Source organism: Arvicola amphibius, chromosome 4 (genome assembly GCF_903992535.2).
Source record: "Arvicola amphibius chromosome 4, mArvAmp1.2, whole genome shotgun sequence".
NCBI classification, from domain to species: Eukaryota; Metazoa; Chordata; class Mammalia; order Rodentia; family Cricetidae; genus Arvicola; species Arvicola amphibius.
Window position 1 is genome coordinate 26545521 of NC_052050.1, and position 137966 is coordinate 26683486.

Here is a 137966-nt window from a genome sequence, read left to right on the forward strand (position 1 = left end):
TAGTCACATTGCCGTGAACACAGTAAGTGCTCCGAGAGGAACGGAAGCCGCTGGCTGAGAATATTGACATTGTCACTGTTCCAGCTGGGAAAACTTTACCCTAAGTTAGGCCAACTTCTGCATTTCTTCTCTCGAGGTCTCCCGCTCTAGGCCTGTCTCTTCTTTGGCCCCCCTCTCCCTTTTCTTTCTCCCAGAAGCCTCCCTGACTCCTGCATAGAACACACAGTTTACGTGTTATGGTAGTCACCTGCAAAGGCTGAGGGACCTCATCGAAGGTTTCATTCGAATGTCAATATGGATAGCACCACTCATGAACCAAGAAAGTACGAAAGGTTTCGGTGTTTACACAAAGGCTGTCTCTTGGGACAGCAGGTCTCAAATGTCTTCAGAGCCAGGAAGGAGGATAACCTGGATTTTCACTGTGGTTGGGGGTGAATGTTCACCCAGGGAGGATCTCTGGGACTCTCCGTCCATCAGACAATGAAGGGAAGCTCCATCCGTTCTTGCAGGCTTGTGCAGGTATGAGCCATTAAGGAAGAAAACTGGGAGAGGCCTAAAGGCTGTTCATGGACACATCAAAAGCTGAGCCGAGGCCCATCATTTCACATGCATCCTGTGTTTCTAGGCGGGCCCATTCTGCTCGAGGAAGAGCTGACAGTGTAAAGTCAACTGGAGGGTCGAGGTGAAGCTGTCAAGATAAAGTCCTTCGGAACAAAGAGTTTCAGCCCTGCGGCATGGAACTGGGAGTCCTCTCTCCAGATCTCCAGGCCAGGCTCAGACAGTCCACGGCTCCCTCCATTCCAGTCCACCCCTCCCCGTAGATCTGTCTGACACTTCCCACATTCCTCAGTTGGGTCTGTCTTCCACCAGCCTCCCAGCTCCTGCTCCCACGTTCTCTCTGGACACTCCTCTGGACTGGAAATGCCATCCCTCATCCCTTTCCTGCTCCTGGTCCCCAGATCGGACATGCTGGTCCTTCCTGTTTGGGATATTTTACGAGATAAGGCCTGGCGTGGGGCCCATCTGTCATCACATGACGCAAAGCTATTTTGGGCAGGACCCCTGTCTATACCAAGTGTCCACCCTGGCCCTCCTGGCCCTGGATATTGACACACTCTTCTAGGAATAAGGCCAAGAACCAAGGGAGTTATCCAGAAGGGCAAATGCAATGGCTTGACTTCCTATTTAGCTTCCTGTTCCTTGACCCCAGATGTCTCTTAAACCTCTGATAGCTTTGGGTCCACGAGTCAAAGCCTGAGAGAGGCCGGGTAGCTCTAGAAGTCACAGCGCGGATTAATTCCATTCTAAGAGCAACCAGGGACAAATGTCCTCTCCCAAACGCCACCCAGAAAACTGTTATCACAGCTGCTCTTGTTTAGGTATGTCTGGCCAAACAACATCTGCCTGGAGTTTCCCTTAAAGCACAGCTGTGGCCAGTGGTGTCCAGTCCCCAGTTCTGCTTTACTCCCTTGCCATGGTTTGTGTGGCTTTGGACATCCAAATACACACCTGAAGTTTGTTCCCTCGGGAGGTAAACAAGGACAACAATCCTGACTTTCACAGGATTGGTAAGCTATGAAGTCAGACTGGGGCCACTTCCTGAGCTCTGATTCTAAAGTTGTGCTCCTAACTGTACCTGGTTAAGGATGCTGGCTGTTCAAAAGCCAATCTTTAGAGGCTAGCCTGAGCTACGTGGTAGACGTCATAGCAGGCTGGCAAGATGCCTCAGGATGTAAAGCACTTGCTATGCAAGCCTGACGACCTCAGTTCAACCACAGAACCCACGTCAAAGAAGGGGGAAAGAAGCAGCGATCCCACAAGGTTGTCCTGGCCTCCATATGCACACCACTGCACGTTCTAGATGCTGCTGAGTGGGTTTTTGCCGCTGGTCACTTTGTAGACCAGACTGGCCTCGAACCCATTGAGATCTGCCTGCTTCTGCCTCCCTAGTGCTGGGATTAAAGACGTACGCCTCCACCACCACCACCCGGCAACATCTCTGGGGTTTTTTTGGTGTGTTTTTTTTTTTTTTTTTTTTTTTTTTGTTTCTTCCTCCTCTGGCCCGAACACTGCAATCCACTTTATCTCCTGGGACTAGTTCCTAAAACAGGCGGGTTACTTATCAGGAGCTAAACAGCACGGTAGTAAATATGCGTTAGTTTGTAGAAAAAGACAAGGGGAGCAACGTTACAAAGGTCATCAGATCTTCTGGTATCTGCAAAGCTAAAGGAAGACAGATTGTTTAGCAGTTACCATTTTAACCATTTAGGTGGGGCTTCTAGTTAGAATTCATTGTGCCAGGCAAAAGGAAGGGAAGTACTAAGTAATGGCCGAGGACACTCCCAAAGGGGAGAGGCCCTGCCACTCCAAATCTCACCAAAATCTGATTTGTCCTTAAGTGTTAATCATTAGCATAATGGTTAAGGCGGGTTCTGGGGTTAGATACTGTGCAATTAGAATCCTAACTGTGTGGCCTCAGCCGGATCGCCCGCCCAACTTGAGCCTTGGTGCTCCCATCTTAGAGCAGAGGACACCTTGTGCCTGGAGTGAGGATTTAATGATCGTAGACCGCGTCTTCCAGCAGCTCACTCTGCTCTCACTTCTTTTAACCCCAGACTCTGCTCGGCTGCTCCTGCACCAGTGCAGGCACTTGGGGCTGCAAAGAAGTCACACTTACTTTCTGTAAGAAGAGCTGTCCCCTTCCTCCCCCAACACCTCCTCCAGGGCTGTGTCTACAAAGGTGCACCCCTCAAACACGACTGCTGTGCCTGATGCAGGGACAGCCCTGCTCCCACATGTAAATAGGGTGACAGGTACAGACCCGGGTTTGCATCCATTACAGAGCGGTGACAATGACAAACTCTCAGTAATTGTCATTAGTAAAAGTCAGCGCTGTCTCTAAGGGATGCACCTTTGGGGCGGAGGGGGAAGATCATCTATGTGGAAATGAGCCTCTTCTAAGGTCACACTGTGGAGACAGTGAATTGGACCCAGAATGCACTGGCTTCTCACACACCCGAACAGAATCCTATTGGATGGCTCCATTTCCTGTTTCCCTTGCTGTATGTGTGTGGCAGGTAATAAAAACTGACTTGAAAAAGTAGTATTTGTAAAGCAGTTAACATAGTTCCAGCTGCAAAGGGTGCGTTCTTCTTACTATAAGAACATATAGAAAACGATGCTCAGAAAAAATGAGTCTTGGTTATGCAACAGGGGAAATCTGAGTTAGACTTTAAAAAGTCCGTAACGATCTCTTGGAGTTCTCTTTCGGTTTGATACTTTCCCGGATAATGAGATCTTTGAGCCTACCCCACCTGTCTGCAGCCGGCACCACCTAGAACAACTATGGGAGTTGAAGTCCCATTCACAGCCCTTAGAGACAAAAGCTTCCCTTTGCTAATTACAATTACTGATGGGTTATCATCACCACCGCTAAATATATCTGTCTGGCTTTACGGAGGAGCCGGTTCCGGCTGGGATCAGGATAAGAGCAGGAGGGTGGGCAGGATAAATACTACTCCATATCTAACATCGAGGGCTCTAAGTATGAAGAAAGTCCGGAGACCCACAGTCACCTCTTAGGGACTCGCACCGCGGCGGAGGTCCGCATTCCAAGCAGCCTGGCACCGAGGACAGTTCAACGAAGAGCCAGTGCCTGGTCTGTCCAGTCCGGAACGTGGTGGTGGCTTTGCCTAGAACCGCCTATTCAGTTGCAGCCGCTGCGAAACGCCAGGCAAATCCCACCTCCGGCCCCGCCCGTCCAATCCGTCTTGCACTGGAGGCGACGCTTCCAGGGAGAAGCAAGCCGCTGGGAGGGGAAATCCAGGCTTTAAGGGTTCCCGACAGGTGTCTGAGAGAGAGGGCGGAGTCAGGGTAGGAATGATGGAGAGGGAGGGGCGGCGCTGCCCCTTTAAGAGGCGGCGGCCGAGCGGGGACCTTTTCTCTTTCCCCGGAAGGAAAGCGGAGCTGGGCGCGCAAGGTGGGGAGGTGCAGGGCTGGGCAGTGGAGAGGCGGGGCACGCGCTGGCGAGAATCCCTCCCTCCTGCCCTCTTGGCGGTCGAGGGTTTGCCTTTTCAGATCCTCCACCTAGCTGGGATCCAAAGAGCTAACACCGCCAAGGGGGCGCGGCCGGGACCATCTAGGGTGCCGGGTACCCAAAGTCGGGCACGGTGACCTGTCCACCCAGCCAGCGGGAGAGTAGATCCACGGACCTGGAAAGGATTGGAGAAGCGCCACCCCTGAGCAGACGAGAAGCTGGCTGGACTAGGGCAAGAAATTGCCTAGGACTCCGAGCGCAGTGGCGCTGCGGGCTCGGGTGTCCTCTGGCGGCGCCTGGAGCAGGTGAACCGTTCACTACCCCCAGTGCTGAGCGCTCTTGTGTTTTCACCCGGCCCGGCTCACTCTCGTAGCCATGGGCCCCGGCCCCCTCCGCGCGCCCCGCGACTCTGGCTGGATGCTTAGTGCCCTGGCCTTGATGGTGGCGGCTAGCGGCCGGGTCGCCTTCGCTTTCAACCTGGACACCCGATTCCTGGTGGTGAAGGAGGCGGTGAACCCGGGTAGCCTTTTCGGCTACTCGGTCGCCCTCCATCGGCAAACCGAGCGACAGCAGCGCTACCTGTAAGTCAGCCTGGCGGTGGCAAGACGGGTTGTGACGGAGGGTATGTGCGCTGATGCCTGACCTAAGCTGAGTTGGAGCCATGGGCCCACTGACTTCCAGGTCTGCTGCTGCTGGCCTTTCCTTGTGAGCCAGTATTAAGGGGCTGGGTGTGGGGCTTGGCGGGAAGTGGAGGATGGGGGGGCAGTAATCACAGCAAGTGCTGACCTGGCCAGAACCTGTCTAGACGCTACCGCTCCACGCTTCAGACCTCTTCGGAGAGCAGAAGTAAGGTCTCTGTTGTCCAGTACCTCGAGAATCCAATATCTAACATTAGTTTCTTTCCCGGGCTGGGAGAACCCTGTAAAATAAACACATATCCCACCCCTCGTCCCCTCCGCCTGGGGAGAACCCGAGATCTATGCGTTTAAGCCCCCATTACACCTCTCATTTAGTCTGTGGCCACAGCAGCCACGCCCTCTGCAGAACCAGGCTGGACCGCTTCTCAAGGGCTTGGCATTGCAGGGTGAGGTGATGATGAAGTAGCTGGGCATTTGGAGCTGTCCAGAGACTCCCTCTGACCCCTAGAGGAACGAACACTAGGAGACAGAGGAGGTGCTGTCTTGAGCCTCAGAGGCCAGAGCCCACCCGGAAGCAGTGGGGTACTCCCACCAAACATCTCCCTGCATTCCACAGATTCATGTTGAATCAGCAGCCCTGAGTGTGTTTGTTTTGGTTTGAAGAGGGAAATGGTGTTTTCTCTTTCTTCGCCTCTCCTTTGCAACAGCTGCAAGAAGCGGGAAGAGCAGAGCAGGGTGGAGGAGGGGAAGAGATTGTGTCCAGTCACCTGCCCCTCCACTGGTACACTCAAGTCCAACGGGTCATGTCCAGGTGTCTGAGGTTTCCCTACTTGGGTTCTGTGAGCTGAGGTTGACTAGCTGCGGGGGGAAGGGCACGGAGGAGGTGAGGCTGCCCAGGGGAAGACAGTGACGATTACACATACCCCTTCTACCTCTTTGAGCCGGGTGGCCTGCCAGGCATTTACTCCTACCTGGCCTCTAACACTTACTAAATTAAAAGGCACGGTCAAGGTAAGAAACCAGTCTCTGCTTTGGCTGGGGCGTGTAAAAACTTGAGGAAGTTTGGAATGTTCAAAGTCCAGCTCACTTTAGTCTTTGCCTCTGCCCTGCCGGCCCAGCCCCTAATCGGCACTGCCCACCTGGACTTAGCCTCTACCCTACCTGGCCCCTGCAGAAGGTAGGGCCACCACACCCTTCCTGACTGGCCAGGCAGATTTAACCCTCTGCCTTGCTGAGGCTCTCTGACAGTGCCTTGTCCTCCCCTGTCCTAGACAAGAACATAGTTCCCTATGTTCTGATGCTGAAGGGGCACGGCCTGAGCAGACACAGAAGAGACCTGGAAAGAGCAAAACACAGTTCTGCAGTCTGTCGTGTGTCGCCCCCCCCCCACCCCCCGTTCTGTGGCCTTGAGAAAGATATTTCCTTCCCAGGGGCCAGTTTCCGGCAGGATGAGGTGTACCTGGATCTGTATGCTCCTTCCTCCTTCCTATCTCTGCTGGCCTGCTACCTTGACATTGTAAAGGGAGAAGCTGCCTGTTCCTGCTCCTGTTGTCTTGCCTTGGCTCTGTCTCTAACACCTGAGCCTTCGTTTTCAATGCTAGTGGTGCTTTAATGAGGTAGCATGTCTAGAACGGTCCCGGCCGGGGGTGGGGAGGGAGGTCCAGTTCTCCAGCGCACACTAGAGGCTCAGGGGCAGAGACTGGGATGGAACTGAACCTCTCCCTCCTGTGGGTCCTACCCAAGCTGACCAAGTGAAAGGCTTCTGCTTTCCTCTCCAGGCAGCTGGGAGAGTGTGCTGGAACTGATGAGATTCCCAGGGCAGGTGGTTCTGGCCAGATGGGTCTTCTCTGCCTTGCCCAGAGCTGCTTCTGTACCTTAGCTCTGTCCTCCGCTGACTGAGTTCAGCTCTCCAGCCCTTTGGGTCTAGCAGCAGCTGGGATTCACTACAGCCAGCTGTGTAGCCAGATGTGAGCAGCTGCCCTAGTGTTCTAGGGAACTAATATGTCAAACTGCAGCCTCAGGTTCTGTCAGCATCAGAGTCCCCTTGGAAGAGCCAAAGGTGGCTTATGGTTCTTCCTTTGGGGTCTGCCAGTTGTTCGGGGCACCTGAGAGTTTATGAACAATCATGGATTTGTACATTGTCCCTGGGGGATCAGGGAAGGGAGAGCATAGCTTCTGTGTAAAAACCCAAGATACACTGTCTTTGCTGCTACAACCTTTACCTCTATAACTCGTCATAGCCCATGCTTGCAGCACTTAGTATATGATAGTGGGAATCCGGGCAGAGCACTTGCTTTGGGCTTATTTGAGACATGGTCTCTCTTATGTGGCTCAGGCTGTCTTAGAACTCGCTTTGTAGACCAGGCTGGTCTTGAACTCACAGAGATCCGCCTGCCTCTGCCTCCTGAGTGCTGGGATTAAAGGCATGCGCCACCACTGCCCGGCTTCACCTTGAGCTTTTTGATGTTACATAAAGTCCCCTTAGAGGGAGAAGAGCAGCTCAGCTCATCTGAGAGGTGGTTCCTAAGCCTCCCTGCACCTACTCTGTTCTTCCCTCTTTTTCTGACCTGACCTAATTGGCTGTTTCCTCTGAGCCCCTTCTCCCTTTTGCTGTTGAAAATGAGGGTGTCTGGGAAGCCTGGGAGGGAGCGACTCCTGGAAATGAGGTCATGCCTGAGGTAGGCAGGGGCCTGGCTTACCTGCTGGGCTCTCTTAAAACATGCTCCCTGGGCAGGGCGGGTTCCTGGCAGCCCTCATAGCTCGTGCCAGCAGAAATGGCACAGCAGCTGTGGCTGTGGGAACAAGGCCTACATGTGGTTTATCCTTCTCTGCTGGCTTTCTCCAGTGTCCATTCTAGGCCAAAAGGCTTTGAAATGGCAGGAGGTGGAGGAGGGTTGATCTTGCAGAAAAGGAAGTATCAAAGAGGGATTGATATCCCATGGGGAGGCATACACCTGTCATGCCAGGACTCAGAGGTAGGCAGGAGGATTGGCAGTTTGCTGGATATTCAGGCTACATAGTAAGACTCTGTCTCAAAAAAAGGAATGAAGGAAATGTCCATTGCAGTAAATCAAAGAATGCCATAAGGGTCAAATATGGAACACCTACTGAAAAGCCAGGGAAAGAGGAGAAAGAAGAAAACCATTCTTGTTCTTTTTTGCTCACAGCCCTGCTAAGGTCTCACTCTTCCATCTCTCTCTTACTCTCTTCCCTCCAGCTTGTTGCTCTGGTTCTAGGGCTGAGTCACCAGGGGAGGGGGGCTGGGTAGGCAGCATGAGGAGGGGTTTGGGAAGATGGCGAGGACTGCAGTTTTCAGCCGCCATAGACGAGCCTCTGGGGAGGTGGCTAAATCAGGCAGCAGGGCATAGACTGGCATCCAAGAACTGACCTCCCCCCAACTCAGGCTAGAGCAGCTATCGCCTTCCCTCCTGCCCCTATGCCTGGCATAGGGGAACAGCAACCAAGACCCCAAAAAAGACCTGGGGGTTCCCTGAAATCTTCCCATAGGAGCCGCCACACACCTTCCTGAACTGAAGTTGAATCGAATAGATTTTCTGTGAGCATCACTCCCCCCCCCCCGGGAGTCCCGAGGGCCTCTTCCTCTTTGGGGTGAGCCAGCCTGGTGCCCTGAAATCTCTTGGGTGCCATTCACCAGCCTTTTCAGATCCTGCCATTTTATGCTCAGTTATTCTATTAGCTTTGAACTGCTTGGGAGGAATGGAGGTGTTGAGGGCTGGTCAGGGTGAAGAGCCTCATTCCCTGTACTTGGAGCTCAGGGGCTCCCCAGAGGCCAGGTGGGGCTTTCTAGTTGGAGCCAAATGAAAGGATGAGGAGGCCACTGTTGAGAGCCAGCCCTTGATCTTCCATTCACTCACCCATCTGCTTCCAGGGGTACTCTCCATTCCCCTCTGCCCAGCTTGACTCCAGGAGAAGGAGCTCCTATCTCCCGGGAGCTAGGCATCCCCACTTGCCTTTGCCCCTTCTGTCTGTGGATGGGGGCTGGGTTCAGTGGTGGTCTGGGAGAGGTCAGCTTTTAGATTTTTATTTTTTACCTGGACCCAACAGCACTCTATTGATATACAGTATAAATGAACTGCTAGTCATGTATACATAGTACATTACATTTCGTTTTACATAACGGTAAGGTCTGTCCCAGTCTTGGGATTGCCAACTCTGACTTTCCGTATACCTGGCTGTGGTAGGAGGAAGGTGGACCCTATCATCTGAACCCCTCCCTCCATCCATATGCAGGCCTCTGGTTGTAGACCACTGCATTCTGGGCTGGGAGCCAGAGGGCCTTAAAGGGCCTCCGAGCGGGCCAAGAAGGAGCTAAAAATACTCCAGGGGACGTGGGGGAGCTCCCAGTGGAATCTCTCAGGAGGGCGGAGTCTGGGGATTAGGGAATTGGCCCCTTCCCAGTCCCCATCAGTGGGCACAAGGCTGGCACCAGACAAGGACAGGAATGTGAAGACTGTACGGAGTCTTATTCTAACCCAGCCATAATTTGTGTTTGACTGCTGGTTCCATACCTCAGGCAGCTAAGAGGAGGGGTCTCTCCGTCCCTCCTTGAGGAGACAGATTCGGGAGGCATGCAGACCCTGCTCTTCAGTGCCCTCCTGCGAGACAGATGAGTTGGACAGGACAGTGGCAGCCGGGAGGGCGGTGCGTCCACTACATTGCATGCTCCCCAGGTCCCCCGTCCACCCACTGAAGCTTCCAGCTCTTCAATCTCCTTGGAGCAGACCCCACTGCCAGCCAAGTCTGAGCCTCTTTTTCAGACGAGCGGATGCCAGCCTCTCCCTCCCCTCCCCCCCCAGTGGCTGCCTGCAATCCTCAGGATGTGAAAGTCCTACTTCTATTCACCCCTTACTCCTAAACAATGAAGTAGTCTGTCCTTTCCTCTCTGCTTCAGCTTCCCTAACCTGCGGTATTGGAATTCCTGAGTCCCCAGAGAGAGTCTGGAGTCAAGTTAGGGCCAGTCCTAGTGCCATAAAAACCAGAGCGACAGTGTTCACACCAACCATGCCTTCTCAGAGAGTCCATTTGTTTTCCCCAAACCCTGGAGAAGGGGTGCCAGCTGGGCTTCCCATTTTACACATCAGACACTGGAGACTCTTGCCATAGTGCTAGTCTTGCTAGTCTTAGGAACGGGTGCCTAGCTCCCAGGTTGAGCTGTTCCCACAGGCCCTAGCTCTTTCTCTTATTTGTCAAGCATGCCTGGAGGTTGGGTGTGTGCTTGTGTTGAGCCAAGGTGGTCAGGCAGGTACCCTCCCTAGCCCGAACGTAACTTGGCTAATGGCCTGGCTGCTCCCTGACCCCTCCCTAGGGTGCTCAGGATGCTGGAGAAGCTTTGCCTCTGCCCCACAGCCAGGGAGGGTGATGTCTGAGCTGCAGCTGTGAGGTGCAGGCAAAGGTCCACCCCTTTCCTAGAACCTCCAGGCAATGCATTCCTGACTCCCAGTAGGCGGAGGCACCCCAGGCCCCAGCATGCCTGGGCCCTGCCCTGCCTGCTCCCTGATGCCCTCGCTCCCAAGTCCTAAGCAGGGCTGCAGGCGCAGCCTTTGCTCAGCACTTCCAGGCTGGCAAGAGGCCTGGAGCCTTGGAGCCTTAGGGCCACGGTGTTGCTGGGCTAAACAGAGGGGCACCTGGGAAGCTCTGCCACCCAGGAGGCTGAGTTGGCAGGAAGGTGACAGAAGGCAGGTTCTAATCGGAATATTAAAAGGCTACAGGAAGACAGTGTAAGAAGGATCTTCTTTCACAAACACCTGAGGGTCTAGGATTTCAGGGCCGATCTTTGTCTGTTCTGCTTAAGTTACCCCTTTGGTGTGGGCTGGGCTTCCAGGGTTCTAGCCCCCTTGTGGGAATTTCTTGGTGTCCCTAAAGATGGATTCTGGGGACAAGGTGGTAGCTCTTGTCCACTCTCAGCCACTGGACCGCTGCTCTTGGGTCACACTAGTTAGTATCCAGCCCCACGCCCCACACCCGTGTGCTTGTCTCAAGTTGGGGGTGGGGCAAATGGAGGCGTCACTCAGCTCACTTAGAAACCTGTGCCTCTTAGAGCTAGGTCAACAGTTTCAAGAGGAGAGACCCAGGCCTCCAACAACTCAGCCATCCTTACACAGAATCTCTCTTCTGCCTTTTCTGCCGCCCCCAGGACTTGAACCCAGAACTATCATTTTTTCACATCTTCCTTTACCTCTGAGGCCAAAGGATTCCTTTACAGACTCAGATCTGGGGCTGGGAATGTCCTTTTGCTGGTAGACTGCTTACCTAGTGTTCTGGAAGCCTTGGGTTAAATTTCTAGCACTACATAAAACTGACCACGGTGATACATACCTGAAACCATAGCATCTGAAAGGTAGTGGTGGGGATCGGAAGCTCAAGGTCATCTTTGAACAGGGAGTATCCTAGCCTCAGCTCTATGAAACCCTGTCTCCAGAGGAGAAGGAAAGAACCAAACCATGCCGGGCGGTGGTGGTGCGCGTCTTTAATCCCAGCACTCAGGAGGCAGGGGCAGGTGGATCTTTATGAGTTTGAGGCCAACCTGGTATGCAAGAGCTAGTTCCAGGCAGGCTCCAAAGCTACAGAGACACCCTCTCTCTCAAAAAAAAAAAAAAAAAAAAAAAAAGACCCAAAGCAGATCTGACCTTGTCACTGCCTTGCCTGGGGTCCCTCTGTGGTTCCTCTAAGGCCTTTGTCACAGCTTCCTGGGTTCTGGTTGTACAGAGGGCTGGTGTCTGAATCACTGGCTTGCTCATGCTTCCTGGCCATAGCACATATTGTATCCTTGTCTCGGGTGCCCTTCCTCCCTTCTTCATTGGGTGACTCTGAGCCATTGTCCTCACACTCAAGCCAGGGCACCGCATGTACAGACCTCCATGCTTTCTTTGTGAGATGCTTACTGAGCGTGTGTTTCCTGGCCCTCCTTCCCTGTGACAGGCTCTCCTGGACGACAGGGCTGAGGTTTATCAATGTCCCATCCCCAGAACATGGTATGGAGCCCATGCTTAGTGAGTGTGGATTTGCAAGTTGGCTGGAGGGAGGCTTAAAAAGCGGCCCATCTGCCTCCTTTTCCTAGGCTTCTGGCTGGTGCTCCCCAGGACCTTGCCGTGGCTGATGGCTACACCAACCGGACTGGCGCTGTGTACCTGTGCCCCCTCACCGCCCTCAAGAACGATTGTGAACGGATGGACATCTCAGAGAAAAGTGAGAGGAGCTAAGTCAGGAGCCTGGCAAAGGGAGCCCAAAGAGGAGACAAGGCTAGCCTGTTAGCAAGGCAGGGTGGCTCATGCCTATTATTCTAACACTTGAGGCTGAGGCAGAAGGTCAGCAAGAACAAGGTCAGTCTGGGCTACATTAGTGAGTTTCAGACTAGCCTGAGATGTATATGGAGACCCTGACTCAAAAACAAACAAACAAAGCAAAGCTGGCATGCTTCTTGTTCATCTGGGAGGAGGAGCAGAAGAAACAGAAGGTCATATAGTGTGAGCTCAGAGCAGTGACATTCAGGATATAGGGAGGAGGGAGGGCTGCCCTTGGGAGGCTTGGGCACTGGATAATGGAATGAGGGACCCTAGTTCATGAGCCCTCCCATTCCTGCAGGTGACCCCGACCATCACATTATTGAGGACATGTGGCTTGGGGTGACTGTGGCCAGCCAGGGCCCCGCAGGTAGAGTCCTGGTAAGTGAACACTTAGGATCATCTTTCCAGAGCCAGGAGGACAGCAGAGGGTGGTAGGGGACTCTGTGCATGGCTGGGGCCTTTACAAAATGTCTATTTCTATAGCCTCATGTCTTCGGGGGCCTGTGCATTCCCTGATTCCTGAACTATGGGGAGAGGGTTGTTTGGTGCTCTCCCAAGGCTGGGCATGGGGTGGGTACTGTGTGACCTGCATGGATGCTCACCACTTGTGGGAAAGAGCAGAGAGAATGCGGAGGAGGAAAGGGCAGAGAGCGCCTTAGGCAACTGGGTGCTGGCAGGCACTCCTTCCTGGGAGGCTGGCTGCCGGAAGGTGCACAGCCCTGGTGACCCTGGCTCACCCTGGCACCGATTTGAGTGCCCCTCCTTACTATCAATTGTCACCTTCTGTTGGTGACAATTCTTTAATGTCAGACCTTGGGGATCTCAATTTCTTTGTCCCAGGCTGACATTATTTAGGTTTATATAAACTTTACATATAGTGAAAAGGGCCGATGGTATTTTTTTACGAGCTTTGACCACAGTAACACCCATGAAGCAGAACGTATTTACATCACTCCAGACAGTTCTCTGAGCCACCTGTGGGCGGTCACCACGCCTATAGCTATCGCTGCTGTGATTTCTGCCCTTTGAACACCCTCGTGAGATATAGGTTGGCAGTTCAGTTCCCCAGACCACCCTTCTGTAGCCGCTGTCGTTTGTAGGTGTGAGTCCAGAAGTTTGTTTAAGCGATTGTAGATTCTAGGATTAGCTCCTTACCCACCTTCACTCAGTCAGCAAATGTTTAGTTAGCACCTACTGTGTTCCGAGCACCCAAAATTCAGCAGTGCCTAAGGATAAGTTCCTGTGAACCACTAGCGGCTGTGACGGGACAGAAAAGGCAAATCAACAAGATGCCACCTCTTCCTAGATATTGTGGAGCCCAAAGGCTAATTCAGAACACTTTTTACCCCCTGGAAGCTGGCTTTCACTATTAGCCCTGGCTGCCTGGAATTCACTCTGAGACCAGGCTGGTTTCAAACTCAGACAGAGATCACCTGCCTCTGTCTCTGTCTCTCTAGTGCTGGGATTCAAAGTAGTTGCCACCATGACTGGCTCAGAGTCCTTTTTTAATTTATAGTTAGGCTTTTTTTTTTTTTTTTTTGCTTTGTTAGGGATCAAACCCAGGACCTTGAAAACGCTAAGCCATGATCAGCCCTAAATTAACTGTACTGTTCCACTGATTTTCCCAAAAACTGTATATGATATAGAGCTGGAGAGATGGCTCGGCAGTCACGAGTGCTGGCTGCTCTTCCAGAGGAGTGGGGTTCAATTCCCAGCACCCACGTGGTAGCTCACTACAGTGTGTAACTCCAGTTCCAGGGGGATCTGAGGCTCTCTTCAGGCTTCTTCAGGCACCAAACATGCACATGGTGCAGACATACATGCAGACAAAATACTTATACACAAAAAATCAGATAAAAATGAATTTAAAAGTTACTATATGAGAAGAGCTTTCACTTGTGCTTGGCATATAGTAAGTACTCAATAACTGTTCACTGCTATTGCTAATGCTATTATTATTATTATTATTATTATTATTATTATTTTAAATGATCCTCTCACTAAACCATGGGGTCATCTGGGGACAAGAGCAGCGAGTCCCCTAATCTCTCTGGAAATAGCTCCATTTAGACTCAGGAGCCAAAGCCCCACATTCTCTCACCCTTCTCCAATTCCTTTCACCAAGATCTTTAAGCTACTCCCAAATTTGTGGCTCCTAGCTTCTCTAGATCTGCTCCTGACCCTTGATTTCTCAATAATGGAAAGGGGGTACAAGTTTCGGTAGCCCCACAGGAAGAAAAAGAAGCCAGAGTTTCTTTTCGGCCCTCGACTCACCAAGCCAGCAGTGCCCCGGGTGAGAGACATAGCTTGCCATGGATTCCTTGATCCTAGCTAAAGCTGTGTGTGTTTGTGGGTCCCTAGGTCTGTGCCCATCGCTACACCCAGGTGCTATGGTCTGGCAAAGAAGACCAACGGCGTATGGTGGGCAAGTGTTATGTGCGTGGCAATGACTTACAGCTGGACCCCGGCGATGACTGGCAGACCTACCACAATGAGATGTGTAACAGCAACACCGACTACTTGCAGACTGGCATGTGCCAGCTGGGCACCAGCGGTGGCTTCACCCAGAACACCGTGTATTTCGGTGCCCCTGGTGCCTACAATTGGAAAGGTGGGAGCTTGGAGAAGGAGAGGCAACAGAAAACACCTAGCTCCACTGAGCCACTGGGACAAGTCTTTAATCTCGGGAGGCAGAGGCCGCACTTCCAGGGTGAAAACCCTGAGTTTGAGGCTAGCCTGGTCTACAGAGAATTCCAAGATATACATAGTGAGACCTTGTCTTAGAAACAAAACAAACAAACAAATAAAAGCAAATAAAAACAGAGAGAGAGAGAGAGAGAGAGAGAGAGAGAGAGAGAGAGAGAGAGAGAAGGAAACCTAGATGATTGGATCGTGCTCTGACTTTTACGAACACGCTTCTGGTGCGAACACTAAAATCCCAGCTTAGGACTTGTTAGAATTAAAAGCAAAAATGGTCAGCAAAAAAGTAGCACTACCCTGTGGTCCCGGCTACTTGTAGACTTGAGACATAATCCTGCCTGGGATATACAGTGAGTTCAGACCCAGCATAGGTAACTTAGCAAGACCCTGTTTCAAGATAAAAAAGGGAGGAGGACAGCTCCGAGTTCAGTGGCAGAGCGCGTAGCTTGGCTTGTGGGAAGGTCTAAGTTCAATCTTCAGTACCACAACTTGAGAAGGGGAAAAAGTTAAAAATGTCCCTCCTCTCCCCCACCCTCTCTCATCTCATTTCCCAACATCCACAGTGTCTTAGGACTCCGTCCACACTTACTTTAGTATTTTTAATGATTTTTTTAAAGAGATTTATTTATTCACCTATTTTATGTATATGAGTGCTCCATCTTCATGAGCAGCAGCAGAAGGAATCTGATCTCATTACAGACAGTTGTGAGTCACCATGTGGGTGCTGGGAATTGAACCCATGTCCTCCAGAAGAGCAGCCAGGACTCTCAACCTCTGAGCCATCTCTCCAGCCCCTTATTTGACTATTTATAGGTATCTTCTTAAAAACAAAAAAGGTTGAATGAAATGTTCTGCTCTTCCACTTTTCATTCACCATAAGCGAAAAGCCGTGCTTCAGGTCAGTACACACAGGACTGCCCTTCTGAGGTCATAGAAGATTTCACTGGGACAAGATTCTTGTTTAAAAGGCTGGAGAGACGGCTCGGCACCCACTAGGTGACTAAAAACTATCTGTAATTCCAGTTCCAGGAGACCCGATGCCCTCTTCTGGCTTCTGCAGTCATTACATGCAGGTGGTGTGCAGACATACGTGCAGGCAAAACACCCATGTCTACGATCTTGTAAGCCAGGTGTAACGTACATGCCAACACTTGGGAAGCTGAGGCTTGAGGATCACGAGCTCAAGACCTGTCTGATCCCCTGGAACTGGAGTTCCAGACCCTTGTGTGCCTCCTCGTGGGTACTGGGAATCGAACCTGGGTCTCCTAGAAGAGCAGCAGCCAGTGTTCTCGTCCACTGAGCCATCTCTCCAACCATGCCCTCTCCCCATCACAAAATTCTTAAAGAGGAAGTGATATATAGGCCAGGTAGTGGTGGTGCATAATTTAATCCCAGCACCCGGGAGGCACAGGCAGGCAGATCTCCGAGTTTGAGGTCAGCCTGGTCTACAGAGTGAGTTTCAGGATGGCCAGGGCTTCACAGAGAAACCCTGTCTCAAGACACAAACAAGCAAACAAAAGGCAGTGACTTAGAGGTGGTGGCACTCACACGTGAAAGGGATCATTGTGTTGTTCACGGAGGTGGGCATGGTAGAGGGGAAAGGTAGAGACCCATACTGTTTGCTCCTCTTCCCTGATCTTTCTGCAGGAAACAGCTACATGATTCAGCGGAAGGACTGGGATTTATCTGAATATAGCTACAAGGGCTCAGAGGACCAAGGAAACCTCTATATTGGTAAGCCCAGTGCTGATGGCCCACAGGGAGGATGGGGACAGCCAACTTGATCCCTAACATACTAGCCCTTTTACCTCTGGTGTGCTGTGGGGTGAGACTGCAGTGCAGGTGTGGCATTTAGCTCAATTAGCACACACTTACTGAGCACCACCTTGCACGGGAGACTCTGGTCCAAGGCTTCCAGATGCAAAGTTGGCTGTGTCGTGAAGCTCAAAGTCCAGTATGCAAGAGAGGCTACCCCTGCCCCTGTGGCCCACTTTTTTTGCTCAACTGGCACAGAGGAATAGGAGTTAATAGAGGATGGGCAACGATGGGGGGATAGGTCCAGCATAGAAGGGGGACACATTTACTGGGTCCTTGATTGAACACCTACCTCCTCCTCATCCCAGGGTACACGGTGCAGGTAGGCAGCGCCATCCTCCACCCCAAGGACATCACTGTTGTGACAGGAGCCCCTCGGCACCAACATATGGGTGCTGTCTTCTTGCTGAGCCAAGAGTCAGGTGGAGACCTGCGGAGGAGGCAGGTGCTGGAGGGCACGCAGGTGGGCGCTTATTTTGGCAGCGCCATTGCTCTGGCAGACCTGAACAATGATGGGTGAGAATCTGGGGACGTGGGACATCCTCTGGGACCAGGGAGAAAGGTGGGGGGTGGCAGGCTAGGTTCGAGAAGTAGAAACTTTGCATCACACATTCACTGTGTGCAGGGTCTTGCAATCACACTTTGTGGGAGTCTGGACATTTGCATGTCATTTGCATGACACCCATGCTTGCTTGTCTGTACCTGTCATTCATGCCTATCATCCGTAAAGTGCCAATGGGGTAGGAGCTTCTTTGGATGTGATCTCTGCCTGCATGATTTCTCCATAACATGAGTTTACTGTTTGATGGGTCTTGTTGGCTTTCTTCGTGGCCAGTGGTCGGGTGTGTCATTTGCTCAGCTGCATGGTCCCAGCAAAACCATGCTCATTAAATGGCAGCAGGGGCCAACCTCATACTCCCATTCCCACTCTTCTGTGCAGGTGGCAGGACCTCCTGGTGGGCGCTCCCTACTACTTTGAACGGAAAGAGGAGGTAGGGGGTGCTGTCTATGTCTTCATGAACCAGGCGGGCACATCCTTCCCGGATCAACCTTCCCTCCTGCTTCACGGCCCCAGTCGCTCTGGCTTTGGCATCTCTATAGCCAGCATTGGTGACATCAACCAGGATGGATTCCAGGGTATGAGCCTGTACCCCTCCTTCAGCACCCCCACTGACTGAGCACCAATTGCATCCCAGGCTTGACAGGACTCACAGCTCAAAGGGATGCTAGAGAGGCTGTGCAGATAATGCTACAGAGGCTTGCCTAGAGTGGGCCATAAGTGGTTGGGCTGAGAGTGCACAGAAGAGAGGAACAAATAGCATCAGCCTGAGCATAGGAACTTCAATGTAATATACACTACTGAAGCATACACTGGGGACAGGTCGGCGGATGCTCTGAAAGCCAGGCAGAGTAAATGGGCTTTTCTATCTGGGTCACAGAGAGAGTAGGGTGGGGAGGTATCCAGAGAAATGGTTGGCACAAGGATGCTATATGAAGGCTTGGCACTTTGGAGGGTGATTCTGGTGGAGTGTGGTAGGATCAGAGATGTGCCATATAAAGTGATGAGAAAGGACCCGGACAAGGAGGGCACCTTAGTGGCATTGCCTTGCAGGTGCTCTGTGGGACCCGGAGAACAATACAATCAGACCCAGGGAGAAGTCACGGGGAGGACACTTTAGTGAGCCGGTTTACTGAGGGAGCACTTAGCTCGCCAAACGTCAGTTCTCTGACAACTTCAGCTTCCCAGAACACAACTGAGAACTAAAGGGAAGGCGAAGCTTCTTAAGAGGCAGAGACGGATGCCAGAAAGGTCAGCCAACAGGCCTAAGCACTTCCCACCGAAGGAACCATCTGTGTTTTCAGCTTAGGGTCCACTTGTGCTCCCCGACTTCCGTCACGGTTACCTAGGCCTTCTCAGATCAAATGTAGCAGATTAGTCTGGCCAAGATTAGGATCATAAAGCGTGTCGAGTTTGAGGAAACACTGCTTAGCTTTTTAACAGTCTTGACACTTGAAGGTCCACTGTACTGAGCAAAGCGCATTGTAGTATTGTAGTTATAATCCAGGTTCCTGACGGTGTGGCCTTGGGATTTCAGTCTGCTCATCTATAAAGGGGATAAATAACAGCAGATACACCCCCCCCAGCATTCTTGTAAGGCTCAAACGGAATGGATGCTGTGAGCTTTGGCAGTTACCAATGGGGAGTGGCTTCTTTTCTGGTCTTGAGAGTAAATGTCATTAGGAGAACCAGGGTGTCTGGAGAAGTGATTGATGGGGGGATAGGGGAAGTGGGAAACTGGATTAAGCTGGGGAACGTGGGGCACAGCTCTGTCTGAGGCACCGATCTGTTGTCTGAGGAAGATTTTTTTCCCCTTTCCCTAACCTCCATTCCCACCAGAGCTCTGAAGCTATGAAGTTCCCTGTTGCTCTGAACACTTCTGCCAGTGTGAGGTCACTGCCACGCTGGGCTCAGTGGTCTGCAGCTGAGAGTGAAGGGCTATGGAGCCTGGAATGCCTGGTGACTCTGCCCTGTCTTTCCTCCCCAGACATTGCTGTGGGAGCCCCATTTGAGGGCTCGGGCAAGGTGTACATCTACCACAGCAGCTCCGGGGGACTCCTCAGGCAGCCCCAGCAGGTAGGAATGCACAATGCCAAGTCAGATACCCCTATCACCCAGGGCCTCCTCCTCCTCCAAGCACGGTTCAGAGCCTGTCCCTTCCACTTCCTCCTGGCTTCAGATAATCCACGGAGAAAAACTCGGACTGCCTGGCTTGTCCACCTTCGGCTACTCTCTGAGCGGGAAGATGGATGTGGATGACAACTCCTATCCAGACCTGCTAGTGGGGAGCCTGTCGGACCACATTGTGCTGCTGCGGTGAGCTAGGAGTCTGTGGGTAGGGCATGCCCCTCCTCAATCCTCGTCTGTATGAGCTTCAGCCCTGCTCACCTGCAGTGATCCACAGAAAACTGAACCCCAGCCCTGGCCTGGGGTAGGCAGGAAATACTAATATCAACCTGCTTTCTTGTTACTATAGGGCCCGACCTGTCATCAATATTCTCCAAAGGACCTTGGTGGCCAGGCCAGCTGTGTTGGACCCCTCACTTTGTACACCGACCTCCTGGTGAGACTGTCACCCCACTTCTATGTCTAGGCAGGCCAACAGGACCTCAGACCCTAAGCCCTTCCTCCTGGACACTCCTGACACCCCAGCATCAGTACCTGGAGTCTAGGGCCAGCAATACCTCCCCTCTCCGATATCATTTCAAGTCAAAGTTTCTTGCAGGGGCTGATGTGTGAGCACAGGGTTAGGAACTGGAGCTCTGGACCATCTGGCTTAAAGCCCAGCCCCTCATTGCTGGGGGAGAGCAGGGAGGACTCCGAGGAGTGAGGGCTGGGAGGAAGGGGAAAGGAATGCTCTTAGGTGCATGGGTGTGGGGAATGAGACTCACCCTGGGCAAATAATTAGTCTGAGTCTCAGATAACATATAAACAGTAATGACCAATTCACAGAGTTCTTGAGATAATTAAAAAAAAAAGCTCTACGCACAGGACGCTGTACCTCAAGTGTTCAAAAACAAAAAGTGGTAAAGACCTTAGGGACCTGAGGCTTTCTATGGATATCAGCCTGATAGCAAAGGGGACAATGAGCTGATCAGCAGGGGATGGGGAACAAAAGTTGCCTAATAACTCAGACAAATCCTGTTCCCTGGGCCTCAGTTTCCCCACTGGCGACCTCTAGAAACGGTGAAGTCACCACAGCTTTGTAGACTCCCCAGTTTTGCTCCTGACTTTCCCCCCCACTAGCGTCCTGAGTTCCCTTTGCCTAGCACAAGAGTGAGAAGTAGGACATGGCTGTCCCTCCCACTGTGACCAGGCCCTGCTCTTGTCCTCCCAACAGTGTTCAGGTGGAGCTGTGCTTTGCCTACAACCAGAGTGCTGGGAACCCCAACTACAGGCGGAACATTAGTGAGTTCTGGGCACAGGGTGCTCAGGTGGGAGGGGTGGGGGTGCGGGATGCGCACCTGGCCACCTGCTGACTGCCGGGTCTGTCTGCAGCCCTGGCGTACACACTGGAGGCTGACCGGGACCGCCGGCCCCCCAGGCTCCGATTTGCCAGCAGCCAGTCGGCTGTGTTTCATGGTTTCTTCTCCATGCCGGAGACGCATTGCCAGACACTGGAATTACTACTGATGGTGAGGAACTGTAGGGCAGGATGGGGCCTCTGAGAACTCTGGAAGAGGTGGCTAGTGTCCCTCAAAGTCAAAGCTGAGGGACAGGGGTATCCCCAAAGACAGAGGTTGGGGAGGAATTGGGGATGGAGATTGGTGGGATAGCGGCAGCACACATGTAGGAGAGGGATGGGCCCCCGGGTGGAGATGGAGTCAGGGCTTATTACCTTAGAAAAGAGGTCTTGGTTCTGGTCCAGTCTTGAAGAATGTGTCCCCGACTCAGGACAAGCTCAGTTCCTCTCTGAGACATCATGGTGTCAGGGGAAGTGAACCTAGAGATCAGTGAAGTAAAGGGGAGCACCCATCTATGGGAAGAAAAAGTGCTGTCTTGGGGGAGTTGGGGCAGTACAAGATCGTAGGACTCAATTTGGTGATTGGATTAGTGCAGATTCAGCTTAACTTGGGGGTTGGGGTAGAGAGAACCCTAGCTCCCCACTGGGGTTTAGTCTGACTAGGGTTTAGCTAGCTAGGAGGATCCAACTTGGGGGCTGGGTTCACCTCACCCTCTTTCCCAGGACAATGTCCGTGATAAACTCCGTCCCATCGTTATTGCCATGAACTACTCCTTACCTTTGCGCATGCCCGATCGCCTGAAGCTGGGGATGCGGTCTCTGGATGCCTACCCAGTTCTTAACCAGGCACAGGCTCTGGAGAACCACACTGAGGTGAGCAGAGCCTACCCCGGGCCAGGAGGGCTGTGGGGTCAGAGGGTAATAGGGGGTGCAGTCCCCTCAAAGCTGCCACTGTCTCCAGGTCCACTTCCAGAAGGAGTGCGGGCCGGACAACAAGTGCGACAGCAACCTGCAGATGCGAGCGGCCTTCGTGTCTGAGCAGCTGCAGCCTCTAAGCAGGTAGTATCTGGGGGATGCTGATTGGTCAAAGGCTAGGCGGGGCCTCATTGGCTGGCAGAATTGGGGCGAGGCCTCACTGGCCAGAAATAGGGTGGATGTGGGAAGAGGGGCTTTAATGTGCCCTGTTAAGACTGAATGGTCAGCCTGGTTGGCCCAGCGGGGGCTTTTCCAGCCCCGGACGAGGGGCGGAGCCTAATGGAGGTGGGGCTTTTGGCTTAGCTCTGGGCTCCTCTCTTCAGGCTCCAGTACAGCAGAGACACTAAGAAATTGTTCTTGAGCATCAATGTGACCAATATGCCGAGCAACGAGCGTGCTGGGGAAGATGCCCATGAGGCACTGCTCACCTTGGAGGTGCCACCTGCCCTGCTACTGTCCTCAGTGCGCCCAGTGAGTACCCGTCGCCCAGGCTCAGCCCAAACCTGGCTTCCTATTTGCACCCCCAATGCGTATAGCATACGGTATAATATGAATTATGCTTTGTTGTGGTGTGCTGACCTCCAGGACTGGACCACTTCTACACAACCTCTATGAGTTCAAACCGTGCTCCATAGTAAGTGGAAGACTAGCATAGCCCTGACTTTACTTACTTTCTTTCCTCAGTCCGGGACCTGCCAAGCTAACGAGACCATCCTGTGTGAGCTAGGAAACCCCTTCAAACGGAACCAGAGGGTGAGACCCGGCCACATCCTCCACTCCTGGAGGGTCCTCGGGCGAGCTCCTAGCCATCTTACCTGCCCGATTCATGGGATTTCTTGAAGCAAAGAACCAAAGTGGAGGAGGGGAAGGCGGAGCAGGGGGTGAGAAGAGGCCAAGGGACTAAGAAATGGAGCCACTAGGGAACTATGCATGATTCTAGGGTAGGTGCAAGCGAGGAGACCTCTTTGGCTGAGCCCTGATGCTGTGCTCGCTGCTACACCTAATGCCGCCTCTTATCTGATGCCACATCTCAATTTTCCCTGATATAAAAGCTATTTCACAGAGTGGGAAGCACAGGCTTAGAAAGTTTTAGTAACCGCTTAAGGTTATACAAAAGTAGCAGAGACCCACCCCCACCCCTATCCAGTAGCAATGATGTCACCCAAAGAAGAGACATGGAACCAGGGATGGATAAGGAGGAGGGATGGAGGTCCCTTGTCTAGATCTCTGCCGTGCCATAGGCCCCTGCTGCGTTTCAATGCTCCTTTCTGTTACCCTGACCCTTGTGCTAGATGGAGCTGCTCATTGCCTTTGAGGTCATTGGGGTGACGCTGCACACAAGGGACCTTCAGGCACAGCTGCAGCTATCCACGTGAGTGACCCTGCAAAGCTAGTCTGTTCAGGGCTGAGCTCATGTCCTGATCTCCTTACCGCCTGCGTTCTTTCCTCAGGTCAAGTCACCAGGACAACTTGCAGCCAATGACCCTGACTTTGCAGGTGGACTACACGCTCCAGGCCTCACTCAGCTTGTGGGTACCGCGCTGTCCCTTAGTCCTCTGTGACTGAGCCAGGGCCTCCCTACCCTCAAGGTGTCTCCTAAGCTCCTCTGACACTTCTCTTGGTCTGGTGTCCTCTTGGGTCATCTTTTCCTAATAACCATGAGAGTTGTATTTTTTTTCCTGCAAGGCAGGTGGGAAGGGCAGAACTAACACCTGGGGCTAAGGTAGTGGGTCTTTGCCCTTCATTTGAATGTTTCTGCTTTATTTTCTGGATATTTATCTGTGTATATGTGCGTACATGTTTGATGAGTGTTTGCATGTACACGTGTGAGAATGCAGATATGTGCATGCTGTGGAACACATGTAGAAGTCAGAGGATCCTATGAGGCGTGGGGTCTCACGCCTTCTTTGACACAGGGGGTCTCTTTGCTGTTGGCCATTGCATACACCGGAAAGCGTGTGCCAGGCTAGCTGATTAGCATTTCCTCAAGGACCCTCCGGTATCCATTACCCACCACACGTTAAGAGCACTTGAACTACAGATGTCTGCAGCCATACTCAGCTTTTAAGTGGGCTCTGGGGGGATTTGAACTCAGGACCTCACACTAGCATAGCAAGTGCTTTACCCACTGTGCCACCTCCTCAGCCAGCTCTTTTTGTCTTCGATTCACTTTGTCTTATGTGTATGAGTGTTTTGTCTGCATGTGTGTGTGCATCATGTGTGTGCGTCTGGTGCCCTTGAAGGGCAGGAAAGGGTATTAGAGCTCCTGACACTGGAGTTACAGATGGTTGCTAGCCATGCTGTGGGTGCTGGGAACTGAACCCCAGTTCTTTGGAAGAGCAATGAGTGCTCGTAACCCCCGAGCCATCTCTTCAACCCTTCCCCCACCTTTCTGGGGGTCCAGTAGACATCTTATTGACTGCATCCTTGCCTTGCCTTGTGCCAGCTATTGCTAGCTCCACCTTACATGCGAGGAAACTGAGGCTCAGATCTTTCTTTCTTTCTTTCTTTCTTTCTTTCTTTCTTTCTTCCTCCCTTCCTTCCTTCCTTCCTTCCTTTCTTTCTTGATTTATTTATTATGTGTACAGTATTCCTTCCATGTGTGCCCGCATACCAGAAGGGGGTGCCAGGTCTCATTATAGATGGCTATGAGCCACCATTTGTTTACTGGGAATTGAACTCAGGACCTCTGGAAGAGCAGTCAGTGCTCTTAACCACTGAGCCATCTCTCCAGCCCCTGACGCAGGTGATTTTCTTATCCTAGGATGACACATCGGCTACAGAGCTTCTTCGGTGGCACAGTGATGGGTGAGGCTGGCATGAAAACTGTGGAGGATGTGGGCAGTCCCCTGAAATACGAATTCCAGGTAAGGGCACCTCTGGGGTCCTGGCTGGAGACGCTTATGAAAGGCAATGGGAAGGTTGTTCTGGGTCCAGGGTTCAAAACTGGGTGGGTTGAGGGCTGTTGAGTTGTAGAGTTTTCCAAAAGTTGGTAACCATGACACACAGGTTATGTGTGCCCACAGGTGAGCCCAGTGGGAGATGGGCTGGCAGCTTTGGGCACACTGGTCCTGGGTCTGGAATGGCCCTATGAAGTCGCCAATGGCAAGTGGCTGCTGTATCCCACGGAGATCACCATCCATGGCAATGGGTCATGGCCCTGCCAGCCACCTGGAAGCCTCGTCAACCCTCTCAACCTTACTCTCTCTGTGAGTTCATCAGTGGGGATGCTCCACATACACCTTATCTGCATGCCAGAGGGCAGGAAAGCCAATGTCTTCCCCAGCCACTTCAGTCCCCTCTCTCCCATCAGCTATTCTTTCTCTCTCTGCCTCCCCAACAAATCTCTGCCCTCTTCAGGACCCTGGAGACAAGCCACATTCTCCACAACGCAGGCGGAGACAGCTGGATCCCGGGGGAGACCAGGGCTCCCCACCTGTCACACTGGCTGCTGCCAAAAAAGCCAAATCTGAGACTCTGTTGGTGAGTGACCAGGGCAGAGGTGGGCAGGACGACACAGCCTGTCACAAGGCATGTGGGCATCAGGGGCCCACGAAGCAAGGCAGCCAGAGACCACTCACACAGAGACACGGGTCTAAAGGGGTGCTGTGGACCTGGGCCTCAGGAGTCTCCTGCCAGGCAAACAGATTTACCTCCTGCCCTCAGGGAGGATCCATCACAGTGGACTTGAAGAGGAGCTGAGGACTGGATTCCAAGGCCTCACACCCTGTTGGGGGCTGTTTTGCTTGGGCATTTGGGGCAGGAAGAAGTGTAGAGCAGAGTGCCCTATGCAGGAAGAGGTTAAGAAGCAAACATGGGGACCCAGGGGAGGCATAACTGGCTAGAGAGGTTGAAGGGGTATCCCAAGCCAACAGACAACACCCAAAGTACCTGGCTTGGGAGAGATTTCTGAGGCTGGGACTTGGCAGCCTGAACAGGGACTATGCTTCCTGTTCGTGTTCCTGATCAGATGAGTTCAGCCCAAGAATGTATCTTGAACATATGTTTGAGAAGTAGAGGAATGCGCATGAGCAAAACAATGTACAAAGCCCTTTGTCACTCGGGGTAGGATGAGGTCTAGAAGGGTAGAGTTAGCAGAAGCAGCATCAGGTCTGGAGAGCCAGGCAGTCTTACGTCTATCTCCTGTCTACGTCAGACGTGTGCCAGTGGCCTTGCCCGCTGTGTGTGGCTGGAGTGCCCCCTTCCTGATGCCTCCAACATCACCAACGTGACTGTGAAGGCACGGGTGTGGAACAGCACCTTCATTGAGGTTAGTGCTCCACTGTCCTCCACCTGGGTGAGGGGAGTGGTAGGGAGGGTCAGTGACAGCCAGTGTGTGTGTGTGTGTGTGTGTGTGTGTGTGTGCTGTGTGTATGTGGTGTGATGTGGTGTGTTGTGTGTGCTGTGTGTGTGGTGTGTGTGTGGTGTGGTGTGTGTGTGTGTGTGTGGTGTATGTGGTGTGTGTGTGTGTGTACTGTGTGTGTGGTGTGTCTGTGTGTGGTGTGTGTGCTGTGTGTGTGGTGTGGTGTGTGTGTGGTGTGTGTGGTGTGTGTACTGTGTGTGTGCTGTGTCTGTGTGTGGTGTGTGTGTATGCTATGTGTGGTGTGTGTGTGTATGCTATGTGTGGTGTGTGTACTGTGTGTGTGCTGTGTGTGCTGTGTGTGTATGCTGTGTGTGGTGTGTGTGCTGTGTCTGTGTGTGTGCTGTGTGTGTATGCTGTGTGTGGTGTGTGTGCTGTGTCTGTGTGTGTGCTGTGTGTGTATGCTGTGTGTGGTGTGTGTACTGTGTGTGTGTGCTTTGTGTGCTGTGTGTGTGGTGTGTGTGTGTGGTGTATACTGTGTGTGTGTGCTGTGTGTGTGTGCTGTGTCTGTGTGTGTGGTGTGTGTACTGTGTGTGTGTGCTGTGTGTGTGTGTGCTGTGTCTGTGTGTGTGTGTGTGTGTGTGTGTGCTGTGTGTGTGTGCTGTGTCTGTGTGTGTGGTGTGTGTGGTGTGTGTGCTGTGTGTATGTGTGTGGTGTAAAACAATGTCATGTTCTGCACAGTTGTGTGTCTGTCGGTGTAGGCCATATCCGTGTAATGGTTGCGTGTCTGTGTGTGCATCTACAAAGCTTCCAAAATGACCTCTTGTGTGTCCATTGCATTCTACGGCTGTGCCTTTGCCTCTGGGCCCTGCTGCTGGAAGGGCCCTGCTGCTGGAAGGGCCCTGCTGCTGGAATGCCCGCTTTTTTTCTGTCTCTCTGGATTCCCTGTTCAGCCATAGAGGTCTCCGTCAACCTTCACTTCTCATCCCTGAGATCCTATGCAGCTTCAGCAGCTGGAGTCCACTCTCCTTCCACACTGCACAGAACTTCCTCAGAAGTCGCAAGGGTCATCTGTCCTGCTTGGATAGATTATGGTGACTCTCACGCCAGACTTCTCTTGCTACCTAGTGTCACCTTTTTTTAGGACTAGACTCAGTTGTTCTGGTCTGTGTGACTGGTTTCTGTGATGACTACTCAGTTTCTAACATGGGATCACAAAAGTCACCTAGGCAAATGACGGGGTGTGGCTATGTGCCTGAAACAGGTGCTGGGGTAGATTTAGTCCCTGAGCCTGACCTAGACTGTGACCTTTCCCGTCTCTGCTGTCCCAGCATCAGCACAGGACCCAGTGCACAGAGGAATGAATGGCATGCATTTGTGTGTGTGAAGAGGCTAGATGCAGGGCCTTGCAGGGTACTGAAGCAGGTGGTGTGTAGCATCAGGAGGGAGGCTGAGAGGCTTCAGCTGCTAGCCCTGACCCCTCTATCTTCTTCCTTTAGGACTACAGAGACTTTGACAGAGTCAGGGTAGATGGCTGGGCCACTTTGTTCCTGCGAACCAGCATCCCTACCATTAACATGGAGAACAAGACCACATGGGTGAGTGGGTATTAACAAGGGCAGCGGTCTCAGGCCAGGCCACACAGCGCAGGGCGTCTCTAAGAGGATGCCGATGCTGGGCCTGATGATATGAGCCTGCCGTCCTGGTTTCTGGGAGACAAAACAGAAGGGTCATGAAGGGTCTTCCCACACTGCTATAGAGCGAATTCAACTTACTGATATTCTATCTCAAGACTAAAAGTGAGGGGCTGGGGAGGTGGCTCAGTGGGCAGAGGCCTTGCTCTACAAGCATGAAAATCTGAATTTAGATCCTCAGCACCCAAGCACGTAGTTAAAAGCTGGGAGTGCTGACACGTGCCTGAAACTTCTGGCTGTAGGCCAGGGAAGGCAGAGCAATGCTGGGGGCTTGCTGCCAGCCAGTGTAGACAAAACAGCTTCAGTGAGAGACCCCGCCCTAAGAGAAAAAAGATAGAGAATGACAGAGGAAGACATCCAACGTTGATCTCTAGCCTCCAGAAGGGCACGCGTGTATGTACACACACACACACACACACACACACACACACACAATTTTAAAAGAGAGAGGAGGCTGGACATAGTGACGCAACCTTTAATCCCAGCACTCAGGAGGCAGAGGCAGACAAATCTCTGTGAGTTCAAGGCCAACCTGGTCTACAAGAGCTAGTTCCAGGACAGGTTCCAAAGCTACACAGAGAAACCTTGTTTCAACAGGACAGGCTCTAGAAACTACAGAAACCCTGTCTCGAAAAACCAAAAAAAAAAAAAACAAACAAACAAAAAAAAACCTTATTTCGAAAAACAAACAAGCAAATAAATAAAAGAAAGAAAGAAATTTAAAAGGGCTGATCTTGGGGGAGTCATCTAGAGGCTGATACAGGAAACTAACTCAAGTTTGAGGCTGGCCTGGGAACTTCAGGAGTTCCAGAACAGCTTGGGCTACAAAGCAAGAATGGCATTTATATGTATGGCTAGAGAGCCCATTGGGATAACATATAACAATAAACATACAACAACAACAAAAGTAAATTATGGACAGGAAGAAAAAGCCAATAGTCTCTCATTGTCAGATCTTTTCAAGTTATTCCAGTCCAAGTCAGATTCGGGAAATTCCAAAGAGGGGAAATGTTCTAAGTGACAGCTGGAAGAAGTATGGCAGATCGCTAAGAGTTTGTTGTGGAAAGGATGTTAGTGGAAACACACAGCAGATGCACCGCGCGGGGTGGAGGGGAGCTTGCTGAAACCCTCTGACACCACGGAATGAAGAAGAGTGGAGAGAGGGACAAGGGACGGGAAATGCAGTCCCTGTTAAAGACTGCCTCCTCCTTCCTGAGACAGGGGCTCACGATGTAGCCCTGTCTGGCCTAGAACTTACTTTGTAGACCAGGCTGGCCTTGAACTCATAGAGATCCTCCTGCCCCTGCCCCTGCCTCTGCCTCACGAGTACTGGGATTAAAGGTGTGTGTCACGATGCCTGGCTTTTTTTAAAAAAGGAAATGATTTATTATGCCGATGTATGGGTGAGAGAGGCAGGCATTCTGTGGTGGCCATGTGGAGGTCATCTGTCTGCAAGGAAAACACTTTGACCCTCTTGCCAGCTCCGAGCTGCATTCTCAGTGAGTGCAGAAGAAAGGTCGTGGTGGCACAGGTCTATAATCCCAGGACTCGGGATGATGCAGGAGGATCAAGAGTTCAAGATATTAGAAGAGTTAGAACATATTTGAGAAAGAAAGACAAGTTACCTCACATCACCAACAAAATGCCTTGAGGTTAAATGGAGTATTTAAAATTTGGAATTAAATGTGTTCCAGAAGAGAAAACAGAATAATTTAATAGTAACCCTTAATCATGGGGAGAGTGAACTATGTATTTGGTTTTTAATTAAAAATTTATTTTCTTGGGCTGGAGAGATGGCTCAGAGGTTAAGGGCATTGGCTGCTCTTCCAGAGGTCCTGAGTTCAATTCCCAGCAACCCCATGGTGGCTCACAACCATTTATGATAAAATCTGGTGCCCTCTTCTGGTATGCAGACATGCAGGCAGAATGCTGTATACATAATAAATAAATAAATCTTTTAAAAAAATTATTTTCTTGCGTATGAGTATTTTGCTTGCATGCATGTGTATCACGAATGTGCAGTGCGTTTGAAGACCAGAAGAGGGCGTGGTTCCTGGAACAGGAGTTAGCAGACAGTTGTGGGTCACCCTGTGGGTGCTTGGACTCACATCTAGGTCCTCTGTAAGAGCAGTAAGTGTTCTTAACTGCTGAGCCGTCTCTCCAGCCCCCATTTTTTTCTCTGAGACAGGGTTTCTCTGTGTAGCCCCGACTTTCCTGAAACTCACTCTGTAGACCAGGCTGGCCTCATACTCAGAGATTCGCCCGCCTCTGCCTCTCAAGTGCTGGGATTAAAGGCGTGTGCCACTGGTCCTTGGCTCCAATTTTTTTTTATTTAAAATTTTATTTTTTATGAAGAGGGAGCATGTGTGTACCACAGTGTGCACGCAGAAGCTATAGGACTCTTGTAGGGGTCAATTCTCTTGTCCCACTTGTGTGGCTGAACACTCAGACTCGGGTTTTCAGGGTTGGCAACAAGCGTCCTTACCCGCTGAGCCATCTCGCCGGCACCATTATTTGTTTTGGGAACATAAAATGTCACGATGTAGCCCAGACTAGTCATAACTTTTGGAGCATCCCTCCTGTCTCAGCCTTCCAAGTGCTGGCACTAAAGGCGTGAGCCACCAGGAGTGGTTTTTACTTTATTAAAGCCAAAAGTCACAAAGGATGAATCTGAAAAATTAGTCTATATGAAATGGTAAATCTAGGTACAATCAAAGACGAGCTGAAAGGACAAGTTCCAAAGGAACGTGACGAAGTGTGGGCCTAGTTTAACACATCAGTATAAAGTATATGTGAGGTGAGATGCAAATACTTACACATAAAGAAAGAAGGCGCTGGAGAGATGGCTCTGCAGTTAAGATTGCACACTGTGCTTGCAGGAAACCTGCGTTCAGTTCCCAGCACACACACCAGGCTTCTCACAACCAGCTTAAATTCTTCTCCATGGGATCCTGCATTCACACGCACAGACCCACACACAATAATCCCAGCACTCTGGAGGCTGAGGCAGAAGGATCTCTGTGAGTTTAAGGCCAGCCTGGTCTACGTGGCAAGTTCCAGGGCAGCCAAGGCTACAAAAGTGTCTCAGAAAACAAACAATCAAAAAATCCTTTTAAAGAAAAACGAAAATAGCAAACGGGTTGTTTGTCTATCTGATTGGAAATTACTAAAAAGAGAAATGTCGCCTGGCGATGGTTGGTGGTGAGAAACGCTACTGACTCGAGTATAAATTGGCGGCTCCTTTGTGGAGATGCATTTGTCAATATTCATTAAAATTTAAAGCACCCATTCCCTTGAATCTAACACATGCTCATATATATCAAGGAGCTCACCGGACGAGCATGCAAAGATGAATATATGGGGGTATTTTAGAGCATCGTTAATAGGAGCTGGGAGTGGAGACGATCTAAATGTCTGTCAGTAGGAGATTGGCTCGATAAAATGTGGTCCATTTCTACAATGACTGTGCGGTCCTCAGAAGAGACCAAGTTGGCCTTTGTCAATTGCGAGGGAGAGATAAGGATAGTAATAAAGAAAATGGGGAAGACGAAGCTTGCAGAGGTGTGCATATAGTGTGACCCCATCAAGGTGGGCAAATGTATCATGTATATAGAGATAGCTGGGGAGGGCCCATGGGTATAATCTCAGCGCTTGGGAGGTTGAGTCAGGATTAAGAGTTTGAGCCCAGGCTGGGCTAATATAACAAGAACCTCTCTCAAAAATAGAAAAATTCAGCACAGAGATTTACTATGCATTTTTGTTATTTGTTCGTTCATTCATTCATTCATTCATTCATTCACAAGACAGGGTCACTCTATGTAGCTCTGACTGTTCTGGAACTCACTATGTAAACCAGGCTGGTCTCAAACTCAGAGATCCTCCCTGCTTCTGCTTCAGAGTGCTGGGATCAAAGGCATGTGCCACCCTGCCCAGCTTGTTTGTTTGTTCATTGGAGGTAGGGCCACCTGTAGCCCAGGCTGGTCTTAAACTCCCGATCCTCTTTACCTCCTTCTGGGGCCACCAGCAGGCATGAACCACCATTCACTGTGGTGGTGGTGATGGGGTTATCCGGAGCATAAAATTACTGGAAATCTTTAATTTTCTGTTACGCTTTTTTAAAAATCAAAGTAATTTTAAAAGAAGTGAAAATCAAGCACAGTCGTCTAGAGAAGTTCTACTGCAAACTCTGAAACTTTCTGAGCTACAAATAAAACAAAATCCCAAATCTGAAACACTTATGGTTGCAAAGCATCTCTGGTATGGGCTTTTTAACCCGAATAGATTTTTTTTTTTTTTTTTTTTTTTTTTTTTTTTTTTACTCTGAGCAATCTACTCATACTACCCATGTTTAATCCTGTCCAACAGCCTATGAGGTAGGGAATTCTAATTCCGAGTTTACAGATGAATAACAGAGAGGTTGCATAACTTGTTCAAGGCTACACAGCCAGTAGATAGCAAAGTTGGACTTGAACCCAAGTAGCCTGGCTCCCGAATGCATGCTTTTGGCCATGCTGCCACACCATAAAGTAGCCATTAATGATCTCTTTACCAGAGCACACAAAAGATCCAGAGAAATGGAATTGCTACTTAAAGGTCACACAGTTTACCAGGAACAGAGCTGATATGAAAGTCCGGATGTGTGGGTCACAAACTCAGATGCCAGGCTACCTACCAGATCTGAGGCAGTTTCCCTGGCTAAATTTATGCCTAAAAAAACTGGACACAAGGACCTGCCAGGGCTTTTTCTAGTCCTTGATCGCCCCCTACTGGCTGTAGATCAAATAACAGAGCCATGGGTCTTGAACCCTGGCCTCCGCAGGCCGGCCCCATTGAGTCTCATCTCTCTCCTCTGCAGTTCTCAGTGGACATTGACTCAGAGCTGGTGGAGGAGCTGCCTGCTGAGATTGAGCTGTGGTTGGTCCTTGTGGCTGTCAGTGCCGGGCTGCTGCTTCTAGGGCTCATCATCATCCTTCTGTGGAAGGTAGAGACTCCCAGCCTCCCGGGCCTTTGCACTTCACACCCCCTGCCAGCCAGCGCCTGCGCGGCTCACCCCCCTCCCTTCATCCCACGGCTCTGCATCCCATTCCTCACCTCCATTTCAGCTGCCCTTTCCCAGACCCTCCCTGCCCCTCCCCACAGCTCCCAGTGCCACCCACGCCTCCTCGGGAACTGGAGGCTGGAGGCTGCGCTGGTGTCTGGCCACCCACCAGGCTTGGCCCAGGACTTAGCCTTCCGGGTTCCGCATCTCTAAGCCCCGGCTCCCCTTTTGAGTGCTGATGGCCAGGTCTGCCAGCACCCCTGATGGCCATCCCCACCTCCTCCCTCCAGTGCGGCTTCTTCAAGCGAGCCCGCACTCGTGCCCTGTATGAAGCTAAGAGGCAGAAGGCTGAGATGAAGAGCCAGCCGTCAGAGACAGAAAGGCTGACCGACGACTACTGAGGGGACATCCCCTTGCCCCAGCCCACCTGGGTAACATGGCCTATAGGCCTCCTCTCCACAACCCCAGCTGACTGGGGCCTCTGATTCTGTCTTGTCTGCTCCTCTTGCCTTAGGGCCTGCTTGGATCTCACTTGTCTACACCTCAAAGCACAGGCCACCCTGATTACCCCCGGACCCCCACCTACACCTGGCTTGCAGGAGCTTAAAATCCCAAGAGTATGCTGGGAAATCCTTCCAGTGAGCGTGCTGCTTTCTGAGGGACTGAAAAAGAGAAACAGTCAGGGCTAGACTCTGCCTCTGTCTGATCCCCGGCATGTCCACAATGACTCTAAGCCCTATCCCCTCCCACTAGGAAGGAGAGAACCGAGTTCCACCCATCTCCCTAGGATAACTATCTCACCTACCCCTAGCACTAGCCATTGGGATCACCCTGTCTTCCTGGTCCACAATCTCTGCATCTGCTTGGTCTCCACCTGCCTCTGTTCTCCTCTGTGCCTTCCTCAGCTCCTCCTTCCTCTGGGCCTGAGGTGGGGATGCTCATGCTCCCATCTCATACTGAGGTTGGGATGTTTGAGTGTGTGTGCGTGTGTGTGTGCGTGTGCATGTGTGTTGTGTGTGTGTGTGTTGGGGGGGGGGGCGCCGTCTCCCATTTGAATGCTGGATACTGACACAATTTCTCTTCTGCCTGAACTCCAGTGTGACTTCTTTAAGCCGACCCGATACTACCGGATCATGCCCAAGTACCATGCAGTGCGTATTCGGGAGGAGGAGCGCTACCCGCCTCCAGGGAGCACCCTACCCACCAAGAAGCACTGGGTCACCAGCTGGCAGATTCGGGACCGATACTACTGATACCCTCCGTGCCACCACTCCCAATTCTTCCTTTCTTCCTATTTATCATAAATTATGACTCTGACAGTCCAAAAGGGACCACACAGTTGGCTGGCACCAGTAGGCTCAGGCATATATCCCTCTTCAGCGCAGGAATAGTCTTCTGGGGCCCTAGAATCTCCTTCAAGACCTTGCGATGCTGAGCACAGCACAGCCCTGGACACTGGACACACACACACACACACGGGGCCTGCTGCTAATGGCCTGTTCAGATATACCATGGAAGATGCCACGTCCAAGCCTCTATCTGTGCCAAAACCAAGCCAAAGCACCTCTACTGGGAGCCAGGAGGAAAAGGTCCCTGGTGTGGTGACATCTCTCTCCCACACCAGATACCCCTTGAGCCATTGTCCCTGGACTGACTTTACTGTCCAGAATAAAACTACTGACGACAAGGACGCAGTGGGGCACCCACTGGAGAGTAGGGGACGTTTCTGTGACTTGTGTGCTCAGACCAAGAGCAATGAACTAAAAAAGCAGGTCCCCAGAATGGGCTTTATGAATGGATCTCCAACACCTTGGCTACAGATGGAGCTGGCAAGAAAGGCAGCCCAAAGGAACAAGGCGAAACCATGGACAGCCTGGAGCAGGGTGGCATCCTTCGGAGAGCAGGGCATCAACCCTGGCCCAGCAGATACTGGCAGGATGCAGGGGAGATACTTCTGACCCGTCCTGGCCACCTCAGCCTGAGCAGGGCCTGGAGACCCCACAAGACCATGTGGGGTGTGATACTTGAATGTAGGGTAGGGGAGAGTCCAACCCCTGCCTCAGCTGGCCGGACTTCACTCCGTTCCCTTGACCACAGAGATGGCATTCTGAGCTAGCTGTCCATGGCTTTCTGAGAAACCTAACCCTCCCCTTCCCATAGGAGCTGCATCCCCATTCTAGCAGTGGAGGCTGATTCCCAGGTCCGCTCCTTGAGCCCCGCCCACAGGCAGGCCCACTCCCCAGCTCTGCCCCTCCACGGTACTATAGCAGCTTCCCCTACCCTGTACCTTCTTTGTATATGGGCTTCTCACTTAAAATAAATAAACAATTCCAAGTTTGTACAGCTGCTTCTGCACCTCCCCCAAGCCGTCCTGACCTGTCGCAGTTCAGGCTAGAGGGGTGATAACCTCCCCTAGTCGATCTCTGGACGATGGACCTAGCATCCTACTGTAAACCGTGCATGAAGAATTGTAATTCAAACCCAGAGTTCACTTCATGAGAAAGTCCAGTTCTCAGGGGAGCGCCGTGGGGGAGTGCTCTCTTTATATATGTCAAGAGTTGTGGCCTGTTCCTGTGGTGTTCATTTCGGCATTGATTGCATCCATTGATTGCTAGGCTCTGGCTTGGATTTGGTCATGGGGAGAGAAGGGAGTTGACAATGGTCTTCATGCTCATGCAACCTGGGCTGAGCTCAGACGATGTAGTTGGGGTTTGGGGGATATCAGGTTTGCCACAAACTGGCTTTGGGGAGAGAGAGAGAGGAGAAAGAGAGAGAGAGTTATCTCTTATAGTGTGCCTGGCCCTTGATAACGCACTCACCCTTGTCATCCACTGTTTCCTAATTGTTAGGCTGGTAGATGTCTAAGGATCCCTGCACACAGCCCTGGGGCTGCTCTGCCTCCCTCACTTCCCTTTTCGCTCTGTCTTCTCTACTACATGCCAGGCACTGTGCCCAGTGCTAAAGATAGGGCAATGACTAGGTCAGATACAACCTGTGCCCTCCTGAAGCCAAAGTCCAGTGGAAAAGACCCATGAATCAGCAGTTAACCCTCAGTGTGGGCCGCTCTCATGTCTTAAGATCGGGAGACCTAAGGGGGCATGTAAGGAGTCCAGCAGTCCAGCACCCAGCCCAGGAGCTCAGCAAAGGCTTCCTAGAGGAGGAGATGACCAAGCAGCCAAAGACCTGAAGAATAGGTACAGGAAGCTGAGAAGAATGAGTCAGAAACAGCCCCACTCCCAATCCTGCTGAAAAAAAAAAAAAAAAAAAAAAAAAGCTCGGATTGTCCATGGGTTGGAGATTAGATGCCAGGTCAAGGCAGCAGGTAGATTGCATTGGGAGTGGAACAGGGGAATGTGAGATATGATCTAATGAATGGAGCCAAAGCAGATATTAGGACAACTGGGAAGGCTCCAGAAAGCAGGGGAAACGCAGAACTGGAGAGATGGCTCAGTGGTTAAGAGTGCTTACTGCTTTTGCTGAGGACCTGGGCTGGATTCCCAGCATGTATATCAGGCTGTAACTCCAGTCCCAGGTAATGAAATTCCCTCTGGCCTCCACAGGTACCGGCCTGCTCGTGGTATAAATACGCTCACTCAGGCACACACACACACAGATTATATTATATTACACGTACATACACACATATTTTAATTTGGTTTCTCTGTGGCTGTCCTGGAACTCTCTCTATAGATCAGGCTGGTCTCACACTCAGGGATCCACCTGCCCCTTCTTCCCAAGTGCTGGGGTTAAAGGCGTGCACCCCACAACTCATATTGCTTTTTTTTTTTAAGTGCCTGGTCTACAGAGTGAGTTCCAGGACAGCCAGGACGACACAGAGAAACCCTGTCTCGAAAACAAAACAAAAAATTAAAAGACATAATCCAGGCAAACGGTGCCTGGCACACAGCATTACACTCTCCACAATGAAACCCTGTTTTGTCTTGGCTCCAGTTATAGACTGTTATAACTGCAGTGTGTGGGGGGCGGGGCGGGCATCAAACCAGTCTCGCACATCCTAGAAAACACTACTACTGAGTGATCACCAGTTTAGCACCGATTCCTCCTCTCACTTTTAGAGAGCTCATTAAATTACCCAGGCTGTACTGGAACTCCCTCTCCCTCGGGTGGGTCTTGAAGTGAAATGCCCCTGCCTCAAGCCTCCAAGAGTAACACCAGGCCCTACTAAAGGCCAAGCCTTGATCCTGCCCATGTTTTGGAACAAAAGTCAGCTCTTAGCAGGGGGTGTGCTAAGGGTGGGTCAATACCCAGAGAACTAAGGAACCTCTGTAGGCCCAGAGGGTGGGAAACATACCACGTTTTACCAAAAGAGGGCGCATGACGTTTTGCGGGGAAAGAGGCCCAAGCTGATAGGAATATTGCGGTTGAGCTCCCTAGCTCCTAAATGCCTCACCGGCTGGGGAGACTTGTAATAAGGAAGTCAGTGGCACAAATGGTTACCTTCTCAGGTTAGGTACAAAGAAGGTTGCCTTCTTAGGTGGTCGTCCCAGACGTTCAAGGTTTTATGCTCAGTCAAATGAACTAGATAGTAATAAAATGGAACTTCCTAAAATCAACACGGACAGTAGCTCCTGCCTCCTCCTCTGCTAGTCCCAAGAGGCTTGGTTCCAGGTGTTTTTGTTATTATTGTTGTTATTTTATCAATATTGTGCTAAGCACATGCCATACCCTCTGAACTACACTCCCACTCCAATTTCGGATGTTTTTCACATGAGAAGAAAATGACGCCTTTTCCTGGGCTACTTGGATATTTATGGAAAGCCAGTGGGTTCCACACATATAGGATAGACTAGTACAGGCTTGCATCCTGGTTCCAGATTTCGCAAGTGTTTATTGTGTGTCCATCATAGGAATGGGAAACCACAGAGCTCTCCTATGGCAGAACAGGTGAGAATCAAGACAGGTGAAACAGGTGCCTTTAGAAAAAGACAAGGCAGGGAAGAAAGGGTTAAAGGAGAGGGAGATAGAAGGAGACGGGGAAGGAGTTAGGGAAAGGCAAGAGTAGAAGGCCAACCGAAGGGTTAGCGGGACTCTGGGAAAGAAGGGGTTAATCCGGAGCTCGCCCCCAAGAAGTCTAGGGGAGTTAGCGGCCAGAGGCGGGACTTGAGCACAGCCGTGGAAAACAACAGGCCTCCTCCAGCACCAACACGGTTAAGGGGGTGGGTCCCGAGAAGAGCCACGTGTCGAAGCGCAAGGCTATTGGTCCTCCCGGAGTTGTTTGTGAGCGGCCATTGGTAACGTCAGGGCGCAGGGACAAACCGATTGGTTAGGCGTTGGAGGTACAACCAGGGCAGGGATAGGGAGGAGGTGGCCGAAGCGCTTCTCTGGCCGAGCTGGGCCAAACGGAGGGCTGGTGCCAGCTACTACAGGTCCGGGACAGCAGCAGAAGCCGAGCCAGAGCCTCGGGTGCCGTCGCCATGCGCTGGGTCCGGGCACTGTGGAAGAATGCGTCCCTAGCCGGGGCGCCCAAGTACATCGAGCACTTCAGCAAGTTCTCCCCGTCCCCGCTGTCCATGAAGCAGTTTCTAGACTTCGGTATGGAGTCAGCGTAGGTGGGCACCGGGGGCGGTGGGCGCGGAAGAGGAGACCCTGGCAATGACAGGTTAACGCCCGAGGTAGAGGTTCTGGGTGGCAGGAGGGTTGGTTTGGAAGACTATGGACAGGAATGGGTAAACGGCGAGGCAAGCCTGGCTGCCCAGAAAGAGTTAAAGGGTGCCCCCTTCACACTGTTGCTAAGAATGGGGGCTCGAGGAAAGCGTTGGGAAGGGCCGTGAAGCGTAACAGGCACTGAGGGTATAGGGCCCCATCCAGACGTGATAGAGCTAACGGGAGATCTTGGCTACTGAGAGTGGAGACCAGAAGTAATTAGGGGACATGCTGCTGGGAGGTACCAGGGAGATCCAGTCGTCTGGAAGACCTGTGCTGTTCCCGAGGGGTGGGGTACTTCTGAACTGAGAGAGCGAGAAATCCCGGGGCAGCTGGGAAGGGGGCCCGCTGAGTAGGAGGTGTTGGCTGGAGGAGCTCCCCTGAGTGGTGAGCCTCCACCCACTGCAGCTGCCCACTGGGCAAGGACACTTGAAGATCAAATCTGTTCTGGCCTGGCAGCCTTTCCTAGCTGAGCAAAGCCCGAGTTACCATGAGGTAGTCAGGTGGCTTACACCTCCTATGGCCGTGCCTGGGTTTCTGGAGATCACCTGCTTACCAGTGTTCTGGGGATTGAAGGTGGCTTTAGGGCAGGAGAAAGCTGTGCCAAGTGGTGGATGGAGATATGGTGTGCCCCTCTCTGTCTACATGGCATTCCCGTGGTGCCAGCTGGCGATCAGGAGTAGGCCCAGGTCTTTCAAGAGTTGGCTTAGGTTACAGCTGCGTAACAGACAGGAAGACAGGGAGGTGGCAGACAAGATTTGGGCACCTGTTTCCCAGGATGTGCCTCTGTTTCTCCCTGTTCTGTTGGAATCTTGAGCTTTGCTTGAAGGGAAATCCTTCAGACCCAGCAAAGAATGACAGCTGGAAGGGACTTGCAGGAGTCCATCCTCCTGTGTGAGGAACACTGAGCCCTTCCAAAGGATGCTGGCATACCCTGGGTAGCAGAATCAAGGCCTGGTTTTGACCCTAGGTCTCCAGCCTCTAGGCTAACAGTTCTCATTCCTCCACTGCCTGTCCCTCTTGACCCTGGACCAACATCCCCATTTGCTTCACAGATGGTCATTAAACATGGCCAATCCTGCATTGGCATCCATCTGTTTCTTCAAGCCTGGATGAGATGGGCTGCCTCAGGGATAACGCTGAGTGTCTCTACAGTCCTGGGAATCTCGTCACAGCACCCCAGGGAGGGAAGGATTTCTTAGGTCCCTCTGACCGCTGGGTCAGTCCCCTGAAATGAGTGCCTCCCTAGAGGGATGGAAAGAAACATGATGTGATTTAGGCCAGAACAGTTCAGAATGTGCCCCAGGCGTACCTTGTCTCCCTGGTTAAAGTCAATGGGGTTTTCGCTGAGGGTCAGTGGATGCTACTGCTCCCGGAGTGTAGGCAAAGAGGGCTGGCTCATTCCCGGCAGTCTCTGCCTACAATGAAGTGTCGACCTGGGTAGCGAGGTCTCTGGGAAGGCTCCACACGGGTGCCAGTTCCTATGGTTTGCAGCTATTGATCGACCCCTCTCTTACCCTCAGGATCCAGCAATGCCTGCGAAAAAACTTCGTTCACCTTCCTCCGGCAGGAATTGCCCGTGCGCCTGGCCAACATCATGAAAGAGATTAACCTGCTTCCCGACCGGGTGCTGGGCACCCCCTCAGTGCAGCTGGTGCAGAGCTGGTAAGGCCCCTCACGTTCCATCGTCCTTCCGTTATCATCGCGTGTTCCTTGATTCTTGGGTCAGAGGCTAGGACAAAGGCAAGGCACACGGGCTCCACAAGACTGGGGAGTTGCCAGGAACACGTGGAAACGCTCAACCTGAGCAGGGACAAAGGTCAAGTTCAGGCCGTGTCTCACAGTCCTGCTTTCTCTAGGAAACTAGGGTCCCTCCAAGAAAGTGCAGCTTTCCCAGCCGGGAGCGAAAGTCATGCTAATGTCAGCAGTGACCCTTGACCTGCTCCTGGAGCCCAAGCCCCTGTTTGCCCAGGCAACTTGGGAAAACAAGAAACAAGATGACGGTGCAGTTATCCAAGTGGCAAGACAGTTAGTTACCTAACTGTCTTGAATACTGGGGAAGCACCCAGTTAAACACAAGCAGCAGAGTTGTCCCTTCCCAAAGCGTTCCGAGGGCAGGGATCAAAAGTTTATGACAGGTAGTCGTAGGCACAGAACTCTGTCCAGAGCTGGTAACTGGAGGCCACTAGCCAATAACTTCCCATGAATTATAAACAAAGGTGTGTCTGTCCCTGGGCGTGTCCCTGGCTGTCATCAATGGACTTTTGTGGTAACCAGACAGAAATCTCGTCTTCAGAATTTGCAAGGTGGAATGACTGAGGTTTCCCTGGAGCTTGGGAGCTTGTGTCAGTCCTATCTATGGACCCAACACTGTCCCGTGTCTAAGCAAGGAGCAGCTGACTGTGCCACTCAGTAATAAAATGGGCTTTTGCCTAGCACGCCAAAGCCCTGGGTTGTTCCCTAGCAGTGGAGAAATAGCTTAGGCAGCACTAGTGGCGCTGACCTCTCTATAATCCTAGCTCAGGGGCTGAGGTAGGACAGTCAGGATTTTAAGGCCAACCTGACGAATTTAGTAAGACCCTGTCTCGAAATAAACTGAGAGCTAGTTGGGCCAGGTGGGACGGTGGTGGCTCACACCTTTAATCCCAGCACCCAGGAAGCAGAAGCAGGCAGATCTCTCTGAGTTCAAAACCAGCCTAATCTACACAGCTGGTTCCAGGATGGCCAGGGCTACATAGAGAAACCCGGTCTTGAAAAAGCAAACAACAACAAAAGCAAAGTACTGGGACTGTAGATCAGGGTTAAAGCAGCTGCCTGCTATAGACGGGGCCCTGAGTTCAAGTCTCAGTGTCGCACATACACAAACACAAAGACGCAGCAAGTTTCCCACAAGGAGCCCGCACTGTTCCTGGGAGATGAAATTCTGCCAAGACAGGGCAAACAAAAGTGCAGTGCAAACGAGTGGAGTCGTCGTGAGCAGGGACGATTAGGGGTTTTTTGGTTTTAGTTGGCTTGTTTATGAAGTGACATTGGTTGTGACGTCTCCCACTACAGAAGTGTGGCATGTCCATTTTGACACTCGTGAAACACAAAAGCGTAGATAGGACACATCCACCCTTACCCTCTTTCCTACAGTCCCTGCTAGGATGTCCTGCGGTTCTTTGGTGCCCTTCCAGCATTGCGTCTCTGCAGGGATGTGTAGCTCCCTGGCTTATTCTAGAGAGGTGGGCTCCAGTAAGGGACAGGGTTGTACACACAAGGTCAGGTGTGTTTTAGGTGCACAGTGCCTGCTGACTGACATCAAGGGGAAAACTGAGCAGGGTGGAGGTGGTACCTGTTTTCCTAGTGGCTGGGAGATTAAAGCAGGGGGATAATGCATTCAGGAGTTCAAGACCAGCCTGGGCAACGTGTTTCCAAACAAAACAAATGGGAAAATTGAAATGGATGCGCAGAAGGACTTGGATACTCTACAGCTAGAAAGAAAGGCAAGGCTGTGAATGTAACTGAGAAGGTAAGGGGTGGGTGGAGGACGGTTTGATTTTCAGGTGACCCAACTAGGTCACCCATCACTGAGCACTGCACCGGGAGGTCCAGGACCTCTGAGCCAGTCTGCATGTCTTACCACAGGGTGGCAGAGCTGTGGGGAGGGAACAGAAGGTACCATCTGTTCTCCCGGCCCTCCTCCAGTCTGTCCGGTTGACTGGCTTGGCTGGCTCACCAGCTGGTCCCTGACTTCATGACAGGACTTCTCAGAGCCCTCCCAAGGCGCTGTCCTAAGGCAGTCAGGCAGGGTGCCATGCAGAGGGCAGGAGGAGGGCAGGGGGTTGCTGGACCGCTTGTGACTCCCCTTCCCGAGAGCCCGTGAGACATCTTGGGGCTTAGCCTTATTCTTATTCTTCCCTCAAAGCTTGGAAGGACTGCCAGGACATAGCAGGGAAGGGCAGAGTCAGAGAAAACATAATTCAGCCTCCAGGAGCTTGCCAAGGGGATGGTTGGTCATCTTGATACACTGAAGAGAGCTGCTGAGGGGGGTTGCAGAGCCATTGGGCCTCAGCTACAGCAGGAGATGCATAAATGGGAGATCTGAATTGTTCCCAGAGCTGGGGTGTTTTTCTATGAGACAGTATTGGGTAAACTCTAGGTGACTGGGATAGTGGGCCAGTGGAGGTGGCCAGGGCCTTCACAAGAAGGTTTGACTTCCCAAGGAGCCTAGAAAGAGGGCCACTGCCTGAGGCTGATGCAAATAGAGCAGAACCTCCCACAGGAGACACGGGAGGGAGCTGTTGGCAGCATAGTTAATACATAGTCATAGTTAATAACATAGTCATAGTTAATAGATCACTAGAGGCCTCGGCTGGTGCTTGAAATGATGATTCCCAGTTCAAAATAAATGTGATCAATTCTTCTAGCTGCTCAGACTTGGAGTAATGGGGCCATACTTGGGCAGTTACTGGAATGTGGGGCTACTCCCTAGGCTTGGAGACAGCATGTGTGACACTTGTGACTTAAGAGTCTTGATGGATACACAGCAGTGTGGCCTTGCTTGGGCTCAGCTTCCTGGCCTTTATAGTGGCGTCCCAGGCTGTTTCTCAGGGTCCCATATTTACTGAGAGTGTGAAATGCGTTGTCTTTGTTGGCTTACCGTTGCTGCGATGAAACACTGTGACCAAAAGCAACTTGGGAAGGGACAGGAAAAAGGCTTTGTGTGGGGTTATGCCACAGGGCAGTGATTTCCACATTCCCATGCACATCTGTGGGAAAGGGGGCTCACCTTCAGCAATGATACGTCTTCAGGTGCTACCAGGGTCCAGAGGGGTATCCATTGGTTTCTCTCAGGAGGAAGACTGCCTGAAGAGGCTTGGATAGGTGGGAAGGTTCCTCTAGGAAACACAGCCAGTGAGTCATCCCCATCACTGAGTTTTGTGGGGTTGGAAGGAGTGTGTGGAGGGGGATGAGTCCGTGGAAGGGTATGTATGTATGTGTGGATGGACGTCACCCTCTCATCCACTTTCCTGGTTTATCCACGAGGTGTGTAGACCCCAGGCCTTGCCTATGAAGAGCCCCATTCCCACTCTACAGCCCTTGTCCTGGGCAGAGTAGGAGGCCGAAGGCCCACCCACAGGAGCTGGAGCCTGAAGGAAGCCAGCGTGTCTCTCCTGGCCCACACCAGGTAGCTGATGAGTAGCCCCACAGGTAGTGATCCCCATGGCATTTTTTAAAGCTAAGTCCTACCCCACCCTGAGCCTCCTGCTGTGAACCCCACTTTTCCCTTGGGCTGGTGCGTCCCAGTGGTCTTTGGAAACAGCCATGTCCAAACCTAAGCCCGCTGCTCATTCACAGAGTGACTTCAGAGGTGAGCCATTTCTACTCTCTCCCTTCGTGCAAATAGCCATGGTACTCATGTGGCCGTGGCCTGCTTCATGCTCTTGTTCCCAGCAGCTTTTGATGCTGGTCCACACCCACAGATACACAGTCTTCACATTTACACGCTTACTCCCTTGGCTCAGCCATCCCTCCACTCCCACACACTACTTGCAGGTGGCTGCACGCCCTCCTCCCTCCACTGCATGCCTCTCCCCTCAGGCCTGCATTCCACTCCCAGGAGGTTATTGTCTAGGGGATGGATGGGGGTGCCTCTGTGTTATCTTGAGGGGTTGGGAACACTAGATTCTACCAAGGAGGGCATGGGTTAGTCCTTAGGCCTTCTCCTCCAGACCTGGACGCACACTTAGCCTTTAGCTTGCCCAAGTAGTCCATCCCAGTGTTTCTCTCTGAAGGATACAAGCTCTACTCCAGGTAATGTGGTCAAGCCCGTGGTACCTCAGGGCTAGACCAAGAGCCCTGAACAAAACCCCGTCTTCTCCCCTGGGTCGTAGGACTGCATCTAGCCGTATCTCCCTATGGAAATGGCCCTTTGAGGGGCAGACAGACATGTGAGTCTTTACAGTGAACACAAGCAACCCCAACAGCACTGCCTTTGTCGGTGTGTCCAGGCACCCTACGTTCCATGTCGGTGGCCATGTAACCAGTTCCACCTCTTCCCTGAAGCTCACTGCACAGCCCTGCCTGGGCTTGGAAAGTGGGACCCTGCCCGTTGCTACCTCGGGGTGTGCCCAGAGCCTCCTGCCTCTGACTCTTCTGTCCCCATGCACCCTGGACCTTGAGCAGGGGTCATGTGACCCCTCTCCTTCTAACTGTTCCCTCCTCTTTTTTCCCCTTCCCTCTTCCACACGTTCACATTTGTAGCTTCTGTCCCCAGTTCCCCCTTCCTCAGAGTCCTCTCATTAGTGACTGGAGGCCCCTGTGGGCCTGCGAGCCCAGGAGGGCATCAGTGCAGGCCATAGAAGTAGCTCAGTGAGTCAGCTACTCTCTGAGGAGACTGGTGTCCTCCTGATGGCAATATCTGCCCTGGGCGGGGTGAGGGCAATCTGACAGGAAGGCGGTCTCTTCGTCCTTCCTATTCTTTTTTTTTAAAGATAGATTTATTTATTTATTTATGTGTACAGTATTCTACATGCATACCAGAAGAGGGCACCAGATCTCACTATAGATGGTTGTGAGCCACCATGTGGTTGCTGGGAATTGAACTCAGGACCTCTGGAAGAGCATCCAGTGCTCTTAACCTCTGAGCCATCTTCTCCAGCCCCCCCACCCCCATCCTTTCTATTCTTGCCAGTAAGCAAGAAGAGCAACTCCCACAGTTGCTGGGAAGGCCTCGTGCTAGGTTCTGGCTGGGAAGGACAGGGAGGAGGTCTGGGACCCCAGACCAAGCCTGTCCCTGCTCCCAGTGGAGGGTAGCCAGTGGCATGACCTAAAGCACAGGCAGTAGCGAAGCTGAGTGGCTGTCCTCAGCTGGTGGTGACAGCTTTGGAGCCACCAGCATTCTGAGTGCTCACTGTGTGGTGGGGATAAGAACTTCCATTCTGGTGCAGAGACAAAGCCAGAGGAGTTCCACAGCTTCCCTGGGGCCACACTAGAGCCCAGCAGAACCGGCACTTCTTTGTTGTTAGTTGCGGGATCCACACAGAAGAGAACCTGAGTAGAGGTTGAGGTGAGAGTCTGAGCAATGGCAGCTCTGTAGGTGGCAGGAGTTCTGGAGACCCATGAGGCTTTGCTGTACGCCTATCCAGCTGTGACGCTGCTCCAGGGCTCCTTCCTGCCTCTCTTCTCAGAGCTCTGAGTGCTTTGGACTAGGTCCTAACCTGGCCTCTCTTCTGGAGACACTGCTGGGCCTCAGGAGCAATCCCTGACAGGGTTCCAGGGAGCCCCTCTCATCCTCAGGCCAGAAGTGGTTTTGCCATAAGGAACAGAGGGAGGCTGGTACTCCCACCTTTCCAGAACAAGACACAGGCTGGGCATATCTGTAGGGGAAGCTAAAGTCAGAGTTCAGTGGGACAAGGGGTCAGTGGTACCAAATTGGCACCATCTACTGCCACAGGCCCACCTCATATGTGGAAGCTCAGTGCCCTGACTCTGCCTTGTCTACTAACCTTTCCTAATTGGAGAGGAGACCCTGCCCCTCTGCTAAGCCTGTAGGTGGAGCAGACAGTAGGACCCACTCATACCCACCCTGCTCATTCAGGGGCAGAGTAAGCCTCCTTGGTCCTACCTAAGGACAGAACTAAGCCACACCTATTCACCCTTCTGAACTGAGGCTCCCTAGAGAGTTTCCAGATCACTGTGGGAGCGGCCCTGTGCCAGCCAGCCTGTCAGTGGCACCCATAGTCCACTAGATACCTTATCTCCTTGTGGGAGGTGCCAGGATCTTTGTCTGTAAAGGCGCTCAGCAAGGCAGGTGGATGTCTGAGCCCTCTGTTACTGTGGCCTTTGGTACAGTTGGGCCTCAGTCCCCTGTCCTATGCAGCATCTAGGAGGGGGTGATCTCTGGTCCCTCCTACGGTCGCTGTTACAGGATTCTGAAGTGGAGAAATGTGCTGTAAGGGAACCAGCAGATTCGAGGTCTCCTTGTACAACTTACTAGGTTGCCAGGGAGACCCAGAGCCCATGAAATGGGGAGTTGATTGTCTGCTTCAGCTCTGTGCTGCCTACCATGGCATCTGAGGGGGTGGGAGGGAGCATTCTGTAGTCTCAGATGAGCTCAGGCCCCTTCTCCCTTCCCACAGGTATGTCCAGAGTCTGCTGGACATCATGGAATTCCTGGACAAGGACCCAGAGGATCAACGGACCCTAAGCCAGTGAGTGAGCACCCTCTTCAGGGACAAGAAGGCAGGTGCAGGCAAGGACATCTTGGTCAGAGCCCCAAGGATAGCATGCCAGCTGGGTGCAGGAGGAGGCCCCTGCCTTCAGGGGTACCCTAAGAAAGTGGGAGACAGGCTACTTGTGGGAAATCCTGGCTGTCTGAGAGTGATGCAGACTCCAGTTACCAATATGCCAAGAGAACGTGGGGAACCCTGACCTCAGGAACAGACCTTTAGTTGCAGGCAGGAAGATGGATGGGCAGTTGGGAGAAAAAGGGTGGGCTGAGCACTATGCCCCCGTGGGGCCCAAGCCTGAGACCGGAGCCTTCTCTGAAGGTTCACCGAAGCCCTGGTCACCATCCGGAACCGGCACAATGATGTAGTACCTACCATGGCACAGGGAGTGCTGGAGTACAAGGACACCTACGGCGATGACCCGGTCTCCAACCAGAACATCCAGTACTTCCTGGACCGCTTCTACCTCAGCCGCATCTCCATTCGCATGCTCATCAACCAGCACAGTGAGCTCTGGCTGCCTCGGAGAGGGCAAGGGGTCCTGGCAGGGCATGCCGGGAAGGGCCACCGCCCCTGACAGGAAAGCAGGGCTCCCCACGAGTTACTGGCTTAAGTCAGGTGTGGTAGCATATGCCTTTAATCTTAGCACCTGGGAGGCTGGGGCAGGAGGCCAAGCTTAGCTACATAGTGAGACTTTGCCTCAAAAAAAATGTAAATAAATAAGTAAATAAAAATGAGCCAGGCAGTGGTGGTGCACGTCTTTAATCCCTAGCACTCGGGAGGCAGAGGCTGGTGGATGTCTTGAGTTTGAAGCCAGCCTGGTCTACATAGTAAGTTACAAGACAGCCAGGGCTACACAATGAAACCCAATCTCAAAAACAAAAAAACCAAACTACACATTTAATAAGGTGTGATGCGGGAGAAGCCTATGGAAGGACTGTTTAGGGGTGTGGAGGCCATGGGAAGCCTGAGTTGGGGGAAGACCGGACATGGGGGTCATGGTTAGCATGGAGTGTACAGAGGCTTACAGATGAGGCGAAGGGCAGGATGTTTGGGAAATCGGAGGGCTAGGCCCTGTGAACTAACCAGCAGTGCCCTTTCCTGTCTCCACAGCCCTCATCTTTGATGGAAGTACCAACCCGGCTCACCCCAAACACATTGGCAGCATTGACCCCAATTGCAACGTGTCTGATGTGGTGAAAGGTGAGTGCTCCCACCTCCCGCACCATAGGCCTGGCCCATAAAGGAGCTCCAGGGAGCCTTCCCATATAACCTGGACAGAGGGTGACCCATTCCCAGTGGGTAGGGGCATGTCCCCATGGGTTTCATGTTGGTGATGCCCAATGTCAGTGCATTATGGGCCAGCCACCCACAACCTGAGGGGTTCACTCTCCTCCCAGATGCCTACGACATGGCCAAGCTCCTGTGTGATAAGTATTACATGGCTTCACCTGACCTAGAGATCCAGGAAATTAATGGTAAGCAAATGAGGTGGTGTGCGTGCTTGTGTGTGTGTGTGTGTGTGTGTGTGTGTGTGTGTGTGTGTATGTCTGTGCACAAGCACATGCATGTGCATGTGTTTCAGAGCACTGGGGACAGGCCAGAGCAGGGGAGCTGGAGGGTCAGACTCCCGTAGAAGGGAGCTGTTCTGTATTCTTAATTTGCTGGATAACTGCTTATTATTTGACACGTGCATCATGTAAAGAAGACAGGCAAGCTCTTGCCCTCACAGAGCTGGCATCCTTGGTACTGGGGAGGTCGGGACCTGTGGCAGTTTACTACTGAGCATGCAAATACACCTGCTAATTTCAAAGCCTTCTAAGTGATAGGCTGATGTCTTCGTCCTTGCGCGTGAACAAGGACATTCTTTGTAAGTGAAGGACATGATGTGGGGTCAGAGGACAAAGGCCAGGGAGAGTGACGTGTGATGTGACACCTCCGCAGAACACAGTGGCTTAATTAAGAGATGCTTCTGGGTGGCCAGTACCTAGGTTACTAGCTACAGCAACTTGGAAGGTGCACCTGTTAGCTGTAGCTGTGGCAGGGGGTCTGGAAGGTGCACAGCCACCCGTTAGCCACAGCTGTGGCGGGGGGGGGGGGGTCTGGAAGGTGCACAGCCACCTGTTAGCCACAGCTGTGGGTGTTCTGGAAGGTGCAAAGCCACCTGTTAGCCAAAGCTGTGGGGGCGGGTCTGCTCTGAAGGAACAAGGGCTACAGGGTCGCCCTGTTGATAAGATTGTGGACCCTGCTGTGCTTCTGTCCCTGGTCTTGATTCCCGCAGCCACCAATGCTACTCAGCCCATTCACATGGTCTACGTCCCCTCCCACCTCTACCACATGCTCTTTGAGCTCTTCAAGGTAAGAAGGCTGCCCTTCTGAGGGGAGACTGGGAGAGCCAGCTCTAGGCCCTCAGCTTCAGCAGCGCTTCCCTTACCATGTCCTTCATTCCCTCCCCCAGAATGCCATGCGGGCCACTGTGGAAAGCCACGAGTCCAGCCTCACTCTCCCCCCTATCAAGATTATGGTGGCCTTGGGTGAAGAAGATCTGTCCATCAAAGTATGGGACCCTCGACTTGGGAGGCCATGGGGATTAGGGTGAGGAGTGGAGAATGTAACCCTGGAGGTCATCTCACATGTTCCTTGTCTCCCAGATGAGTGACCGAGGTGGGGGTGTCCCCCTGAGGAAGATCGAGAGGCTTTTCAGCTACATGTACTCCACAGCCCCCACACCCCAGCCTGGCACTGGGGGTACCCCACTGGTGAGATGGCTTCCTCCTGCCCCCTTGGCTCCTGCTCTCTTACCTCCCAAGCATACTCCACCTCCGCCCATGACTGTGGTGACAGTCCAGAAGCCGGGCCTTCCGTCTCTCCACGGCTTGCCCCCTGCCTGCTGATCATTTATCTGCCCATCTGTCCATCTATCTGTCCGCTGAGCTGTCACTTCTCAATGCTCTCTCTTCCCTCTTTCTTTCTGCATTGCTAATTGCTAGCACTTTTGTCCTACCTCCTGTGGAATAGGCAGCATGGGCTTAGGGAAGGGGCTCGGGCCTCTGGGTCGAGCTCTCCTGTCCAGCTTCCCTCTCTACTTCCTCTGAAGTTCCCCTGCCTACCACCTACCTCTGTCTGCTCCAGAAATGTCCCTTCCTCACCCGTGCTCCAGCACCCCTGCCTGTCCCTAGCTGGGCATCCCTGGCTCACTGTATGACCTGTGACTTACCCGCAGGCTGGTTTTGGGTATGGACTCCCCATTTCCCGTCTCTATGCCAAGTACTTCCAAGGGGACCTGCAGCTCTTCTCTATGGAGGGCTTTGGGACAGACGCCGTCATTTATCTCAAGGTGAGGCCCACTGGGGGCAAGTTTGCTGCTAGCAGGTTTTTACCCATCCCTCACCCTGGCTCCAGACTCTGAGCTGAGCCTTAGCTCCTCAAGTGTTGTAACTTTAAACTAACATGGTAGGGACTTTCAGGGGTCCAGGGTCTGTGAGTAGGACCCCTCTTCTGGGGACTCAGGCTGGAAGGAAGAGGGGCTTACAGATCTTGGCCTTCCATGGAGTGGGAATGAGCCTTGGTGAAAGATAGAGACCACACAGCCCAACCTCCTCCCTCTCTCCTTTTTACCTCCCTGTCCTTTGAGGAAACGGCTTTCTGGAATGGACCAGAGCAAAATGTAGAAAGTTCAGACCCTTTAGGGGTACCTGTCTCAGCTAGCATCTGGTATGGGGCTGACTGAGACGTGGGTTAGGATGCCGGGGCAGGGATCGTCAGGGCCCAGGTGGGAAAGGATAGCATACTGAGGAGTGGGGAGGCAGGAGGCTGATGGTAGTGCTCCCTAGGCCCTGTCCACGGACTCAGTGGAGCGTCTGCCTGTCTACAACAAGTCTGCCTGGCGTCACTACCAGACCATCCAGGAGGCCGGTGACTGGTGTGTGCCAAGCACAGAGCCCAAGAACACATCGACGTATCGGGTCAGCTAGGGGCCTTCTCTCCCTGGCACCTGGGAGGATGCTGCCACCTCTGAATCCAGCCACCACAGGGACTTTCCCTATCCCCTGGGGTACAGAATCTCAGTGACCCATCTGTGGTGGTCCCTAAGTGCCAATCTGTCTCTATGGAGAAACCTAGGGTGTTTCCCTGGAGTCTAGTCTCCATGGTGATGCTTGAGGGTTGGGGATGGCTCTACCTGTTGGGTACCCCAGAGACACTTCTCCATGGCTGTTCTCCCAAGACCGGAGCTGTCAGTTTTCTACCAGAGACCCCAGGTCCCCCTCACTGCCTGCATAGTCCTGGCCTTCCGAGTGGCTGCCCCGCTTGCCTTATGCCCACACTCTGGACAGGTATACTGGGATGTATCCTGTGTCTGTGTTAAGAAGCATGGAGTGCCCTCAGGTCTGGAGAGAGGATGGGGGGAGGGGGTGCACCCTTGACCTGGTCCTGCAGCCTCTCTCTGCCTCTACTCTGGACACCAAGGCTGCAGCTGGGAACTTTGGAGAGTGGGTGGTGGTTTTCACCCAAGGCCCACGTCTAAATTAGCAGCACCTGGGAAAGCCCAGAAGCAACCTGCCCCACTAGGATTCCAGGACGATCTTGGCAATATTTGTGCCACTTCCTAAACCCTTGCCCAGCATGTCCTCACATGCACTCCCCTGCCCAGTGTACACCCACCCTATCTTGCCTGCGCTTTAGACCTCCCAATCCGCGCCCTTCCCTCCCCTCCTCCGTGCCCACCATGTGTGCACAGGCGACCCATCCCTAAGATATCCTATGTACATAGCCAGTTTTGTAAAATCTTAGACGCCTCACCCTTCCCCTCAGCTGTGTGCCCCTCCCAGTGGCTGGGATGGTGACAGTGACATCCACAGTAAACAGATGAAATGACTCTGGTGCCTGGCTGTCTTGCTGTGGGAGGGTGAGTCCACACTCATGCACTTGTGAAGACTGGTCTTCCAAGGCCAGCTGTACCCAGGAACCCAGCCTAGTACACCACAGGGCAGAGTCATCCACTCAGAACAGCTGGCAGCCGGCTGCCCAGTGGCTCAAGGCAGAGCTTAGTCCCTCGTCCCAGACAGAAAGCTCACTGGTGTATGGTAGGTATTTATTGAAAGAAGTTGAGAACCATCTTCCCCCTTCACATGCAGGTGGGGCACACTTGGCTCCTGACAGCTTTAGGGACAGTAGGGCCTCCACCCTCCCCACCCAATCTAGATAGATGCCAATGCCCCTATACCTTAGTTTCCCTCTGAGGCCCCTCTCCCAGTGCAGATGACTGAGCCCAAGCACAGGGCCCTGGCCTTCAGCTGCTTCCCCAGGCAGGAGAGAGGGAGTTAGCATGCAGGTCCTGTCCACCCCTCCAGGAAGCTGGGAGGGGTGGGGGGTTTCTCCTCAGAAACCTCCTGGGCCCAGTAGTAACTGACCAGCACCTGAGAGGCCGGGTCAGCATGGCACCTGGACCCTCCATCTCTGAATGTGTCCTACAAAGGACACGAGCCAGACCTACCCAGGGCTGGCCCAGTCCTCCCTGTAGCCTAGCAAACCTGAGCTAGCAGTGTTTGTCAGCTCTAGGCCCACTGAGGCCTTGACACACCCAGGGAACCTGGGAACTGATGGACCCTTCTGATCTACAGCTTCCAGGCCACCCTCAGATTGTGCCCCTGCCCAGCTGGGGTGATGAAATTCACCAGTTCAGTGCCACCTAGGCACTAGTGGGGAGAATGTCCTGCGTCCCCAACAGCCTCCATTTATCCTGTCCCCAGAGGAGGCTGAATCACTCTGTGAAGAAGTGGATTCTAGTTCTGTGACCCAGCGGGAGAGGAGCAGCGTCATCCTGCCCACTAGAACCTACAGGGTAGTGAAGGGGAAAGAGAAAGAGCTCCCTTGTCCCCGCTCTGCAGTCCCTACAGAGGCCAGCTTACCCTCCACTGCCCGCTCTTCTCTCCGCTGGGGAGGTGTCTGAGAATCTACCCTGAGTGCCACTACTGCAGTGCCCACCGGCCTCTCTGAGGAGAACTGCTCTCCCACCACACAGCCACCTTCAAGAGCTGAGGAGATACAGCCCTGTCTCCTGTTGGGATGCCCAGGCTTCTCTCTAAGCCTAGGAATCCTGGTCGTGGTAGGGCCTCTCCTGCCAGCTTACTTCCTGTTCAGTACCACTGTAACCAGAGGGAAGAGGTTCTGCCTGAACCGGGTTCCTCTGGGCTCCAGATTTGCTGCGTTCCTGGCCTCTGCCCTCTTCATATGCCGCCTGCTTCCCCCTGGAACTCTGTGCCAAACAAGTCCTCGAAATTGGGTTTATTACTGGGCCTTCTCCCTGGGATCTCCCTCCAGAGGACTCGGTCCAAACAGGGTGAGAGGGGTTATGTGCCCCAAGAACCTGGTGCCTAGACCCGACTTCCCTGGTGAGGCCCGTGCAGGTGGCTGCCAGTGCGCCGGGGTTCCAGCCCCGCCAGCCATTCCTAGCTCTTCTTGGCCTCATGCTCTCGGCGCCTCAGCTTCTCCCGCTGCCGTGCAGTCTTCTCCTGTGCCTTCCGTTCCTTCTCAGCAGCTGCTGCCAGCTCCTTCAACTTCCGCTTCACCAGTGCCCGGTCATGCGAGTTGCTAAGCCCCAGGCTCTGGGAAGAAACCCAGAGTGAAGGAAAGAGGCCCAGAACACTCCTCCCATGCACTCCCTGCAGCCCCGGGAGTCTGCTCCGAAGTATGGCCTTTGCCTAGGGATTAGGCAAGAGGAATGGGTTGCAAGTGGCCACAGAGATGACAATTGGCACTAAGCCATTTGTGCCCATCCTTGACTTCAGATCCTCAACCTAGGTGCCACAACCCTCCCCAACCTCCTGAGGTCCTCAAGATGGAGAGTGGTTTGCTCACAGTCCCACTGCTAGGCAGCAAGGTCTCTCCCCACTCGCTATGGGATTGGTCTTCAGACCCAGGAATCCACAAGCGTTGGAAGCCACCTCTCTTCACTGTCTCCTGTCACCAGGCTCTGAGACTGAACATGGTATGGAGCCGGCCAGGAAAGAGGCCTGGCTTTGCAACACTGGACGGTAGTCCAAAGGGTGAGGTTAGCCTGAACACTCAGGCTGGAACTAGAAGGTCAAATGGAAGTGATGGATGAGTTTAAGTCAGACTGGGGCATCATACTACACTGCAAAGATTGGACCAGACCCTTGCATAGAGGTCAGAAGCCACGTCAGCGGCTAGACAGAGAGAGGAAATCCCAGGTCAGTTCAGGAGACAAGTAGGTCAAAAGTCAGGGAGGGTCCTTATTCCTTAAGGCTACCTCAGTCTGGCTAACCTTGCACTCCGACCTACCTTCAGTTTGCTCCCATCCAGCTGCAGGAGCTGTGGCCCGTCCACCTGTCGGGCAGCAAACTCGGCGGCATACTGTTCCAGGTTGAGGCTGCACAGCCACTGGCCCACCTGCTGGCTAGTCCAGTGTTGTATAGTAGGGAGGGGCTCATCCAGGAACTGTGGTAGAGATGGGGAGGGTTAAGGGATCCGGTCTCTTGGCCAGGTCCCCAGCAGGGACAAGGGCTAGCCTGGCTCACCTCATCTGAAGACTGGGACAACGTGTGGTAAGGATAGGAGCACTTGGTCTCCTGTCGAGGACCACTGGGGATCTTGGGGCTGCTGCTGGGAGGTGTGGAGTCATCACTCAGGGTAGATTCCTGAACAGAGAGGGATGTGTGCTGAGGCGCAAGTTCCCCCTGCCACTCCCGAGCCCATCACTCTGACCAGACGGAGCTGAAATACCGGACTGGCCACCAGCAGTTGATCAATGCTCCTGATTGTGAGCCCAGAACTAAGCAGCCAGACAGAGGCTGTGACCTGAGTGAGTCCTGAGCCCTCTGGGGGAGGGGGGGAAGCTGGCTACCTAGAGGGCATGGCACTAGCATTAAGTTGTACAGAATAATTAACAGGCGTGGAGGAGGCTAGGTGCTGCCGCCTTCAGGCAGCCCTCCAGGATTCCCCCAAGGCTGCATCATGTGTGCCTCTCCTAGGCCTCTTGCATCCTGACTGGCCGGTACCCTCATTGGCCTTGGGTCTCTGTGAGGACCAGGGCTGTTTTTCACTCAGTGTGGTGTCCCCTGGGACCAGCACAAAGGAAAGGGAGGGGCTTAGGAAGGATGTAGGGGTGGTTAAAGAACAAAGCTACACATCAGAAGGGTCTCTCCCCTGAACCCCACGATTGATGATTATCCTAAGCCCTGGCACCATACACATCTGTGGGCAAATTCGTTTTCTCCAGAACTCATCTGCCCACCTGTACAGTGCAGATACTAACGCCTGCCTTGCCTACATCACAGTTAAAGACACGCATGTATCCTGGGCTTTGTGAAGTATTTAGCAGTCTGGGAATGTAAGGGTACTTCAGTATTGCTGGTGTTGATGGTTCTCATTCCCTAGGGTCTGAAGCTTTCAGAGCTCTAGGCATGGGTCCTGCCCATCTCTCTTATCTCCAGAACTTCCCACCATGCAGGTGGCCAGCTCTTGATGGTGCAGTCCAGACCTGACTCAGGCAGAACAGTAAGAATAAAGGGGCCCTAGGACGAAGTGAGCAGTGGGGGCTCAGTGTTCCCACAGGAGCGCTGAGGGCAGGAAAGCAATGTGAATGGCTATGAATGCCTGAGCCAATGAATGAACGAAACCATGAGAGAAGATGGAAGTCGTGAATGAGTAGGTGGCTCTGTGGAGTGACGTGAAGGTCCCCCCCCCCCCGCAAAAAAAGTCCTAATGAAATATGCCCTTGTTATGATCCTGGAAGTCAGTGTGGAGTCCTGGGGTTACACACTGGCAGGATGGCACACTCATGTAGCCCCAGGCCAGTCTGGGCTACAGAGTAAAATTGCCGTGAAGCAATAAACAAACAAACAAACAAACAAAACAAACAAATAAATGGAAAGAAAGGCTGGACGCTAAGAGGGAAGGAGAAGAAGAGGGAATAAAGAGCTGGGCTTACCTGGGAAGCTGACTTCTTGGGGCTGAAGCCCTCATGTTTGGGGGAACAGGTCGGGGAGGTGGTGCTTCCTGAGGAAGCAGAGCCTTTGCCGCTGTCTGTGAACCAGGAAAAGGGCAGGAATGGGGAGCTCCCTGTCCTTCCAGAACCTTCTACGGACTCCCTGTGGAGAAAACATCCGGCATGGTGTGGTGTCCAGGGGAGGACTGGAGCTGTGGGTGGGTGCCATGGGTACCTCTCACCTGCTGCCCATGGACAGACGGTTGCTACCCTTCTCCTTCCGGCTCTTGCCAGTGGATGCTCGGCGGAGAGTGACCCTGTAAGGAAGCAGGGGGAATGAAGCATACCTGCCAACTGTGATGCTCAGACCCCAGTTGTTCCAAGGACACATTCAAGACCTGCTCCACTCACCCCAGGTCCAGGAATTTTCTGCGAGTCCTCTTATCCAAGCCGATGGTGGGGCTGGCAGGCTCAGGGGGGCTGGTATCCCGGCTGTCATCTTTAGAAGGAGAGGGGGAAGAAAACAGCTAAAGCAACGGTTTGCTTGCCTCCTGCTGCTGCCCATGTGGGGTGGCAGACATGTCTTGACTTAGAATTAGGCCATCTGGCTCCGGGGTTCTTCATTAGCTGTGTGACCCAAGAGACGACACTCTCTCTGTTTTTGAGTTCCCCTTCATTGCAAACATAGAGACATGCCCATTTTACAGTATCTAATGGGAGCCTAGGCTTTTACCTTTTACAAACTGTAAAAGCACATTACAACTAAGGAGGTGGGCCTATTAATGCTTGTTAGTTCATTGGTTCGTTTATTTTTGAGACAGGGTCTCAATGAAACCCAGGCTGGCCTGGAACACCCTATGTGGCCTTGATCTCCTGATTCTCCTGTCTTCACCTCCTGGGTACTGGAATTACCAGGGCACATCACAGTATCTTGTATGCCATGACTAAGGCTTCCTGTATGCTAGGCATATACTACTGATTTTATCTTGGCCATCTTCTAACCATCCTTTCAATCTTGGCTCAAATGTTACCTCCACTCCAGCAACTGTGCATGTTTCCTGCATAGCTTTTATTACAGTTTGTAACTATACATTAATTACAGGATGATTTGGTTGTTTCTTTCCTAAGCTACACATCCCCAGAGGCCAAGGACTGTATCGTTGCTCTGTTTGGTCCCAGCGATGTCTGTCGTAATAGTAAGCCTCTGTAAATGAAGAATGGAACCTGTTGGCCATCCTTCCATCTCCCAGTAGCCACCATACCACCGGGCCAAGCTGCGGTTCCCATGCTCGCCGGCAGGGGGCATCGCGCCTGCGGGGCTCACCTTCACTGTGCGGTTCTGCTCGGGCATAGCGGCGCACGAAGCTGGGGGAGCTGTCCGAGGAGGGTGCGGAGCGCGGAGGCGAGCCAGAGGTGGCGGCCAGGCCCTCATGTGAGGCAGCGTTGTGCAGGGGCCGGTAACGGGCGAGGGGCGAGGGCGGTGGCTCGTCCTCATCCAGGCTGCGCCGCAAGCCAGGGGGCTCCAGGCAGAAAGAGCCGCTGGCGGGGGAGCCTGGGCCCGAGTGCAGAGGCGAGCGCAGCCGGTGTAGCGGGCTACCGCAGCCGTCGGTCACCTGGAAGAAGGGCAGCCGCTCAACCAGCGCTCCCCGCCCTCACTCCCTGGAGGCTGGAGGCCAATTTCCTCTGTAGGCTATACGTGGAGCCCCAGGGGAGCTCGGTTTTCTGGGGCCTAAAGGGTGGGTTCCTTGGGCCCGGGTATGGGGAATGCCTGAGCAATGATAGGGGAGAAATGGGTGATCACATGAAATGAAGACATCCTGCTTCATTTGCTAACTGTGGGACTTCCCAAACCCTTCTGCTCTCTGCTTCTTCATCTTTAAAATAGGCTAACATCTTTTCTGCAGAGGGACAGGAGCCAGAAGTGAACAGCTAGCTGACCTTTGGGTGGGTGACTGTGGGGTCTCTGGGGGCGCACTTCCATGGAATTGGGGGTGGATGATCCAAGGGCAATATGTGTGTGTGTGTGTGTGTGTGTGTGTTACCCCAACCTTGCCTCCGGGCCCATCGGAGCCTTCCCCGTCCTCAGCAGAGCTGGCACTGTCTCGTAGTCTGGAGCGGGAAGGCCGGTGTCTCCGGCCCTTGGCCAGCAGCTGGGCCCGGGCTTTGTGTAAGCTGCTGTCCAGTCTGGTGGTTTCTGGTACAGCCAAGTCCAGGTCTGCAAACAGAGACCAGAGCCACCTCAGATGACCCCCCTGACTCACACCCCAGCTATTAAGCTGGTGCTTGGTGGTGCCACTCACTACGACAGTAGGTGAAGTTCAAGCCTCCCACAGGCTGGCTTCCCAGCCCCACCTGCCAGTGCCTGCACATAGCACAACTGCCTGGCCCTCCTGTGGGCACGACTGGCCTATGTGCAGACACTCACACCAACGGAGGTGACAAGAGGCACGCCCACCTGGATCCTACAGTCTAAGTGAGAGCTGGCAAGCGGGTAGGAAGTAGGGAGTAGAGATGGCACCTTTGGGTGGCAGGAAGTAGTTCTGTGGGGACCAGGGGAATGAATCTGCCATGCACCCAATGTGATACACGCATCATTATCCTCAGAGCTACCTGGAGAGGGGAGGCTACAGCATCCGGGACACATTTACAGCTGAACCAACTAGGCTCAAAGAACGCAAGTCACGACTGGAGCCACTGGCTAGTAAAAGTCTGGAGTTTGGGGTGTGGCTCCAGAAACGGACCCTCCTGGGGACACCATCTTGCTGTGCCACATTTAGGACTGTGTTTAAGGATAGCAGTGTTAATGCATGTAAAATGCGAGGTTGAAGTGAGGAAGTGGGACACCCAGACACCAGTGTCAGTACCCGGAGCAAAGTTCCCACGGGTCCTTCAAGCTTGTCTCGGGTTCTGGGCTCTACAGCCCAGTGCTAAGTCCTGTTAGAACGTGGAAGAGTAGGCACATCTACTGGGCCAGGTCACAATTTCACTGTTGGTTTGCCTGCCTGGAAAGGAAGCATCACTCTTGTTCTGGCTTTGACCTTGGTACTTGGGTCTTCCTGGGCTTCAGGATGGGTCAATACGCTCCTGTTCACCCCTCTCTTAGTATCTCTGCCCCCCGATTCCATCCTTCACATCTCTCTCTCATCTGTAGACACCCCAAAGGTACCCCTACTCAATGGCCACTTTGTCTATTCCCAGCCCTGACTCCTCTACTAAATACCAAACCTAAACACAGAAGTACCTACCAGGGAACCTACAAACCAGGGCCCCCTAGTGCCTTAGCCAAACACAACCGATAAAAGCACAGCCATAGGAGTCCTTTTGACTTTAATCCCAGCACTCATGAGGCAGAGGCAAAGGATCTCTGAGCTCAAGTCCAGCCTGGTCTAGAGTGAATTCCAGGACAGCCAGGGCTACACAGAGAAACTCTGTCTAACACACACAGAGCACACTCATTGGCTTGCCTTAGATTTGTTGCCTCCAGAGCCAGGCGGTGGTGGCGCATGCACCAGGCAGAGGCAGGCGGATCTTTGTGAGTTTGAGGCCAACCTGGTCTACAAGAGCTAGTTCCAGGGCAGGCACCAAAGCTACAGAGAAACCCTGTCTCAAAAAATACAACAAAACAAAACAAACAAAAACAAAAACAACAAAAATACCCCCAAAGATTTGTTGCCTCCAAGTCGGACAGCTGGGAGCAACCCTTTCCCCTCAGCCCTTCTAGACCCTGTTCCCACATGGACAGTCAGCAGTAGCTTCTGTTCGCAGCCTTTCCTTGCCTGCCCCCCCCCCAAGGCTCTCTTCCTGGTTAGCCTCCCTATCTTGGTAAATGGTGGCTCCATCTTTATTGCTACTCAAGCTAAACCCTGGGTCTTTTTTTTTTTTTTTAACTCCCCTTGCCTCCCTCTTGCCCCTTTCCTATAAATTAATTGTGCTGCATTCCTTTTAGCCCCACCCTCAAAATAGCTAGTCCTATTGAAATACAGAGGTGAAGCATGAGATTCAAAATGGTCCTGGGCAGTGGAGATGAAGAATGGGAGGAGTGAAGCAAGTCTGACCAGGGGGTGACCGTGGTGGAGATGGAGTGACCAGAACTTGAGCACATGACAGGGTGCATTGTGCTCTTTTCTCTACCTCTGAGGTTGTCTGAAGTTTTAATTTCTTTTTTTTTACTATTATTTAGTGCATACACACTCTCTCTCGGTCTCTGTCTCTGTGTGTGTGTGTGTGGGGGGGTGCATATGCATTTGAATGCAGATACCCTCAGAGTTCAGAAGAGGGTGCTGTATCCCCTGGAACTGGAGTTACAGGCTATTGGGAGGTGCCTGACCCTGGGTGCCCAGAACTGAACTCGGGTCCTCTACAAGAGCAGTGCCTACTGTAAAATGCCCACTCTACAGCCCAAGCTCTTAGATTTTATCAGAAAAATATTGTTTATGGGTGAGTTTGCACACGTGAACATACAGAGAGGAGTGGGAAAGAGGAGGGAGGGAAGGAAAAAGAAGGGGAGGGACGGAGAGAGGAGCACCAGGTCTAGGTCCCCATCTTCTCATGCCTGTTGTTATAAATTGCCTCCCGTGCCCCTTTCCCACTTAGTGTCCTCCAACGCAGCAGCCAGAGTGATCCTAATGCGAGGTGTCAGCTCTGTCACTCCCTGTCAGAACCGCCTCATGCGGAGTCAGAGCCAGAGTTCCCTCAGTGGCCTTCCAGACTCGGTCTGTGCTCCACTCACCTCCCTGGGCTTCTGCCTCTCCCTTGTCCCCTCCTCCCACTCTTCCTCTTACAGACCCAGCCTGCACCTCAAAGCCTTTGCACGTACAGCACCCTCCGATATATACTCCAAGTTGTCATTCCTGTCTTTTCCTAGATCACACACCACTCTCTGGCATCCTGAACACCTTGCTTATTGAAGCTTATGCCTCTTTCCACCCATTAGACTATCAGCTCCGAAAGGACAGGGTTTTCTATGATGGTACCACAGGCACCAGGCAGCACCGGGTGCACAGCAGGTGCCTGGTGAATACTCTGAAGAAGGGAGAAGGACAGGTAAGGTGCTATTCTGAATGGACAAGGAAGTAAGAGTGACCAGGGCTACTGCCTCAGACTTATTTGGTTGCCAGGCTGAGGCCCGGATGACCATAAAGAGAGTTGGGGTTTTTCAAGACAGGGTTTCTGAGTAGACCTGGCTGTTCTGGAACTTGCTCTGTCAACCAGGCTGACTCAGGGATCCCCCTACCTCTGGCACCACCACTGCCGGCCAGAATGAGGTTTTCTTAAGAAAGGGAATGGTGTCGTCCTGGGTTTGAGATGTCAAGGAACAGCCTGAGTGAAGATGGAAGTAGACATTTGTCCAGGGATGCGGTGAGGGGCTGGAAGGTGACAGCTACTGTCAAGGCTGCTCTTTTGGATCCAGATGTGACTCACTTCATTCCTGATAAAGAACATTTTGGTGTCCCTGGAATTAGCCAGGAGCCAGTAACAGTACTCACTGCTCTAAGTGTGTATCACTGAAACTTCCTACAACCTTGGAGGAAGGGACTCAGGATCCCTAGGGCAGCTTTAATTTGCCCAAGAGCATAGAGCTGGCAACTATGGTCAAAGACAGGCAGGTTGGCTTGTTTGGAAGTACCAGACACATCAGTTGTGCCCTTTCTGAACAGAGAATGAGGCAACCTTATGTCTAAACCCTCATTTTATGGGTGGAGAAACTAAACTCCAACAAGAAAGGTTTGGTCAGTTGTATGGAAGGAGTAAAAGTGATAGCCAGGTCTCCTGGCCCCTGGGCCAGTGCTCTAACCTTCTCTCCACTATTCGTACCCAGCTGGTACCCAGCCATCTGCATCAGGGTGATGGATCCCTGCTCCACATTGCAGAATGGGCATTACCTGGGCTGGAGAGCAAAGGGTCTCCCGAGGGCTTGCGGGTACAAAGCAAGGTGGGGCCAGTCTCACCAGGGTCCCTCAAACTCTCCTTCCATATGTTCCCTTCCCTGCCTCCCCCTCTGGGCTCTGGGCAGTGAGAGAGATAAATATTTAATTGTTTTCATATGAGGAAGCACTCCAGGCAGTGCCCAGCTACCTCAGCAGACAGGAGGAAAACAAGAAAGGATTGGTGAGGAGCATGGTGGGAAGACGGGAGACAGGAAAGCCCTTCCCCCACTAAGGGAAGCTCACCTCTGTGGACCTGCCAAGTTTAGGCTGGGCTCGGAGATAGGGAAATGCTGGGGGAGAGAGGGAGCTGGGAGGGAGCTGGGGTGGGGAGCAGTGTTCCCAGAAGCATCTAGATAACAATACTGGAGTGACCAGCGCCAGTGGCCATAGCAAGAAGGAAGAGAGGAGGGAAAGGCAGAAGAGATGGGAGGAAGCAGAAGCTGGAGCCCTGTGGCATCCCATGTTTAGGAGCCCCTTGGGGTTGTACACAGGAGTCATCCACTCAAATTCAGCTGGGGGACAGCTTTTCCATAACACAGTCAGAGTCTGCCGCCAGCTCTGCCTCTCGAAATGGTAGTGCATACATGGACACCAGTGGATGCTGAAGGCACGGGCAGATGGAGGCTGTGTGTGTGTGTGTGTGTGTGTGTGTGTGTGTGTGTGTGTGTGTGTAGGATGAGATCTCAGGCACTGAGATGTGGAGAAAATGTATGGTGTCTGAGCTGAAGGAGACAGAGGTTTAGCTCAGCAACTCAGGGCAGGGAGCCAGGCATTCTGAGGTTCTTAGCCCAATTCTGCACTAACTTGCCATGTGATTTATTTATTTACTCATTCATTCTCTGTGTGCGTATGTGTGTGGATGCATATATGCACATATGCATAGAAGCCAGAGGTCGATGGCCTTAATCCCTCTCCACCTGAGTTTTTGAGACAGGGTCTCTCACTGAACCTAGAATTAACTCATTTGGTTAGACTGGCTGGCCAGCAAGCCCCAAGAATCCTGTCTTCCCGTTCACAGTACTAAGATTACAGGTGTGCACAGCTGTGTCAGTTTCGTTGTTTTTGAGACAGGCTCTCTGTATGCAGCCCTGGCTGTCCTGGAACTCTCTATGTAGACCAGGATGGCCTCAAACTCAGAGATTTACATGTCTCTGGTTCCCAAGTACAGGGATTAAAGGCGTGTGCCACTATGCCCAGTTTGTGCCCGGTTTTTATGTGAGTGTTTAGGATTGAACTCAAGTCTTCATGCTACTTTTTTAAAAAAATTATTATTATAGTGTGTGTGTGTGTGTATGTGTGTGTGCATGATGTGTGAATGTGAGTGTGTGTGTCACAGTGCACACACGGAGGGCAGAGGATAACTTTTGTGGACCTGATTCCCTCCTTCATCCTTTATGTGGGTGATGGGAACCAAACCTGGGTTGCACAGCTGGTGCCTTTATCTGCTGAGCCATCCTACCAGCCTTCATGTGATCTTCAAAGCGAGTCTTATCAGCACTCCACATCCTACACCCCTTGTCTTTGAGAACCAAATGATACACTGCATGTGAGACCAGTTGCACACCATGCCCCGAAGTGCCCTGTCTGGCCTTATCCCATGCCATGCCCAGCAGACTTGACGGAAGGGCTCCATGGCTAGGTCTAGTGTAGACATAAGTCACAGAGAACTTACCAAAAACTTCATCCACAGGTTCTCGGAGCTTTGAGGAAGCCATGACTCAAGAGAGCTGGGAAGAACAAAAAGGAGAGAAAGAAACCATAGATAAGAGGTTCAAGTTGGTTGTGGCAGTAAAGAAGCCAGTAGCTTCCTGCTTCCTGCCCACCCACTGCTTCCCCTAGAATTCCTCCTTTGGTCCTTGGAAGAGAAGCCTGTGTGTGCCAAGGCAGGAGATGCAAGCAGGAAAGCCATAGCACAGACTCAAGCAGCTCCTGTGAGCTGGGCCTAACTACTGGTTGTGACTTCACATTGCCTTAGGTCCCCCAATGCGCAAGGTGCTGCATTGCCTTGGGCCCTCCAATCACTGGCATCCGAAAGCCTCCATCATCGACTGTCGAACATCAAATCTAGAAGTCATGGAGCTTATTAAATCCAGACCTGTCATTTTACACAGACACAGAAGAAGAAGTGGCTGGCCCAGCAATTAACAGCAAGTACAGATTTAAAACCCAGGTTCTTCCGTCCATTTGCCTACCTAGCTTTATCTGCTTTCCTTCCCTCCCTCCCTCCTTCCCTACCCCATCTATCCATTATATTCATGCATCTACCCATCTTGCATCCATTACCCCGTCTTCCTCCTCCATCACTGGGGCCCCTCACCACCTGCTTTTCTGAACTGTGCGGGAAGCTGGCATCACCAGCTGGGCCATTCACTGTTTCAGACAGAATCTCAGTTCTCACAGGTCCTGACAGACTCACAGATGCAGCAGGGCATTAAGTGTTCACAGCAGTACATCTCTGAAGCATCCAGAAAGTTCTGGGAGGGAGTGTGGATAGGCAGGACAGGATTGTACTGTTGTTTGGGTTTCGGTATTTGTCTTGTTTTGTTGTGAGAAGCAAGAAGAGCAGGCAGATAAGGAAGGGAAGCAGGAGAAATATATCAGAAACACCTTAGGCAGGCTTCCTAGCAGGTCTAGGGGACATGGATAAGAGGAGAGGGAAGGGGCTGGAGAGATGGCTTAGCAGTTAAGAGCACTGGATGCTCTTCCAGAGGCCCTGAGTTCAATTCCCAGCAACTACATGGTGACTCACAACCATCCAGAGTGGGGCCTGATGCCCTCTTCTGGTAGAAAGGTGTACATGCAGGTAGAGCTCTCTTGCATACATACATACATACATACAGGAGAGAGAGAGAGAGAGAGAGAGAGAGAGAGAGAGAGAGAGAGAGAGAGAGAGAGAGAGAGAGAGAGAGAGAGAGAGAGAGAGAGAGAGAGACAGAGAGAGACAGAGACAGAGAGACAGAGAGAGAGAGGTGTCTCTGGGAGAAAGGCAGGTCACTGGACCACGTGTCCTCTAGTTCTCCTGTCACTTCACAGACATCCCGTCTCTGTGAGCTACTAGACCTGGCATGTCATCTTGGTATCCCCACATTATGGGTATGAACCTTAATAGCTAGAAGCAGACGTTGACCCAGTCCTCGGCTTCACAGCCCTGTCCTAGTGGCATGATCGGCAGTTCTGCTCCTGAGGAAAGGACACTCTCGGAGAAGGGCTAGGGCAGAGGGAGAGGAGCTGGTCTATCCTGGCTAGGATTAAGGCAAGTATTAAAACCACCTCCATCTACTAGGCTCAGGGATGCTGGGAGCTGAGCCAAGCATGCCATATGAGAGAGAGGTGAGCAATGGCTCAGCTAGGACCCCTTTGCCGTTCTTGAACTCTGGGGACTAGGAGCAGAGATCTAGAATATTCCTTCCTGGCTAGAAAGGCCAGATAGAAAGATAGGTTGGCCCTCATCACAAAACCTTCTCTGACTAGGATTCAGCTGTCCCTTCTCCAGATTGCTGTCCAGGGTTACTCCTCCACCCCTTCCATTTGTCTATACTGTTTTGCCAGCCACTTCTCTAGTTCCTGAGGAATGGAGACCTTCTCATACTTCACTGGTTTCCTACTTGGGTCTTAAGCCCTGTGCTCTCCCTTCAGACTGGAGACTCAAGGTAGTAGCTGCTTCTCCCACCGGAATGGCTGCTCTTTGCAGAGACTAATGATGCCTCCCCTCTTAAACACAGAGAAGGCCAGCCCATGTCCTTTATTGAAGGCCTCAGTCCAGCCACCAGGCGAGGTCCTGATGTGCACCGAGGTCTGTTTTAGTCCCTTTGGGTGGACCGGGGCCTCCAGCTCAGACTCTCAGCCCATCCTGATTCAGCACAAACTGCTTCTTTTCCTTTATCTCTCTCTTGAACAGCCAGCTCTCCTATCTGTGGGGGAAGCTTTCCGCACTATCCCATGCGAGACTCCACGGAAGCATAATATCCAGGGGGGTCACCTGACCCCGCTACCCAGCTTTCTTCTCCCAAAAAACCCAGCCTCACCCATCCTCCCTCGTACACGCACTCTCTCACTCACAGGTGCTGTTCAACTATACCAGGGTGGAAATGAACCTGTCCCCTTCGACAGCCTTTGGGCTCCCTTGTCATCAGACCACTCCCTTCCCCAACTGCTGCCAATTCCTAACGGGCCACTGGTGACTTCTGACCTTTCTCTGGGAAAAGGAAAGGCAGGTGATTTCCAAGATACCCTGAGCCCAAGGGAAGGAGAAAGCAAAACAAAAGGTATACAACCTGGGAATGGAACAGAAGGAGCAACCAGCAGACCCAGAGGTAGAGACTGACAGTGTCCACAGGGAGCTGAGAAGAAAGATCAAGACAGAATAGACCCAAGAGGCTCAGGAAAAGCTGCTGGGTAACCCTGAGGGTCCACCATGAGGTGGGAGAAGAACAGAACACCTGCCCAGAAGGCAGAGGGGAGAAGGGAGCCCAAGTAGAAGAGGGGGGTGAGAGGGAAAGGGAGACAGAGGGAGAGAGGCAGCTGACAGGTCGCAGGAGTGCTTGACAGCAGGCTGGCATGGGGAGGCAGTTGTAGAGCCAAGAAGGCCGTGCCCCTCCCATGCCACCAGTCTTAAGCCAGCTCCAGGCTTGGAGCAGTCCGTAGGAGTTTGACAGCCCATCAGAGCGCCACAGAAGATGGGGTTGGGGAACAGCACCTACTCCTATCAGAGTCCCCTCTCCCTAATCAGAGGGCAGAGCTGTTTCTCCAACCCACCGGTCCAACTGGGTAGGAAGGAGTTAAGGCCTCTCCCCCAGCCCCCACACCAGTTTTTCGTTCTTTTTCTCTTCTTTCTTTCTTTTTTTTAAAAATTAATTTCCCCAGGCAGGAGGAAGAGGATTAGGGACACAAATCCTATTTCTGTTCCCTCCCGACAAGCCCAGCTCCCCGGTCCAGTGAGGTCTCCCTAGGGATAGAGGAAGAAAGGCCCTTGTGGCTTAGATTCATCTAGCCCCACTGGGGGGTCTCACCTTGAGTCCGGTAGTCTCTGGCCCCGCTTCCCCTTCCACCCTAGGAGTCTCGGCCCCTCACCTCCAGCATCCGTCATTTTCAGCGTCCAGCGCCCCGGGAACCCCTCAGGCCCATGGTGCTCGAGGCGAGTGCCGGGTGTGAGAGGAGTGGAGGACTTTCACCCCGGCCGCGGGGGGCTTCGGGCAGGCTCGAGTCGCTCCATCCCAGAGTGTTGTGGGGGAATCGGAGGGGAGGGTCCAGCAGGAAAGAATGGAGAGGCGAGGTGTGTAAGGATGCAGGGAGAAGGTCTGCGGGAAGCAGGAGACGCGGGCGGGGCTGGACCGGGAAACCTGACGGGAGGATGTTCCGTGTGTGCGTGCGTGTACGTGTGTGTGTGTGTGTGTGTGTGTGTGTGTGTGTGTGTGTGTGTGTGTGTGTGTGTGTGAGAGAGAGAGAGAGAGAGAGAGAGAGAGAGAGAGAGAGCCACCTCCCGCCCCGCCCCGCCAAGCCCCGCGGATCTTGGACCCTCGCGCCACAGGCCGATTTGTGCAGCGTCGCGATGGCTAGGTCCGTGGGGGTCGCCTTGAATAATGCAACGAGGGGGGCGCTTGTGGGGATGCCGGTCACCCCGGAGACAAAGAGCGGGAGGAAGGGAGGAGGCGGGCGGGCGGGGCGGAGATCGCAAGGACCGAGGGGAGGAGGCAGCGGGTGCCCGCGGCGGGGACCCGGGATCCCAATTGCGCGGCTACTTCTCGGACCGCCGGCGTCGTGGTGCTAGGGAGTCTGCGCGCTAGGAGCGGGCGAGCGGCCGGGAAGCGACCAGGGGGGCGGTCCCGTTTGGGGACGCACGGGGCTTTCCGCCCCTTCCGCAGGGTCTGTGAGGGCTCCTAATTCTCTGGTTCTTTTATTCAACAAACATCCGCTGAGCAACCAGCCTGGGCACTGAAGCTGGAGCGTACCTGTGCTGTCAGGGTTCGGCCAAGTGGGACTTCCCAAGACTGAGAGCTGCGGGTCCCGGAACGAAAACGACACTTCAAGTTCTGGAGGGGGCGTGCACCCGAGGCACTGGAGTAGGGCACAGGGAGGATTCCTAGAGGTGTGTGGCTACTGCAGGCCAGGCTACAGGAGACTTACTCATGGGCATTGCCGGGTGGATGGACCAATGGGGAAAATGAGCTGAGGCTGGAGGGTTGATTCATTCTGCTACCCCGTACTCCCCCTCCCCCCCAAAAAAGAAAAGGTTAACCGAGGAGGGAGGAGCTTCAACATGCATTTTAGGAAAATTCGTTGGGCACCCCAGTGGAGAACAGACTGCAGGGGAACACCGGAAGTCTGGCACCGGCCTCAAGGGATTGTTGAAAGATGACGGCAATGGGCATGAAGATTAAAGATCAAGCTGAGAGCAGTTCTGACTATAGAATTGAAGGCACAGACAGGATTTGGAGTCGGCTGGACAAAGAATTGAGAGAAGGGGGGGTTAGGATGGCTTTGGATCTTGTCTGGGGCCCTGGCAGCTCTGAAACTGGGGGTAGGGTTGGGTGGATGAGCTCAGACTTGGACCTGGTGAGTCGGAGATGGTGGCAGCTCAAATGTGGTGGCGGCGCGCTGGATGCGATCACCAGTTAGCTACCCTGCAGCAAGACTTAGGGCGTATTTGGTACCAGGTAACAAGTACCAGGTTCCTCTAAGATACACAGATTCAAAAAGAAAATGGTTTGTTCAGGAGCAAATAACGACCTTGGAGAAAGTCTAGGCACTTAGTGAAATTTGTAGGGTCTGAAGAGAACTCCTGGTGGCTCATGGGAATGGGAGACTGTCAAGGGCCTGAGGGCAGCAGCATGTTGAATCAAGAGGTCCCTAGAACGGAGTGGGGACGGTATCAGTGGGGTTCAGAGCATCCCAGAGCTCGAGGACCTCTGGGTATCTTCAAAATCTGCTGAAGTCTGGTTAGACCTAGGTTCACGTGGAGGACATGGTGGTCTCAGGTGACCACCTAAGTAGGCAGGCTCTAGGGCAGTGGTTCTCAGCCCAATGCTTCAACCCTTTAATACAGTCCCTGATGTTGTAGGGATCCCCAACCGTATTGTTTTCATTGCTACTTCAGAACTGTAATTTTGTTACTGTTATGAATTGTAACTAAATGTAAATAGCTGTGGTTTTGATGGTCTTAGGCGACCCCTGTGAAAGGGTTGTTTGAAGCCCCCAATGGGGCTGTGACCTGCAGGTTGAGAACTGCTCTAGGGCCTTTATAGGAACTATAAAGGCTGCTCTAGGGCCTTTATAGGAGGTATGTGTTTCAGTGCTGGAATGGGCCTTTTCCTATTCCCGCCTAAGGTGCTAGGATCTGGGGTGGGGGGACCCGTTTAAAATCCCTCCTCTGCAGCAAGCGTCAGGGTTGTGACACAGCTGCTGTAGTTCTTACAACTCAGTAGATGATGGTAACGGATGAGATGGCGGAGTTGAGATGACAAACATCACAGTGTGCCTGCACCACCTGGCAGCCCCCCAAATGGACTTGTTCATGGGTAAGTCATAGCTCAGGCCTGCCTGAGAAACTCCCAGAAAAGCCATACACAAGGTCCCCAGGCTTACAACACACTCCTACATAAACATGGAGTGCTACTTAACCACTCCTTGAACATCTAGGAGAGGGCCCCTCCTCACGTAGCATACAAGGTAGGTACGGGATACGGGCCTTCCCCATTAGACACTTGGACTGTCAGACTAGAAGCTCTTACCTCAAGTCCATTTGTCTTCCCCACCCAGGAAGCTCCAACTGCTTCATTTCTTGGCAAGGTTTCCCGAACAGGGACTTCTAACCTAGGCATGATGACCTGAGACCTCGTTTAGGGAACCTGTCATGGAGTTCAGGCCCACCAGGATCTACCTGCAGCATTCCCAGGGTCCCCAATGTGCCAAGGATGATGTGAGGAGAGGAAATGCCCTGTGAGGCCACCATCATTGCCAGTTTCCTGACTGTAAGGTAGGTGTCAGAGATGGACAGGACTTGTATGGCCCTGAGGTTGCAGAACCAGTTTTGAGGGTAGTCAACAGGAAGCCACTACGTGGCTCTACACGAACAAGTTCTGTGACAGGATTACCCGCTAGGAAATGGCTGCCTCAGGGGCTGTTTGTGGAGTTCTTATAGACACCACTCATCTCTGGTGCTGTCAAGGGCTAAGCAAAGTGACCGAAGATCCTGGAGATTGGGACTTTCATTTCTTATTGGAAGAAGCAAAGATGAGAGTCCCCCAGGGTTCAAGTTACTAAAGCACAAGATTTGCCTCCAAGCTCCTGTGCAAGAAGTTTGTGCTGTCTACTGTGGGGCTCGGTGCATTCGCTTCTGGGACACACTCAAACTTCTTCCTGGAACTGTGAGCTAGCTAATAGGGCAACTAGGACTACAGGAAACCTCTCAAGCCAGCCCAGGCCAAAGAATCTTCTCTGTGACCTTGGGGACAACAGTGCTCTGAAAATTATCTCCTAGGTCACCGTAGTACTTCATAGGAGACCTCTGGGGTCTTTCAGACTGCTTAGTTCTCAGTAGGGAGTTCCTTTTCAGTCTATCCTCTGGCTTGCTCTAAAGACCTTGTGAAAGGAAGACCTGAAAAACCTGTCTAGAGACTCCACGAAACCTGGGCAATGGTGGCAAGTGAATTTGCTAAGACTGGGGTTGGAGATCTGAACTGGCATTGAGATCCTCTCTAGGTCCTGGGCAAAACTAGAAAAGGGAGGGAACCTTCTGATATCCCTCCCCTTTCCCCCTCCAGCGCATCAAAAAACCAGGCAGCAAGGCTCTGGGGGCTGCTTTTATGGGGACGACCTGACAGAGGGCATGGTCCGTACAAAACCAGGAACAATACATACATACATATATATATATTATATACAGAGACGGGGTCCTCCAAGGGCGGGGCAAGAGCGCGGCCAGTCAAAACCGGAAGTACATCGAGAACTCGCCCACCCGGCTCCGCCCCCTCCATCTGCCTGGGTGAAGTGCAGGGGCCCGGGCACTGTGACAGCCAGCTCTTTCTGGGGAGTCGGGGAACGTCTGGGGGCGGAAGAGAGGCAAGAAATACTGATTGATGGTATGGTCTATTTACAGGGGTCTAGAAGAAGCCAAAAAGGTTAGAACCGGTTTGTTTAAAAAAACAAAAACAACGAACAGAAACCTAGGCTTGGGGCGGGGGTTGTGGAAGTTGGAAAATGAGATGGATTTTGAAAGGGGAGGGTACCTGAGGGGGTCTCACCTCCCTTGGTCCAAGCCCCAATTTGGGGTTAAAGTGGGGAAACTGAGTCAATTTCACTTAGAAAGCAGGCTGACAGCAAGCAGCCCTGGTCTCCAAAAAGATTAGTAAAATTTTACCCTCCAGTGATAACATTGGAAAATGGTGGGGAAGGGGAGGAGGGGAGGCTGAGTCTCTTTGATGGTAGGTAATACAAGGCTTCCAGGTGTGGCCCTGGGCAGGGCCTAGCTCCGGAGCGAGAGCTCTGCAGTTACACCACCTAAGCTGACCTCCCTCCCTCCTGGCATTCCTAGGCTAGACCAAGGAAACCTGAACCCCAGAGTGGCCTCAAGACAGTTCCAGGAGGAAGCTATGGCTATTTGGCACCTGGGAAAGGGGAGGCACAGGAGAAGTTGAGGGCTGTTGCCCTTCCTAGGAAAGGGACTGGATTTTGGATTCATCCTTTACACTACTCCAGCTCTCCCCTCCCAAGGATACGAGAAATCAGTGCAGGACCAGGCCCAGCCTCTGGCTCAAGGGTGGGTTCTATCCCTCCTGGGATGGGGAGCAGGGGTGGGAGATGTTGAGGCCAGAATGCAACAGACAGCACAATAATAGGGAAGAGGAAAGGGCCAAGAAAGTCGAATCTCAAGTCAAGAGGCCCAGGGGCCACATGGACCCTGTGGGCAGGGAACAGCCTCCAAGTGGTGAGATGCTGGGAGAGCCCCAGCTCCACTCCGGTCCAGAGACACAGGCTGGAGGTTGTAAAGTCTGGCAGTTTGGTCTGCAGGTCCTTGTGTCCATCCACCACCCAGGTCAGCTCTCAGCTTCTTTCGGCCTCTGTACCTCAGCCCCATAGAACAAGGCCACTCTTCCAGCCACCATTGTCTGCCCGAGCCACCCTAAAGGGGCCTGTGATATGGGCCCTCTGGTCCCTGAAGCTGGGGGAGGTGGGGTGGAGGAGTGGGGGAAGTCGGGGCACCTGTCCCCAGGCTGGTAGGGGCGGGGTGGGGATTGAGGACAGGGGGTGTGGATAATGGGAGTGGATTATTATTGTCCAGTCAAGGAGTGACTCCTGTTAAGTAGAATTAGAATTCCTCAGGGTTTGCAGGTTTCCTTCCAGTTCTGAGATCTAAAAAACAGAGAGGGGATATTAGGCTTGGCCACTGAGCATGCGTCCTGCCTCTAGCCCCTAGCTCTGACCCCAGCAACACAATCCTTCCCAAGCATCAACAGAGGGGTCTCCTTTGGTTCTGGCGTCTATGCTGCTCCCTCTGGAGGCTGCCCAGGGCACCCAGGCTCTACCTTGTCTAGAAGCTTGTCCATTTCCTCCTTCCTAGCTAGCTCCGACTCTTCCAGTACCCGACGCTGGGCAGTCTCTTTTTTCAGGAATTCGATCTCCCTGGAGACAGGCAGGGAGGGAAGAGATAATGAGTTAGGGTTTGTGCTGTGGCTTCAGTTCAGAGAGAAGCAGGTTTTCCCAGGGCCTCTAGGGCCTGGGTCTGGTATTCAGTCACTGCAGGTCAGGTGCCCCACCACGGTGCCCTTTAACTTCTGTACTCTGTGTCTGTCTCCCTATTCAGCTGGAGAAAGGCTGGGGTGGGGACTACCACTGAAGGCCTCTCCGTCCTGCTTGAACCCAGATGTAAAGCTCCTCACACATACTTTTGCTGGTAGTCCTTGATGAGACGTTTGGCCTTGCTGTACTTGCGCTCCAGGGCCTGATACTGGGCCTGAGTCTCCCGCAGGTGCTCATCCACAGCCTGACACAGGCTCTGGGCCTCACCCCAGTAGCCCTCCAGCTTCTCCATTCGTTCCTTATTCTCCTCCACACTCTGCTCCAGCTGGGCCTTCTCTACTCGCCAGCGCCCTTTCTCCTGCTCCAGACTCTGCAGCTATGAAGAAAGAGCAGCCCTGGGTTAGAGGGGACCAGAGTGAGCCAGGGAGTCAGCAATCTTTAGGAATTCCTGCACCTGTGGAGGCTACTGGACCCCAACTACTAACTCTCTGAGGCTGACCTGGGGGTAGCAGGCACCCATGAGTCACTGATCAGCAACTTCTGCCTTAGCCAGAAGATGGGAGTGACATGCCTCAGGGCTCGTGAGATGGTAGATATGAAACCGTCACCACCAGCTCTCACCCTCTGCAGCCCTGGTGTGCTAACCAGCGCCTACCCTGGAGATTCTTCAACAATCCAGGCCCTCTCCAGCTCTTAGGTGACCTGCATTCCCAACAGCTCAGTCTGCATTCTTCTCTCCCTACCATTCCTCAAGACAAGGCCCCACCTCCCACACCACTGTTATGCAGAGCCCCAAACCCTTAGGTCCTGCCAGATCTTGCACCTAACTTCCAGTCCACCTCCCAGCTTTTCACAGGTACCATGCCCCAAATGGGACCCTCCCCCATACGAAGCCAGCTTTCCTGGGTTGCTTGCCTGGGAGAAGATTCCACTGCCTCACAGCAGACCCAGTACTCAGTTTCCAGTTCCTGGTTGTCCTTCTGCCTTGCCTATTACAAACCCTCATGTTTTCTAAGCTTAGATAATACAAGCCTTCCTGCGGAGCCGCAGACTTGCCACAGGGCCTTTGCGGGTACTGTTCCTTCTGCTAGGAATGCCTCATCTACCCTTCCTCATCCTCCTGCTGTGCATCATTTCCCCAGAAAAGCCTGCTGTGACTTCAGTAGGGCAGCACTCCCCACACACAACTGGATGGGGTTCTTCCTGGTTTAGGGCCTCAGTAACCCTTCTCTTACAGAGCTTCTCAGGGAGTAACAAGTCAATGGTGTACACACTCTAAGACACAAGGACAAGATCTGAAGTGGCATTGGTTGTCTAGAAGTTAGCCTAGATGTCTTTCAATTGAATGCATCTTTGCTTTCTGAACCTGAAACCTCACCTGGGACCCACCCTCAGCTTCATGCTTTGAAAACACCCTCAAAAATCTAGTCTCACTTGCATTTCCTTCCCACGCTTGACCTGTACTCTGACTCACCCTAGGCCCTGCCTAGGCCTCTAATCATATCCAAGTCCTTCTCACTCCTGAGCTCTGACCCACCCCCATTTCCTAGCTGGTGAACTTCCAAAACAAAACACCTCTAGGGGCCACAGCTCCACACCTGTAGAACCAAGGCTATAGTTCTTGGAGGAGTGAGGTCTGTACAGTGCCATTTCTAGCTTTTCCCCCACCCAGCTGCCTCTTACATCTCCCCACAGGAATAGCTACCATCCCCTAGAGGCCTCCTCCCAAAGTCAGCTGGACTCTCCCTCCTCTATAGACACCCTTGTTCTGTTCCAGACACCCATTCCCTGCCATTCCCTGCTCTCCTCCATCCATGTGGGAGAGAACACACACATCCCTCTTACGCTGCATCTTCATGGCCCCTGGGATGGGTTTCTTCCACTACCCTGGAAACCCTGTGGGAGTTGGGACTCCTTCAATATAGAGTCTGGTGTCTACAACGCCTGGGAGTGTGTGGGTACCCAATGTGCTTATAAGCATCTGGTATGCATGTGCAGTAGCCATGTGTGTCACCAGCTGGTGCTGTTAGCACCAGCATGTGTGCTGCTGGCCCAGGTGACAATTCGAACATTCTTCCTAGGTCAGGTACCCTGAAGGGTGGTCATGTTCATGTGCTTCTGTGACCTCAAAGGCAGAGTGGATCTACCTATTCAGGCCAATGCCCCTGGCAGAATCAATCACAGAAAATAATGTTTGTGCAGACAGGAGTGTGTAGACGTCTGGGTGAATGGGTCCATAGATTTAGGCTGCAATGTGTCACTATGTGCACCTCTGTACCTTACGTAGTCAAAGAACCTCTTTTATCCCTAGGCCTGTGCAGAGTGGATGTGCGTTGAGCAGTAACCACAGACACCAAGAGTGGGAGCTAGTTTATCTCTATGGCATCGTTGACACTCTAACTTCTGACCAAGTGCTGATTCTGTACCAGGCTGTAGACTTCCTGCATTTGCTGCAGATGTCCAGGTAGCAGCTCATTGGTTTCTCACCTACGTAGCTCTATGATGTTGGCAGTGCTTTTATTCCTCCCCTTATATATGAGGGGATGGAGACCCAATGAGTGAAACAGATGGGCCAGAGCTTAGGGTCTTAATCCCGCTATCCCTGGCCTCGCAGGAGCCCATGGTGGAATGCTGTCTGTTGGAGGTGGGGGGCCATGCCCATGTGAAGGCTGGGTTCCTTCCTCCAGCCCTCAGCCCAGCTTTTCAACATGCATCCACGTGCTCATGTGCGCGCATACCCTCACCTTCCGCTTCAGCTGTTGGATTTCCGCTTCAGTGACGGCGTGCTTGATCTGGAGCTGCAGACAGAGGGTGGCACTCAGCGCCTAGGGCCAGCTACCCACCTGCCTTCACCCACCGCCCAGAGCCTCTCCTCCAACCTCCTTGAACTTGTGCACCAGCTTTTCGGGCTCCATCTCCACAGGGGACAGTGCATCCTCGTTCTCTGCTAGTTCGAACACCTCGATGGCCATCTCGCCCCCTGGGAACGTGGGGCTCAGCTCTTCATCCTCATCGGTGGCATACTCTCCTGTCTGTGGAGGGATGAAGACAACGTGGACCCACTAACTCCACCTCCCTCAGCAACCCTGCTGCCAGGCCTGAGACCAGCAGCAGCATGCTCGTGTAAGGGGGGGGGGAAGGAGGGAGGGGCGCATCCAGGAGAGTCTCCATGGCTAGGACAGGCAAACTGCAAGATTCTGGAGAAACTTCCTGAACACAGCTTCCTTGAAGACCCATCCCTCACCTCGAGATCAGGTTCCCTTGATTAAGGGCTCTACCCTGCTCTCAGAATAAGGACTCACAGGGGACTATGCTTTCTTTCTAGTTACAGGGAGACCCTCTGAAGACAGAGACTGGGACTCCTCCGTTTGACCAGGGGTCCTCTGAGGGGACGGTCTTCCTCTCTCAGTAAGCTCCCCTGGGGTTTGAGTTTCTTTAACGAGCCTGAAAAAAGTAGAGGCAAATGACTGCACCGCTTCATCTAGCCACCAGAGGGCAATCATGCAGAGCCCCTACCTCCTCATCATCCTCTCCATACTGGGCGTATCTCTGCTCCATCATCTCCCGCTGCCATCTCTCTTGCTCCAAAGTCTGCTGAATTAGCTGGGCCACTTCACTCTGTTCTCCAGGCCGCTCTCGGCCAATCATGAACCTGCAGGGGCACCAGAGTCATCTATCATCCCAGCCTGCCTACAGCTGGGAATGCCACTGCCCTCCTTGTGGTGTGTCCTCCCTCCAAACCGAGGCCCTCCCAGGGGAGGGGAAGGGAGAGCCTGAGTCCAGAAGCTGTGGGATTAATAATGAATGGGGGAGCTGGGGCACTCACAGGACTGCCTCCCAGGAGAGGCAGGAAGACCTGCTAGCCTTCCCAGCCTGCTTTGGGAAGGGGATGTCAGCCGAACTTTGGGCTGGGCTACATGAGCTCAGCTCTCAGCATAGGAGCTTTTCCCACCGAAGAGAAAACAAAGCAAAACAAAGCAGGGGAGTGGCCAAAATGATCCATCCTAGGGGATAGGGAATAAACCCTAGAGGTGTGTCTTGGGTATGTTCCAAGCCCCTGTTCAGGAAGGGGCAGGATGATGGCAACTACAGATTAGCGTGGAGAGGAAACAGTGGGACTTCCAGGCACCAACTCCTCCTCCCCCAGTCACCCACATCCTGTTACTCTCCAGCACCCTCTAGAAGGGGGGCAAGGAGTGATCCCCAGGTATCCTGCCAAAGGCGCACACAAACTTCTACTCAACGCAATGGAGCAGCCTTCCTAACAGGACATGGGGTGGACCGGGAGGGAAGATGGATTTCTAGATAGGAAAGCCTAGTTCGGTTGGCAGCATTCTGCTTATCTTGGCTTTTTAATAGGTGAGCCGGAGACAGCAGCAGGGAAGGAGAATAAGCCAAGAGGAGAGCCTGGAAGCCTGAGTTGCAGTGGTGAGCAGTAGCTAGGGATTCAGGGCTGGGGAGGCAGGGCTGGGGCAGGGACTGCAAGTCCAAGTCCCTCTGGTAAGAAACTGGTGCCCCTAGGGGCCAGCTTCCTGCCTGGTCCCTTCTGGGCTCTCACCGCACTCGGCCCTTGGTGTTCCTGAGGACAGAGGCTGCGAAGCTCTGGGTCACTCCCACCAGGCTTGTTCCATCCACCTCCACCAGTAGATCGTTGACTTGGATCCTAGAGGAAGTGACATTTGTAAGGGTGTCCTGAGAGGAACAGGAGGTGGGGCAAGGTTGGACTCTTCGCACCAGGAACTCAAGGTTTAGTCACCACAAGGTTCCAGCATAAAATATGTGAGAACAGAGACAGCCATGTCCGGGGCCATGCAAGGGACCAACAGGCAGCACTGGAACGCATGGAACACGGCCTTGCGTTTGGCAAGGCCACTCCTGAGTGGAGCCCTGGAGAGGCAAAGCCCCAAGGTATATGTGTCCTGAGGACCTCATGATGTTATCGAGCATAGCTCTGATGGTTGCCTTCATGGTCACCACATTCCTCATTATTTATGAGCTATGTAAAAAGGCTCAGGGGTGTCTAGCCCCTCACTGGTCAGTGGTACTGGTACGTACAATAATAGTGATTGACTTTTTCCAAGCATTGCTGCTGGAGCAGATTAATGATTCAATCACCACTCTTGAAAAGAATTTAGACATGTAGAATTGTTAGTAAGGTTAGGTAAGGTGTTTTTGTTAATGGCTTTGAGATAGAAAGTCTTGGGGAACAATTTAAAGTTTAAAACACACTTATTTGATTGAGGGACTCATTGAGGTCAAGAAACAACAAAAATGGTCTAGTTATTATTAGCTGATGTGCCTTTCTTGCTAGGATAGGTTGGTGATCAAAGGTGATGATTAATTTCTTCTACCCATTTCTGCCCTTAACTTCCTGATATAAAAAGCTGTTGATAAATGGGTATGCACCCTGAGGATTGAAAGTACAGCTGACTGTTTTCATATATAAAAGTTTAGATTTGTGATTTTTTTAAAAGATTTTTTTTATAAGATTACCTTTTAAGATAAATAAATAATAAAGTGATTGATCCTTTCCTTGTAACTTCAAAATGCAGCCTGCCAGTAAAAGAACTGGCTGAGAAAATACCTTGCTTGCTTACACCCTGTTAATTATATCAAGTTACTTGGACATGAATGTATGGATTATTGAAAATAATTTGTTTCTCAACTGTAATACATAAAATGTTTAATCATGTAAGGGAAATGGGAAACATGTTGGTGTTTACTTGTAGACAGAGTTTTCCTATCCCAGCAGCTGCTTCCAAATTACCACACTGAAGCTTAGATTATTTATAAATGCTTGGCCAATAGCTCAGGCTTATTCTTAACTAGCTCTTACAACTTAATTTAACCCATTTCTATGAATCTTCATTTGCCACGTGGCTCATGGCTTTAAGGAGGATTATCCCACAGCATTTACTTGTATTTATTAATCATTCACTTAAAAAATAGAATGTAACCACACTATAATATTTATATTTGAAAGATTCTGATGGGGTATATAAACTATAAGGGAAAAATACAGTTAGTTAAAAGGAAGACATCAAGAGAGACAAAAAGAATACATCTGGATAGAGGTTAAAAAAAAAGGAAACAAAGAAATGAGAGAGAGATGATAGTCCCTAACGGTGTGTGTGGGTGTGTGTGGGTGTGTGTGTAGGGGGGGGTGTGGGGGGGTGTGTTCCCTTTCACCAGCCCCAGAGAATTAAATTTCGTCCACCAGCTCCATGGCTCGCCTCAATTTCTGAGCTGCTGAAGGCCAGTCCTCACAGCAGCAGGTCAGGTAACACGGATGCAGCTATCCCGGACCAGGAAAGGTGGCAGGCACACTTCCTGTAACAACACACTCTTGTCTCTTCAGTCACACTCAACAGGGTGATGTGACATGCTCAGACCTCATTTCTACACAAGCACGTATGCCGTCACCCCAGTGTCCTCCCAAATGCGTGAGATCCAAGCATGCCCCCCTTGTGCTCACATACCGATCCACATCCACAAAGTTGCACACTTCCAACACAATTCAGATGTGGGGGTGTCCTGGCTCCCCACATGGAAGAGGAAGGCGGGGTAGTAGCCTTGCCTGGGAGGGGGGATACTGAAGACAGGGGAAGACTTGGGCACCTCTTTCCTCTGCTTCCACCTCCTGGGAGGTCTTGAGAGTGGCGGATTATAACCAGCGTTCTCCCTTATAGCCCACATTCTTACGTGGGCACTAGCCTATGAGCTCACACTTCTGCTTTACTAACAAACAGGTGACTATAGCCAAGCTCTGCAAAGGGAGGAAGAAGTAAATGCCAGGAAGGATGCCATCCTTTCTGTTCCTGTTGCCCCCGTGCCACCTAGGCCACTGCAGGCAAAAACCCTTTGAATTGGGCACCCGTGCCTCTAACAACATAACCCTACAGTCAGCCAGCCCTCAGCCCTCATCTCTATCACAGGGAGAGGGCTTGGTTGTCAACCCTTCACTGCCTTCCTGAGGGAAAGCCTTGTAGCACTTCCCACTTCCTCCCCGCTGTGACATACAACAGAGTCTGGTAAAGAGGGGCACAGATGCCAGCACTCTTGTGCCCTTCACGATCCTTCTGAGTCACAGAACCCCAGTCCTCTGACCATAGATGTCCCACTCAGGCACACACACCTATGCACAGACAATGAGCAACTTCAGCTCCAGAACACCGCTAGAACAAGCCTAATCCTATCCACATCGGGATCCCTGGCTACGTCCATTCCTGCCATTGGTTCCCAGACTTAGAACCCATTTTACTCAGGCTCAGTTGGCAGAGCTGGTCTTGCATGCATGAGGCCCTGGGTTCACAAGGAACCTTTTATATTTGTTTTTGGTTTTTTCAAGACAGGCTCTCACTATGTATGACCTTGGCTGTCTTTAGAACTCATTAGTAGAGCAGGCTGGCCTTGAACTCACAGAGATCCATCCACCTGCCTCTGCCTCCCAAGTGCTGGGATTAAAGGCGTGCGCCACTCTACTTGCCTTGCTAGTTCCTGCTTGGCCTCTGGCTCTCATTTTCAATATCACTTCCTCTAAGAAGCCGGCCCCGTCAATGGCAGCCCTCCTACTTTGTGCCTTCATATTCTCCATTCAGCCAGTCTGTCTGTCCTGTCTAGCGTCTGTCTACTTATTACACTACTTGTTTTCTGAGGGCAAGGCCCTCTACACTGATTGCCAGGGCCTGGCACCAACCCAGCGAGAGTCATGCCCTTAGTATTTGTTAAGGGAAAGAAATGTGAAGCCTTATTCCAGACCCACAGCCCGTGTTCTTACGAGAGCCAACACACACCCTAAACCAGTACACACCGTACTAGGTACAGCCTAGCTTCACACCCCTCCCCCACAGAATGTGCAGGCCCTGGGATGGGCTTCCATCTGTTCGTGGCTGTCACCCCAGAGCCTGGCACAGCACCTGCACAGCGGTGCTCCTTGAACATCCAAAGACATATCTAACACACGCAGACCTCCCAGAGGCTGCCCCCCAGGGGTGACCACTAATAGGGACTTGAGGAAGGGAGTGGGACAAGGGTGGTACCTGCCATCCCGATGGGCTGCACCACCCTCGGTCACGGTCTTGACGAAGATGCCCAGCTTCTCCAGGCCCATGTCGGCTCCGGCCCCCATGCCAATGATGCTGATGCCCAGGCCCTCAGAGTCTGTGAGGCAGAAGGGGAGAAGCCATGGCTGGCAGGGATCCTCTATCCTATACCCACTCCAAGGTACAGCTTCCTTTCAGAAGTCCCCAAACTTAAGAGTTGTCCCGTGATAGGGAAAGACCCATGGTTCTACCCACCCCCTTTTTGCCAGTGGGACTACTGCCTGCCCTTGGCCCTATCCAGTGATAGGCACAAGGTGTATGAGGGTGGCTGGGGAGTGGGAGACTGTTGTGTGTACAGATAAGGGTATGTGGCTGGGATGGGGGTTGAGCTCTAAGCCTTTGGTCTCTCTTCAATTAGTCTCTTCTATGCTCAGAGCTTCAGTGACCAAACATGGAGACCCATTGCTTAGTTACACCTGCCCTGTCTGTCCCATGGATCTCTAGCACCCAAACCTATGACCTTTCCCATCAACACTCCCTGAGGTCTGAATGGCACCACTATCCACTAGATTCCAGGCCTGGGAAACATCTGGATTCTTCTCTCCCAGTTCTGGGCTCCGTTATTTCACTATGCTACTGCTGACCCCACTACCGGGTTCATCATCCGTTATGACCCCTCCCTGTACCCAGGTCACTGGGATCTTTCTAGAATAGCTTTCCCAATCCTGACAACAGCACCCAGTCCCTCTCAGAAAAGACCATGCTCTTGCCATGGTCCATGCCACCCTATGCTAGTGGTGCATTCATCCTGTGCTAGAGGTACCTCTCTGTTCTACCACACACTTTCCAAATGGTTTCTCTTTAGAGCTCAGCTCAGGCATCCCTGACCAGAGAATCTGTTAGCATGGTGAGGCTCTGTCAAACGCCCTAACAGTGGCCTTTCGTTCTTCCCAGTACATATGACGGCACATAAGGCTGAAGTTAGAGATGCCATTTCCCTGGGAGTCTGCCTCTTGTTTTGTTTTGTTTTTGTTTTTCAAGACAGGGTTGCCCTGTGTAGCTTTGGAGCCTGACCTGGAACCCACTTTGTAGAGCAGGCTGGCTTCGAACTCACAGAGATCCACCTGCCTCTGCCTCCTGAGTGCTGGGATTAAAGGCATGTGCTACCACTGCCCGCCTTGGAGCCTGCTTTTACCCGTCCCCGGGCCTTCAACAGAGTCCAGAACCACATACATGGTACATAGGAGATATGTTCACCAAGTATCACTCCTTGGCCATACACTGGGGACACCAGTGGCCATGGATGCCGAGAACTCCAGTAGGTGCTGGAGTCAGAAGGGCAGTACATGGGCACCAACAGGGAGGCACCACAGAAGTCCCTAGTGTGCTCCTTAGAGTGGCCTGGCCTCTCACCCTTCTCCAGCTCCACGGGAAACAACTCCAACCTCTCCACACGCTTCTCTAGCTCATACTCCGCAGAGGCTGCCATGGGATCCACATCTTCATTGCGTCGGTCATAGTCCTCATTGGAGTAGGTACTGAAGACCTGGGGAGAAGCAGTTCTCAGAGAGGTGCCTGGGAGGACAAGCGCATGGCTGGCAGCAAGAGCCCTTGGGCCTGCCCAGTTGCCTGAGGCCCTTTCTTTATACCAATCTTACAAGGAATCCAGTTCTAGAGCCCAGGGGCAAGAGAGCAAAAGATCCATTCCACAGTCTGCGTAGTGCTAGACGGGACCCTCCTGGGGAGACTGCAAAGTCTGGAAATCTCTGATACCAAGGTAGAGAGAAGAAAAGGCAAGACCTAAGAGCCAGACAGCTGAGGGTGGACACAAAGGCACAGCCGTACATAGAGGAACAGGCCGAGCAGAAGACAGGAAGAGGAGGAGGGGAGGAAAGATGGAGAAGACACTGGAGGATGCCAGATGGGGAGGGGGAGGGGAGGGGGAGGGGGAAGAGGCAGAGGCGGCAGGACCCTTCCCTGCCCAGCTGCTGAAGTGGATGGCCTTGGGGGGGTGGGTGGAGAGGAAGCAAAGAGGGTCCCCTCTACCCCCTTGGAGAAAGGAATGCCATTGACTCTCAAATGGGCCTCAGGTAGTAGGAGTGGGGGAGAAAGTTGAGCCCCTATGGCCTCTCACATGCCAGAACTATGTCCCTGAAGAACGATGCCACTGTCCACAGGCACCAAAGAACCAGGCAAAGGTTCCAAGACTGGTGCCCAAAGGGACCAAGGATCATGGGGCAGTGGCAGTCTCTGCACCCTATCCCCTGTGCCCCTCTGCTGTCTCTCTCTTTCTAGGGGGTCTAACTTAGACCTCTTCACAGGTCCAGTGAAGAGGAGGCAGGACTTTGTGGGTACCTGATGCTGGGCATTTAATGAGCATCCTTTCGAGGACCATGGCTTGTTTGGCTTTACTGCTAGACATGATAGGTTGGCATCACTTGATATCAAGTGGGGGCAGGAGGGGTAGAGGCAGCTCTATCAGCCAGATGGGCTAGAAGGAACTAGGGAAAGATACTGTCTCCAGTAAGACCCATGCCAGGGCCTCCTCTGCTTCAGGAGCATGCCCATGGGCACCCTGGTTGGCAGGGTTACTCCTGTGTTCGTTTTTGTTGGGGCTTGCTAAATGTCATCTCAAACCTCCAGCCCCACCACAGAAGTGCACAGCCATGGGAGTGGGGGAGGTAGAGGATGCTTATAGGACTGGCCAGAGCATAGCTGGGCTTGCATGTTCACCTAGCTCAATGCCCTTAACCATACAGTATCAGACATTCAGGATCAGGCCCTTCATGATCATCCAGATACTGTGCAGTGGCCAATGGACTGTGCTCCAATATCTGGCCACCTGGCCAGCAGTCCCAGGCCCTTGGATCAACAGGTTCCCTATTCTATTACCCAAGGTCACAAGGGGTTGGTTAGCCAGTAGCAGGGCAGGGTGGCACCAAATTCAAGGTGGGCTGTAATAGGTGGGTCACTAGTGACTTTGTCCCCATTGCAAAGCTATTCCAAGTTTTAGGACACAGAATGGCATAAGCCTGGAACAGCAAATTTGCCTTGGCCCACTTTTTCATCCGAGGCCTCTGGCCTTTACACCCAGAAGACAGCATCCCCTAGCCCTCTCCAAGATGACCAACCCCTTCCCACTTCCCATCACCCCCTCCACTTTGACTTCTAAAACACGGACCTGGGCCTCATCTTCTGTCAACCTGTTCACCTTTTGCAGCCTGACCCTTGAAGGGGCCTCAGACCACAGGTCACTCCTGCTCTCAGAACACCCTAGGCTCTGGTCTATCCTCAGCTGACAGCTCAGAACTGTATTCCCTGCCCTGAGTAGATACCCCCACCTCCATAATGGTGACAATTGGGTCAGGGAGGGGCAGAGAACCCTGGCTTCAGAATCAGTGTAGCAGTGGCAGTGGAGAAAAGCCTGGGGCCCCAGGCCAGGGTGGGGAGGAGGCGGAACGCCCCAGAAAGGCCAAAAGTCAGACACTCAGCCTCTGCACCGCCTTGGCTCTCACGCTAGTGGCCAGCTTGCTTCAGAGTCACCAGGGAGTCCGGAGCAATGCTCCAAATCATGTGCTATTTTTTTACCAAAAAATCAGGGTAAGGCGTCAGCTATAGATAGAGGCCCAGGCCACACTCCCTCTCTGTGAGGGCTGCTCAAAGAACCTATCGGGATGGGGCAATGGCCTCTGAAAGGCTCCCAAGAACACCGTGGCCTCTGCTCCTTCCTGGATCCCCCTGCTTTCAGAGGGAACAGGCCAGGGAGAAGAGAGGGCTGGCCACCCTTAACCTTTTAGACCTCTGCTGGCCTGGAACCAGTAGGCAGAGGGTGAGAGAAACCTGGGCAGCTTTGGTGTCTACGAGTAGCTATGGAAACTGCAAGCAAACACAAGGGGTTTGACTGGGGAGGGTGAGGAGGGGCAGGGTCCAGGCCAACCAAGGAAAGTCCCTGGTGCTGTATACAGCCACCCATCGGGGCCAGCCAGGTGCTAGGCACAGTGGAGCACAGGGTGGGGAGGGAAGATCACCCATGTGCCAGCTGAGCTCACAGGGCAGTGGGAAATGGGAGTGGTCTCCTGTTCTATTCTAAATTCTCCCCAGGGAACATCTTTTCTCAGCCACCACTACTCAGAAGATCTCAAAGAACTGACTGGCAGAGCTCACAAACCAATCATCACCAGTAGCGTTAGAGACAAGGGGGCTGAACCCCCCTTCCAAGCAAGCCCCCATCCTCTTTTAAAGTACCCAGAGAACACGGAAAGGGGAAGGATTTATAAGGTTTATAAGGCAACGTAAGTCTGCCTGGCCCTTAGGGGAACTCCCAGAACCACCACCCTCTTCCTGTGGCACCTGGAGAAGGCCTGCTCCTTCAAGGGCCACATAAGACGCCCCCTTCAGGTGCAACCAACCCAGACATGGGAAGGTGGCCTAGCTGAGACCCTGAGGTGTGGGGTCTTCCCCAGCCCCAGTCACAAGGCCGCGGCCCAGCTCACCCTCAGCCTGCTTTTCCCAGCCCCAGTCACAAGGCCAGGGCCCAGCTCACCCTCACAGCTTCCTTTTTTCACTTCTCCAAGCTGGGGTGGGGGCACTGACAGCGAAGGATCGTAGTCCCCCGTATCTCTGTTTTGGGAAGTTCCTAGCTCCCCTCTCTCTCATCCCAGGCAGAACCAGCCTTGTAGATCCAGAAGCAGGAAGTGTCCCTAAGCTCCCCATATTTCTCTCCTGACAGTAGGCCATTCGTATCCTGAGGACACGTCCCACACCTCTTCAGGCCAGCCAAGTTCCAGCCTCTGGCAGCCTCAGGAAGAAAGAATGTCTGGGGGAGGAAGAGAGAGCAGGTGTCCCGGAGTAGGCGTGGGACAGGGCGGGATGCTGGGCGGGGCAGCAAGCTAGGAACCTGAGGGCAGGTCGCAGCAGGCCACCTTCACAATCACAGACCTGAAAACCTTCCCACTCTGACAAACAGCTGGAAGTTCCCCACGCCCCCCTCATTGCGGGAACTTCTGGGAACCCGACTGGATGGCAGGGGCTGACTCAGCCTGCCAAACACGGATGTCTGGGCGGGGGCGACCACTTGCACGTGGCAGGGGCAGCGGGGGAGGGGGGGCAGGGGGATCACTCACTTGGATCGGTGCGGTGCTGAAATGGATCTTCCTGCTCGGGGCCGGGTCTTCTTCCTCTGAGAGACCAGGAATCTCCACACACCCTGACTCCGGCTCATAGGGGGGCTCCCCGTCCTCCTCATCTTCCTCATCGTCCTCCTCTAGGGCACTGCCCCCAGAGTCCTCCCCGAGTCCACTGTAGGCGCTCACGTCCACCAAGTCTGCTTCCGAGAAGTCCTCCTTCTTGGACTCATCCACCTCCTCAGGTGCCACGTCCGGGGTCCGGCCATTGTCCAACCCCCTCTCTGGCGTCGCCACCGACGCTGCCTCCTCCTCGGGGACCGCTTCGGCCTTGGGCTCCTCGGGTGCTGGGCTGGCTGTGGTGGCCGAGGTGCTGCCATTCTCCAAGGCTGCATGGACGGTCACCTCGGCCTGGATCACTTCCCCGGGAGCCGACTCGGCCTCAGACTCCCCACTTTCCTCAACCTCCACCGGCTTGATCTTGCGCACCTCCCGTGGCTTAGGCGGCGGTCGGGCAGGGGCCACTCGATGCTGTGGGGGCTGCTGCCCTCCAGAGCCACGCTCCTTCTCGGTCGCGGCATCCCCCGACGGGGCAGGAGGCGGAGGCGGTGGTTGGAACACCCGGGACCGCTTACTAACCAGCTTCGAGTTGACCTGGGGCGCCCCGGCCGCCCGGGGGGGGCCGGGCGCACGGTGGAGGCCGGTCCTCGAGTCGGCTTTCTCGAAGACCGCACTGAGCTGGCTGACCGTCGGCGACACGGCGTCAGCATCCAGCTTGTCCAGCGCCTCGGTGCTGCCGTTGAAGCGCACCACGACGTCCAGCTTCCGGTCCTGCAGGCCGGCGCGCTCCTGCCTCAGCAGCCGCCGCGCCGCGGCCTCCTTGTCGCCACCCGAGGCCGCGGGGACACTCCGTTCGAACAGCTTCCGCGTCTCCTGCAGCCGGGACGGCGGGTGCGGCGGCGGAGCCGGCTGCGCCGAGGGCGCGGGCTTGGAGTCGAAGCGGCTCACGCGCTCAGACACGCTGGTGCCCAGTTTGAGCAGGGCGCTGTGGTCCACGTTCTCGTTCAGGCTGCTGGCCCGCGGCAGCGACAGGCGCACGCCGCGATCGGACGCCCGCGGGGCCTCGGCCATGCCCGTGCCGCCTCCCGCCTCACCCGGCGGCCCCGCGGTGGTGCCCATCTGCAGGAACATACTTTTGATGCGGTGGACGTTGGAGCCATATTTCTTATGGTGGGCCGCCTTGGGTGCCTCGTCGGGCCCGGGCGCATCGGGAGGCTTCAGTGCCTGGATGCCCGCTTCGTAGGCGCTGCGGTGCGGGGAGGCGCTCCGGAGGGGACCCCCGGGCCCCCGAGGCTCCGTCTTCATCATGGTGGGGGGAGCCGGGTTCGCATCCCCCCGCTCCCCGCTGCCCCCCTCCAGCAGGCGGCTGGCCAAGTCGGGACCACCGCCCCCTCCCCCCAAAGAAAGAAATCCCGAAAGGCCTTCTATAGAGTCCCCCAGAAACCAAGCTGCCAAAAAACAGTTAACCCTGCTCTAAAAAAAAAAAAAAAGAAAGAAAAAAAAAAAGAAAAAGAAAAAGAAAAAAATGAAAAGAAAAGAAAAAAAAATCTCCGAGCGCCCAGTGTGGGTCGCCTCCCCCAACCAAGCTGCCAAAGACAGCCAGCCCCCTTCGAAAGCTCGAGCGGCCTGGTGCGGTCGCCCCCACCCAAATTGGCGAAGCGGAGGCTGGCTGGAGCCGCTGGGACCGTGCGCCCAGCCCGCGAAGCAGCGGCCGCGGCGCCGGCTCACATCCTCCGAGGCGGTGTCAGTGGGGCTGGCTGCGCGGGCGCCCCCTACTCCGGCCGGGGGCCTTGGCTCTCGGGGTGCCCGGCATCCCCGCGCCCGTGGCTGCTCCGCTGACCCGGGTCGCTCCACCGCACCTCCCTCCCTCCCTCCCTCCCCCCCGCGCCCCGAGCCTCGGTCTTTCTCTAGCTCAGCCTGAACCGCGGCTGCCGAAGACGGAGCGGCTGCCCTTCTCGCCGCCGCCGCTGGGGGACTGGCACCACTGGGTCCTAGAGGGATCGGATTTCCGGGGCCGGAGCCTGTGAGCCCTCCCCTTCCCTTCCACCCTGTCGCCTCTTCTCTCCTACTCATAGTTGGCGGACAGTCTTCCGCCTCTCCTCGGACCTTGGCTATTCGTCTTCAACCCTCCCATCTCAAACTCGGCGGCTTTTCACAACCCACATAGGCGTACCCTCATTTAACCCTGGGGGCGGGGAACCATCCAAACAGTCTCCCAGCTGGCTTGATCCTCCCCACAATGTGAAGGGGTTCTGTGAAGAGGGGCCCTGAATCATTCCCTTAACGGTCCTTAGAGTGTTCAGGGCTATCAGCATCAAAACTGTTGGGTGCTAGGTCAAAGCATATATTTCTAGCTCCTTCCAAACTTGGTGCAGGGAATCTCAGTGGCAGGACCTGGCAGTCGACATTTTAACTACTCCCCATAGGGATTTTTTTTTTTTTAAGCCTTCCAGGATGTAAAACTGGCCCCGCAATACTTGCGGTGCTGAGGAGAAATGAAGAAAAGGATATGGGGGGCGGGGCACATCACTCAGATGGCAGAATACCAAAGCTGCCTTTTGCCTTTGGAAGTCTTTGCCTTTGGATGTTCTTCGTCTGCCCACTCTTTTTCCAGGCTTCAGGAGGGGTGTCCAATCCTGGCCTTCATAACCTGCCAGAGACCTCCTATATCTCAAAACAGGAAGGGTTGGGAGGGTGTTGGGGGAAGTTGGAAGAAATGAGAGACCTAGGGCCAGAGTTTCCCTATTGAGAGTTCTAAGTTTGGGGTCTCGGATTTAAAGGATTCCTGTCACTGTGTGCAAGTGTGTGTGTGTGTGTTTGAGAGAGAGAGCAAGAGCACACATGAGCCAGGCAGTGGTGGGGCATTAATTCCAGCGCTCTGGAGGCCGAGGCAGGGGGACTCTGTGAGTTCGAGGCCAGCCTGGTCTACAGAGCGAGTTCCAGGATAGTCAGAACTGTTATACAGCAAAACCCTGTCTCGAAAACAGCAAAAAACAAAAAAAGAGTGTGTGCACATCCTATAAATCCCTTCTTGAAAACACAGCTTTAGAGTTCCTTCATTCCTCACATATACAACATGGGCCTGGTGTTGCCCTTTAGCCCTCCCCAGTTGCCTGGAACCTGGTAGTGAGGATCCATCCAATAATTATGTTGTTCCAATCTGTAGATCCCAGGAACTATGGAACAGAGTGGACACTAGGACCCAGAGAACAACTCAGGCACAAAGCCTCCCCCCCCCCCCCCCCAGCTGCTTCCTGCAACTCAGGCCTTCCTGCGGCCTCGGCCTCCTCCCCCGCCCCTCTTCCCCTCCATCCTCTTCCTCCTCTTCCCGTTTTCCCACTCTCTCCGGTGGGTCTGGCCGAGCTGGTGGAGAGAGCTCTCCTACCCTTCCATTCTCGGTGTGTGGGTTTTGTGGGACACTAACCCATAGCACGTGCAAAAGAGCTCAGTGCGTGGGGGGATGGGACGTGGGGAAACCGCCTGGGAACCCTGAAGATTGGGATGGGGAGGAGCCAAAAACCACTGGACTGGCTCCCTAGAGTAGTGTGCCAGGAGAGGGAAGATTTTGGCTCTCATCTGGAGCCGGACCTCAGGCTTTCAGATGCCCCCTATATTTTTGCACAGCACGCAGGAGACTTACCGCTCCCCAGTTCTGCACTTGGGGCTTTTGTGCAGGGTAAAGAAACCATCCAGGGCCCTCCTCACCTTCTGACCCTTCTTAGAAGCCCTCTTTCCTGAACAAGCTTTAGGACTTGCTCCCAAGTTCAAGTCTGGGATTTGAACTCTCCACCTTCCCCCAACTATGGCAGTTGGTTAATGGTTGTGTGTGTGTGTTTGAGAAAGAGTCTGGAGTATCCCACACTGGCTTAGCCTTTGTAGCCAGGAATGACCTTGAACTTCTGATCTAACCACCTCCACCTCCCAGGTGCTGGAATTACAGGCTTGAACGATTACTTCCCTGAGTATCTGATTATCTAACCCAGGGCTTCCTGCATGCTAGGCAAGCATTCTAGCAACTGAGCTATGTCTCCAGCTCCCACTGTGGTAGTTGGGTGAGCCCTGCTACTCACCCCATTGCTAGCTGGGAATCTGAGCAGAGTGTCTTTACAGCTCCTGTGTGGATTGGAGGAGGGCGCAGGCCCCTGAGTGTTCTGACCAGAATCTCCCACACCCTTTGTGGTGAGTCATCTTAGCTGGTTCCAGCCCAAGGGGTCTGTGCCCACACTCAGGAGGGCCAGGTGGAAGGACGGGTTGAGAACCAGCTGTTGGCCCCTCCCCCCAACATTCTTGGCAGCAGAGAGACTGAAGGCAAACTGGATTTAAAATAGGTACCTTCAGGTCTCCCTTGTCCGGAGATTTCTCAGAGTGAGACCCCTTTAAGGGATGTGAGAAAGCAGAGTGAGCACGGAGCTTGGGTGACAGAGGCTAATAAATAGAGATGATTATTTCCAGGGTTCCTAGATGCAACATCCAAGCTGGGATTTCAGAAGAAGTCTTAAGGGGAGCCACTCTTTCTTTTTTATTTTTCCATTTCTTTTTGGATTTTCTAGACTGGATTTCTCTGTAGCTTTGGAGCCTGTCCTGGAACTAGCTCTGTAGACCAGAGCTGGCCTTGAACTCATGGAGATCCGCCTGCCTCTGTCTCCTGAGTGCTGGGATTAAAGGCCTGTGCCACCACTCGGCAGCCACTCTTTCTTTCCTTGGAGTCAGGCACCAAACAATCTGCCCATGACAAGGGTAGGGCATCCGTGTCGCCGGTGTCACCTTCATCCTGTCCCAGGCATCATGTTCACCCATTCCCACCTGTTTAGCATCCCAGGATAATTTAAAACGTTGGGTCTCCCCAGGGCCCATGTGGAGGAAACTTTGATTGTCATGGCCACCGTACCTGGTGGTCTTGGGATGGAAATTCCTTCCATTCCTTGGCTCTGTGTGGGGGTGGAGGTGGAGTGGTTCCCCAAGTGGAGCCAGGATTCAGATCTTGACTGTATCACTTAGGTCTATGTGACTCTCTATCTCTTTTGTGCTCCTAGAGGGTAAAACTGAGGCCTGGGATGCCTATGACCAGGGGCAGGGGAAGAGAAGCCTTCCCAGCAGTGGCTAAACATGGGAACTGCAGCAGGCAGCGGTAATCCTCCCTCTCTCCTGGCCAAGCCCTTCTTGTTTTCTTACACCCCATCTGATGAGGGCCCTCTGGGAAGGTGCTCTTGGAGGATCATGCCTGGAGGCCTGCTGGCTTTAAATGCCAGGTGTCACAGCAAAGATGATGATGAAGACGGGTGGGGAGAACCCGATGTACGATAAGTTCCCAGCCTTCAGCACCCTGGGTTCAGGCCTGGGCCGGGTGCCAAGGTTGGCTGCTCTTCCCAGCCCTGGGCCTTGGAGACAACTTCTGAAAGTAGGTTGTCCCGTCGTCCCCAACCCCCACCTCCCCGCTACTGACATCAGAGAAGAAGCTGCCCCTTTGCCTGGGCTATGGTAAGTTCATAGCACTCACCCCAATTCCTCTGTGTTGTTGGCCAGGGCCTTGAGCTAGTTCTGGTATCCAAGGAGGATATGCTGTGTTCTTCCAAATAGGAGAGCTCAGCCCTAGCTTGGCATTGCCTGAGAGGGTTAGAGTCCCCTTGAATAGCCTAGTCACAGGGGACAAGAATGAGTGTGCAGTGGACCATAGTTCTAGAGACCCAGCTAGGGTTCTGCAGGTCTGAATTGATTCCTGGCTCCTCCCATTTTCTAGATGGCCTTGGGCTAGTCATTTTGGATTCCTCAGTTGCTAACACCCTCAACTTGAACGGTCTGAAATCTTCAGACCGTGGATGACCCTGGGTGTCTCCCACTTCCTGTGGAGTACAGAATAAAACAGGGCTTTGAAGTCGGGCCATTTTTGTTAGAACCCCCAAGCTGCCACTTCCAAGCCCAAGGACTTGGCCAGATTTCTCCATCTGTAGGCCGGAGACAATACACCAACCTCAGGGAGCCGCTGAGGGCACTAAATAGATCCCGAATGCAGAGAGCACAGAGGCGCTCAGAGTGTGGGTTGTCCCCGACTGCACGTGTATTGGAGCATGTATGGGGGTGCACATGCAAGAGTGTGGGCAGGTGTGTGGCTGAGAATGAGCACCGGCGCCTGCAGCTCAAGTCTGTTTTCCTGAGACATGGGCCTCTGCTTTCTTCTCAAGGTCCTTTAGGTGAAATTCTGGCATGTAAGCATTTCTGCCCATGACTTCTCCAAGTCTTTCTGAATCGTTTCTTCTTTTTATGGTGGAGAATGAACCCAGGGCCTCACTCAGGACTGGTAAGTGTTCCATCGCTTAGCTACATCCCCTGCCCTGAGATCATTTTTTAAAGGTGACCTCCCTTCTAAACTTCTCAAGGTGCCTCTCGGTGTGCCTCAAGTCTCTTGTTGCACCTGTAGGGAGAGGAGCTCTGGGGTCCTTCTTCCCACAGCTGGGAAATTGCTACTGCCTGTTTTTTTTAAATTCTGGCTGCTGGCTTTCTTCCCATCAGTCTCACACTGTACTCTAGCACCCCTCGGAAAGTTCACATGCTTCTTGGAGACTAGGGAGGCATCAGTGTGCATGAGTGCGTGCGTGCGTGGTGTGTGTGTGTGTGTGTGTGTGTGTGTGTGTTGGGGGGTAGGGGAAGGGGTGGGACACAGCAAAGATGTCTCCAAATCGTCAGTTGCTTTAAAGGAAAGCCTATATTTAGCTGGGCTTAGCGGAGCCTGTAAATATGTATTTTGCAACGCCGTAGTTGTAGCCATGGAGCTCTAGAGACATGCAGAGAGGTCAGAGGGGAAAAAAAAAAGAAACAGGAGAGATTAGGCAATATATTTTGTCATCAGCAAATCCGAGGAGTTTCTAGTGCCTGCTCCAACTGCTAAGAACTCACATTTCTGTGTGTTTGATGGCTACTATTTTTCACGTGCAAGGAAGAGACAACTTCCAGAGTCATCTTTTCCCATAGGCCTTGCCAGCCGTCTCCTGCCCGATTGGCTCCACCAGGCTCTGCTGGGCTCCTATGGAGCCTGGCACAGGTGCGGTGCCCAGAATGCCAGCTTTTGCTCCTCCACCTTAGCACCTTGCTCTTCAAGTAGCCTGGTTGGAGGGGTTAGGGGGCGGAGATTGGAAACAAGCTATCTTGTTCCTTTGGGAGTAATTCTCCTTCACGGAATTCTTTTTAGAAAATAAGGAAAGTTCAGAAAACAGCATCACAGCAGACTTTGCAGATACCCGTATTGGGTCACGTATAAATGAGATTAACTTGGGAGGCTAGGGAGAGGATTCAGTCCTTGCTGGTCAAGCACGAGGGCTTGAAGTTCATCCCCAGAACCCAAGTGAAAATCAAGCCAGGTGTGGTGGCCCATGCTCGTGATCACAGAACCCTTGGGGCTTAGAGGCCAGCTGGCCTAGCCTACTCCACAGCAGTGAGGGACCCTATCAGAAAAAAACAAAAACCCAAACCCAAACCAAACTACAAAGATGTTTTCCATGTTCTCCAATAGAAACTCTGTCTCCAAGCACAGTAACTCCCTACTCCCTCCCCCTGCTGTCCCTGGCAACCACTTGTATCTCTGTGAACTTGATTCCTCTAGGTACCTTATATAAGCATCATACAGAAGCTGTCCTTTTGTGCCTGGCTTATTTTGCTGGTTTACATAAATTGTAGCAAGTGCTAGCCCACAATCTCACCTCTTTCACACGCATTTCCATATTCATGATCGTAGTGCTTTCTTAGTCTTTACAACCTATGTAACAATCTATATACAGGGGCTGGAGAAGATGGCTCAGAGGTTAAGAGCACTGGCTGCTCTTCCAGAGGTCCTGAGTTCAATACCCAGCAACCACATGGTGGCTCACAACCATCTATACTGAGATCTGGTGCCCGCCTCTGGCGTGTGGGCATACATTGAGGCAGAATGTTGTATGTATAATAAATAAATCTTTAAAAAAAATCTATATACGCCATTTGTACCTTTGCCACCCAAATTTTTTGTTTTGTTTTTCGAGACATAGTTTCTCTGTGAAATAGCCCTTGCTATCCTAGAACTCATTCTGTAGACCAGGTTGGCCTTGAACTCACAGAGATCCGCCTGCCTCTGCCTTAAATGTGTGCACCACCACCACCCAGCTCCATCCATGATTTTTGACAGTGGGAGGTTCGTACGTGTACTTACCTCTGTGGTTTGTACATTTAAATTTCTGTTCATTATTTTATCATGGTTTATAAGCCACAATGTTAGTTGTTGCCAATTCACCTACCAACAGTGTTTGGGTGGCATCTGTTTTTGCTGTCCTAAGCAGGGTTTCAGTGACACATCTGGGATTTTATCTGAACCCAATCAGGATGTTACCTACAACCAGGAAGTCTTTTGCTTGGTGATTGAACTTTGAGCTTGGCTGTCACTGCCAAGATGTTCACTGTGGCTGATGAGTCCCTATCCTTCTTCCCACCACAGCCACTGTAGAAGAGCAAATCTTGCCAACATTTGTGCCCCCCACCTTTTTTTTTTCTTGAAGCAAGGTCTCACTCTGTAGCCCTGGCTCACCTGGAACTCACTATCTAGACTAGGATGACCAAAAACTCAAAGTGCTCTGCCTGCACTTGCTTCCTAGGCTGAGATTAAAGGGGTGTATTACTATGCCCAGCTTCTGCACTTCCGTGTGTGTGTGTGTGTGTGTGTGTGTGTGTGTGTGTGTGATCCCCACCAAGGCTGTCTACTTCTTTTGAGATAGGGTCTCTTACTGGCCTGCAGCTCATTAGTTAGGCTAGACTACCTGATCAGCGAACCCCAGGATCCTCCTGTCTCCACCTCCCCAGTTTGGATTACTAGCACATACCACATGCCCCTCCCCCATTTTTTGAAAAATATGAGTTTAGTTCTGGGGATTGAACTCAGGTCCCCATGCTTGCAAGGGAAGCACTTTATGGGTGGAGCCAGCCTCTCTTGTTGGGCTTTTTACCTGTTTTGTTTTTCTCAGTGTAGGGCATCAAAATCAGGATCTTATGCATGCTGGGTCGGTGCTTTACCACGGGGTGATAGTCCCACCTGAGACTTCTTATCTTTGCTAGTCTGCTGGATATGACATAGCTTGCCTTAGTGCACATGCCCTGGCTGAGGTAAAGCATGTTTACTGGGCTCATTGTCTGGGTCTCCTCTGAATAAATACTTCAGTTCGTATCCTTAGCTATCCTATAGCTGCGTTTGATGAATGCTATAAAAAGCCTAATGTAGGGGCAGCCGTGTCAAAAGCTGGAGTGGTGGAGATGGGCAGACCCCCAGGGGCCCCTCAGCCAGCCTAGCCTAATCAGTAAATCCCAGTGCCAGTGAGAGAGACTGTCTTCAAAAATGAGTCGGATGACGGCTGGAGAGATGGCTCAGTGGTTAACAGCACTTCTTGCTCTTATAGAGAACCTGAGTTCAGTTCCTAGCACCTAGATAGTGGTGCTAGGAACCCTCCATAACTCCAGTTTCAAAGGCCTCTCTTCTAACCTCTGTGGGCTCAAGGCACACATCTGGTGCACAGACATACATGCACACAAAACATTTATCCATATGAAATAAATTAATTTGTGTGGGGGGGGATGACTCCTGAGAAACAAAACCCAAGATCAACCTCTGGTCTACACACATACAAACTCATACATGTGTAGAAAGAAGAGACGGGGCAGGGGGTGATTTGAGCAAAAGTGGTTATCTTCCATATCAAGAAATTCTAGAGTGGAAGCCAGGTTGGTGGCACACAGCTTTAATCCCAACACTGGGGAGGCACAGGCACATGGATCTCTGTGAGTTCCAGGCCAGTCTGCTCTACAGTGGGAGTTCCAGGACAGTCAGGGCTGTTACACAGAGTACCCTAGAACTGGAGTTACAGACAGTTGTGAGCTGCCACTGTCAACTCTGCCTTGAAAAATAAATGAATTAATTAAAATAATATGTTAGCTTTGCTCTTAAACTGACCTCCCCACCATGGTTCCAAGATCATGGCCTCAACTCCAGGTATTTCACACAGGCAACGCCGTGGAGATATCCAGAGGCAGAAGACAGCAGGAGCTGCCTGCCACCTTAAAGTCTCTCCCAGAGCCACCACTTCCCTCCCATCAGATAAACTTCCTTTCTTGCTTGGTGACCAGAAGTCTATAGATGTCCATGCCCAAACCAATTATTGGCCACAGCAACAAAATTATTGCTCTGTTTTGATCAATCAAAGTTCATGGATGGGGTTAGGGATGGGTCATCCGTCCCCAAAGCCTGACCGCCTGGCCCAGTTCAGTGACCTATGATGGAAAGAGAGAAATGATGCTGTTTGGAATGCAGATGATATGTCTTTTTTTAAAAAAAATAAAGAAAGGGTCTTGCTGTGTGTGTATCTCTGGCTGGCCTCAAACTCACTATGTAGACCAGCCTGGCCTCAAAACTCAAGAGAAAAGCTATCTCTGCCTCCCACGTACTGAGATTAAAGGTGTGCACCACCATACCTAGTCCTGGTCTGTGTTTTAAAAAATTATTATTGTTATTATTATTATTTGGTTTTTCGAGACAGGGTTTCTCTGCAGCTTTAGAGCCTGTCCTGGAGCTAGCTCTTGTAGACCAGGCTGGTCTCGAACTCACAGAGATCCGCCTGCCTCTGCCTCCTAAGTGCTGGGATTAAAGGCGTGCGCCACCACCGCCCGGCTTAAAAAATTATTTTTAAGCCGGGTGGTGGTGGTGGTGGTAGTGATGGCAGTGGTGGTGCACACCTTTAACTCCAGCACTCGGGAGGCAGAGGCAGGCGGATCTCTGTGAGTTGAAGGCCAGCCCAGGCTACAGAGTGAGTTCCAGGACAACCAGGGATGCACAGAGAAACCCTGTCTCGAAAAACCAAAAGATAAAGAATATTTTTAGTGCTGGGGATTGACTTGACACATGCTAGGCAAACATTCTACCACTGAGCTACATCTCTGGCCCCTGTTTTGAGATCGGGCATCCCTGTGTAGCCAAGGTTGGCTTAGAATTCCTGTTCTTCTTCAGCATCTAGAGGGCTGATTTCTGGGAGGTCTTTCTATATTCTGAGTTCTAACCCTTTATCTGTTTTATGTGTCCCCAACATTGCCACCCAGGCTGTTTCTTGTCTTTTCACTTTGTTCATAATGTCATTTTTATATTAGAGGCTTTGGGGGGACAGTAATATAATAAAACTCAATCTTTTCTGAATTGTGTCTGTTATGTAAGACCTGTTTCCCTACCCTCGGATTGCCTACATTTCCTCCTAATTATTTTAAAGTTTTGTTTTTCACGTTTAGATCTGTAATCCATCTGGAATTAATATTTATGGATGGCGTAAAGAGGTTTCGTATGAAAAGTCAATTGTCCCAACACTTTTTGTTGAATAGAGTGTTCTCTCTCACTGAGTTGCTGTGCCACCCCCATCATAAATCAAATCCCCACATACACTTGGCTCCATTTCTGGGCACTTTGTTCTATTGATCTCTCTGTCCAGCCCGGCACCAATACCACATTGTTTTAATTACTCCCACTTTCAAAGAAAGTCTTGGTGTCTCTTTGGGGCAGGTCCACTTTCTTCTTCAGAATGGCCCAGCACTTCCTTGGCCCTTTGCTGCTCTGTATGAGGTTTAGAATCAGTTAGAGGCTTCTGTTGAGATCTTTACCGGGCATGCATAGAATCAGCTGCTAGATGTGGAGAGAATGCATGGCAGTGAGAATCCTCAAGCTTAAACCGATCCCTTCACGACATCTCTCCGTTTAGTTCATTTTAGACTATAGTACAGTGCTTCATTCATAAATATCTTGTAAGCTGGGTGTAGTTGCCCACACCTTTAGTCTCAGCACTTAAGAGGTAGAGGTCGGCAGAGCTCTGTGAGTTTGAAGCCAGCCTGGTCTACAGAGTGAGTTCCATGACAGCCAGGGCCACACGCAGAAAACTGAAGCCCTGTCTCAAAAAACCAAAAACCAAAAAAAAAAAAAAAAAGAAAAAAGAAAAAAAAAAGACAAAGCTGACCTCTTCCGGTTCTCAAACCCTCAAACCCTGCTGCTGGGTTGCCCTTGCCAGCTATTGCTATGCAGTCGGTTATAAAAAGCTCTCTCCCGAGCTTTACAGTTAACAAAGCACTTTGCCCTCTCTTTTCTTTTTTACCTCCACTTTAGAGAGGTGGGTATCTCAGTGGCAATGGCCGAGGCACCGGGAACAATCCCTCTCCTTCTCTTGTAATGGAAGAAATCTGTCCAAGAAGAGCCCTGCACTTCGGTTTAAATGCTCTTGGATGGTCACCCTTGAGGCACCTGAAGTCCACTTAAGGAAAGGGGATGCGACTCGGCTGGTAGAATGCTTGCCTAGAGTACACAAAGCCCTGAGCACTCTGCAGCACCACCACAGGCGAGAGGATGGGGAATTCAAGGTCATTCTTAGCTACGCAGCCAGCCTGGGCTCCCCAAACCCTTTTCAAGAGTAAGACAGCACAGAAATTAAACAAGGGGGTCGGGAAGATATACGAGGTCTTCAAACTGGTGTTCCCAAAATGTCTCTGAGGTTGGTGGGGGAACAGAAAATGTCCTTGGAAACCAGTGTTGACAGATGATGGGTGGGTGAGGGAGGGTGGGGGGGTGAGCATTATTTCCAACCACCTACCCTTACGTGAGTCCTTCACACTGAAAGAAAGTATGTTTTTCTGGACAGGGAAATGGACGACACACACGATAGGATCGTGGTCTTGGGTGTCCTCTTGTATCGCTCAGCTAACGGCCGGGTCCAGCACGCATGCCCCTTGGTGATAACTTTCCCAGCCTGGAAGTGGGCGCTGCGCAGGCCTCGCTCCTCCCAGGACTGCACTCACAACTCTGTCCTCACGTTGCGCAAGCGCAGGGAGGGTTGGAGCCGGTAAACGCGCCCTCTCGTGGTGGACTGACCCAGTTGCATTCTTTGTTGTTCTGGGGGCGGGGAAGAGGAGGGAGAAAGATGTGGGTGGAGTCTGGGAGGCAGAAACGAGAATAAGATCTCAATGATGAGGATGCCTTTCCTTTGTCCCTCACAAAGACGTATAATATGCGTTTCGGATGCAGATAAAGAAATACGCGCCTTAGAGATCAAAAGGGAGACTAGAATAGAATGAGGCTGTTGGGGAGATGATACTTCCTCCATTCATTCAACAAACATTCTTTGGGTTGGACAGATGGCATAGGAAGCTGGGGAAATGGTCGCTGATGTGGGGTTGGGGGGTGAGGAAAGAGACCCTGTTAGTAAAGAGCAGGACTCGGTGGCAGGGGGGAGGGGAGCAGGGGGAAGTTCCAACTGAGCTTACAGGGATGAAGCTAAGAGAGGCAGAGACCTGACCCGTGCCGGATCACGTGCTCTATCTGATGAGGATTAAATAAACAAATTAAAGGTGGAACACCCTGAACACCAGGAGGGATGCTGTTTGTGATGGATTGAAGCAATCTAATATGTTTAAACGTAATGATTATGCTACAAAGATGCTAATTGGCCACAGTTTGGAGGATGCTGGGGAATCAACCCATTATTTTGAAGCCACCCTTTGCTATTATGGACTGTACCACCAGGGTAATTTCTCTATCTTGCTATATTCCAACTGATGAAAGAGAGTGGCGGAATTTTAGTATTACCATTTTGCAAGACAGAACAACAAAAGCTGTAATGCTGATGGCACATACCCAGCCTCTAGATAAAGAGCCTGTCCCTATCTATAAAGTGGGCTTGTAGAAGAAAGAACCTCAGTATGACCCGGTCTCCAGGCCCAACTACACAGAAGATAACAGTGTCCAGAGAATTCCATTTATGAATGGCGTGAAGGTGGAAGGGACATGGTAGAATACCAGGGAGATGCTCTCAACAAATCAAGGGTGTGAGCATCGCAGAACTGATCTGACTTCAACATAGGAGAGAGGGCAAGAGAAAGAAGGAATGGAGGGTTGGAGGGAGGGGAGCACGGAGGGATACAAAGAAGGAAAAGAGGAAGAGATGATAGAAAGCCTATAAAAACGCAGAAATATTTACGTCTACCAACCAGTTAAAGTGTATCCACCTATTTGGATCCTAACACAAACAAATACTTTGGTTTAAAAAAAAGGAACTAAAATATGTATGGGTGTTGTGATACACCTCCTGTAATCCCATTTGGAGACTGAGGCAGGAGAGTCATGACTTCTAGACCAGCCAGAGCTTCAAGGGGAGACTATGTCTAAAAGACAAGCAAAACAAAACCTGATGAGGTAAGTACCAAGGCATGAAGCCATAGTCCCAGGTACTTGGGAAACTGAGATGGGACATCCCTTAAGCCCAGTATCGTAGAGAATAAATAAAGATGAGATTTACGAGAGAATGGAAATTCAAACGCTGGACATTTGATAACTGGTGATCCTTTGTGATTGTGTTTAAAGAGAAAGCATCATTATCTTTAAAAGATATGTACTAAGATATTGACAAATGAAACTAAATGGGAGAGGGGACCCTGGGAGACAGACAGGAGGAGACTGGCCAGGAGCTGACAACTGTTAGAGGCAGATAATAGATACATATGGGCCCATTTTATTATTTTGTACATGTTCAAAAATATTTTTTTGAGGCTGGAGAGATGGCTTAGTGGTTTGGAGTACTGACTACTCATTAAGCAGACTAGTTCAGTTCCCAGCACCCATATGGCATCTCACAATTGTCTGTAACTTCAAGATCTGACACCCTCACACAGATGTACATGCCGGCAAAGCACTGATGTACATAAAATAAAAATAAATTATTAAAAATTTTCATTTAGTGTATATATAGGTGTGAGTGTATGCCACACTTAGCAGGATGAGCTTCCTGTGTGGGTGCTGGGAACCGAATTCAGATCCTCTGGAAGGACAGCAAGTGCTCCCAACCTGAGCTCTCTCTCCAGCCCTCCCTTTTTTCTTTGTAGCCCCATCTGGCCTTGAACTTATAGAGGTCTGTCTGCCTTTGCCTCCTTCGTGCTGGGACTAAAGGAATGTGCCTCCACGCTCAGTGCCAGTTTCCTAAAAATAAAATAAAGATTTCTCGAACAAAGCTTAAGGCCTCTGCAGCACCTTTCCAGTCCCTAGATCCCAACGGGCTGAGGTGTTTTACCTCAGCAGCCGTGACCTGGCAGCTTTGGGGGCCTCCAGTGAATTCCTGGGACAGTCCCTGGCTCTCCTGAGTGGGGGTGTTCTTGGGGAAGACCGGAAGAGAAACGACTGTAGCTTTTCTGTCAGGGAGGCTGAGCCTCCCAGGGCCTAGTGTTGTGGTGAGTTGGTAGCACTGGGGCACACTCTGCCTTAACACAGTTAAGGGTGAGAGCGAGTGGCATCAAAAATAGCAATAAAGCATCTGGGGAGGGTGTCACACGGGAGGCAGGGGCAGGGCAGGGCCATCTGCCAGCTCTGTGCCCTGCCCACACTCAGTACCTCTCTCCAAACCCCTTTCCTCTCTCCTCTATCTCGGAAAAGGCAGGAGATGGCAAGGTGACCCGGGGACAAACTCCTGTCTGTGAGCCCGAGTGCATGCTGACTCTAGAAATTTTGTGACTCTCCAGGGATAAGCAAGGTGGTCAGGTGGGAAGAAAGATGGGACAAGGACAAAACTTGCCCACTAGTCACCTGAATGCAAGCCTGACCCAAGACAGGTCCCAGACATCTTTGCTTATTCGTTCAGGGTGAGGCGAGGCAAGCAACACGGGAGGCTTGGAGCTATGCCTGCAAAGACCATGGGATGCTGTTCGTGGTGGGCGGCTGTTTCTTCCTCAGTGGTACCCACCATCAAGTGCATCAAGGAGGGAGCTGGACCCAGGGCCGCACACTTTCCGAGCATTCGCTCAGCCGCAGCATGGCTTTGGAGGAAGTTAGAAACCTACAGACCTCAGTAACATCTGCTACAGTAACGACTGCCTCGTGGCATTGCAGTGGGTAGGGAATGGGGTAGTGCCCACAGATTCACGGGAGCCTTTTGACACAGACGCTAACAGGTCAGCTGTCCTTCCTACCATCACCCCAGCCCCAGTCAGGCAGGATTGTCTCATCGCTGTGTGATATAGGTGGCTGAACGCATGCTGCCATTGGTGTTTTTGTGGATTCTCCACAGTGGTGCCCAGAGGCCAGCACTAATCATGCAGTGTACAGTCGTGGACCCAGGCCTAGAGAGGGAGAATGACTTGAGACCGTGTGTGCAGGAACTGTCAGGCTGAGCCGAGAGCATCTCTTCTGCTTACCTGTCCCCACCTGGCTGGTACCATCTGGGTTCTTTCCGTCCAGGCCTTCACATGGGAGATGCTTGGTCTGAGGCTTGGCCTGGGGAAACTGTTAAGGAAGTTGTCAACCAGCCCCCTGCATTTACTAGCTGCTAGACCCCATGTCTGGTGCAGGGATAAAATGGTGGTGAGATGAGGAGGACCAGAACACCTGTTCCACACCACGATCCTGTGGGGCTGAGTTGACACAGGGATGTGTGCGTGTGTGTGTGTGTGTGTGTGTGTGTGTGTGGCTCTGTGCGTGTGTGTATGGGTGTGTGCACCTGCGCACACACATGCGTAGACTCAGCCATAAGCAGCCAGCTTAGGAAGAGGAGGGACAGGAAAAGGCTTCAGGGAGGAGGGGACACGTCCATGCAGTCTGGTTAAAGTCTGCCCAAAGGACGAGGCAGGAAGGGAATACCAGGCAGTGGGAAGAGCTTGGATGGATGCCAGGAGATTAAGAAGACATACTAAGCTAGGCAAGAACAGAGGGAGGGCCAGAGCCTCATATGGGAGTGACATATGGGAGTGAGGGTGGGGTTCTAGACAAAATGGCCAGATAGAGGAAGGGCCAGAAAGTCACCAACTGGGCATGAGCTGGGAACTCAAGGGCAATGGGAGTCATTGCGATTTTTAAAAGGGGGCCAATCTGGAGAGATGGCTCAGTGGTTAAGAGCATTGGCTGTTCTTTCAAAGGACCTGGGTTCAATTCCCAGCACCCACGTGCTGGCATTACTCCAGGTCCAGGGCATCTGGCCCCCTCTTCTGATCTCCATGACACCAGGCATGCATGTCGTTCATAAACACACATGCAGACAATCACTCATACACACAGATTTAAAATAAACCTTAAAAATTCAAGGGAGGGTCCATGGAGCCAGATTGATGGTTTAGAAAACATGCCGAGGGGCTGAGGAGATGGCTCAGTAATTAAAAGTAAGGGCTGCTTTTCCTGAATCCTGAGTTCAATTCCCAACACCCACATGGCAGGGAGCTCACCATCATCTGTAACTCCAGTTCCAGAGTATGGGATGTCCAATACCCTCTTCTGGCCTCTGGGAGGCACTGCATTCAGGTGGTGCACAGACAAATGTGCAGGAAAAACATATGATCACAATAAATAATAAAATAAAAAAGAAACAAGTGCAGATTAATAATCAAATAAAAATATTGTTTTTCTTTTTTTTTTCCTTTTTGGTTTTTTTGAGACAGGGTTTCTCTGTGTAGCCCTGGTTGTCCTGAAACTCACTTTGTAGACCAGGCTGGCCTCAAACTCACTGAGTTCTGCCTGCCTCTGCCTCCTGACTGCTGGGATTACAGGCATATACCACCACCACCTGGTCAAATATATAATATTAAAAAAAAGAGACGCACACAAAATAAAGCCCATTGTGGTCACCGGGAAACAACTAGGGGACACCGTGTGTGAGGACAGTGTCTACCCCAGATTCATTGCTCACTCTGAGAATGGAAGGAGTTGGCACTCTGGGCAAGGCTGTTCTCAGCTGCTCTGACACACCTCCTCCCCCTCCCTGCCCCTCCCTCTTCTGCTCCAGCCCCTGTTTCTGTCACTCAAAGGGCTGGCTAGGCTGGGCAGCTATGGCAGCAGCACTAACTTGGATTCCTCTCCTTGTAGGCAAGTTGGGGATCTTCTCTGGGGGAGGGAGAGAATGAGGGGTAGAATTTAGAGGTTATAAGGTAGAAGAGTAGGGGATCCTCAGAAGAGGGGTTTGGGGTGGGTGAAGTAGGACCTAGAGGGTTTTTTTTGGGAGGGGGGTAATGATAAGCCACTCAAGGATCCAGGGGCTGGGAGCCGGTCTCTGGATAATAGGAAATTTTGAGGGCAGAGGTGTTCTAGAGCCCCGAGTGAGCATGAGAGGGCAAGGGAAGAGGGTCGTGGGCCCTTTAATGAGCTGACTGGGCCGTTACTTCTGGCAGACCAGGCTAAATTTGGCATTAAGAGGGAAGGCGGAGGCAGCCTAGGCAAGTCCACTTTGCTGGGCTCCTATTGGCCCACATTGCAGGTCCTGTTCTGTGTTCTTCTCTGGGAGTTGGGGGCCTTAGAATGGCCCACCCTTCTTCGGAGGGTGTTCTCTACCCCCAGCCTTCCAGACATTCAGCATGGGCTTCTTTCCCAAGTAACCTGAACACACACAGCTTACCCTTTTCTCAGCCAAACATTAGTCCCTCCCACTGTGGACTTAACCATGGAGTAGAAAGATTTCTGGGGTCCCTTCCATGATGCCAAAGCCAACAAAAGTCTGGGGCTTGTCATGCTCTAACCTATGAAGCAAAGCAGGGCCTGCAGCCCACTACTTGGAGGCAGCCAGGAACCCTCAGCTCTCGGCACATCGGGAGCACTGTGGGGAAGGGCGCTCACCCTCTAGCCATGACTGAAGCTGTGTGTTTGGGGCATATGGGATTCCCCACAGGTCTTCTGGCAGGGTTGAGGGACACCAATGCCCAGCAGACAACCTTATATCCACTCGTGGGTCGTGCTTTTGTGCATCCCTTGGAACATGCCACCTTCCTGCGCCTTCCAGAACACATTGGTGAGAGAGGGACCAGATGGGCTGGAGTGTACCAATCCAGATCTCTTGTCCTGTCTCCAGTTTCCAATCCCCTCCTGTTTCTCCCATCAGCGGTGCCACCTACTGTCCGACTCACGTACCAGGCCCACCTCCAGGGACATCCAGACCTGCCCCGGTGGCTGCGCTACACACAGCGCAGTCCCTATAACCCTGGCTTCCTCTATGGTACTCCCACTCCAGAAGATCGTGGACGCCAGGTCATCGAGGTGCCAGCACAGAGACATCCTGGGGGTGGCCACTGGGGCCTCCTAGGGCTGGCCCTGCCAGTGGGGCTGGGTGCTTATGCATGTTTATTTACATATAATTTGCATATGCTCCATTTGTGCCAGCTTCCCCTTAGTCCCGCTCCTCAGCCCTCCTTCCATTCCCCCAGGTCACAGCCTACAACCGGGACAGCTTTGACACCAGTAGACAGCGACTGCTGCTGCTGATCGAGGACCCCGAAGGTACTTCCATTCCTGTCCTGTTTCTCAACTGGTGCCAGTCTTGAAGAGAAAGAGTGTTGGGAAGCAGTGGGAGCAAGGCATCCTGGAGAGGGCTCGTCAGGGTCGACGTGGCATTGGTAGCTCGAGGGAAGGTGTTCAGGACTGAGGTCTGTCCTTAGCTGTGTAACTAACTGAGCTGCCTGTCACAGGCAGTCATTGGCTACAGTGTTGGGGGAAGGGAATAGAAAGCCTGTGCTGTATATAGGCTGTTGGGGCAGAGGTGGCGTGGGGAACGTGGGAAAGCTTGAAGGAGGTTTAGGAAACACCTGGGGAACTGAGCACAAGGTGGGGTGCAATTGAGTTGCCGACTTGGCCTCCTCAGGTCCCCGGTTGCCGTACCAAGCCGAGTTCCTGGTGCGCAGCCATGATGTGGAAGAGGTTCTGCCTTCCACACCTGCCAGCCGCTTCCTCAACGCCTTGGGGGGACTCTGGGAGCCAGGGGAGCTCCAGTTGCTCAACATCACTTCCGCCTTGGACCGTGGAGGTCGTGTCCCTCTTCCCATTGAGGGCCGGAAGGAAGGGTAAGGGAACAATCCAGGAAGGCTTCCTGGTTGACTAGGGAGGGAGTGGGCAAAAAATACCCATCTCCCTGATTTCCAGATTGCCACTGTGGCACACCTCGGTCGTGGTCATCTCTTCTCTCTGCTTCACGCCAGTGACCATTTCCTTCACACCATCTCCTCCTTGGGCTCAGACCCTCATTACCCTGAACTCTGAAGTTCACCCCATGAAGACGTATGAGATCCATCTTTTTAAAAAAGTCATTTCTGGGGTACATAAAGAGTGGGGTGCTCTGACTTGGTCTCTGGTCTTGGAGGCTGTGACCTCTCCCACCAGGCACTGAGGTGTCTCCCACGGGACACTCCTATTCCACACCCGTCCTTGCCTACTGCCAGGACACCTTCGCCTCTTCCTGACAGAGTGGTGCTCTATGCTGACAATGGCTTCTTTTCTCAGGGTATACATCAAGGTGGGCTCTGCCACGCCCTTCTCCACCTGCCTGAAGATGGTGGCATCACCTGACAGCTATGCCCGTTGTGCCCAGGGACAGCCTCCATTACTGTCCTGCTACGACACCTTGGCACCCCACTTCCGTGTTGACTGGTGCAATGTGTCTCTGGTGAGGAGGGATCCTGGTTTTAGGGTTTGGGTTTAGGGTATAAGCCTCATCAAGTCCTGTGTATCTATGATTTCTCTAGCCCAGCTTTTTTTTCTCTGATAGGGTTGGTTTGGGTCTCAACCTCAGTCTGTGGTCTCTGTCATAGACAACACACACACACACACACACACACACACACGCACGCACGCACGCACGCACGCACGCACGGACGCACGCACGCACATGCACACAGATGAAGTTCTGTTTCTTGCCACAAGAGGGCGACAAAGCTTACAGTCCACATCTGGACTCTCCAGCTCTGAGTCCCAGATCTGTTCAGCTGAACAGATAGCTAAAACTCCCAAGAGTTCTTAAGTCCAAACTCTAGCGAGGGCATCCATGTGACAGCTCTGTCTGCTTCCAAAGGAAGTACCACCAAGCAAGGCTGCCTGCAATAAGGGGTTCTTTGAGCCTCTTGGTGATGTTTCAAGGGACCCTGGCTGGAAATTGTTGGTATACTCTGCTCCTGGGAACCAGCCCAAGGAGACTTTAGCTGAGTAGTAGCGCTGGTCATTGACAGCCTATTGAAGGTTGTGTGCTGGACACTAGATCCCCAGCGTGTTCACCACCGTGATTCAGGGCAGGAGCAAGCACACTATCATCACTCTGAATTCAACGAGGAAACCATGTTGAGGCAATTCACCCCAGTGAAGCACTAGCCTGACTCAGAGTTCAGACTCAGGCAGTCCAAACCTAGCACCAGCACTAACCATTGCACCTCCCTGCTTCTCCTAGAAATAGCTTCCCTGATCCCTCATCCAGTGTTCATCCTGTAGTCACATGGGCTAGGGGAAGCAGGCAGGGAGAAGGTCTGTGGTTACATGGGGTTGACAGGTTGGTAGTTGCCACACCTCCTGTAGGACAGTGTCTCTGCGTCTGCTGAGCTACCCCTGGGTCAGCTCTGGCCTCTGCTACACAGGTGGACAAGTCAGTGCCGGAGCCCCTGGATGAAGTGCCTACTCCAGGTGACGGGATCCTGGAGAATGACCCATTCTTCTGTCCACCCACTGAGGCCACAGGCCGAGACTTCCTGGCAGATGCCTTGGTCACCCTCTTGGTGCCCTTGCTGGTGGCTCTACTGCTCACCCTGCTTCTGGCTTACATCATGTGCTGTCGGCGTGAAGGACGGTGAGTGTGCCAGCCAGGGAGGGCAACGGGCTGGTACATCTAAGGGACCACTCTGGGAATGGGGGAACCATACTTCTCAGGGAATGGGATTATCAACTATAAGAGGAATGTGGGGCCCCTTTTCTAAGTAGAGGGGGATCCAGTCCTGTCTGGCTTGGAACTAGGAGGGATTCTGAATATACACACATGGGATTCCTACATGGGAGCTCTTGGGACACCGTGGAGCAAAGCCAGACTGGTACTGAACCCCCCAACCTCCATTTTTTCACAGGCTGAAGAGAGACATGGCCACCTCTGAGTGAGTAGAAGCAAAACTGGGGGACTGGATGGGGAGCCCCCCTTGGACTGTTGTATTGAAGTCTTCACTCTCTATGAGCAGCAATGATCCCTGAGCCTTGGCCCTCAACTGGCTGGAGGCTAAGTCCATGCCCTCCTGACCTTGTCCTCATGTGTTCTGATCATAGAAGAGGCTATTGTGGCATAGGGGAAGGGAACCTGCCACTGTACATAGGAAAGGACTTGGGAAGTGACCAAAGGCCCCCAGTGTGTATTCCTCGTCCTCTCTCCTCCTCCTTGGCTCCCTTTCTCCTTCCTGTCCCTTTCATTCTTCCCTCTCTTCCCTGTTCTCCCCAATCTTCCTCTCCTCCCCATCTTCCTCCCCCCCCCCTTCTTCCCTCCTTCCCCACTGTGAACCAGACACCTGGCTGGCCTATGATTCTCCCGCGGGTTAAGAGGAAGTGGCTGGCCTAGTTAATGGCAACAAATACTTTAAATCCTACCATATCTTTCCAAGCCCATCTTTTTCTGCCTCAGATTCCTCTTAACCATGGCCTCCTCCCCCACTCTGTGCCCCTCAGCCCCTGGCCTAATTTTCCCACCCTCTGAACCCCAAAGATTCCAGAAGACAGTTGTGAAATAAGTTGGGCTTTTATTTCCACTTTACTGAGCTTGTGGCAAGCCTGGCGACCCGCCTAACCTGCCTTATTAGTGGCGGCGGCCTTTGGCCACCCTACGAACTCCCTTGAAAAGCCGATTATGGCTCTTTCTGGAGCCTAGTAGTGACTGGCGTGGTCCAGACCTGCGCTGCCCAGGCTTCTGCCTCCGCCCCCTCCGCTGGCGTCTCTTGGCCTTGCTCTTGGACTTGAAGGCTTGCTTCTTACCCAGGCGGAAAGAGCCTGAGGTACCCTTGCCAGTCACCTTCTTAAGCATGCCTTTCTGCACTAGTTTCTGGAGTGCACGCTTGAAGCGCCAGCTGTTGCGGGTCATATTGTAGCCTGTGGTGGTCACAGCTTTCTTCAAGGCAGCAAGGGACACACGGCTGCGCACCCCCTTGTCAGACACAGCCCTCAGAATCACCTTCGACATGCTGGGCTTCCGCAGGGTTAGAGGGCTGGTGTGGGGCTCAGTCTCACTCTTGCTTCGGTCCCCTGATGTGCTGGCATCCTGGTCTACAACCATCGCAGCATTTGGGTTTACAGATGGTGACACCAGCGACATGTCTCTCTGCATCTCTTCCGGGGGTGGCTGAAGGGCACTGGATGCTAGGACCTCCAGGGTGGCTGCTGGAAGTATCCACCGGATTACTCTCAGTAGTGGGTGAGCTGAGTTCTGACTTCTGCTTCCCTCAGAGGCTCCTCTGTAGGGGTCTGGGCCACACCTTCTGGATGGCCAGAGGGAGGACCGAGGATGATCACCCACGGTTGGCCTCAGCAGACTTGTGCTGTGGGCTCAGGGACTGGTGAAATTATTTCTGCGGTGACCTCAGGGGGCCATTGTGAGGTGGGCAGAATCCTGTGGGGGTCATAGTAGCCCCATTGTCTCTTCTTAGGAGGATCAAAGGCATCAGATTGTGGGAACATCTGATGTGCCAGATACCCTCCAGAGGAGGGCTCTGGCTGGATGAGTTCACACAGGGAAAGCCCATGTATATATGGCATATATGCACATTTCTGAACTGATTCCAGGGCACTTGGAATCCTCATGTTTGTTTGTTTATTTAGCGGTGCTGCGCATGGAATTCACGGTTTCACACACACTAGGCAAGTGTCTAACCACTGAATTATAGCCCCAACCCAACTCAGCTTTAAATCCACCCTTTAATTGCCAACAGCCTCTACTTTGTGTCTCTAGGTGGGAAAAATACTAACACTGTATACTTATTGAGACTGGGGCAACTTTGGGGAGGCAGGTTGAGATAGGGTTTCTCTGTGTCGCCCTGGTTGTCCTGGAATTCACTCTATAGACCAGCCTGGTTTTGAACTCATGGTGATCCACCTGCCTCTGCCTCCCGAGTGCTGCCACTAAAGGTGTGCGCCATCACTGAGAGCAGAAACAGGGTCAAACTCTATAATCCTTGATGGGTAGGAATTCACTCTGTGTGCCTGGCTGGCAGCAAAGTTATGGTGATCCACCTGACTCTGCTTCTGAAGTGCTGTGTGTGCCACTGTGCCTGGATACATTTATTTTTTTTTATTGATGTAGAATGCTGGCCTCAATATACAGCTGAAAATAACCTTGAACTTCTCGTTGTACTGCCTTCACCTTCCTGGGAGCTAGAAATGACTGTGCCGCCATGCACAGTTTACGTGGTGCTGGGATTAAACCCAGGGCTTCGTGAGTGCTAGGCAACCATTTACCAACTGAACTCTTCCAATACATTTTAAACATAAGAATTATACTTTTTAAAAAATATTTTTAAGCCGGGCGGTGGTGGCGCACGCCTTTAATCCCAGCACTCGGGAGGCAGAGGCAGGCGGATCTCTGTGAGTTCGAGACCAGCCTGGTCTACAAGAGCTAGTTCCAGGACAGGCTCTAAAGCTGCAGAGAAACCCTGTCTCGAAAAACCAAAAAAAAAATATTTATTTATTTATTATGTATACAACATTCTGCCTCCATGTATTTCTGCACGCCAGAAGAGAGCGCCAGATCTTATTACATGGTTGTGAGCCACCATGTGGTTGCTGGGAATTGAACTCAGGACCTTTGGAAGAGCAGTCAGTGCTCTTAACCACTGAGCCGTCTCTCCAGCCCCTATAATTATACTTTATTATTTATTTATTTATTTATTAATTATTCTGCATACAATATTCTGTCTGTGTGTATGTCTGCAGGCCAGAAGAGGGCACCAGACCTTATTACAGATGGTTGTGAGCCACCATGTGGTTGCTAGGAATTGAACTCAGGACCTTTGGAAGAGCAAGCAATGGTCTTAATCACTGAGCCATCTCTCCAGCCCCTAATTATACTTTTTAAAGGAGAATATAGTTCTCAGAGTAAAATGCAGTTCCTTGACTTATGTAAACTAATCTTCCATACGAAACTATTAAAATGCTTTCTTAGACTGGGCCTGGTGGCCCACGCCTATAATCCCAGCCCTGCACAGGTGGAGTCGGGAGGAGCTCCCATCTGGCTTCCAGTGGAGGCCATTCTGGGTTCCAGGGAAGCCTGTCTCAAAGCCAAAAAGAAAAAAACAAAGGGCTTGGGTTTTGTTTTTGTTTCTTGAGACTGGATTTCTGTGGCTGTCCTGGAACTTGCTATGTAGACCAGGCTAGCTTTGAACTCACACAGGGGTCCCCCTGCCTCTGCCTCCTGGTGTTGGGATGAAAGGTGTGCGCCACCACGGCCTGGCTGGGTTTTCTGCTTTATCTTTTTTCACTTTATAGATCTCTTCTGCTGAGATGAATAATTTTGACATACATCTCGCAAGGAGAATTTGTATAACCTTTCCATAGCCTGTGCCAGCTTTGGTCAGTTACATCATCGGCATTGTGGCTTTCCTCTTGTGACCAGCGTTGCCATCACTGGCCTTCCTGGTTCAGGTGGTAGCGCTGATGTCAGGGAGGCCTGCTTCCCTCTTGACTGTAACCAATACTTTCGCCCTGTGTTCCAGCAGCCTTTGCTGGCCTGAGTTTTGTGTTGACTTAGTTCTACTAGATACTTATGACAATGTCAGTAGTGACCCTGCTACCTGGCTGTCACCTGTATCAGATCTAACTGGTCACGGTCACGGCGTTCTCCACTACCCAGAGGCATCGCCCTGTGTGGCTGTGTGTTGGGGGCAGAATGTCTGTTGGTGTTGTATGACCACGTGTGTCTGTGGGCGTGTCTTTGTATGTAGCGGTGTTGCCTGCTCTCCCGTCTGCCTGAGTACTTACATGAAGCCCCTTGGGACGGGTCCACTGGGTTTGCTGTCTGCTGTTTTGCTCTTCTTGGGGAGATTTTCCCACCCATGCATTACCGGAGCGATGAGACTCAGATGGGGCTGGGGGTGGGAGGGGCCTTTCCTGGCGTGGGTGACACACCTGCCTCCCTGGCCCCTCTTTCACACACTTCTTGCTTTCATCCCACCACGGGCTCTTCTTCCCAAGGGGTGGAAAGTTGTGTTTCTGACAACTCAGTTTGTCAGATTCCACATTTAGGAGCTTAAATAACTCTGCCTGGCCTTAGACAGCGACCTTACTTCTTTTGCTAGCCAGTGGACCCTCAGCTCCACTCCAAGGGGAGTGAGTCCCATTGCTTCTCCAGGAGGCCACCTGTCCTTCAGTGCTCTGATCCTCAGGGTTCTTAACTGCAGCTGCTGTCCACTGACTGGGACTTGGACTCCCAGTAGGGACCCTTCCCCTACCTTATGAGTAACTGAATGACAAGGAAAAGGCATTATTCTGTCTGCCTGGAGCCTCAGTTTCCCTAAGAAAATCCAATTCTATTTTTTAAAGATTTATTTATTTATTACATGTACAGTGTTCTGCTTGCATGTATACTTGTATACCAGACCCCATTACAGATGGTTGTGAGCCACCATGTGGTTGCAGGGAATTGAATTTAGGACCTCTGGAAGAGCAGCCAGTGCTCTTAACCTCTGAGCCATCTCTCCAGGCCCCAATTCTATTTTTTAAAACTGTTTTTGAGATGGCTTCATTGTGTAGCCCAAGCTGGCCTCAAACTCACAATCCTCCTGTCTCAGCTGCAGCCCTAGCAGAAAACTTCATTGTCTACCAAGCAAAGTCTCTGCTCTGACTTGGTGATCAGGAATTTAGGAAACTGTTGCCAGACTAAGCCAACAAATAAAGTGGATTCGTGTAAAGGAAGTTTGAGAACTCCTCTAGAGGCCAGGCAGCCTTCCGCTGGGCTGGCTACAGTAAAATAAAGCTTCCTATATTAATACCACAGAAGGGTTTACCAATTTGCCACAAAGCAGTAAACAGTAGAAGACCCAGTGAAAGAAACCAAAGCAAGTCCTGACGCTTCGTTTGTGTGCCAGTGTGCTGGCCTGCTGCTCAGACTCACTGTGGCTTGCTCCTGGGCTGCAGAAAGCAAGGACCTAGGGTGGTCAGGTGATTAAAGCCAAGCCTGAAGCTGGAGTTCAGGAAAGGCCTTCTGATGAATATGGCCACTCCCTGCTGTAGGGCTTTCCAAGTTGCTGAGGATGGAGCTAGGAATAACTCCAGGGAACTCTGATCTGAAACAGAGACAGAGAGGCAAGAATGGAGTGGGAAGGTTGAGGGGAAGGTCAGGTATAAAGGAACAGAGACCAGGTTCAAGGATCCCAGATAATAATGAGATCCAGAGCTTGGTGGAAGGTATTCCCAGAAGGCTCAAGAGCTGGGATCTGGGGGATAAGAGGAGGTTAAAGACTGGGTGGGATGGCCAGGGACATAAGGACGGAAGGAAGGCGGGAGAGGTGCTTGGAGTTGATGCTGAGGGAGGCTGCTGAATACTAGAAGGAACCGGGAGGGCCAACGGAATATGAAAACGTCATACAGCTGGGGATGCAGCCAGTTGGGAGGGTACTTGTATGTGTGAAACTCTCTGTTTGATCCTCAGTACCACACAAACTGAGTGTGGGGGCACACGGCTGTGATCCTAGCAGTTGGGAGGTGGAAACAGGAAGATCAGAGTTCAAGGTCACCCTCAATATACCCAGGATACCTAAGTTTTAAAACAAACAAAAACACTAGGTTTATAAGTCCCGGCCAGTAGCAGCTTCTGCAAATAATATACTCCATGTGGGTATCTGCTCTGCCTTGGCATCTTGTACGTTACCTATGCTGGCCACTATTCCAAGCACCCAGCAGTATTTTTCTTACTTCGCATAACAGTCTAGAGGATACTTATTATTTACATTTTACATCTGGAGGAAGGGAGGCACGAAGGGGTTAAAGCCAAGAACATAAAGCTTTATATCCAGACGGTCTGCACCCAGACCCTTGTCTCTATCACTGGGCACAAGCAGGCACCATGAATTCTCCCATTTCCCCCTGCACTTACATCATGTGTTTGAGTCTCCCAGCAACTGCAGGGTGCAGGGTAGCTCTGAGGCGGTCCCAGGGTAGACCCTAGAGGCCAGTTTCAAGAGCTGATGATCTTCTGCTTGTGCCTCTAGCATCCAGATGGTTCACCATTGCACCATCCACGGGAATACAGAGGAGCTTCGGCAGATGGCAGCCAGCCGTGAGGTGCCCCGGCCTCTTTCCACCTTGCCCATGTTCAATGTACGCACAGGAGAGCGGTTGCCTCCTCGAGTGGACAGCGCACAGGTGCCCCTCATCCTGGACCAGCACTGAGAGCCCTGTCAGGTGGGTCTGGCTGGGCAGTGCCAGCCTCTAACCAAGAAATAAGGGAGCCTCTGTTTCAAGGCACGGACATGCAGTGAGATATGGGAGATCACACTGACTTGCCCATCCCCATGAGCAGGGTACTCAGCAGAACTGGTGTTGTGCTCCACAACTGCCAAACATGCAGGACCAGAGGGTCAGGATAAGGAAGACAGGAGTTTGGTGCCCTCAACCCTCTCCTCTGTCCTCCTCATGCCCTTTTAGTTCCAGTTCCAGCTGCACCACTCAGAGCTGCTGACCTGTGACCGTATCCACCACGGATTCCAGCTCCTGGCCTTCTTGGACCTCCTGCTCCAGACAAGCAGATGGATAGCGTAGAGAGGGGTGAGGGTACTTGGGGTCAGCACCCAAGAATAAATACCCGCTGCTCTGTTCATCTATTGCTTCTGGTGCCACGCTCTCAGTAGTTGTCACCGCGTTGTGTCCCCTTCTTCTGAGAATCCCCAGAGGCTGCCAACCTGCCCTTTGGACCCTTTCAGTTTTGCTGTTCTCAAATTCACTGGATCTGATCATGAGGTTTGACTGGAAAGCCCCACTTTCTAGATCAGGATGCTAAAGTCTGTGAAGAGTAAGTGACTTGCCCAGTGTCACAGAGCAAGCCCTGTCTGCCCATATACTGCCTTCTCTGGAGTTGAGGAGTTTGAGAATTAAGAGATCTAGGTCTTTACCTAGAGATCTGGTTGACACCTGCCACAGTTTCCAGCAGAACCTTTGGTGTGTACACTGTGTTCGGGGACACCTGCCATGGTTCCCTGCAGGACATCACTGTGCACACTGTGTTCGGGGATACCTGCCACAGTTCCCTGCAGGACTTCAGTGTGCACACTGTTTTGGGGGACACCTGCCATGGTTCCCTGCAGGATTTCACTGTGCACACTGTGTTTGGGGACACCTGCCACAGTTCCCTGCAGGACTTCAGTGAGCACACTGTGTTTGGGGAGAAGCTGATCTCAGCATATGGAGCTGTTGGGAGGTGTTATTGACTGACCAGCCTAGGCTCCAGAGGTCTGCCATTCTAGAATGTTCCCTGAGCTGAGTGTTGCCAGCAGGGCTTCTCCCCCTGAGTTCTGGAGTGTTTAGCTGGCTGCAGAGGCTTGGGGTGGTTTTCTCAGGTCGCTACAACTGGAGTAGGTCAGCCCTGCTGTGCTCTCTGCCATCTGCATTATGACAGGGGCTCTTATGTGATCACTGTAGTGGGAGGACAGGCTGAGACTAAGCCTAGAAGGGGGCCTGGTAGAGAGTGACAGCAAAGGAACAAGGACAGGTGGCCCAGCCTTTCTCAGCTCTAAGAGAACACATGCAGGTGTCTGACACCTAACTTCCAGCCCCTCAGCTCCCCCCACTTCTTTCTTTCTTTCGACAAGATCTCTCTGCGTAGCTTTAACTGCCCTGGGACTGTGTAGACCAGGCTGGCCTTAAAGCCCCCAGTATTTTCACAACTTCCTTCACTGGTAGTCATTTGGTCTCTGCTCTAACACATATCCTCAGAGAGACCCTCCCTGTCCCCTCTGCTCCCATGGCCTCTAGAATCCCTTCATAGCCCCTTTGGCTCTCTGACAGGAGATGCTGTCTGGGCTCATGGGTGATAGGTGTTCTGGGCTGGAAAGATGGCTCAGCTGTTAAAGGCTAGGCTCACAACCAAAACATCAAGTTTCTCTCAGTACTAGATTCAGGATTCTGTCCACCCTCTCTCGAATAGCTCCCCACACTCCACTCCATCTCTACCCCGTTAGCCCTAGCATAGACCTTGCACAAAGATGCCTGGCAAAGCTGTTTGGAAGGAATACCGGAGGGACACTATTGTCTGTGTGTTTGCTCAGAGTTTATTTGTGTATGGGTGTTTTGTCTACATGTATGTCCTTCAGAATCCAAAAGAGGTATCAGATTTCCTGGGACTGGAGTTACAGATGGTTGGAAGATGCCATGAGGGGTGCCTGGAACCAAACCCTGGTCCTCTAGAAGAACAGCCACTGCTCTTAACTGCTGAGTCATCGCTCCAGTCCCTGCTCCGAGTTCTTTTCTTTTTGAACAGCAGTAATGAGAAGGGGAGGTGGAAGTGGAGAACAGGATTCAAACCATAACTGACGTGAACAGCTACGATAACACTACCTTCAGACCAGCTTGCTCAGAGCTCTTAAGGAGGCTGCATTTCTTCTTTGGGCAAAAGGCTAAGTCTCTACCACTATCTTCTGCACCTCCACTGCATTCTGGGCACCCCAAACCCATTGAACTGAGTTTTTAAGCATTGACAGAGGTTGGTGATTGTGTGTGTGTGTGCACGCACGCGTGCACCCGTGCTAGCGCAGTATATGTATCCTTAAATAAAGGCTGGAAGGATAATCTCTAATCAATTGGTTCCTTGCAGAACAAACAGATGCCTCTGGCTTCTCACTGGCTGTTTCCTTCTTTCCTGGGGGCCCTTCAGCTGATGGAGAGGCACGGCTCCAGCTCAGATGGCATCTCAGTGTAGTGGCCCTATGGCTTAGACTAGCTTCCCCTGGGTCCCTGTGCCTGTAAGGTTGGGGTCTTCTGGCACTCCCCTCTACCTCTGTCTGGCCTTCCTGGGCTGGCCAAGGGTGGGAGAGAATGAGACCGTCAGCTCCTTCCTCCCTCCCTCAGCTTCCTGGCCTTGCCTTGGGGTCTTGGCAGCCTCAATTCCCAGCTCAGTTCCAAAGAGCACACAGGAGCCTGCCTGGCTGCCTTCCCAAAAGGAAGTGGCCCAGACAAGTAGCCGGGAGGATGGCGTGACTACAGAAGACACCGAGCCCTGCCTGGACACACACAAGTGAACGCCCAGCTGCCCAACAGCATAGTAGGAGGACATAGACACACTCAGTACCCACTCTGCTCCCTGGGCACCAGCCTCCTCTCCTGGAAAGAGTAAGAGTCTATACTGTGCTCAGGACCACTTCCTGTAGTCTCTGACAAAGGGTAGCAACTGTCTCCAACCCCTCCCCCTTCTGTGACTTCACCCTACACTCGGCTCCACCCCCCTGCTAGTCCTGTTGATGGCCCTGCATCTGTGGCCTGATGAGTGGCCTCCACCTTCACTCTAAATCCAGACTGCACATGGGGCGTTTCCTCACCATGCCGTCCAGACCCTGGAATACAGGGCACCGCCTACACCAGGCCTCAGTCCCTAAGGCAACGCCTCCCCAGACTGGGTTTAAGCGTGGCTCTGGCACACCATAGCTGCATCAGCGTGAGGTTGCTCAGAAGGGAAGTCATCCCTACTTCAGGGCTGATGTGAGAACTCATGAGGACAGGCATGGTGGTACTTCCTAGGAGCAGGCTGCTATCATGCGCAGCCTCTCCAGTCAGAGTGTGTGGGTCTCTCTGGCCCGTCAAATCTGAACTGCTTTCACCAATGCCTCAGGAATTTTTTTTTTTTCTTCTGAATAGAGGTGAATGATAACGTTTACACCCCTTGGTGCCATGTTGCTGCTGGTCGCATGCGGACACCGGGAACACGGCTAGTTCAAACTGAGATGCATACGGCTTTAATGGATTTGGGGGTTGTATCAGGTTAAATAAGATATGGAACTAGTTTCACCTGTTTTTTGTTTTTTTGTTTTTGACATGGGGTCTCGTAACCCAGGCTTTGAACTAGATATACTGCCCAGAGGTTGGTGACTTTGAGCTTCTGATCCTGTCTCCACCTCTCCTGTGATACTAGGGTTTGAACCCAGAGAGCATTGCGTACGCTACAAATCTCCCTGCCAGGCGAGGTACACCTCCAGTTCATCTTTCTTCCTTCTTAAACATGGATGCTAGAAGATGAAAAAATATTTGAGGCCCACAGTCTACTTTTTAACATTACATACACACACACACACACACACACACACACACACACACACACACTTGGTGTGTGTGGGGTACGGGATCCACAATGTGTGTGGAAGTTGGGAGAAAACTTGTGAGAATCAATTCTCTCTTTCCATCATAATGGTCCTGGGGATCCAACTCAGGTTGTCAGGCTTTGCAGCAAGTACCTTCACTTGCTGAGCCATCTAACTTACCCCACCCACATTGTATTTTTTATGGGGGCAATGATTGTTTCGTGGTTTATCTTTGCTCTTGCTGCTCACTGTCTGCTGGACTCCCACAGCCCTCAAGATGGAAGTTTGCTGCATAGCAGCTTGAGACTGTAGCCTCTGAGATGTTTCAGTCCCTCCCCCACCTGGCATCTTCCTCTTCTCTGACTTCCATCTTCAGTTGCCCTCTTTTCTGAGTCCTCCCATCATCTTAGGCAGGGAGAATCACACGTGGTCCAGCTCCCTTGGGTACCAACTCACTTCCCTCCCTGCCTGACTTTGCACAGTCTCTGCAAAGAGTTGTAATCTCTGTGTGTTCAAGGATCAATCACCCTCCCAGAAAGACTATCCTCTTCCCAGGTCCCCACCTCCTCCATGCAAATGTGCCAGCTCAGTTTGGAGCAGACACTCAAGGAGGGCACGCAGCCTCTTGCCAGCTCTGAGAAGTCTAACTGGAACTGGGACTTTGGGATACTGGTCTCCTTCCATACCCAGACCTTCCTGAATTTTCCCAAATGTCTCCCTGCTCACCCCTAATTCATCACCCTGCACCATTAAACTTTCAAGACACATATGTCCTACCTTCTACAACAAGTAGGGGGGTCCTGAAGGCATAGATGCCTTTGGTTCCAGGTAAGTGGGCACAGAAAGAGATGCATTCTCCCGCACTCAGCCCCCCCCACTGCACGGGAACACTCCGAGGCTCGCATTTACTCCTTTATGTCATCACCCCGGCCTCCCTGGGGTTGTAGGGGTGCCTCCCCATTCTCCTGTTTGCACTTGGATGCTCATGCCTATTCCACACACTCCTCTCATCCTCCCTCACGCTGAGACCTCCAAGCTCCAGCTAGAAGCCCTCAGTCGTTCCCTTTTGTCCCCACACAGCTCTGTCTGTGCAAGTCTTGGAAACAGCTAGAACCAGGATTAAGAGGCTGAAGCAAGGAAGACAAACCCACCATTTTTAGGTTACAGCAAATCCTTCCAGGAGACAGCCAGGCTCAGGTCCCTCCCCAAAGAGACCAGGATTCCAAAACAGCAGCAAAAGTGAAAACTCAAAACGAGGCCTTTTCTCTGCCTAGATTTTTCCACTTAGATTTGTCTAAAATATCAGCCCCCAGAGACTCATCATCCCCATAAAAAACAAAGGTGACTGTGGTAGAGCCGAGCTGGGAGCAGGTCCTGTGTCACCACACAGGGGACAGTGAGGGTCTTGGGAACAGGGTCTGGCATCTGTATTTAAGGCAGCTATGATGTCAGCGGAAAGGAGGGCTTGGGTTGGGTGTGTGATACAATGATCTCTTTGTCCCCCTGCCCTCCTGTTCTGTGCACACATTGAAACGGCAAACCAGCCCACACCACGTGACAGCCACAGTGGGGTGCCGCACACAAGGTCTGACACAAAGTGATTTGCTCATGTACATACACACTATGTACATATGTACATACACACATGTGCATGTAGACTCACATGTAGATTTGCACATGCATGGTGAGAGGCATGAGTTACTCCTTTGTCTAGAGCCCGGCTGCCATTAGCCCATTTGTAGTTATTAAAAGCCGTTGCAGTAGTAAAAGTAAGAATTGAATTCCTTCATCACACGAGCCACACTTTAACTGCTCAGCTACCTGTCAGGTCAGGAAGCTGCCATTTGCTCCCCTACATGGCTAGTTTGTTCTGGCTTTGACACTCACCCACACTTTTCCCCAGCTCTGTACTCACACCTATGAGAGGACCCTCTATCTCACCGTCTTGTCTCTCCCTGGTACCTCTGGAGACTGTGCCCGGCCCTGCACAGCCTCACCTGGCCTCCGCATTGCGAAGAATATGGTACACTAGGACCACAGGGGCATGACAGTAATGTCCGGGTAAAGAGCTGGCAATGCGGGACCTCAGAGGGCTGAGGTCAGCCTGCACTTGGTAGAGAAGAGGGGAGAGGAAATATTCGAATCTGAGCTTGGGGGATGAGTGGAGGAGAAGGAGCATTATGGATATTATGCCAGGAATAGGAAGGGACATAAAATGAGAGGTGGGTATATATGTAGAAATTGCAGTCATCTCTTTTGACTGATGTGACAGACATGGGTCATGGGGGACACAATAAGCTTAGACAATTGAATAGTAGTAGCCAGGTAGGGCTCGGGGACTGAGTTCAGAATGATGGAGCCTCATGGGGTTGGAAGGAGATAGGGACTAGCCAGAAAGAGTTCCAAGACCTGACACACGGGTTTTCTGGGAAGACAGGCATCACCAATCAATGGATCTATCAGTAAATCTAATTTTGGATAATTAGTATATGAGTAAAACTTCATTTATATCATTTATATTCCCTAACTTCTTTTTTTCTCTAGGTAAATTCCCTTTTTGAATTGTCCTCATGTAAAGTGAAAATAATAAATTATTAAAAGTATAATTAATAGTCATGAATACTCAGTGACAGTATTAATGTGCCCAGTGAATGGCCTTTGTAGACTACTCAGTCCATCCCTCTGGTAGCACAAGAAAGGGAGACTGAAAAGGAGCTTCTCCTTTTCAAATTTGGGACCTGATTCCCTGGGTGAAGTGGGGGAGGGGGAGCTGTCTTCTGTGTCCTTATCTCGAGTTTCTGGTTCACCCCAGACGTCTGCCTTCTGGATTCTCAGTCCTCCCACTCTATTTTCTGAGATGAAGGGAACAACCAGTTACCATTGCTCTGGGGCCTCAGGATCTCAGGCTGGCAGAGGGGAAAGGCAAAGGAAGGGAGGGAGAAGGAGGAAGAAGAAGCAAGTTGGTAGAGATGAAGAAAAAGGGGAGAAGGGCACAGAAGTAGGGCGGGATGGCTCACAGGTCACCCACAGTGAGCCAGCATGCATTCTGGGCACACTGAAGGCCCCAGGGACCCTTGCACCTCCTTGGTGTGGGATCCTGTCCTTTCCTTAACCAGAACTCTCTAAGAGCCCCAGGAGAGCCCCGGAGCCCCTTGAGGGCAGGGCCACCTCCCTCTGGTGAGAGCAGGAATGAGCCTGGAACATTCTTTCCCTCTGACACTCCAGGCTCAGCAGGCCCCTTCTATACAGGGTTGCTTGTTTCTTTGGGCGAGAAGTAGGTAGAGACCAGATATCCCCCCATGTTTGACCACAGAGAAGCCTAGTAAAGAGGCTCGCAGGCCTCACTACTCAGTCCCTGTCCCCTCCCCTTGGAATCCTTTGAGAAGCCATGAGCCTCCCTTGGGCAACCCTTTCCCAGGTCTCAAGCCTGCAGTATGGAGAAGCATGGCGTTGATGGGATAGTGGGCCTGAGTCGAGGTGTGTGTGGGTATGCCCGTGACCTGTGCACCCTGGATGGAATTGCAGTGCAAGGAGAACTAAAAGAGAAAAAGGAAAGGGGGGAGGCTCTAAGGCATAGGAAAGGCAAGAAGAAGGTGGCAGCATTTGGATGAGAAATGGGGGCAGAGAGAGGGTGGGAAATAAAAGCAAGCCCACCAGAGCGCTCTCCCTGGGTCCTCCCCGCCCCAAGTCCCAGGAAGGAAATTCGGAGGCCACTGCACATGTGTTGGGTCATTTCCACATGCTTTATTCCAGCAATCAAAATAATTAAAAACATCTCAAATTATTATACACATACAAAATAGGTACAGAGTCTCTTGTTTCCTCCCACCCCAGGGGTAAAAACTGCTTTGTGCTTTGAAAAGCGGTGCTTTGAAACCCGGATGCAGAACAGACTAGGAGAGAAAGGCTGAGGGTAGGGTGCAAGAGGGGGAGAATTTTAGGATTTCAGAAGAGAAAGAGAGGTCAGATTGCGATAGGCCCAGGAACTGGAAGAGTGGAGAGAGGGTAGAGAGAGAGCAGCTGGGGCTGACACTCTCTCCTCCTATGTTACATAGCACCTGTCAGAAAAAAGAAAATTCACACGAGTCCCTATCCATTAAAAAAAAAAAAAGAATAAAAAATAAAGACTTTGAACAAAAGGAACATTTGCTGGCCTAGGGAGCATCTCAACTTCTATAGCACCAGAGATTCCTTCCCACCCCACCCCTTCACAGAGATGTAGCACCTTCAATACCAAACTGGGCGCGCTGCCACCCTACCCCCATCCCCGCCCCCACACAGTTGCCCCGGTGACACACAAAGACAAGAACGAGGTAGTCTTTTAGCAACACAATTACACAAGGAACAGAACGGTCTCTCCCACCCAGCCTGCACACACGTGTCCGATGTTTCCAGTCTGCTGTGACCCTGCCTGGCTCCAAACCCCCTGGAGGGGCAGGTGGCTCTCTCACCATGGCCGGGGTGTGTTGCAGAGGCCATGGAGATGCCAGATGGTTAGGCTCCTTCAAAAGTCCAAGAACCCCATGTCCTGGCAGGATTTGGAGGTGCTGGGTGGGGAAGTAGGCTGGGGGTAAAGGGGCCGATGGGATGTTTCAGCATTGCCTTTGGTTGCTGGGCAGACAATGCGTTATTTCCTGTGTCTTTGGGGGAGACTTAAATTTGGGAGCAATGGAGGAGAGGCCCCAAGAGGGGGTGGAGAAAGGAGCAGAAAAGGCAGCATTTGGGGTATCATAAGCCCAGCGGGCAGAAAGGGACTTATACCCATATAGGTCTTCAAGCAAGTGGACCAAGCTTCCTTTTTTAAAAAGTTATTTATTTATTCTTTTTTTTTCCTTTTTGGTAAGGTTGAATGCACTTTTTGTTTTTGGTCAAGTTCAGTTGGTCAAAGATAAAAACTAAGTTTGAGAGATGAATGCAAAGAAAAAAAATGTTTTCCAAAGTCCATGTGAAATTGTCTCCCATTTTTTGGCTTTTGGGAAAATTCAGTTTGGGTTGTTCATCTGTTTCCAGGGTTGGGGAAAAGTGGGCTGGGTGGGAGGGAACCAGATTGGGGTGGAGGGAGTTTACACGAAGCAGGCAGGGCCAATGTCTAATCCGAATTCCTGGTCTGGGGCACCAATGTCCAAGGGAGCCACATCGATGATGGGCAGGCGGGAGGTCTTGGTGGTTTTGTATTCGATGACTGTCTTGCCCCAACTTCCGGTATGACTCTGGAGTGGATGAAAACGGTGGGAGGGGGTCATTACCAAGGGCAGTGATGGAGTGAGGGTCACATCTTCTGGCTAAAGCAGAAGCCCAGAGAGGTGGACTGGCCCTGTCTGGGGGACTCACCGTGCAGCCGTCCACAAGGGTGCTGTAGGTGAAGCGGCTGTTGCCCTCGCCTCGGAGCTCGATCTCGTTGGAACCCTGGAGGAGCAGGGACTTCTTGAGGTTGCCGGTCTGTTGATCCATGTAGGCCACGCTGTTCTTGCAGTGGTAGGTGATGTTCTGGGAGGCCTCCGTGGACATCAGGCGCAGGAAGGTCAGCTGGATGGCAACGTCAGCAGGATCGGAGCCCTCGCTTCCATACTCGAACTGCATGGGCCAGAGAGAGTAGGCAATGGATGACCACATGGAATTTCTAGTCCCTGGCCTTCCTGCCCAAAATCTGCTAAGAAGTTTCATCTCAAGTTAAAAAGTAGGGCATCACTTGTCCATGGGCACCTAAGGGACCCAGGACTCCTGTCTCCTAGACCAACTCTGCCCTTCCACTAAGCCAGTATTAAATCTACTCCAGGACTTCCTCTGCCTTCTGAGCAGGAGGCTAGCCCATCTCCTGCAAAGTGGCTCTAGGGTTCAGCCCCTGTACCTGGAATCCATCAGTCATGCTCTCGCCGAACCAGACATGCTTCTTTTCCTTGGGGTTTGTGCTGATGTACCAGTTCTTCTGGGGCACAGAGGGCTGAGTGGGGAACACACAGGTCTGGCCTGTCTCCATGTTGCAGAAGACCTTGATGGCATCCAGGTTGCAGCCTTGGTTAGGGTCAATCCAGTACTCTCCTGAAGTAGGCAGGGCAACAGAGAGTCAGGAGAAGTAGGCAGCCAGCACCGTTGTGGAAAGTGGATGCGTAAAGGCACGGGGAAGCGGCGTGGTGGGAGAAAAAGGGTGGGGCGGGAGGCAGCTGGGGTTGGTCCTTACCGCTCTTCCAGTCAGAGTGGCACATCTTGAGGTCACGGCACGTGCGGGCGGGGTTCTTGCGGCTGCCTTCGGGGCTTCGGATGTTCTCGATTTGCTGGCTCAGGCTCTTGAGGGTGGTGTCCACCTCAAGGTCACGGTCACGGACCACGTTGGCATCATCAGCCCGGTAGTAGCGGCCACCGTCATGAGCCTTCTCTTGGGGTGGCTGAGGCAGGAAGCTGAAGTCGTAACCGCCACTGGGAGGACCAGGAGGGCCAGGAGGGCCAGGAGGGCCGGGAGGACCCTGTTTAAAGAGAGGAGGTCAAGGTTTCCTGGTGTTCTAGTCTCCTAGGGGAAGGAGAGTCATGAGGCAGAGGATGTGGGGCTACGTACAACAGGACCGCTATCACCGGTGCGACCTCGAGGACCAGGGGGGCCAATGGGGCCGGGGAGACCATTGAGTCCGTCTTTGCCAGGAGCACCAGCAGAGCCAGGGGGCCCCTAATGGTAGAGATGGTCGGAGAAAGTTGGTCAGAATCCCGAGGCAGCCCCGACTCTGGCTGAGGAGCACCCTCCCCACCGCTGACTCTGTCTGGTCCCCATTTCTGCCTTGAAGGGTGTTCTCAACTAGTTACTATGGGTGTCCTGGAAGGAGCCAGGATCAGAAGGCCAAAGCTGTATAAGACCAAGGGTCTGTTTCTCCCCCACCCTGTCTGGCGTCTGAGCTCTTCTCTGGAGAACAGAGGGATGCCTGAAGGTGACCAGGGGTCCTCACGGTAGCTGAGATGGAGGACCCATGAAGAAGTAATGGAAGGTGCAACTTACCCGGGGACCTGCAGGACCAGAAGCTCCAGAGGGACCTTGTTCACCAGGAGAACCCTAAAGAACAGAGAAAGGCAGTTCAGGAGCAGTGGGGGGTAACATGCCCCCCTCATTCTAGAACTCTAGTTCCAAGTTGTCCATATGGTAAGACTACTTCCACAATCCGTCTGGGTACCTCTCTCCCTGTTAGAAATGCCCAGAAATCGTCTGCCCCTCTCCCCCACTAGGAAGGAATCAGAATGTCTGTCTAGAGCAGAAACAAGCAAGAGATCCTCCTGCCACTATGCAGCAAGCACAGGGAGATGGTGGGAGAGGTCAGAGTCCGGGAAACTGAGTATACTCACAGGAGAGCCAGGAGGACCCTGGAGACCAGAGAAGCCACGGTGACCCTTTATGCCTCTGTCACCTTGTTCGCCTGTCTCACCCTTGTCACCACGGGGACCTTGGGGTCCCTAAAAGAGAGGAAGAGACAGGCTGTAGGGTGAAGTTCTACTGGTGTTGAGGAGGACACTGTTCACATCTAGGCCGGTGTTCACAGGACGTGAGGTTGGCATGGGACACTTACAGCAGGGCCACGGGCACCAGCAGGGCCAATGGGACCAGCAGGACCAGCAGGACCCTGGGGAGAAAATAGTATGTTAGATCCTAACTAGGGGAGGCCAAGCCTGGGGGCTACAGGATGAGCCTCCTCTTGATCAGATTCCTAGCCCACATCTCTCATGTGGTGGCCACCTCTCCTGACTCCCATTTAAGCTTCCCCAGAGCCAGGCTTCATGTGTTTGCTGGGGCAAGCCCCATGCCTGGGTCGAGATGGAGATGGGGCGAGATGGGCCTCAAGGCCAAGTTATGGCTCAGTTTTTCCAGGGAGGCCAAGGACCCAGACAAATCCCAATACTCCCGCTTTTCCCGCAGCTGGATGAGGTCATTCATCCATTCCCAGGCCTTTGGGCATGCCTGAAGCAGAGGCCCAGCTACTTACAGTCTCACCACGGTCGCCACTCTTGCCAGCAGGGCCAACAGGGCCAGGAGCACCGGGAGCACCAGGGGCACCAGGGGGGCCAGCAGGGCCAGTCTCACCACGGTCACCCTGGGAGCAGAGGGGTTATGGGGTCAGTCTCAGATGGAGTACCCAGGCTGGGCAGGGGCCAGGGCAAACCAGAACCCAGCCCTGTGTGGGGAATGATCTCTTACCTTGGGGCCAGGAGAGCCATCTCTTCCAGGGGAGCCTTCAGCACCAGGGGATCCCTGTAGAGGGAGTGGGGAGAAGTGAGTGACCACCCCAGAAAAGAGGTCGGGCACAGTCCTAGTGGTCCTGCATATCACTGCTAGGGGATGGAGGCTTCTTACCTCACGTCCAGATTCACCAGGGGGGCCAGCCAATCCAGGGGGACCCATGGGGCCAGGGGGACCACGTTCACCACTTGATCCAGAAGGACCTTGTTTGCCGGGTTCGCCCTAAAGAAGAAGAGAGAGAGTAAGGCAAGGCCAGATGTAGGGTCTCAAGCCATGAGTCCGCTTCTATCATATTTTCTCTCCTCGCCTATACCACTGCTGCCCTGCCCCTTCCATGATTTGTCTTGGAGACCGCAACATGAAGGAGCACTCACAGAGGGGCCAGGAAGACCAGGGAAGCCTCTTTCTCCTCTCTGACCGGGCAGACCAACCACACCACGCTGTCCAGCAATACCCTGAGGTCCAGGGGTACCAGGAGAGCCCTGTGGGAGGCAGACAGGGGTGAGAAGGGCTCACAATGACACAGAGAGTATTCACAACTCTGGAACACTCCAGAACAACAGAGATCAGAGCTAGCACTTACAGCAGGTCCATCAGCACCAGGGGCTCCTTTCTCACCAGCAGGGCCAGGGGGACCTGGAGGACCAACTTCACCAGGACGTCCCGCGGGACCAGTCTCACCACGGGGACCTTTGCCTCCTTCTTTGCCAACAGGACCAGGAGGGCCAGGGGGTCCAGCATTTCCCTAAATGGGCACAAGAGGGACTGTCAGAGTCCAGGCTTCTAAAGCATCATAGTTACAAGCCCCACCCAAGCCCATCGTCCTGCCAGTGCTTGCCCCTCACCCCAATCCAAAACCACAGATACTCACAGAGGGGCCAGGGGGACCAACACGGCCAGCAGCACCAGGGAAACCAGTAGCACCCTGGCCGGAGAGAACACAGTGTGGTCAGAAGTGAACAGTAAGCTTACCTGGCCTGATCTCCTCCAATCTCTGGCTTTGGGGAGACTCCACAGAGACGTGAATGGTACTCACAGGGGGACCAGCAGAGCCACGAGCACCTTTGGGTCCAGGAGCACCAACGTTACCCTGTAAGAGAGTGTAAAGGTATAAGACCCAGGCTAGGCCCAAGTCTAAGGCTACCAGAAACTTGGGTTGTAGAGGATGAAAGACTCACAATGGGGCCAGGAGGTCCAGCAGGTCCAGCGGGGCCAGGAGGACCACTGTCGCCTTTAGTACCAGTTTCACCAGGTTCACCTTTAGCACCAGGTTGGCCATCAGCACCCTGGACAAGAGGGAGAATGGAGCAGTGGATAAGGCAGCCTGGCAGCAGCGGACTTCTGGGTTGGAGGGAGGCCCCAGCTAGAAGCTTGGAGACAACCAATCCCTCCCCACCCTTCTCCCCTGACTCAGGGTTACACTTCTGTCCTCATTCAGTCACCCAAGGTCCCAAGCCTCATATCTCAGCTGGTGACAGAAAGTAAAGAGGGTATTGATACTCACAGGGGGGCCAGCGAAACCAGCAGGGCCAGGGGGGCCAGGCTCACCACGGTCTCCCTAGAAGAAGATGATGATGACTTTGGAGAGATGTCTGAACATCGGGAAAGGAGAGGAACAGAAGGAGCAAAGGGACAGAGGTGACAGTCAGGGGTGGGGGTGAGGGGGGGAGCAGAAAGTAGGTAGGAGAGAAGGGCTGAATGTAGATCTTTTCAGGGGGTCATCTGTACTTACGGGGGCACCACGGGCTCCGGTGGGACCAGCAGGACCGCTGGGACCAGTTTCTCCCTATGAGGGAGAGACAAGCACTCTAAACTCTCCTAGAAGATGAACCAATAGCATCTCCCCTCCCTTCTGGTTCTTTGAACCTCCTGGGTCACCAGCTTCATATGGCATGACCTGCCTTCCCTGCAAAGCCCCACCTGGGCTTGCTGAGGAAGCTGAATGTTAGGAAATAAGGTGAGAAGGCAGCCACTCACCTTGTCACCAGGGGCACCAGCAGGGCCAGGAGGACCAATGGGACCAGTCAGACCACGGACGCCATCTTTGCCAGGAGAACCATCAGCACCTTTGGGACCAGCATCACCCTAAAGATAGGGAAAAGTCAGACTTCCAGTGTGGGGCCAGGAGTCGAGCTACAGCATCCTGCAGGCGTTTCTCAGACCAAGAAACGCCTTGTGTTTCTTGCCAAGGACACAAGATCCCTTCCGGGGAAAAGGTGACTATGTGGAGATTCAGGTGGGACCTTGGTTAAGAGGCCCCTGAGCTCTACAGTGTGATAAATAAAGGAGCCTCTGTCAGGGAGATGCCCCAACTCTCATCACCGTGGTAACACATCAAGAGAAGGGCCTGAATCACAGGTATAAGATTACCCAGCAAAGCGAGGATATAGGTGAGACCCACCAAGGGCTCAAGGGAAGGTTGACTTACTCTGTCACCCTTAGGACCTGGAAGACCAGCTGCACCACGTTCACCAGGCATTCCCTGAAGACCAGGAGCGCCCTGGCTACCGGGAGCTCCGGGGGCACCAGTGTCACCCTGTTTGGTGAACAAGAAGATGAATGAGACATGGAGTCCCGGGAAGCATTTCCGACCCCTGAGCTCACTCAGAATCTCCTATGTGTGGATCCAAGGTCAAGGTTCCAGCTAGAAGGACAAACTCACAGACCCGACCTCAGGTCTCATGGGTACCTACTCTGGCCTTGTCTCCCAACCCTTCACACCTCTATGACTTGGGTCATAGCCATCATACACTTTCCACAATGCCCTCACCTTGGCACCATCATTGCCGGGAGCACCATTGTTTCCACGGGGACCAGCAGGACCTGGGGGACCTTGTACACCACGCTCGCCAGGGAAACCTCTCTCGCCCTGCAAAGGAAGGAGAGGGCACATGATGGCTGCTCCAGCAGGGCCGAGCTCAGGACATTGTAACAGAAGTGGCATGAGAGGACCCACTTACTCTTGCTCCAGAGGGTCCAGGGGCACCAAGGTCTCCAGGGACACCCTAAGAGTGGGAAAGAGGAACAACAGTGAGCCCAAATTCCCCTTGAGAAAGAGCTTCCACCCCTCTCCCTGGGAGCTGGTCCTTGGGAGCCATGCTTAGAGATGAAAACATTCTTGGCTGAGATTTGGAATTTCTCCTTACAATAGGAAGGCTTGCTGTAATTCCAGGATGCATCTAGAGAAGCCACCTTGCCTAAAAGCCAAGCAACCACTTTCACATCATATGCAGTTCCTCATTCTTCGTGTAACCATAGTCCTCCCCTCTCCCCTGTGTTTAACCTCTATCCTTCTAGCTGCTGGTTTCCTGCTCATCTAGGGGTAGTGGGTGGTCTGTCTCTTCTTTATTTCCTGCCTGCTCCTGCCCTCTGGCCAGCTGCTACCCCTTACCTGTTCACCGGGCTTGCCTGCTTCACCAGGAGGACCAGCAGGGCCGGGGAGACCCTATAGGGTGGAGATGGGAGGGGGAGAAGGGTTTAGGATCTGTGAGAGTTAACAAAGAAACATTCTGCACTCCCCTACAAACCAGTCACCAGGCCTTACCTGGAATCCAGGGGAGCCAGCAGGGCCTTGTTCGCCTCTCTCACCAGCAGGGCCCTGTCACAGAGAAGAGGTTGTCATCATGAGTAGTCCAAGGGGAAGGGAGGCAGAGTCCCCCCTTTCCCTGCTCTCCAAGCCTCCCTGACAGGAACACTTACAGCAGGGCCGGGGGCTCCCTGAGCTCCGGCTTCTCCATCTTTGCCAGCAGGACCCTGCGGGGAGAAGGTGGCAAACTCAGTGTGGTAAGGCAGATGGCAGCGGCAGGTAAGGCCTGGACCACTGGGGCAAGGCAGAGCCTGCTTGTGGCTTCTGGTGTTCTCACAGTGGCTACAAACCGAAGATGGTATGTGTCACAGGCAGGGGCAGAAAGGTGACAGAGACTCAAAAGAGATACTTACAACAGGGCCAGGGGGTCCGGGAACGCCCCGTTCTCCAGCCTTTCCAGGTTCTCCCTGTGTAGGAAGGGAGGCAGAATTGAGGGTCATGGGATTCACTACCGTAAGGACCCCTCATTGCAGTGAGTATTCCCAGGGGGCTTTCTGTTCAAGAAGGCCGAGTTCTCTAGAGGAAGCCTTGCTGGCATCTCATGCTTGGTCTCTCTCTGCTGCACACAAAGCAAATGATGCCCAAGGCTCCTTCCTGGTCATCTTCTCCCCTTCCTTTCCCTGACACATACCTGCAGTGACCTGAACTGCTAATAGCTGTCATCTCCTCAGGGCTCTCTTCTTCCTACCACACTTGGGGATGACTATCGCATAGAAGACCAATCTTATCTGTGTGCTGGGGGACACTCATCCAGCAACAATACTTATCAGGGACAAAGCAATATCAAGGAGCCAGAAGTCTCCTATTTTACCAATGGGTCCCGAAAAGGTCATTAAAAGGCCCGAGGTCACTCAGCAAGTCAGCGGAGTTAGTGTGCCTGTTCTGCATTGTTCCTCAATGAGTACTTACAGCAGTGCCCTTAGGTCCAGGGAATCCCATCACACCAGCCTGGCCACGGGCTCCAGGAGGACCTGGGGGTCCAGGGCGACCATCTTGACCAGCGGGACCCTGAGGATGAGAGACACAAGAGTTGCCATAAGGACCAAGGTGCATACACAGGAAGGTGGGGGGGGGGTGACACGTGAGGGAGGAAGCATACTTACAGGGGGGCCAGTTTTGCCATCAGGACCAGGGCTTCCAGGGCTGCCAGTGAGACCCTAGGGAGAGGCAGGAGCATGAATGGAGGCAGGGGGAGGGAGCACCAGTTGCAGGCCATCCCGTCCCAGTCTCAAGCAGAACAACAGGGTCTTGGCTCTCACCTTGGCACCAGGGAGACCAGCTTCACCAGGGCGACCAGCTTCACCAGGAGAACCTTTGGGACCAGCAGGCCCAGGAGCACCACGTTCACCAGCAGGACCCTAAGTGAATAGAAGTCAAAGACACATCAGGGTCACAGCCTTGGCCTCATTACCACGGGCTGGCATCCGTATCCTCTTCATGCTGGGGAAAGGTTCAGGACTTTGAGGGGCATCGTTGGGGATGCCAAATATGAGGAGGAGGGAGGCACAAAGATGGGCACAGATAACAGGGAGCATTGTTGGGATCATGAGTGTTGGGAGGCGTGATCAGTCTTGTTGGGGGAGGTGAGTTTCTCTGCCAGGAAGAGAAATTACCTTGGGGCCAGCAACACCATCAGCACCAGGGAAACCACGGCTTCCAGGTCCACCCTGCAGGCAGAAAAGAAGAGACCAGTGAGCTTAATCACCACCCCAGGGACAGGGCAAGCACTAAGGGCAGAGAAGGAAAGGCACAGGGGACTTACACGCTCGCCAGGAGGTCCGGGCAGGCCAGTAGGTCCAGGTTCGCCACGGGCTCCTCGTTTTCCTTCTTCCCCAGCAGGGCCAGGGGGACCTTGAACACCAGCAGGGCCCTGGAGTGGGCAGAAAGGGAGTGGTCAGGGGGCATAAGTCCTGAAGCCCATGATGCTGGCCTCTAACCACAGGGCTCCTGGGTATGGGGCGGGGGCTCCCGTCCTCCCTTTGTCTCTCTTGAGAGTCTTCCAGGCCCCAGGGGTTGAGGAAAAGGAGGAGGGGTGATGTGGGACTTACGGGCTCTCCTTTGGCACCAGTGTCTCCTTTGTTGCCAGGAGCACCAGGTTCACCCTGTGTCGGGGGAACAGGAGAGAATGAGATGAGTTGGGGTTACTCTGTTGGTTCACGAACGTATGCTTCCCCAAAAGGGGGCGCACTGGAGCTAGCGTATGAGTTGGGCGGAAGGGAGAGTTTTGTACTTACACTGTTACCCTTGGGACCTGGAGCGCCACTGGGGCCCTGGGGTCCAGAGGGGCCTCGGGCACCAGGGAAGCCAGGAGCACCAGCAATACCAGGAGCACCCTGCAGGGGGCAGGATAGACATTTTAGCCCAGGGGTGGAGGGCATGAGGCAGGTGGCAGGCGGGCATCAGAGGAGGGCTGGCGGTGACTTACATTAGCACCTTTAGCACCAGGTTGTCCATCAGCACCAGGGTTTCCCTATCACACAGAGAAAGGAGGGTGAGTGGCAGGCAAGGACTCTGAAGCTGGCAAGTAGCCAGGAGGACAGTAGCAGGCGACACTTACAGCAGGGCCGGCAGCACCAGCAGGGCCAGGGGGTCCGGGCTCACCACGAATACCTTGGGGACCTTCAGAGCCTCGGGCTCCCTGGGGACCAGCTTCACCCTGTGTTGGAGGAAAGGACAAATCAGAACCCAAGCTGGGGCATCTAGCATTACTTCTGGATGTCAGGTGTGTGTGTGGGAGGGGGGGGGAGGGAGCAGAAGAGGAAGGATGAGGACTTTGAGAGCTAGGGAGGGGACCCCAGGATAAGGGTATTGAGGAGTGCCCTTCACTCTTGCCACTCTGGGCTTCTCTGGTCTGGGGTGACACACAGTTTTTGTTCTGTGACAGTCATGTTCAAAGAAAGAATGGGTCTCACCTTAGCACCAGCTGCACCAGGGAATCCAGGAGGCCCAGTGGGGCCAGTGGGACCCTGGGAACAAAATGGATGTTTAACTACAAGGCACAGATAGAAGCTAAGAGCCCCTAAGTTTCAACAGCTGATGTCAGCCCCAAGAGCTGACACTGAGACCCCACCCCATTCCCAAACTCAAAGTCATGGCCGTCCTTACTGGGGGCCCAGCTGCACCAGTAGCACCATCGTTACCACGAGCACCCTGTAAGAGAGAGGGAAGACCAAGTTATGGCCCTGAGCACTAGACAGCTTCCATAGTCCCTGGTGAACCCCAAGCAGAGCCCAGGGACAACCCAGGGGGCTAGGAGTACTTACAGCAGGGCCAGGGGCTCCAGGGCGACCTCTCTCACCAGGCAGACCTCGGGGACCCTAATAACCAAACCAAGAGATGTCAAGCGAGATGGAGACACACTCTCTCCCAACCTCCATCCACCCTTCACCCTACCCCTTCTTCTTGGGGCACCCCCACCCTCAAGCTAGCATACCATCTGGCCAGGAGCTCCATTTTCACCGGGACTGCCAGGCTCTCCCTAGGGACAGAGAACAGAGTGAGGGCTTCGTGTATAGCAGGACTGTTGGGGTGTGTGTGCAGAACCTTTTGACAGCCTCTTACCTTAGGGCCAGCAGGACCAGCATCTCCTTTGGCACCATCCAAACCACTGAAACCCTAAAGGAGGAAAGAGAGATGAGGTGAGACTCTGGGGAGGAGTATGCCACTTGGATACCCACACAGATCTGAGGAGTTTTAGATCACCCCAGCCATCTCCCTGTCTCTAAGCCAGACCAGACCCCAATTCACCTATTCTCCCACCCAGTCTCTTTATAGGGGCATCCTTCCCAAGAAAGGAAGTTCTTTTGGATGTCTAACCTATGACCTTTGAGACATCTGCAGCTACCAACTAACATGAGACACAACAGGATCTCTTGGGGGAAGGGTCTAGAATGGTGGCTTGGGACTTTGGGGACTTCACTGACTCAAAGGAGACTTACTCTGTGTCCCTTCATTCCAGGGAGGCCAGCTGTTCCAGGCAATCCCCGAGCACCCTGGAGAGAAAGGCAAATAAGGACACGGAAAAGAGTCAGGAGGGCTCTGGAATGCTGCTCCTAAACGCATCCCCAGAGCAGTAAGACCTGAGGCGCATCCTCACACTTGCTCACCTGAGGCCCAGGAGGTCCACGCTCACCAGGACGGCCAGGTTTACCAGCTTCTCCCTTCAGAGAGAGAAAAGGTCATTATGGCTGTGCCCCACCCCATACTAGGAAGGAGTAGAGGGCTCAGGTATATTGGGGTTATTGAAGGTTCGGTCTGGTTTAGGGACCCGGAATCTAACTGGGAACCTAACCTCAGTTTAGATCTACAATGAAACCTCTGGTGACATTTGAGTACCTTCAAAGTAATTTCTGTCACCGTGTGTTCATTTCCACATCGGATCAACCAGAGCTCTTAAACTTGGATTCCTCCAAGGAATAGGGATGGAAGTATGGATGGAGGTGGGGGCTGCCTTACTAAAACATGCTGTTCAGTGGAAAGATCACTGCCAAGAACCCTATGGGCACCAGGGAGGACTTTCATCTTTTCCCCTGGTTATTGCCCCCAAGGGTGGTGAGACCCTGCTAGGAGGATTTTAGGACCCACAGAGAGAAGGCCACAGGATGAGCTAGTATCTTCCCCTGGGGTTACTTACATCATCTCCGTTCTTGCCAGGGGGGCCTGGGGGGCCACGGGGACCCATTGGACCCTAGAGGAGAGAGTAGAGGTTGTTAGAACCCCCAAATGAGAGACAACAAAGAGGAAGACTGGAGTCGGGAGGGGACACAGGTCACCCTTCACTCAGTATGAGTGACTTTCACAGGAGAATTTGTGGAGAGGGAGGTGTAGGAACACGAAGGGCTGACTTACTGAAGCGCCAGGCTCGCCAGGTTCACCAGGGGGGCCTTGGAAACCCTGAGGACCCTGGAGAATGAGAGAAGGGGAGGCTCAGAAAGGCAGGTTCTTGCCAGGCTGTCTCCCTCTTACAAGAGATGTCTACCAGCCTCCTGCCTTCACCCCAATCGTTCTCCTCCAACATCCCTGCCCCATGCCCCAAAATACACAAAGATCCTTGGATACTTACGGGTGCACCAGGGGGGCCAGGGAGACCACGGGGACCAGAAGGACCCTACAGAAGGAAAAAAGGGAGGCATGTGATATCTGTGGGTGAAAGCCATGTGGGAGAGGTCTGTTTTTACTGTGGGAATCACAGTTGTCCTGCATCTTCTCTAGGTCTGAAGTTCCAAAGGCGGCCATCTGCCCCCCCCCCCCCCTTGCAGGACCATCGCGGGCTTTTCTCTTCTGGATCCCCCCCCCATTCTCTTTGCCATCACTGCTCCCCCTGGTGGCTCACCATGGGGCCAGGCACGGAAACTCCAGCTGATTTCTCGTCATAGCCATAGGACATCTGGGGAGCAAAGTTCTAGAAAAACAAGAGAGAGTGCATGAGAAATTGGGCTCAGAACAGTAAACTGAAGGGCAGGAGGGCATTGCCAGTAGTGGGACAAGTTGACATGCGCTTGCAGATGTGATTAGCTAAGAAAGCCATCAACACTGCCTGTAAGATGTTCCTGAGCCAGACACCTCAACTGAGCCATCTAACCAGACAATACCAAACTGCAGAACAATCGATAAAAATAGCCACCTCTACCTGACAACCAGACTCTTCAAAACCTTGCTGAGCCAAGATGACAAAGAGTCTCAGAAACAGTCAACATTCGTGGGGACCAAAGAGATGATGATGAAATGAAATTGGTGGTCTTGGACAAGAGGAGGGAAATGCTATAAAGGACATTTGGGGCATTGGTTAAATCTGACAGTGGATTGTATATTAGGCAATAGTGCTAGATCAACATTAAATCTGGTGCTATGGTCCCATGGGAGAATGTCCCTGTTTAGGGAAGTGCACTTAAGTGCTTCGGAGCACAGGGCATGTGCACGTTCTGTGCCCAGAGTGGCAAAACAGTTGTGAAGAAGGGTGGGTGGAAGTGCTGTACACTCGTGCAACTTTTATGATTATTTAAAAACATAGAGTTTTGTCTGTCAAAACCAAAGCAAAGCAAAGCAAAACAAAAACCGGGGAGTCACACAGGTCTGGGGGTCTCAAAGCTCTACTTACTCCTCCGAGGCCAGGGGGGCCGGGTGGACCAGCAGGACCGGGGGGACCTGGAAGCCCAGGCTGTCCAGGGATGCCATCTTGTCCAGGGGGGCCAGCAGGTCCCTGGACCAAGAGAGGATGAGGTTGCTATAAGCACAAACCAGAACCACACCCCCTCCAGTTTCCCAGCTCACTTAGAATGCAATGCTTACCCTTGGGCCTTGAGGGCCGCGGTCTCCCTTGGGTCCCTGTGGGTTTGAGGGTGAAGAAACAAGAGACAGGTTAGAGAAAGGAGGAAAGTTTCAGTCCATAGGAGGACAGTGGGAGTCACGCGGGTGAGCTGAGCTGAAGCAGAGAGCAGAGTATTACCTGGACTCCTATGAGTTCTTGGTTTGATGATTCTGTGGGGACAAAGATTGCAGTTAGAAGTAATTTACTAAGTACCTGAGGTGTTAGAGGCTTTCAAGACACAGGCAAAGATGGGTCTCTGACCTCCCCTAAGCCTAGACCCAGAACGTACCAAATTCTTCTGGGCAGAAAGCACAGCACTCGCCCTCACGTCTTTGGGGGTTGGGACAGTCCAACTTATCCTGGCAGATCACGTCATCGCACACGGCCGTGCCATTGTGGCAGATACAGATCAAGCAGACGTCGGCTTTCCACGTCTCACCATTAGGGATCTTTACGCCATTGTGTATGCAGGTGACTTCAGGGACTGCGCGAATGGGAAAAGACGTAGGACGTAAGCGGCTCTGAGACCCCACCTCGGGGCGCCAGGGATCCCAGCCCTGCTCACCCTTTCCTCTGTCTAATATCCGCGCGTAGATTTTCCATTTTCCACCTCTATTCCCCCCCGCCCCCCTCTTATTTTCTTCCCTCAAATCCTTAAATGTTGGTCTGTTCCAAAGCGGCGTTCAATGACAGCACCGGGAATCCTGGTCAGGACAGCTATAACTTCCCAGTTCTCAGGAATTTAAGCAAAGCTTTAGACTGGGGTTGCTTTCAAACTCAACTTCAGCCCACGCGCGCGGGAACCAAGTGAAATAAGAAGCCTTCAGCAGGAGAGTAGGAGGGGTCTCATACAGTAGAAGGGGGGTTTATGAGGGTGTGGTTTGCGCGCAGACAAGAGGCGGGCGTGGGAGGAGAGAAGGGGTGTTCCAGCCCTAGTCCCACCCCCATCCCCTGGGCAGGTGGGATGGAGTAGGAGGGGCTAAAATGTGGAGGGGCTGATTTCAGTGGAGTCCAGTACTAAAGTTGGATACATCCTAACCCCCTCCACCCCCCCACCCCCCCAGGAATCTTAAAAGGCTTGCTTTCGAGACAAGCCCTGTTCCTCAGCCTTAGGAGTCTCTCCCTTAGCCAAAGAACTCAAGCCGGCAAATAGTAATTAGTAAACCATGCCCACGGCTCTAGTACAGGATCAAGTGAACCACTAGGTGGCAGGCAACACTAAGCAATGCACGGGGCGGAAACAATTTTATCCGGCCTGAGCCACTTCTTTCAAAGATGGGCTACCCCAGCCCGGGCTTATTTTCTCAGTCTGGAGATGGGGGTCCCAGCCCGGCAATAACCCAGATCTTCCCTCTTTAGCCCACGCGCTGTAAAATGCTGACCCGGAACGCGTAGTGCTTAAGGTTGACCAGCAGGAGGCGCAGGGACCGCGCCCTGTCAAATGAGAGCCAAACTTTCTCATCCAGCAACCCTCCCACTCTGTGCGTCCCCTCCCCCCCACCAGCCTAGCACCCCGGCGGCCCCAGCAACCTCTGTCTAGCTTGCAGGAGAAGGCAAACAATCTTTCCTTATGAATCATCCCCGCAGCCTTTTGATAGCTTTTACATCTTGGGCTCCGAATCTCTATTCCAGCGGCCTTATTCTATCTTCGACGTACTCTGTTCTGACTCGTGCCCAAATTCCCACTTTTTCTATTATGCTACTGGTGGGTGCTTGGAATTTACTCCTGTGTCATTTCACCCCGCGTTCCACTTCTGAGAATTATTCACCCTCATCTGCACGCCTGGTGTCGTCTCTCCTCCCAGTTCCCCTCCACCCACCTTCCCACCTCTGACTGGAGCATCCCGCGTTTCTATTTAAGTCTCAATTGCCAGGATCCAGAGCAGAACACAATACCAAGAAGCCATGAACTCCCCAAAGTTTGAAACTTACTGTCTTCTTGGCCATGCGTCAGGAGGGCAGTGGCCCCCTAAGAGGAGCAGGAGCCGGAGGTCCACAAAGCTGAACATGTCTAGACCCTAGACATGTAGACTCTTTGCGGCTGGGGTTGGGGGTTAGCTTCGGCTCATGCGTGTCCTCACTCCGCGTGCCTCCTGCTCCGTCCCGAGGAGAAACTCCGGTCTGCTCCGACGACTGGCCTGGGCCCCTTTTATACCATCCTGATGGGGAGTTGGGAGGAACCCTGCCTCTTGGAGAGGGGGAGCCGGCAGGCCCGGCCCCCAGCCAATCAGAACTGCCTGGCCCGGCCCCCAGTTTGGATAGGAGAGGGGGGAGGAGGGAAAGGAAGGGAAAGGAGTCCACCCAGCCCCCCCCCTTTGCAATTCTGCCGCCCCTGCCCCCTGAACTACCCTGGCCAGAGGTACTGTCATCAGAGTCTGGCTGGGGCCTCAGTATACTGACTTGTGGGTAAAGGATGCCCCTTGCACTTTCTTTCTGGGACCTCAAATCAGAAGGATGTGAAACTGGGGGTCTGAGTGAGGGGGACAATACAAAGGGGTCAGGGTCAGGCATAATTGGGAAAAACTGGCCCCTGCTTCTTATGTTTCTGACATCCTTGGGAAGAACTAAGGAATAAGC

General features: G+C 52.6%; 7 protein-coding genes across 9 annotated transcripts; 3 read left to right on the top strand and 4 right to left on the bottom strand.

Moving 5' to 3' along the window:
* The first annotated feature begins 3979 nt into the window (after positions 1–3979).
* Itga3 (integrin subunit alpha 3) lies at positions 3980–33780 on the top strand. The gene is made up of 26 exons (XM_038326530.1): positions 3980–4617; positions 11753–11880; positions 12277–12356; positions 14340–14589; positions 16326–16412; positions 16802–17009; positions 17434–17630; positions 19040–19128; positions 19232–19368; positions 19529–19615; positions 20393–20460; positions 20551–20687; positions 21239–21388; positions 21477–21574; positions 21814–21961; positions 22175–22243; positions 22783–22862; positions 22942–23019; positions 24255–24357; positions 24517–24699; positions 24851–24973; positions 25647–25760; positions 27290–27388; positions 32340–32465; positions 32813–32953; positions 33620–33780. The coding sequence occupies exons 1-25, from the start codon at positions 4412–4414 to the stop codon at positions 32921–32923; spliced, it is 3156 nt and encodes a 1051-aa protein (XP_038182458.1). The 5' UTR covers positions 3980–4411; the 3' UTR covers positions 32924–32953; positions 33620–33780.
* Positions 33781–37820: 4040 nt separating this feature from the next.
* Pdk2 (pyruvate dehydrogenase kinase 2) lies at positions 37821–51274 on the top strand. The gene is made up of 11 exons (XM_038327267.2): positions 37821–38075; positions 39710–39851; positions 46310–46381; positions 46721–46905; positions 47513–47602; positions 47800–47877; positions 48681–48757; positions 48858–48956; positions 49051–49158; positions 49623–49736; positions 50233–51274. The coding sequence occupies exons 1-11, from the start codon at positions 37958–37960 to the stop codon at positions 50371–50373; spliced, it is 1224 nt and encodes a 407-aa protein (XP_038183195.1). The 5' UTR covers positions 37821–37957; the 3' UTR covers positions 50374–51274.
* Positions 51275–52848: 1574 nt separating this feature from the next.
* On the bottom strand, positions 52849–63003 carry Samd14 (sterile alpha motif domain containing 14). Of its 3 annotated transcripts, none has more exons than XM_038328230.1 (9): positions 62946–63003; positions 57395–57561; positions 56671–56959; positions 55758–55845; positions 55589–55663; positions 55350–55509; positions 53938–54057; positions 53702–53857; positions 52849–53004 (listed from the first exon to the last, which is right to left on the bottom strand). In XM_038328230.1, the coding sequence occupies exons 1-9, from the start codon at positions 62986–62988 to the stop codon at positions 52849–52851; spliced, it is 1254 nt and encodes a 417-aa protein (XP_038184158.1). In that variant the 5' UTR covers positions 62989–63003. The 3 variants fall into 3 exon arrangements, with proteins under 3 accessions (XP_038184158.1, XP_038184159.1, XP_038184160.1); XM_038328231.1 differs by having other exon boundaries at positions 57389–57561; XM_038328232.1 differs by lacking the exon at positions 57395–57561 and having other exon boundaries at positions 62946–62957.
* Positions 63004–70058: 7055 nt separating this feature from the next.
* Ppp1r9b (protein phosphatase 1 regulatory subunit 9B) lies at positions 70059–87075 on the bottom strand. Its single transcript, XM_038328229.2, has 10 exons — positions 85173–87075; positions 81463–81595; positions 80047–80167; positions 76566–76670; positions 75524–75659; positions 74887–75039; positions 74752–74805; positions 72154–72383; positions 71794–71890; positions 70059–71620 (listed from the first exon to the last, which is right to left on the bottom strand). The coding sequence occupies exons 1-10, from the start codon at positions 86538–86540 to the stop codon at positions 71567–71569; spliced, it is 2451 nt and encodes an 816-aa protein (XP_038184157.1). The 5' UTR covers positions 86541–87075; the 3' UTR covers positions 70059–71566.
* A 15989-nt stretch (positions 87076–103064) lies between these two features.
* Sgca (sarcoglycan alpha) lies at positions 103065–113391 on the top strand. The gene is made up of 9 exons (XM_038328698.1): positions 103065–103101; positions 103898–104017; positions 104108–104262; positions 104430–104502; positions 104864–105062; positions 105499–105661; positions 106620–106828; positions 107100–107126; positions 113211–113391. Exons 1-9 carry the CDS (start codon positions 103065–103067, stop codon positions 113389–113391), a joined length of 1164 nt encoding a protein of 387 aa, XP_038184626.1.
* Positions 107813–108325, bottom strand: LOC119813396 (spermatid-specific linker histone H1-like protein). Its single transcript, XM_038328700.1, has one exon. It carries the CDS (start codon positions 108323–108325, stop codon positions 107813–107815), a length of 513 nt encoding a protein of 170 aa, XP_038184628.1.
* An 8685-nt stretch (positions 113392–122076) lies between the features above and the next one.
* On the bottom strand, positions 122077–137498 carry Col1a1 (collagen type I alpha 1 chain). Its single transcript, XM_038325617.1, is given in 52 exon segments — positions 122077–122494; positions 122616–122858; positions 123133–123323; positions 123463–123745; positions 123835–123942; positions 124267–124320; positions 124608–124715; positions 124829–124882; positions 125243–125350; positions 125455–125508; positions 125611–125718; positions 125871–125978; positions 126080–126241; positions 126368–126421; positions 126533–126586; positions 126675–126782; positions 127001–127054; positions 127229–127282; positions 127474–127581; positions 127925–128032; positions 128267–128365; positions 128457–128501; positions 128888–128941; positions 129041–129094; positions 129196–129249; positions 129436–129489; positions 129992–130090; positions 130186–130239; positions 130342–130440; positions 130696–130749; positions 130845–130952; positions 131131–131184; positions 131317–131415; positions 131508–131552; positions 131640–131738; positions 131995–132048; positions 132188–132232; positions 132346–132399; positions 132516–132560; positions 132644–132697; positions 133021–133074; positions 133189–133242; positions 133716–133769; positions 133931–133984; positions 134145–134189; positions 134415–134483; positions 135180–135281; positions 135371–135406; positions 135528–135559; positions 135679–135873; positions 137322–137358; positions 137360–137498. Coding segments are annotated over 52 exon segments (4362 nt in total). The 5' UTR covers positions 137399–137498; the 3' UTR covers positions 122077–122347.
* Between the last annotated feature and the right edge of the window lie 468 nt (positions 137499–137966).

Excerpts from the sequence above, each read along its gene's own strand:
- LOC119813396 (XM_038328700.1), bottom strand. The coding sequence starts at position 108,325 with ATGTCGCTGGTGTCACCATCTGTAAACCCAAATGCTGCGATGGTTGTA.
- Sgca (XM_038328698.1), top strand. The coding sequence starts at position 103,065 with ATGGCAGCAGCACTAACTTGGATTCCTCTCCTTGTAG. Across the intron at positions 105,063-105,498 it reads ATTGAGGGCCGGAAGGAAGG|GGTATACATCAAGGTGGGCT; the intron begins GTAAGGGAACAA and ends TTCTTTTCTCAG. Across the intron at positions 107,127-113,210 it reads AGAGACATGGCCACCTCTGA|CATCCAGATGGTTCACCATT; the intron begins GTGAGTAGAAGC and ends TTGTGCCTCTAG.
- Pdk2 (XM_038327267.2), top strand. The coding sequence starts at position 37,958 with ATGCGCTGGGTCCGGGCACTGTGGAAGAATGCGTCCCTAGCCGGGGCG. Across the intron at positions 46,906-47,512 it reads CATGCTCATCAACCAGCACA|CCCTCATCTTTGATGGAAGT; the intron begins GTGAGCTCTGGC and ends CTGTCTCCACAG. Across the intron at positions 49,159-49,622 it reads GCACTGGGGGTACCCCACTG|GCTGGTTTTGGGTATGGACT; the intron begins GTGAGATGGCTT and ends ACTTACCCGCAG.
- Itga3 (XM_038326530.1), top strand. The coding sequence starts at position 4,412 with ATGGGCCCCGGCCCCCTCCGCGCGCCCCGCGACTCTGGCTGGATGCTT. Across the intron at positions 19,129-19,231 it reads TCCTCAGGCAGCCCCAGCAG|ATAATCCACGGAGAAAAACT; the intron begins GTAGGAATGCAC and ends TCCTGGCTTCAG. Across the intron at positions 20,688-21,238 it reads CACTGGAATTACTACTGATG|GACAATGTCCGTGATAAACT; the intron begins GTGAGGAACTGT and ends CCTCTTTCCCAG.
- Samd14 (XM_038328231.1), bottom strand. The coding sequence starts at position 62,988 with ATGGCTTCCTCAAAGCTCCGAGAACCTGTGGATGAAGTTTTTG. Across the intron at positions 57,562-62,945 it reads ACCTGTGGATGAAGTTTTTG|ACCTGGACTTGGCTGTACCA; the intron begins GTAAGTTCTCTG and ends CTCTGTTTGCAG. Across the intron at positions 55,664-55,757 it reads AGAAAATTCCTGGACCTGGG|GGTCACTCTCCGCCGAGCAT; the intron begins GTGAGTGGAGCA and ends GCTTCCTTACAG.
- Ppp1r9b (XM_038328229.2), bottom strand. The coding sequence starts at position 86,540 with ATGATGAAGACGGAGCCTCGGGGGCCCGGGGGTCCCCTCCGGAGCGCC. Across the intron at positions 74,806-74,886 it reads TGGTGCACAAGTTCAAGGAG|CTCCAGATCAAGCACGCCGT; the intron begins GTTGGAGGAGAG and ends CTCTGTCTGCAG. Across the intron at positions 71,621-71,793 it reads TGGACAAGCTTCTAGACAAG|ATCTCAGAACTGGAAGGAAA; the intron begins GTAGAGCCTGGG and ends TCTGTTTTTTAG.